The 122006-nt window shown below is 41.3% G+C and overlaps 5 protein-coding genes across 9 annotated transcripts in view; 1 reads left to right on the top strand and 4 right to left on the bottom strand.

Annotated features, from left to right (window-relative positions):
• Positions 1 to 1685: 1685 nt before the first annotated feature.
• On the bottom strand, positions 1686 to 12482 carry ldlra (low density lipoprotein receptor a). The gene is made up of 18 exons (XM_085270386.1): positions 12225 to 12482; positions 9710 to 9835; positions 9483 to 9605; positions 9019 to 9399; positions 8794 to 8916; positions 8592 to 8714; positions 8368 to 8487; positions 8038 to 8163; positions 6989 to 7160; positions 6678 to 6905; positions 6475 to 6593; positions 6221 to 6360; positions 5949 to 6090; positions 5563 to 5706; positions 5075 to 5419; positions 4892 to 4972; positions 4646 to 4803; positions 1686 to 4503 (listed from the first exon to the last, which is right to left on the bottom strand). Exons 1-18 carry the CDS (start codon positions 12280 to 12282, stop codon positions 4447 to 4449), a joined length of 2766 nt encoding a protein of 921 aa, XP_085126512.1. The 5' UTR covers positions 12283 to 12482; the 3' UTR covers positions 1686 to 4446.
• Positions 12483 to 20032: 7550 nt separating this feature from the next.
• Positions 20033 to 36946, bottom strand: smarca4a (SWI/SNF related BAF chromatin remodeling complex subunit ATPase 4a). Of its 2 annotated transcripts, none has more exons than XM_085270380.1 (34): positions 36790 to 36946; positions 34896 to 35158; positions 34511 to 34643; positions 33427 to 33876; positions 31051 to 31149; positions 30704 to 30959; positions 30143 to 30269; positions 29828 to 30001; positions 29527 to 29700; positions 29216 to 29389; positions 29079 to 29129; positions 28840 to 28970; positions 28633 to 28696; positions 28443 to 28555; positions 28191 to 28338; positions 27895 to 28058; positions 27716 to 27782; positions 27484 to 27594; positions 27143 to 27385; positions 26950 to 27063; positions 26729 to 26836; positions 26552 to 26638; positions 26370 to 26416; positions 26120 to 26286; positions 25875 to 26038; positions 25502 to 25768; positions 24851 to 24928; positions 24538 to 24756; positions 23908 to 24170; positions 23704 to 23809; positions 23475 to 23576; positions 23210 to 23342; positions 22975 to 23114; positions 20033 to 20724 (listed from the first exon to the last, which is right to left on the bottom strand). In XM_085270380.1, the coding sequence occupies exons 2-34, from the start codon at positions 35115 to 35117 to the stop codon at positions 20692 to 20694; spliced, it is 4929 nt and encodes a 1642-aa protein (XP_085126506.1). In that variant the 5' UTR covers positions 35118 to 35158; positions 36790 to 36946; the 3' UTR covers positions 20033 to 20691. The 2 variants fall into 2 exon arrangements, with proteins under 2 accessions (XP_085126506.1, XP_085126507.1); XM_085270381.1 differs by having other exon boundaries at positions 25541 to 25768.
• Positions 36947 to 37690: 744 nt separating this feature from the next.
• On the bottom strand, positions 37691 to 46852 carry LOC146575614 (cysteine protease atg4da-like). Of its 2 annotated transcripts, none has more exons than XM_085270382.1 (11): positions 46702 to 46852; positions 44721 to 44971; positions 44532 to 44615; positions 44244 to 44417; positions 42549 to 42837; positions 42399 to 42466; positions 42050 to 42177; positions 41783 to 41861; positions 41616 to 41689; positions 39812 to 39931; positions 37691 to 39612 (listed from the first exon to the last, which is right to left on the bottom strand). In XM_085270382.1, the coding sequence occupies exons 2-11, from the start codon at positions 44911 to 44913 to the stop codon at positions 39442 to 39444; spliced, it is 1380 nt and encodes a 459-aa protein (XP_085126508.1). In that variant the 5' UTR covers positions 44914 to 44971; positions 46702 to 46852; the 3' UTR covers positions 37691 to 39441. The 2 variants fall into 2 exon arrangements, with proteins under 2 accessions (XP_085126508.1, XP_085126509.1); XM_085270383.1 differs by having other exon boundaries at positions 44244 to 44414.
• Positions 46853 to 46970: 118 nt separating this feature from the next.
• Positions 46971 to 99722, bottom strand: LOC146575613 (microtubule-associated serine/threonine-protein kinase 1-like). 3 transcript variants are annotated; one of them, XM_085270377.1, is made up of 27 exons: positions 98845 to 99722; positions 90635 to 90666; positions 77374 to 77468; positions 75651 to 75726; positions 72716 to 72788; positions 69651 to 69811; positions 68499 to 68574; positions 67593 to 67802; positions 64329 to 64430; positions 62337 to 62469; positions 61804 to 61871; positions 61346 to 61422; positions 61018 to 61226; positions 58563 to 58701; positions 58312 to 58444; positions 57365 to 57530; positions 57137 to 57238; positions 54861 to 54983; positions 54563 to 54672; positions 54296 to 54456; positions 53915 to 54174; positions 53586 to 53807; positions 53271 to 53500; positions 52938 to 53060; positions 52704 to 52837; positions 52427 to 52614; positions 46971 to 51535 (listed from the first exon to the last, which is right to left on the bottom strand). In XM_085270377.1, the coding sequence occupies exons 1-27, from the start codon at positions 98881 to 98883 to the stop codon at positions 49935 to 49937; spliced, it is 5043 nt and encodes a 1680-aa protein (XP_085126503.1). In that variant the 5' UTR covers positions 98884 to 99722; the 3' UTR covers positions 46971 to 49934. The 3 variants fall into 3 exon arrangements, with proteins under 3 accessions (XP_085126503.1, XP_085126504.1, XP_085126505.1); XM_085270378.1 differs by having other exon boundaries at positions 90635 to 90663; XM_085270379.1 differs by lacking the exons at positions 90635 to 90666; positions 98845 to 99722 and adding an exon at positions 86690 to 86814.
• A 15894-nt stretch (positions 99723 to 115616) lies between these two features.
• The window catches only part of rtbdn (retbindin), an 11993-nt gene continuing 5603 nt past the window's right edge, over positions 115617 to 122006 (top strand). Inside the window, exons 1-5 of the mRNA XM_085270385.1 lie at positions 115617 to 115869; positions 116769 to 116930; positions 117050 to 117149; positions 117948 to 118076; positions 118914 to 119010. Coding sequence (XP_085126511.1) covers positions 116771 to 116930; positions 117050 to 117149; positions 117948 to 118076; positions 118914 to 119010 — 486 coding nt within the window. The 5' untranslated portion in view covers positions 115617 to 115869; positions 116769 to 116770. The remainder of the gene's footprint in view (positions 115870 to 116768; positions 116931 to 117049; positions 117150 to 117947; positions 118077 to 118913; positions 119011 to 122006) is intronic.

Here is a 122006-nt window from a genome sequence, read left to right as displayed (position 1 = left end):
TTATAAGTATAGCTCAAACAAATAGTAAATAAACAAATCAGGAAAAAGACTGACTAAATAGACTTTCAGCTATTTGCATACTGTTTGAGGATATGTGATATTTTTGCTATTTTCAGAAAAAGAGCTTCACCCAAACCAACAATTAAAATAGCACTCATACAGTGATGCATGGACTGGACTGGTTCTTATACTCTACCTGAGCACTGAGTACTTTATACAACTTGCCTCATTGCTTTTTTTATAAGTAATTCTAATTTATTTAAAAAGTATACAGCGGTTATAAGAGATCCTGTTTTCATGTCTGATAAAATACCCACAAATCATTCAAAAAAAGGAAATAAATTTAAGTTTTAGGCATCGACAGCACTCCTAACACAAAATGTTTTTTAAAAACTTTAAAGTCGATGCACTTCTTATTATTGTTAACAATGCTGATAAATTTGCTGTCTGGTGAACAGTGTGTGCCTTTCAAATATGGGTTGTGTGTCTCCAAAAAACACGATCTGAGCAAAGGTCAGTGTTTGGTCCAGGAACTGTCTGCCCAGCTGACGGAGTTTGTTTACTCAGTATCAGGTGAGCAGTAATGTCATATCCCAACCCACTCAGGGACAACATCCCTTAAGCATTCGGTGTTTTTATAGGAACCATCGGTCAAATTTGTCATATGAATAATATTTAACCCTAATTAATGGAGTTATGTAAAAGTAGCCATCCTGTTTATGCGACCACAGAGCCTAAATATCAAATTAAATATTAAAAAACATGAAACATAACGAGTCACACGGCAGAAAGGCGCTTGAACTTATACATGTTCATCTGTGGAAGAAACTAAAAGAATCACAGTGGTTAAATTAATGATTAATGATCAGAAGGTATTTAGATAAAACCTTTATTTAGAAAACAGAACAAACCGTATTGTTTCCCAACAGCACGGAGTCTGGGACGATGTGTGCCCGATGTCAGCTCAGGAAATTGGCCCACACTGGATGAAATAATGATGCAATATGTTCATAATAACGCACACTACGGCACTTCCTCTGAGGAACATCTGACAGTCTGCTTGTTTTCGCATCCCTGTGTGGCTCTGTGTTTACCCACGTGTCTTTAGCATCTTCTGGCTCCTGTTATCAGCTCTGCACTTCGCTGCTACTCAGCCTTGAACCTTGCACATGTCTGCTGATGGATTTGACCGCTCGTGGACAGAGCTGTACCCGGTCACTGTTGTTGTGACTTAGTCCCACAGCTGATTTAGAATACTTAGAAGCATACCTCCCTACATCTGCTCACTCTTCTACAAATACAGATAAGCTCGCTAATTAATTAAATCACTTCAATTCACTATAGTAGCCTACTAAGTTTAACGATGCGAACTTTACACAGATTAAGTATTTCTTAATCATTTAACATCATAAAGTTTCTCTTACAAAATACTTTATAGCTCTTATACCGGTGTTATTATCTACCGATTTAATTTGACACAAATAAACAAAAGATTGTGAAGTTGTTTTTTTCCTACTTGTGGGCGTGTTGGAGAATTTCGGAGAATAGTGGGGTGTCGCTTTTGGCTTTGACGCGGACTTTCTACGAAATGGGTCTTGTTTTCAACTGACCTATATAGCAGCCTCAGCACAGCCAAAAAAAAAAAAAAAAAAAATACCCATGTTTTCAGCCGGATTCGCTTATAAAAACAATACGACCACGATGAAAACACTGAGAATGTGAAGCACACAGTCGTGGTAAAAAAAGAAAACACATTCTCTTTTAATTCTCAGATTTTACCTATGGAGCAAAATAAAAATGTCTCCTACCATTTCTTAAGATTAGGAAAATACAACCTCAGGTGAATATCAACGCGTGCCGTCCTGCACTGTGTCAGTATTTCATTCACCCAAAATGTGTCAACAGTTATGTAGACTCCATGATTCAGTAGCTTCTAGATCGACTTTTAACAGCATTAACTTGTAGTAGTCATTTGTTGTGTCTCACATTGTTATGAAGAAATTTGCTTCTTTGCAACGTTGCTTCAGTTCATTCAGGTTTGCAGGGATTTATTTATACACAGCTCTCTTAATATCCCTCCACAGCATTCCAGCTGCGGCAGTTCAACAACATCTGTAATTTTGTTAATACAGAGATAAGTGATTTCATAATAAATATAAGCATTTATTTCTGTACAGTAAATGTTTAAAGGATGAAACAATATTAACAACAAGGGTTAGGAGCAAATATGTACATTTTTATGAACATTGTATTTACAGCCTTAGTTCGCACCGTCACTCAGTGTATGGCTTTATTTCCACCCATGACTATTTTTCAGCTTGAAATCCAGATAACAGACATTAACCCACACGATATTATAGTCTTTAGCATAACCACACTTGCAGGTACAGTGCTTAACACATTTATTAGATCACCTGTGATAAAACAACCCAGCTCCCACAAATATTTTAGAAATCTGTCAATCTAAACATTAATATTGTTATTTACCAGGCAAATAACACATTGAATTTATGTTTTTATATGCAAAAAGGATTTTTCCAATTACAAATACTGATAATTTAGAGCAGCTGTAGCATTAAAACCTTCCATTCAATCGTGCTCTTTTAAAGTTGTTAAGCACTGTAACACTGCCTAACACCATCTCACATGCTGTAAATATGCATATATACAAATCCACTCAGTAGCACCAACATAAACATGTGAACAAAATCTGTAGAAAAAAAAGAAACTCAACAATACAAATATATGATAATAAACCACAAAGGAAATCTGTCTGGACACGTGGCATTCTTTTGTCAGCGATGCTGGTATAAGGCAGCCGGTCCTGAGGGAGCACTTAAATACACATGTGACTTGGTACAGAGCACTATACACTCCGCTTTTGGTCACATGTGTCTGAATCAATGCTTTTCAGCCTTTCAGGAATGTACTACACCCCATGAGGGATCTACATGCAAAAAAAAAAATTAAAGATGCCTCTCTAGCACAGACATTGGACAGCTGAAAAGGCACACTGAGGCACAAACTCGTAGTGTCCTGAGATTCTTTTCTAGGTAAATGGAAGCGGTACCATTAGGTTGTTTTGGACTATATTTCTGCACAACACTAAGGCAGATTGTATGACGTATGATGACTTATCAGTCTGACATATTGAGGTCACTCTAGGGTCACAATGGCGCATGTAACTCCCAGTGTTGCCCCCATAATATTACATGTGTCAAGAGGTAGAGCAGGTCATCTAGAAATGGTAAAGTTGGTAGTTCCATTATTGGCTGCTCCGCCTGCATCCTAAATATCCTTGAGCAAGACCAAGTTGCTCTCTGATGCATGTATGAATGTTAGATAGCGCTTCTGCATAGAAGCAGTGCTCGTATGAATGGGTGAATGAGGCATGTTTAGCATTTACATTCGCCTGCTGCATACTCAACTCTAAAGGAAAAACTATAATCTGTTACTATCTGCAGTTTAGATTAGCTTAGCATAAGATAGCAAACCATTCCCTGGTTTTGCACAGAAGTAGCAATCACCTTGCTAATTTTACTACATAACACCTGTAAGGTGCTGACACGTCACTTTTCAGTGTTGTTTTTATACGAACTTAAGAAAAAAGCTCTAGAGATGATTTTCCTGTTTGACAAAGCTAGGCTAGCTGCTTTCGCCTGATTCCAATCATTATGGTAAACAAAGTTAGCAACTCAGGAGGCGAAAGCTAAACATTTGGTTACAGAAAATAGACTATTTCCTGAAACTGTTGTTTATCGGGGCGATCGTGGCTCAAGAGTTGGGAGTTCGCCTTGTAATCGGAAGGTTGCCGGTTCGAGCCCCGGCTTGGATAGTCTCGGTCGTTGTGTCCTTGGGCAAGACACTTCACCCGTTCCCTACTGGTGGTGGTCAGAGGGCCCGGTGGCGCCAGTGTCCGGCAGCCTCGCCTCTGTCAGTGCGCCCCAGGGTGGCTGTGGCTACAATGTAGCTTGCCATCACCAGTGTGTGAATGGGTGGATGACTGGATATGTAAAGCGCTTTGGGGTCCTTAGGGACTAGTAAAGCGCTATATAAATACAGGCCATTTACCATTTTAAATGATAAGTAGTGCAAGATGTAATATTATCAAAAGCAGGCAAGTGGCTTGAAAGATGACACAGTTACACTGCCAGCAAAGCAGTTATAATAACAACTAAAAATGATCAACATCAAGGACTTCTCAATCTGATGATCGGGTATGTTTTGGTGAGTAATGAAGAAAAAAATGTACGCCTTGATAAGAAAAAAAAATTAACTGGTATTTTCACAGTAGAACGTCTATGTATCTTTGAGGATATAGTGGTTTAAGGTTGTCACATACAGGCTTTGATCACCATATCTTTGTGCTGCGTGAGGTAACAATGCTAAACGAAGAAGAAGGTAGCTTATCATTAAGGCACCTCCTTCCACTCTGCTCATCATTTTTCAGTTCTCTGCAAAAACTGGATTGTCTGCCTCTTCATGCAAACTCACAACTTGTCTCTGTGAGGAATGCAAAGAAAAAATAAAGTTAGAAATAAAGATGCAAAATGGATACTGCAACAAAACAAGGTTTAACAGCATTTTTTTACATTTAGATTAATATTAATATTTATATTGTAGAATTACCACCTTTTAGACTTACTTTTGGGTATGAGTAACCATCAAGCCTCCTCCAAATGTGCACCTGCTCCTCAGTGGTTTTTTGATAAACGGGGTTGTCAAAGTGAATTGTGTTGGTGTTCTTCAGCCTGTAGTTCCTCCAGAGCAGAACGCCACCAACAGCCACCAGAGCGATGATCGCTATTTGATGGAAACGGATGCCGAGGCTAGTTACACATGATGTCAGTACTGGGTTTTCAGTGAATGAGCAAAAGCTTAAAGAGCTTACCAAGAGGTAGTATAACGTAAAGTGCTATTGGGGTGGTAGACACAGTCTCGGTTAGCACTTCAGCAAATTCAGGTCGGATATCTAATGCAAAGGTAAGCACAATATTTTAAGTTAGTGATACATAGAGCTGAACCTGTTATCTGAAATCTGCAAAACAACTCTCTTGGCACTTTGGCAACTCACTTGGAGAGGTGACTGGAGCTTGAGTGGTGGTCTGGGAGACTTTAGGATTTCCTGGCTGCGGTAAAGGCATCCTTTGTTGTGGTGTGGTGGACCTGAATGGAGGACTGGTAAGCCGTAGCACTGGTCTGGCGACAGTGCTGGGAGTTAAGCCCGGCACTGTAGTAGTTGTGTGAAACTTAGGCTTCACTATGGTCCTGGGTGTAGTCCTGAGTATGGTCCTCGGTGTGGTCCTGGGTGTAGTCCTGAGTATTGTTCTCGGTGTGGTGCTGGGTGATACTGGTAGCAGATAAGGAGGACTTGTGGCTGGAACTTGAGGCAGCCCAGTAGCTTCAGGTGTTGGCACAGCTGGTAAAAAGAAACAGGAGGCAGGGAGTCAGGTAAAGGCTGCTTGATCGACTTAAATATTGTACTTATATTATTATATATTATGCACATATAACATTGTAGCAACTATTTTATCGTGATTCGTATTACTATTGCTAGCATACCTGGTACACATGTCCTCATATCCCTGGCTAGCGTCATGTTATCTGGACAGACACAGGTATATTTGGGGGGATGTCTTCCTATTTGAGGAGCTGCCAGGCACAGGAATTCACAACCACCATTGAACACCTGACACCAGTCTCTTCCTGCAATGGGAAAAAAAAAAGAACAGTGGAATCTTTGGAATGTACGCTTTGGATGATAGCTTCCACTCTCATGTCTGTATGCTAAACAAAAGTGAATGAGCTGGGCTAAGCACCCAATTAATAGATGCAAATCTCACTGTTTAGCTGACAATATTTCTAATATCAATATAGAAAAAGCAAGCCCCGACTTAACTTCATCTTATCTTTAAAAAATAAGTCTTTTAGTACTGTAACTCTCTTACCAGCAGGTTGTTTGAGGTTATGGAACAGAATAATGTCTTCTGGTGACGATAGGTGCTCCACCAGCGGCACAATGTCCTCACCAGTCAGTCTGTTGGCGCTGAGGATGGCACTGTTACTCACATCTGTCCAGAACACTTTTTCCTGCAAACACAGAAACAGTTAAGATTGAATATTTGAGATATGATAAACACTACAGTTTACATGTGCAGCGAGTTGTTTATGAGATGTACTGGTCATGCGTCTCTGGGTTTATCAGCTGGTAAATTGGTACCTCAAATACAGCAAGCCCCAGTGGGTGAGCGAGTTTGTGTTCATCAATGATGAGGGTGCGTCGACCACCGCCCTGAACATCGATACTGGAGAGGGTGTGCAGCTTAGAGTCCACCCAGTATAGCCGCTGGTTTAGCAAGTCTGGGGAGGAAGTGGGTTGGGGAAAGTTAGACTAGAGTGAACACTGGTGTTAACGTTTACATGAATAAATAATCAAAAACTTGAAACTGAAGAGACATGAGTGCTTGAGTTTACCGAGTGTGATGCCATTAGGCCACACGATGTTGTCAGTGACCAGTGCGGTGCGGTCTCCTCCATTAAGACCTGCCTTCTCAATCTTAGCTGGATTCCCCCAGTCGGTCCAGTAAACAAAACTGGAATGTGAAAAAAATAGTTCTGTTACGTACGCGTAACAAACAATATAGGCATCACTGCTATTACCAGTGCTATTAGCTTACTTGCTTTGGGGGTCTACCACAATAGCGCGGGGTTTCGATAAGTCCTGGTGGAAGAGGGTTTTACGTCGGCTACCGTCAGCAGTTACAACTGAGACCGTGCCACGAACGCTGTCGGTCCAATAGAGGTTACCATGGACCCAGTCCAAGGCAATTCCCTCAGGAGCATCGATGTCATTACCGATCACGATGTGGTGTTGAGTGGAGTCTTCAGCCGAGTTCATTGGAGTTCTGGGTAGAAAGTAAAAACAAGTGTCAAATAAGAGTATCATGAACAAAAAGAATATTTTCGCTCCGGTTTCATTCCTGCTCACCTGTAGATTTTCTTCTGGGATATGTCTGACCAGTAGATCTCTTTGGTGGCTATGTTCATGTCGAGCGCCACGACGTTCTTTAGGCGAGGGATTACTCTCGTGTATTCACTTTTGTCCAGAGTCATCTTTCTGACCTCATGATGGTTAGTGAAGAAAAGGTAGGCTATTGTTCCTACAAGGACAGAATGAGGTATATTTTATTTTGCAGTTTCCTATTTAAGTAAAAGTGAAATTAAATGATACTAATTAGTGCTGTCAGCGTTAATCTCGTTAAAATGACATTAACGCCATAACTACATTAACGCGGCAAATCTCTGTTAGCGAGTTAGCGCGGATCACCCTGTGCGTGGGGCTGGACAGCGCTAACGAGCTAACCGTGCTAACAGAGAACTGCCGCGTTAACGCGGTTATAGCGTTAACGTCATTTTAACGAGATTAATGCTGACAGCACTAATACGAATACAATATGTATCCTAGCTTTGGAAGATAAGTGGTGGCGTTCTAGGAATATAATTAATACAATTTTGCCACTTAAACAGCATTCATGCGAAAGAGAGCAAGAGAGCTAATAAGCTTGCTAGCTTTAACTGATAAACTGAATTTGATTACTTCTGGCTCAAAAAAAGAAAAAAAAAGGCTGCTAATGAGCATAAATTAAAGGCTTCGTGCTAATCCACAGACCAGTTAGTGATGTCATGGTATCTTTTTACATCTTTTATATACAGTCTGCACCTTCTACTTGTGACACTGTGTGAAATATAAACTCTATGTTTTCTTATAGAAAAAGTGCCAAAAATCTAATTTTATTTCTATTCTAACACAATCTTATTTATATCTATGGACATTCAACAAAACAAATACCAAATGCATAATTATCTTTATATAAATAAATCTAATTTTATGCTTAAAAAGGACTTTAATGATCCTTAACCCCCACCCCCCCGAAGTGTAACAGCGAAACGGTTTAGTCATCAAGTTTAAACATTTAATGATTACACAACAACACAAGAGAACAGCATGGGCAGAACACAGAGAGCTCGAATACTTACCAATGGCCTTGCAGTGTTTAGTTGCTTGGTCAACTTGGTAACCCTCCTCACACTCACATTTGTAGCTGCCCATCTGATTGATGCAGATTTGACTGCAGGTGTCTGGGTTGGCACACTCGTCGATATCTGAGTCGAATGAAAAGAGAAATGTCTTTAAAATTCAATAAACCAGGAGTCCGAGCATGTCGAGTCACTGTGTACACATGGAATTACGAGATCCTTCTTTATCTAAAAGCGCAGCCAGTAAAAGGGTCAAAAGTAAATAGATTATTAGCACCGTTTGTTAATCTGGTTGAAGTTCACATTTTTTACTGTAATAGTGTGGCCTACCTTCACAGCGCCTTGTGTCAACTAGGCTGTATCCAGGGGGACATAAGCACTCATAACCGATCTTCAGGTCTTTGCAAATATGAGAGCACCCGCCGTTGTTGTACAGGCACTCATTGGAGTCTGAAGGAAGAAGACGAAGGATCTTTTTCATTGGAATTCATAAAGTATAGTAAATCTTATTAAAAGCAGAAATAATCAGACAGTTATTTATGAGGGGTACTCACCACATTCCCTAAGAGGTTCATCTGACCAATCCCTGCAGTCACGTTTCTTATCGCACACCTTCTCCATACTAATGCACTCTCCGCTGCGGCATTTAAACAGGGTTGGGCCCTCACAGTGGGTCGCTGTGTATGGACATAAAAGACGAGTTCAGCAAAAATAGATTAGAGATTCACACGGCTGTCCAAAAGGTGGGACTCATACCATTCACACAGCCAATCTCATCGCTCATGTCCCTGCAGTCATATTGATGGTTGCACTGCAGGCTCCCATGGATGCAAGTACCATCGCTGCATTCAAACTCGTCAGGAGAACAGGTGGCATGAGCTAGGGGGATGAAAAGGACAAGAGATTGTAAGAAATAGCAGCGCTAATGAATTCATAAAAAGGGACAAAGAGATAGTTTTTTAAAAAAAAATTCATAATTACAGCAGTTAGCTTCATCTGATTGATCAAGGCAGTCAGCCTGTCCATCACACTTCCAGCTAACATGGATGCACTCTCCACTGCCACAAAGCCACTCCATCGAGGAGCAGTGATGAATGCTCATGAGGTCAGGAGTCTTTGTCCCGCAGGTTTCGGGCCACTCATCCGAGCCGTCGGTGCAGTCGCGGTCCCCGTCGCAGGCCCACAGGTGTGGAAGGCAAACTGTGTTGTTGCACTGGAAGGAAGCGGAACTGCAGGTGACGGGCGGGCAGGATTCCTCGTCGCTGCCGTCCTCGCAGTCCAGGTCGTCATCACACACAAAGGAGGACGACACGCACTGGCCGCTCTTGCAGCGGAACTCGGACCCCGTGCACTGCTTGGCCGCTGACAGGTCGATCAGAACAAGGAAGCAACATTAGCGAACGTAGGAAGCTGGGTAATGCATGGGGCTCTGAACTCGGACTTACCACAATTCACCTCATCAGCTCCATTCTCACAGTCCGCTTTACCATCGCAGTGCCACGTGCTCGGGATGCACTGGTTAAGACGCCCTGCACAGCTGAACTCTGTTGGTTTGCATGTTTTGACCGCTGGAAGTGGCACAACAAAGAAAATCTTAACTGAGGTCTTGGATTGCGGGATTGTGGAAGCACCAAAGAAAGTCCATTCACAGATCAGGTCACGGAGTACTCACCACAGGTACCAGGAAGTTCATCTGTGCCATCTCCGCAGTCATCAGAGCCATCGCACACCCACCTCAGTGTGATACATCTCCCATTCCCACACTGGAACTGGTTGGTTCCACATGTTATCAGTGCATCTGTGAAAGACGGACATAAAAAAAAAAAGTTCAAAAAAATTGTTTTAGCAATTGTTTATGAAGCTGCTACACCTCACACACCATTTTTTACTGGGAGCTCTAAACTCCACACTCCACGCCACACGATCCATCACACAACCATTAGCAAAATTAGCATGTTAGGTAATTAGCAGCAACACCAAATACAGTTTAGGCTAGACCTCATGCTGAGGATAGGTGTGTAAAATGTAATATTATTCAAACACAATAAATAGAAAGAAAATCCAATAGCAGTTGAAGGTTATACAGGTGGACGAACCCAGTGACAGACTAACGCAGAGCCACATCAACAGCGTGGCTAAAAGTATTTCTGTTGTTGGAGTAGAAATATCAGGTAATCCCGAGAGATTTGGTGTCAGCTCACTAGTGCGTCAGTGTTATTTAGAGAAAAGATAAATGGCTAATCTAGTTACAGCATGTATGTGAGTAGGGCAGGGTGCCTTTATCAGGGATATGCTGATGTAGTCAGTTCATAATCGCAGTTGGAAGCTTCAGGCATTTATGGTTCCTGGTAGAAAAAGAACTGAAGGCACAAACTCTTCTTCCAAAACCTCATCTTTAATGGAAGCACTAAAGCTTCTGAGCTAGAAGAACCAATCAGAGTGCATATGAATGTTAACAGAAATTCACAAGAGCTGGTAGTTTAGGCCTTTCCTACTTCTAGCCTCTGAAACTTTGAAATAACCAGATTTATATAAGAAACCAACAGTCTGCGTCTCACTACGGATTCCAAAATGTACATTTTCATATGTGTGTCCCCCATAAGAGCAGCTCAATGAAAGCTAATCATAAATTATGTATGCTTACATACACATCTCATGCATAGTAAATCATAATGGACTCTTCGGAGAGGTCAAACAGCTGGTGTTTACGCGGTCATCAAATAAGGTGACGGCTTTCCTTGAGTTTATTCTTGTTGTAGTATTTTTATGACTCCAGATTTGCAAACATCTACACCAGGGAGAGATTAGCTATTCATTTTTATGACACAATATTTATGGCAATGGCAATACTGCCATCGCTATAAAGATAATGATTTATTTCATACTGACAGGCTTCTGAGGATTTCCTTGCAGGTAATAAAACTGTTCTTCTCTCTGAATGTTAAGGCTGCTCAGTGGACTTTTGCTATTTCTGCATCAGCTCTCATTCCCTGAATCCAGTGAAATGTTGGTCAGACCCGCTGGTTATTTACTTAATGGGCTTAAAGTTCAGACCTTGAAAGACAAAGTGGACTGAATGACTGGGTTATTGATTGAGGGCAAATCAACAATATGTGCCCATATGCCTGTTTTTTGTTTTTTGGGAGGGGGGAGGTTGCCAGTCTCTGACATCCGATGTATGTCAGTCACTGACCCTGATGTTAAATAAGATGCCCCTTAGTGCTCAGACTTAAACTTATATTAACACACCTTTAAAAATGAATAAGATCTAACGTCTCTGCATCACAGAGACAGAAATGCAGGTAATGCAGGTCGTCTGTCGAAATTTGAAACTTTTAAGCACAAGGCTTCTTTGTGACTGTTGAGGAAATGCGGAAGGGCGACAACCAGTTCCGACATGTTCCTGTCACACTACTTTCTCGAACTAGTATGTTGGGAACAGGTGTGACTGTGTGGCTTTCAAAGCTGTGAGAAATTCAGCCTGAAGATGACTGTGGTTTGGGATGATCTGGAGAGAATCCAGTCAGTTTCACGGTATCTGGCATTCCACCCTCCTGCAAACAGGGAGGATATTGTAGGGAGTTTATGTGCACCTGTAATTCATCCAAATCTGAATCAGAACAGCCCGGGGTGTTTGCACGTTTGGGGTTTTGCGCAAAAGGCGCTCCTTCTGAATCACTATGAATGACAGCGACTTTCAAAACCGGCTCTTCAGAAACCCCACCTGACACTTTTTTTTTAAACAATCACACACACACACACACACACACACACACACACACTTCAAACCTGATTGGCTGCAGAAGCTGCTGCGCTGAGCGCCAGTAAATGAAGGCACAAAAAAATGCAGCTTCATTCAAAAACACACCGGCAAGGAAAGTCAAGGAGAACAATTATATTTAAAATTAAAGGCTGCACAGACACTAATGACGGAAAATATGAACAATGATGATATATGAACGATTTAAAATTTTGATTTTTAAGTGATAAAACAGAAGCCCCTTCAACCATCACCCCACCCTCCTCAAGTCTTTACATTTAAAGAAAGCGCAAGCGGTAAGATTTGATCCACATATCTTCACTGAACGGCATCAAGCTGGAGCACCACAGCGCACACGCACACACTCTGTAAAAGTAGTCCGGACTGCATAAATTCACAAAGTTTGGATGCAAATCTCATAACTTACTTGTCTGAAAGACGAAGTTGATGAGAAACAGCAGGGAGGCGCAACACAGCAATCTCATGCTTGGCAGCTGCTCTGGAAGATGCTCCACTGAAAGCCTACACTGATGAGTTTCCAGCCTGTCAGTAACACTGGGGATAGTGGGAATGCTGGGGCACTTGGAACAGTAGTTGCGGTCTGCTTGTTACAGAGATGCTCCTGCTGGAAGTTCTTGATGATGGAGCTCCGCAGACTATAGCTTGTGACAACATCAGAGCCCCTTTCAATGTGGTCCAGGAGCCTGTGGGTGGGATCCGGGGGAGTGGGGAGGGGGCGGGGCCTGGAGTGGTGTGATTTCTGAGGCGCACAACCTCAACAATTGTGAGGCGGAGCTCCGTGCAGATGGGTTTCTACTATGAGTTAACCCTTTCAGTGTTTACGCACACCGGTTTCTTTCCTTGAAGGCAAATTTGGCAATCATGATGGCAGCGGGGAGTGTTTAAAGCTCCTCTCTGTGAGAGAGAAATTTATTTATTTATTTATTTATTTATTACAGAATAGAGTCATATCCTCCGGAGAACCAGCATATTCATTAATATCCTCTGTAATGGACATGTGTTTTTGGTGTAACGTCTTTTGACCTATTTCAGATAGCCTACTAAGTCCTGATGTACTAAACAGAGGACACCCTGGCCTTCCCATTGATTTCTCATGTATTAGTGTGGCCTCCAAAGAGGCAGGAAATCAAACAGTTCAATGGGAAAATTATTTTTTTCACCTGTTGTCAGGAGGATATTGTTAATTTTACTGCCAAATGAAAAAGGTAAATAACTCAGAGCAGCTGTCTAACCACTGGTTTAATGCCAGGACAGGATGGATAATTATGTGTGTGACTGTCTGAAAGTTGGATTCACATTTAATTCCAGCTGTCAAATCCTGAAAATCAAAATCAATCCTTATCTTTTCTTAAAATATTCAGCTTATTTCTAAAATATTTTCCTCAAAGTTGATTCCCCCCCCCCTCACAAATAATTTTTCATTATAAAAATGTAAATCTGACAACCAAAATTTAAAATTTCAGCTACACAAAATATCAGATGTTTCTATAATAGTGGTAATAATGGGTGTCAATAAATCTAATGGGGAAAAAAAAGTATTTTCATCATTTTAACATTTATATTGTCTAATAAATCTGTACCAAAAAAAAAAAAAGTCAGAGAGACACACAAAGAACACCAGCATGTGTAGTCACAGCTAAAAGATCCACAAGAGGAATTCTGAAAACGAAAAACTAGACAGTCTGCGTCACAGTCACTACATGTGGAAGTGTACAATCAAGTTTGTTGGTGGACATGTAATATAGAGTATGTGTAGCATGAACAGTGTCCATTTAAAGCCTGGGGGAAACCGTGTGCGACACTGTGGGAACAAACTGGTATTAATCTCAGTTTGTGAGTCACAAGAACAGGATCTTTCAGGACCTCTCACACACACACGCTAATGGTGGAAAATGGAAAATTATGACAATAACATAAAACCACGTAGTGTCGTAGTTTATTAAGCACAAGCGTCCTGTACTAAACATTTTCTGCCCAGTCCTTCAGAGTGAGCCTGCACACCTTTAACCCTGCATTTAATTGCATTGTTTTCAGACCTTTGTTAACTTCCTTGGATGAGCGGCTACAAACAGCAGTTACCCCCATCCTCTGCTTGTGTCACACCCTATCGCTGAAACTATGTCAGTAAGTTGTGCTAACTGGCATTTTTTTCTTTCTCTTTTTTTACTAGCAAAAACACACATGGCCTTTCGCCAGCACAGATTTGCCTTCTTTTTCTTTCGTTATGCATAATCCCAACCTCCCGACCTTCTGTCAACAATTTCTGGTTCTTCTTGTCTCCACAACCCTTTTCTCAATCGTCGTTTCTCCCTAAAAACTAACCAAATTTTCATCTCCAACCGCCTTTTTTTACTTTTACTTTCCTTAAATCTGGTTCTTCCAGATGAAGCAAGTTTTCGGCTTCACCTTTGCTCTGACACCACAGTGGGACAATAGAGAAGTCACAGCTTTTAGCTGTATTAACTATTTCAGAAACAGTTTTGTGTGTTCAGCTACACCAGTGGAACTGCTGCCAGAGCGAGGACACATTACTGGAATTTTTTTTAAAATGTTGTTATGGCTGGGTGTGGCTCCATGGATCAGTAGTGCACAATAACTACTTTCTTGGCAGAAGATACATTTCTCCTGAAAATAAGATAAGTAACTACAAGCTAAAATATCCTGTAGTACAGGAAGTACAGGAAGTGAGTGATACAAATACATCTCAACAGACAATATTTACAGGGGAACTGCAAAAAGGAAATAGCAACCACAAAAGAGAGTACATAAGTGTGTGAAACCTTCAGTCTTGCTAGCGGCCAGCCGGGAGCAACTTTTTTACACCTGACCAGCTGCTCTTAATGCAAATATCGAATTAGCCAATCACAAGGCAGCAGCTCAATGCATTTAGGCATGCAGACATGGTCAAGATGTTTTGCATCAAACTGAGGATCAGAAAGGGAAAGACAGGGGATTTAGGTGGATTTGAATGTGACACAGTTGTTGGTGCCAGATGGGCTGGTATGAATATTTCAGAAACTACTGAGATGACCACATGACCATCTATGGGGTTTATAGAGGATGGTCTGAAAAAGACAAAACATTCAGCGAGCAGCAGCTCGCTGGGAGAGAAAGCCAAAAGTCAGAGGAAAATATCCAGACGGGTAAAAGTAATTACAGTCGTTACAAGCAAGATGTGCAGAAGAGCATCTTTGAATGAACAACATGCTGAACCATGAAGCAGATGGGCCACAGCAGCAGAAGACCACACCCGGTGCCACTCGTGTCAGCTAGGAGCACTCAAAGCTGAGTACAATTTATCTTATGAGTGGAAAGTCACCATCATGTCAACTGGCGGTTTTCTCAGTCAGATCAACTCCACTTGTGGCATTTCAGAAAACCAGCATGGAGGCAAACAGAATGCTGAACTTAAAGCTTCAAAACAGGACTGCACAAACCAAAGGGGGATATTACAAGGGCTACATCCTTCTGTCATTTGCAGTCTATGGCTGGGACATCGCCCCAACATGCTAACCAAATCAAAACATCGCAGCAAAAGCACAAATGCCCCTGGGCGCAGTAAGAGGAAATAATATCATATGATTAGTAATGCTTAACTAACAGATGAATTAATAAATGAATGAATGTGGTCTGTGTCTGCTGCTCCCTACTTTTTTCACTTTTACTGATTTGTTTATTAGATTAAGAAATGTATACAATAATCCTCGTATGAATAACAGGTGTATTGGTGTATTTTTCACATAGTAAAACATACATGTGAACAAGGCTCGTTGCATAAATGTGCTCACATTTGTATACAGCAGTGAGTGAACAGCCCTGGACACAGGTGCACTGTAAATGTTTATTACTTTATTCATGCAAAATTATACAAAGCTGTATTAGTTATTGGAGGGATGAGGGTACAAATATCTCAAATACATTTCTCAAATATCTCATTTAAATTCTATATTTTGCAGATCCACGAGGAATAGGATTTGTCTGTTGGGGTGAGATCATATTCCTCATTTTTGAAGCCATGGTCTCCTTGCTCCTCTTCTCCCTGGTCTGACAGTAGACAGAGTCCTGTACAAGTGTACCACACATATTGTGTGTCTCTGAGCACATACTCTATGTGTTTTAATGTATTTCTGTGGTTGGGTTGTCTCCCTCTTGTGTCTGCACCTTCTCCTGAATCTCTCTTATCTGTAGTTTCCCTCAATCTCCTGTTTTTTCCATCACATAACAGACATGATGTGAGGAGAACACAGAGATTTAAGAGGTTACTGTGGTATTATTAAGTAAGTCAAATGATACATTTTTACTAGAACCATGTTTCCTGCCATTTCTTTCTTCCTGTGAGGAGCTGCTTCATGGCCTCTCCTTGGTGAGGTTGATCTGCCAGCACTCTTCTAAGAAAAGACTTTTCTGTGGGATCCTGGTAATAAACACATTGTATGTTGTTAGATCTGTTTTTTAGGTTCTGGTATTTTTTTGTAACTTTCTTTCTTGTTGATCTTTTTAGAATTAACGGTATTCCGATGGTCTTCCTTCTTTAGTTTACAGGTTGTTGGCACTAATACTTTGAGCCTGTCTTTAATTGAAGACTCACTCCTTCAAGAATGTCAGAGTCTGAACCCAGAGAGAAAAAGCTTCAACTGTTCACTGTGTCCTGGCGGAAATTTCTAAACTCCGAGATAAACTGTTCCTAACCTTGGCTCCAAGAGACACAGGTCTGTGAAAATGAGACGGTGGAGCACACGTTCACGTTGTCGTGCAAGGAGGCAAATTCAAAAGTATTCCTGCAACTCCTTAAAGCATCTTGAGGAGCAGAAGGAAGAACTGAAACTGAACTGGAAGCTGTGTCAGCCAATCAAAGCGGGAGCTTTTGCCTGACACCTGGCTGAGGGTCTCATGAAAGACGTTAAGGGTGCCTCTTGGCAGCTGGCAGCACCACAGCCACAAAAGGGAACCTCAAGTCTGCTGTGCGTTTTTTCAGATAACATCAAGCCTGTCTATATGGCATGCAGATTATACTCAATCCCCTTAAACAGAGAACAATGAAAGAGAGCTCACACAACTGGAGCTGCATCGGCAGGAAGACCGATTCTGTAATGTATTACAGAATCTTAAAAAACAAGAAGAAGACGTTGTTTTGTTCACTACATGCAATGTAGAGAAGATCAATCCTGCATGAACAGTGACACCACCACCCCAAGCATCAAGACCTCACCAACCAACCGATGAGCACTGAATGAAAACATCAGTGTTAAATTATTTTTTTAGAATTAAACAGCACTTGCTTACTTAATAGGGTACTTACTGCCATATTGTTTTAGTTGCTAACAAACATGTTATATACTGCAGATACTTCCAGTAATGACTCAAAAATCCGATGCTGTAAAAGTTCAAAATGTCATGAAAGCTTATTCTGTTTCTGCAAGTCATGTTTCTAGTGACGCCTTGTTCTCTGGATGCAACTGAATGTCTTTGTTCAGGGGAAATTTTCTTTGTGTAAGAATTTCATTTTATACACAAAGAAAATAACACTGTTAAGCTTGATACTAATTGTAGACTTCGTATGGTGAGTATGTGTGGGGAGATTTCAAACTGTGCTCACAGAGACAGTCTCTATTAGGGTCCCTGAAATCTGTGCTACACCTCAGATTAATATTGTTTTGTAACAATGACAAAAAGACACAATAAACATTTAGATCTATCTATATGTTGCTAAAAGACGTCAGGCACATTTTTAATGCAACACTGGTAATCTCGAGCACTGACAGGAAGTAGAAAACTAATGGTTTTGTTTTTTTTGCCTACAGTAAATGATATAACACACTGGCAGCAGGGAGGGGAGCTGACACTGAATTAAACATTTTAATTTCTGAATATATTTTCAGAAGATTTTACAATAACTTCAAATATAAATTCCACACACAAACTGCATTTACTGGATTTAATAAGCAACTTCTGATTCTGTTTGTGCTTTGCTGACTTTGAAATATTGTATTTTATATGTAATCTATCAATTTTCTTACTTGCTTGTCCAGTTTAGGGCAGTTGGCAGCTTGGGCCTGTCCCAGCTATGAGAAAGCAAAAGGCAGAGACATACACTGAACAAAAATATAAACGCAACACTTTTGTTTTTGCTCCCATTCCCCATGGGATGGACGTAGAGACCTAAAATTCATTCCAGATACACAATATAACCATCCCTCCCAAACAGTGGTCACAAATCAGTCCAAATGTGTGGTAGTGGGCACATCTGCCATATTGAGATAATCCATCCCACCTCACAGGTGTGCCACATCAGGATGCTGATCTGACATCATGAGTAGTGCACAGGTGTACCTCAGACTGCCCACAACAAAAGGCCACCCTGGAATGTGCAGTTTTGTCTCACAGCAAAATGCCACAGATGCCACAAGCAATGAGGGAGCGTGCAATTGGCATGCTGACAGCAGGAATGTCAACCAGATCTGTCGCCCGTGCATTGAATGTTCATTTCTCAACCATAAGCCGTCTCCACAGGCGTTTCAGAGAATATGGCAGCACATCCAACCGGCCTCACAACCGCAGACCTCGTGTAACCACACCATCCCAGGACCTCCACATCCAGCAGGTTCACCTCCAAGATCGTCTGAGACCAGCCACCCAGACAGCTGCTGGAACAATTGGTTTGCACAACCAAACAATTTCTGCACAAACTGTCAGAAACCATCTCAGGGACGCTCAACTGCATGCCCGTCGTCCTCATCGGGGTCTTGACCTGACTCCAGCTCGTCGCCGTAACAGACTTGTGTGGGCAAATGCTCACATCCGATGGCGTCTGGCACGTTGGAGAGGTGTGCGCTTCACGGATGAATCATGGTTCACATTGTTCAGGGCAGATGGCAGCTGAGAATGTCCCAGTTCTTGCATGGCCAGCATACTCACCGGACATGTCACTCATTGAGCATGTTCGGGATGTGCCTGACCGGCGTATACGACAGCGTGTACCAGTTCCCACGAATATCCAACAACCTCGCACAGCCATTGAAGTGGAGTGGACCAACATTCCACAGGCCACAATTGACAATCTGATAGACTCCATGCGACGATGTGTTGCACTGCATGAGGCAAATGGTGGTCACACCAGATACTGACCGGTTCTGGGTCCCCAGACCCCCAATAGCGCAAAACTGCACATTCCAGGGTGGCCTTTTGTTGTGGGCAGTCTGAGGTACACCTGTGCACTACTCATGATGTCAGATCAGCATCCTGATGTGGCACACCTGTGAGGTGGGATGGATTATCTCAATATGGCAGATGTGCCCACTACCACACATTTGGACTGATTTGTGACCACTGTTTGGGAGGGATGGTTATATTGTGTATCTGGAATGAATTTTAGGTCTCTACGTCCATCCCATGGGGAATGGGAGCAGTAACAAAGGTGTTGCGTTTATATTTTTGTTGAGTGTACATAGAAAGATTCACACCTATGGCTGATTTAGAGTTTGGACAGTGAGATGAAACCACAGTACCAGGCACAAAGAGAACATGCAAAGTCCACACAGAAAAGCCCCCTAGTGGAATCTGAACCAGGAAACCTTTTACTGTGAAGTGACAGAGTGCACGACTTAATACTATTCCACTATTCCTATCCATCCACCCCTTGCTTTAACATCATAATTTAATATTTCTATCTGAATTTCTATAACACCGCCCAAAAGTCTTGAGTCTCCTGTCACTTTCAAATATTTTGCTTCCAAGGAGCCAAATCTGTTGAGAAAAGTTCTCCAGCTTTCTGAAGCTCTTTCAAAGTTCTTTGGACATTGGCTGCTTTTTCACTCGTTTTCAGTCCCGTCCTCGTACCCGATCATTTCAAAGGAACACCTTTGTTGTTTAAACCACTTCAAGCATTAAATATGAACTCAAAAAAACAAAAAATAAACACATTTTAAATGGTATGTCTGGGCACTTTGTTGATAGCAACCTGTTTGTACCAATAGGATGATACCAAAAATCTATTACTGAATAGATTATAAATAGACGCATAGTGAAGCTATTGATGAAAAAATATCTACAACACATGAACTGTATCTGAAAGTCATGCTTTTAAGAAATGGGAACTAATAAATGTGTTTGATTTTGTGGTTAACCGTCCCAGTGTATAAATACACTCAGACAGCCAGGCTTGATAACACTTGGTTGTAGGCTAAGCGTGTATTTGAAACAGTCGACAACAATGAATAATTATGAGATGCCTTTATTGTACTTTTTTTGGAATCCAGTGCCACAGACACGAGAAAAATGGTCCAATCCCTCCCTCCCCCAATACAAACAGCCTGACAGGAAGGGTCTGCAGGGCGGGGGGGGGTGTACCGTGATCCCGCTTGTAGTCTTAAATTAAACACAGATAATAATGAAGACACATCCAGGTGCATTTCAACAGACACGCACGACATGCATTCAAAAAGGGCTTTTAAAGAACGCAGCGAGTCCTGGTTCACACGTACGCTCTTGTCCCAAAAAGTAAAAGACGACAAAATTAATACCACTTAAAAAACAGTTTGCTGTCTTTATGGCCGTCAGTCTATAATAATTCAGGCTCTGTCATTTTTCCCACTTACAGAAAAGAGAAAAACAAGGGCAAAGAGACACACTACTATTCATAATGGGAAAATGGTTTAAATATGGAAGTGGAGGGTTCATAGCTTTCATATTTTAGTTTTTTTTATTATGTTTTTTAATTAATGGTATGCTTTAATGAGAATACAGTTGTCTCACTAAAAATCAGCTCATCTAGGTAAAACTAGGCCTGTCCACTCAATCTGCAGTATCTAAGTAAAATATATAAAGTCCAGTCAAGGGCTCAGTGGGTCGTTGTTCCAATCAGGAGGCGGATCACTTCAGTCTTCCTCGCTGCCACTGGCTGAACGCTCCTGAAGGAAACGGAAACAAAGATTTACTTTCACTATTCAACAAGACCTTGGGCCCGTTCTTCGTACGTCGCTTACTACATCCAAGATCAAATGACACATCCAAGATCAAATCATCGCGCTAACTCTGAGCTCGCTATTCCGGTTCCCCGAACACACCTGTTGTTGACGATTAGTATAGCTGGATGAAGTAATGTGAGATCACTGGGTGGCCCAACAGGGGCTACGCATCGATAGTAGAAACATTGATCGGCAACCCTTTGATTGGTCGGCGAAAATGTCGAAGGAGCGCGCTCGGTATTCTTCGGCAGCAGAGCAAGAACTCTTGAGTGAGGGATTTTAGGAGTTTCAGAGTCTAATTAAAACGCAAGGGAACACTGCAAAGGCTGCAAAAGCAAGGAGAGAGGGCTGGCAGGAAGTTGCTGACAAATTAAACTCGTAAGTAATTTAATAATAACAATAATAATGGAGTGGATTTATATAGCGCTTTTCAAGGCACCCAAAGCGCTTTACAATGCCACTATTCAGTCACTCTCACATTCACACACTGGTAGCTGTCACAGCTGCCCTGGGACAGACTGACAGAAGCCAGGCTGCCATATCGCGCCATCGGCCCCTCTGGCCAACACCAGTAGGTGGTAGGGTAGATTTATCATATCACACTATATTATCCAATATTATATTACATTATATTATATTACATTATGTTATATTATATCCCCTTTCACATTAGAGCCACAACAGGACCCACTAGAACATGGGAACAAGTAAAAGTGAAATATAAGAATATTCTACAGAATGGTAATATTGATCACTTATATTGCTTTTAGTCTCTTGGAAAGAGACCCTGAAATAATCTGTTTGTTTGTTTATAACAGCAACCAAGAAAAGGGGCAGCGCAAAAAAAGACAGGTGGTGGTCCTGCACCCCCTCGTCAACAAGTTGGTTAAGTGAATAATACCCTCACGGGAAAATCGATATCTCTCTATGAGCACACTGTCGCGCTGAGCTAAAGGATCCTGTCTGTCCCGCAATATACGCTGAATTCTGAGGACTCTCCTTATCAATCTTGCACCTTCCGCAATGGGTGGCTCGCGTATACGGACAGGACATGGCTGCGACAGGCTTCCCAAATCCACCTTCGCTTTTATAGCCGTGGTCTCCCATCTTGATTACACGAAGTAAATTGCAATTACTACTCTGAAATATGAATTACATCTGTAATAATCACATACATGTAATAGAATGTTAATAGTACATTTCCCTTTTTTAGGAAATGACCTGTATGTATCTGTGTGACATCAATAAAAGGATCAAGTGCTGCATTATCTTTAGTTACATTGATGTTATTTATTTATGGTACAACAGTGGTAAAATATCGCTGTTGCTTTCGTATACATGAAGCGGAAATACCTGAGTGGCCGCGATCTAATCCTGTTTACATAAAGTAAACCTGCTCCCGAGCAGGTTTACGCTTACGGCTCTGTTGCTATGACAGCAAGTCCCGGATGGGCTTCGAAGAACCGAACGATCCAGGATCACGCGAAATCGTCAACAGTCAAATCCGGCTAACTTACTTAGCGAGGTACGAAGAACGGGCCCCTTGAGACTACACAAGCACAGAGTGCCCATCAAAAGTACCGCAAACACCACAAAACACGAGTGGCGTGGAAATGATCCCAGCTCAGACCTAGAATAGAATGACTGGGTTGTTGTGAACTGTCTGAAGGGAATCTCCATTACCAGCACACCAGACTAAAGATGTGGCAATCATCATGATGATCAATGTATTTGATTTTGGTATTTTAAGTTTGTAAAATGAACAAGAAAACATTATTTACCATCACAAAATGTATGATTATGAGAAGTTGTTAGAGAATAGCTGCTCAATAGTATCAAGAATTTGAATCATGGTCAGTTTGGCTGCGTTTTATAATCCAGATTATATCTTTAAAAACAAATCTTGTGTAACTGAAATTCAAATGTAAAATATATTCATTAAAACAAAGCCCCTGTGTCAAATACTTGTGTGTCACAAAAGGATTTGTTTTAATGATTTAAAACAGGAAAACATCTGAGAGAGTGAATGCAGAACCGTTCTTCTGCTCATTCTTTCCAACAGGTTCTAAAAGGGAACTCAAAGCTCTGTCGTTGTGACGGGAAAATCTGTCATTTAAATACATTAACATGAATGCAGAAGATTCAAGCTTTGGTGTGTGTGTGTGTGTGTTCGTTCTCCTGTTCTGCTCTCACCTCTTCCTGTTCCTCCTCGCTGTCGTCGTCGCTTACCACGGGTTTAGCCCGGGCTCCGCGGCCCCGCCGCCGTTGTCCTTTCCCTCCTCTCTCCCCCTTCTCTTTCCGGCCCAGTTTAATCTTGACCTTCACTGAACGACCTGATGAGGGATCAAAGATTGCAAACAAAATAATGCTGAGTGAGCCTCACCGCCCGCTGATGCTATAAAAGCTACCGTGCCCCTCCGATACTCACATTCAGACTCCGAGCCTTCATCCACCTCCTCCTCTTCCTCCTCGCTTTCTTCTCCCTCACTTTCATCCTCCTTCTCGATCTTCTGTCTCACGCTGGTGAAGACGGACTGGAGCACAATGGAGTCCTCGTAGATCTAAAAAAAACAAATAAATAAATAAATGGTTAAAGAGAGAAACAAAGTTAGCTTCCAAAATAGGAAAACTTGTAAGTTAAATGAGTTGAATATATCAAACACTGGTGAGCGTGTGCTGCTAGCATCACTCACCAAAGAGCCCTCCAGGTTGAAAGTCTGGGCGTTCTGACACAGCAGCATCACATCCTTCTCCAGGTCGTTCAGGCTGCGGTATTTGTGGCTGCGGATCCGCTCCTGATGCACGGAGAGAGAAACAACAGGCAGCAGTCAGATATGCAGGATTTAATAAGTTGGAATCTAAAAAAGAAATACATATATATATTTAAAAAAAACCATTGATGAGGTAATTTTTGATCCTCACCTTGATCTTTCTGAAGTCCACTGGTTTGCGGATGAGCTCATAATACTCGGGAAGCTCTTTGCGAGATGGGAGCTGGATGAAGACTTCGCTCAGTTGTCGGCCATTTCTGCAAAGACGAGGAGACAAGTTAGTTAAAAACGCAATCAAACTAAATTTTCACCCCTTCTGCTAATCCTGCGCTCTTCAGAAGAGCGGTCTCCTCACCCGTCCTTGTATTTGATGACAGCGTCAACAATCTTCCTCATTTTCTTAGTGAGAGATGGAGGGTTAGGAGAGAGCTTCTCAGCAGGTGGGCGACCCCGTTTCTTTGCTTTCTTTCCATCGTCGTCCTTGTCTCGCCCGCGGCCGCTGCTGGAGCTGGGTGTGGCCGGGCCACCGTCGTGATCACGGTCTCTCTTGCGCTTTCTGGTCGTCTTCTTGTGACGCACTTCCTCTTCAATGTCCTCTAGATTGCCTTCTTCTATGGCCTGTTCAAAGAGGAATACAGTTGAAAACTCATTTAATAGAAACACGTGAGTTGTAGGTCCACGAGTTGTAAGAGCGACTCTTTTACGAAAGCCAGAACTGGCATTTTTAAAACCCGGCAACGAGAGAAATGGCTACACAAAAACCAACAATAAGCCATAGACTGTAGCCTCAATGTGCTCTATTGATGTGTACTGTTTGTGTCGCATACAAATGACATCACAGACTTTCAGAGGCATTGCTATAGCAACCCTACGCACATTAGGTGGAACTCTACTGTAATGAAAAATGACCGAAACAGAGTAGAGGCTGAACTAGTGAAAAAGACCTAATATCGATTCAGCTGTCAGTATTTGGGACTCATCCCACCTTGAGCCACTGCTTCTCTGTGAGCGAGTCGCTGTAGTCCACCTCCTTGCGCTGGCGCGACCCTCTGCCAAACATCTTCTCCTCCTCCTCCTCGCAGGTTAGCCTCTCAACCTCAGCGTCGTCTTTCAAAATCCAGCCGGGCAGGTCGTCCTCCTCCATCAGACGGGGTTTCCTCTTAGGGTTACGGGCCTCCTCGCGGCGTCTGTCTAGATCCATACGCTGAAATGAAAAACAAAACAAAAAAACAGTGCGATTAGAGTCAGATTCAAAAAATGTTAAAGTGTCTAATAACTGACATGAAACCAAGACGAACCATGAACTGTTCAAACTCCTCTTCGCTCCTCGCGATCATCTGATTGACGGTCTCATCATCAGGCACTTCGTCTTCCTCCTGCAGATAAATGAGACGGGCTGAATGAGCGATGGCTGACTGCAGATTTGTGGCACCTCAGACCCAAGTCTCTGAACTAATGACTCTCAAGCACAAATGGAAAGCCAAGCAGCAATATGAATTACTAGCAATTCATTGAACATTACTATGCTTTACGTAGACACTCTAAATATCACTTGCAGTTACAGGATGCACTAGATGACTAACGCTGTGCAAATGAAACTGATACTAAAAGTAAAGGTAAACAAATCCTTAACTTTGCATGAAAGAGTTTAAAGCCATAAAGAGGGGAAAAGGAAAGAAAATATAAAACGGGAAAAGCTTTTATGTTAGAGTGAAGGATAAAGTATCATATTAACCATCAAAGGTTTGTGCAGAAGCAGAAATACATAGGGGAGAAAGGGAGAAGTCTGGATTGATGAAAGCTCACAAATCCTGAGAAAAGAGGGGAAAATAAGGAAAAGAGACAGAAAGAGGAGAAGGGGGGGAAAGGGAGAGAATGAAGAGGTGGGGCAGCGCACAGGCGGACGTGGGCGGGTGGGCGATGTGGGAACAGGTTTAGATCACACCCACCCACGCCCCCCTAGTGCGGCAGCCTCCTCGAGCCCCGACCTCGTCCTGCTCCTCGTGCTCCAGAATAGCCTGTAAGAAGGCCCGACGTTCATAGCCTGAAGACTTCTGGTCGAACATGCCGGCCTGGATGACCTTCTGGTCCACGTTCAGCTTGTACTTGGCTGCTGCCAGGATCTTTTCCTCCACGCTGTTGACGGTGCAGAGGCGCAGCACGCGCACCTCGTTTTGCTGACCGATACGGTGCGCTCTATCCTGGGCCTGCAAGTCCTGTAGGGAGCGCGCACAGACAGTTTAGGTGGAATCGCTGTGCAGAAAGCAAACATGTTCACAACAAACAGGCCATTTCCTGAACTTCTTTGTGCACATAAAGTACCTGATGCGGGTTCCAGTCACTGTCAAAAATGATGACAGTATCAGCAGATTGCAGGTTCAGGCCCAGACCTCCAGCCCTGGTGCTGAGCAAGAACACAAAGTACTCAGAGGCGGGGTCGTTGAACGTCTTCAGCAGCATGCCACGATCCTCTGCTTTGGTGGTACCTAAGAAAACATCACGCTTTGTTAGTGACTCCCAGTAGTTCAATATGACTCTCTTATAGTTAACAGCCAAAAGGTTCTCACCATCCAGACGCAGGTACTTGAAATTGCGGTACGCAAAATAGTCCTCCATGATGGTCATGAGTGAGGTCATTTGACAGAAGAGCAGCACTTTGTGGTTGGTGGCCCTCAGCTTGGGCAGGATACGATCCAGCAGCTCAAACTTTCCAGAGGCACGATACAGGTCAGGGCTGGACAGGGAAAAGGAGAATATGAGTGACACTGACCGAGCACCTAACATTTATCCACAGACACAGTTTTTAGCTTTACGTACCCTGTGATGATTCCACCAGAATAACCGAGATGCTCCGAGAAGGACTCCTGTAAAAGCAAACAAGTAAAAATGATTAATATCATATGTTGTTTTTGTATTTCAGCTTTAAAACATCTGTTCTACTGTCTTTTAAAAAGATTTACTGGTATCATGATTTAAATGGTGGTGTTTGTGTCTGGTACCTCAATGTGCTGGAACATGAAGGGGTGATTGCATATCTTCCTCAGCTGCATGATAGTGTTCATCAGGGTCTTCGTGCCACCTTTACCCTGTAAAATGAGGAGGATACATTAGGCGTCTATTATTTCAAATTTTCTTTAAATGACCACAAAAGAACCGAGTTTGAGACATCAGCTCACCTTCTTGTCTTTTTCTGAACCGTCTGTGAGCAAGACTCCCTTGGCCTGCATGTGTCTGTACAGAACCCTCTGCAGAGCTGACATGTCGCACTTTATGACATACTCCACCTGTAGAACAACAACAAGGGGAAATCTCAGCAGGGCAACTAAATTTTTTGACCTGTTCTGAGCAGAAATATTTCAGTGTTGAATATGTTTTGGCAGAAGCTGTGCACACTGACCTTCTCTGGCAGCTGCGCCTCGACTTCTTTCTTGAGTCGCCGCAGCAAGAAAGGTCGGAGCACCTTGTGTAAACGTCGAATGATCAGGATGGTCTCTTCTTCATTTAGGTCAACCTTGAAACATGAGAGAAGAACGCTGATAAGAAAGTCTCCACAACTATTTCCAACAATCCCGACCAGACTGTAAACGCACCTTCTCTCCAGTCATGGCGAACGGGGCATTGAACCACTGTTCGAAGGTGCTGCAGCTCTTGAAGATCGTGGGCAAGAGGAAATTGAGCAGGGCCCAGAGCTCGGGGAGCTTGTTCTGCAGCGGAGTTCCTGTGAGCAGCAAACGTCGTGGCGCCAAGTAGTGTGTATTCAAGACTTGGGTCAGCTTACAGTGATGGTTCTTCATACGATGGCCTTCATCCACAATCATGTACTTCCAGCGGATCTTTGTGAAGAAGATATGGCATTTATTCAGCGTGCTTTTGACTACCATTTAAAAGGCAAGCTTTAGATCTGGAAGAAGACGTGACAGGACTGTCTTACCTTTGCTAACACCTGCTTATCCTTAATAATGTACTCATATGTGGTCAGCAGCACGTTGAACTTTCCGCTACGTAAAATTGGAACGAATGAACGTCGAGCAGCTGGAGACCCCTGAAAGATAAACAGATATTAAGTAAACCGAATAACTGAATTAAAAATGGTCTTTGGTATAAAGTGTTTTCGTCATGTTGCGAGCAAAGCGTGACTGAAGTACTAATGCAACATCACTGACCTTGTAGGAAACCTTCACAACAGACGGTGCCCACTTATCAAACTCATACACCCAGTTTGATAAAGTTCTGTAAACAAAAGAACATCTCTGATTGAGGAAAAGCAGCCTTTTCTACGTGCATTTGTCATTTTTAAGCCGATGCTTTCAACAGGGAACCGAGGAGACACGTTCACACTTACGAGAGAGGTACGATGATGAGGAAGGGCCCATTGATGCGCTTGTACTCCATGAGGTAAGTGATGAGGGCGATAGTCTGGATCGTTTTGCCTAGACCCATCTCATCAGCCAGGATGCCATTCAAGTTGTTGTTGTAAAGTGACACCAGCCACTCCAGACCTTTGATCTGAACAGTAAATGGTTCAAATAAGATTCAGTTTACTCAGATTATCCAACATTTATTTATATAATCCACCATTAAAATCTAATCCAACAATGCTAATGTTATGTTGCTCTTTTCTGTGTCCTGATGGGCTACCTGGTATTGCTTGAGCTGCCCATTGACCAGCAGTGAGGACTGTTTATCCACTTTCTCAGTGACAGCGTGAGCCACTGCATAGTAGGACTGCAGGCCGCGGTTGAAACTTGCACTGCCGTACTCGTCGTCTACATCCTGCTTGGCGTGTCTGATGGAAGCAGAAAAGACATGATTCATGTAAATTTCATAATATTATAATTACCCAACCAGTTATAAACAGAGGATAATTATAAAGTACAACAACTGTCTTACTCAATGATGTGCAGGACATCCACTTCTGATACATCTTCACTGTCGGGGTCGGGGATCTTCTTCTTCTCTTCTGTTGGAGCTGAAGACGTCTGAGGCTGGTCGTCCTCTTCCTCCTGACGATACAAAACAAAACGGGATGTCAGAAAGCTGCTCCACCACCACAAACACAATCTGAAGCTGCATTACATACGTCCTCCTCATCTTCCTCTTCTGAACCGCTGCCTTCACTGTCGGAGCGTGGCGCTACTTCGTATCTGAAAAGGAACATAAGGATAGAAAAAGAGATAAGCGAGTGCCTTGTTGTTTTGCTGGAGGATGAAACACGGCTTTTGCACAGATATTCCAGACACTGAATTTAAATCATTTCTACAGAAATCAAGACAGACTTGACGCTTACCCTGGGTTCATTTCAAGCCAGGCTTCCAGCTGCCCGGCCTTGGGTGCTTCCACACCCGTCAGGATCTTTCCACTGTCTACATGGATGACCTTGACTGGCAGGTCACTCATTTGACTAGTCTCATCTAAAGGCTGGGAGAGGAAAGGAGGGAAACCAAAACAACAAAAGATACACATTAAAAATGGGCGTGATCTCTATGGTAGAGTTCCCTTAAAGTAATTTTACTGTTTGACACTCACCTCTCCGTCAGGTCCCAGAGCAGGAGCAGCTCCCTCTGGAGCCTCGGGCTTCTGAAAGCATCAAATAATTTTAGTTTTTTTTTTTCTCTTTACGTGGATGAAATTTTACATCACTCTTCTATATTTAATTCATGTACCTTCTTTTTCTTCTTCTTCTTCTTTTTCTTCTCTTTGAGTGCTTGTGCAGCCTTGTGCGCGCGCACCAACTCAGTGAGGTTGGCCACGTACTCGTCTGTCTGCTGTAGCAGGTACGCCAGGCGCTTGTCTTTCTTCTGGTCGATAAGTTTACGATAACCTTCTTCATCTTCAGCCTGGGAGGAGATTCGCACAGAGGTCAGATCAGTTTGTGACACAAATAAACTTCAAATATAATTCCTATCATTCATTTCAGAGACTGTGCTCCTTCTGGCAGATACAGACTCATTTTGACAGACTGAGAAAGTCTCACCATCAGCCTTCGCATCCTCTCTTTTTCAATGCGTTCATTCTCTTTCTTCTGCTCGCGCTCAGTGTTGGCATGATAGGTGGCGACAGCTTTGGTGGCCTTCTGGATCTTTGCTGTGATGGAGCGGTGATACTCCTTAAAGTCCTTGGCATGCTGCAGGATGCTGTTGAGGTATTCCTTTGAAAAACAAATGATTAAATTAGACTCTTTACATTAACTACACCTCATCATATTTGTTTTAACAAATATCACAATATAAAACATCCAATTAGACGCCTTAAGATCTTTTAGAAATCGTCTGTACCTGGTGTTTCTGGCGCCGTTTGCGCTCTTGTTCAATCTTCTGCTGTTTCTCCAGCTTCTCAGTGATACGAGCCTCACGTAGAGACTGCCGTTTGCTGCGTTTATAGGCCTTAGCATTAAGGGCAGTTTCCAAAGCAGTGTCACGACGCATGCAAACAACAACCTCCTGGCGCAACTACAAGCACAGAAAAGGAAGACAATATAAGTTTTTCACTGGGAAAAGTAAAGAAGAGAAGAGAAAGCTGATTAAATATGCAGAGTTCAGTTGTCTGGATTATAAACACATTTGCAGGTAGCAGCAGATACGTTTATCTACCTGTCTCTGGAAGTTAAGCAGCCTAAGGGCCTTAAGCTCGATGGTGGCTTTGGTGCGTAGATCACCAGCTAGAGAGCCAGGCAGGTTCTCAAGCTCCTGTATACGGTGAGAAATACGAGCCTGAAGCCTGAAAATTTTAAAAATAGAAATATTACAAAGATTAAAGTTGAAACCATTATTTTTCTCCCTCCATACAAAAGTAGAAGAACCCTCAAAGTGATGGATGGCTGTGTGTCATCAGTTCAGGGATTTAATTTCCTATTCAAACTGGAAACATCTAGTTTCTCAGATTTTTTTAATCTTACTATAATGCCAATACTTTTATGCTGTCCACTACACCCCGAGCAGTACAGGACTTTTTAAGGCCGACGCCAATATTTAGTGATATTTCGATATCTAGGCCGATATTCTTTTTCCTTCACACTCACCAAACATAAATTGTCATATTAGAGGGAGCAAGAAATGGGCTCCTGACAATTTTCATCATTCGTGTTCAAGGACAAAATATTTGCTGTGTAGCTCAGTATTGTTTGCCATTCCACGTCGTTTCCCTTTCCTCACCTGTACTCTCTCTCCTGGAGGATCTCCACTGGATCAAGCCCACGAGGTTTTTGGATGGGGGTTATGCGATTCTGCTTCTGGTGTAGCATCATGGGAGGGGGCTGTGCAGGCTGTCCTGGCGACTGTGTCTGAGGGGGCATAACAGGGGAGGCTGCTGGAGGCACTGAGGGAGGAGCAGGAGAAGGTCGGCCTGTGGGCTGGGGTGGAATTAACTTCTGGGGAGGGTTGGAAGGGGCAGCAGCGTTCACCATTGGTCCTAAAAAAAGAGAAATTTAGGAAAGATTATTTTTAATTGTAGGTATGAACAAAATACACATGTGTGAAGTTGGTGCTTAACCTGGGTTTACCTTCAGGCCATGATTTGGGAGGTCCATTCGTAGGCTGGCCTTGCATACCTGGAGGAACTCCTGCAGGTCCAGGAGGAGCTATATTGGGACCTACCATACCTAAAACAAAAACAGAATAATATTAATCTGTTTTTTGACATAATTTGTAAATGCTGAACATTGTGCAATCTCTCCTGCCATTTAGATAGATGCATTATTATTATCATGGGATCAAGAGCAGGGTTATTATAGTTTTGTATTTTTTTTTTTTATTAGTTATTATTAGGTTTGATTTTTACTTCGTTTCAACTTTGTTTTTAATCCAGTTTAGTTTCAGTTAGTTTCTAGAGCGAATTTGCTCATTTCAGTTTAGTTTTTATTGTTTGAAAATATTTAGTTTTTATTTACTTTCAGTGCTAATTTTAATGTTTGATAATTATTTATGGCATATGTCAGGAGCAAGATTTGGGAAAATTAGTACAGATAGTAAAATATAACCAGAGCTTTTTGAAAGCAGTTGATTCACAGTAGTGATGGGATTTCTGGCTCTTTTTAGAGAACCGGCTCTTTCGGCTCGGCTCACTAAAAAGAGCTGGCTCTTTCGGCTCCCAACCGGCTGTTCAGGTTGGTTTTTTTGCTTTAATTAATTAATTATCAACAACAATATAAAATTATGCACAAAAGGAATTAGTAATGTAAAAAAAACGTGGTTTTCTTTATGTATGTTTATATATAAATATTTATGGTGGCCCCTAGAGACGAAACATGTACAAACTCCAAAGCACAGTTCTAGCGTTAACTGAACTTCCAAAACAGAGCTACCTAGATCACTTAAATTACACTGCTTTTTACCAGTTTGAACCTGTGTCTCTTCCCCAGTTGAAGAAAATTGTCACTCAGATCAAACCAGCATCTTGCCCCACTAATGTGCTCTGGGAGACTATTGGTCCAAATGTCCAATCTATCATTAACAGCAGACTCACTTCTGGTGTTGTACCCACTTGTTTTAGACATCTGTGGTTCATCCATTGATTAAAAAAAGCAAACATGGATGCCTCTCTCTAACTTTAGACTGATTTCAAAATTGCCTTTTATGGCTAAACGTTTTAGCAAAAACTGTATTTTTACAGTTGCAGTTTTTCATAGACTCTCAGAGGATTCTGGAAACTTCCTGGTCTCATTTTAAAACTGTTCACAGCACCGAATCTGCACTTTGAAGATTTCTTAATGATCTTTTACTGCTGCTGCTTTTGATGCACTTAAAAACTAAGAATGATATGGTTATGTAATTTAAAAAAAACAAGCAAGAGAACACCATGTGGGAATCAAAGGTAGAGCTGTAGAGTGGTTCAGGTAGGTTCAGGCCCTTCATCTACCAAACACATAACCTTGGCCAGTCATTTTTTCTCTCTACCTTCTTCCCATGAGCCTGATTTAAAAAAAAACAAAAAAAACATGGCCTTGGCTACTGTTTTTATGCAGATGACACCCAATTTTACATGCCTATAAAAAGAAATGTCAGCTCTCCTAAACCACAACTGGAGAGTCTGAAAGATATCAAGGGATGGCTCAATGTTCAGTTTAGGATCCATTTAAAGATTTTATTCTATATTTTGACATACAATACTTGGCTTCTAACTCCATATATTCCCTCAAGTTTGCTAAGGTCCATGGACCAGTTTCCCCTGGCTGTCCCTAAAACCCGGCTGAAAACCAGGGGCGACCGAGCCTTTTACGCCCCAACTCCCGGCCCATGTTAGCATGGCTCCTTCATTACCTGTTTTTAAAACACATCTTACAACTAGGGCTGCCACGACTAGTCGACTAGTCACGATTACATCGACTATCAAAATCGTTGACGACTGATTTAATAGTCGACGCGTCATTTGAAGCTTTGTAAGATCACAAAAGACGCAGGAATAAGTAGTAGGATTTAAGAGTGTAATAACAGACTGAAACAGAAGATGGCAGCACTGCATGTACAAGGATGCCAGCTGCCGTTAAACCCAGAAGAAGAAGTAGCAGCTCTGTCCCAGAATTCATAGCGCAGCCCAGCTCAGTTTCCAAAAATAATCGGTGACTAGTCGACTATCAAAATAATCGTTTGTGGCAGCCCTACTTACAACTCATCTTTATTATTTGGCTCTTATCATAGAACGAGAGTGGCATGTTCTAACCTTCTATTTATTATTATTACTACTACTATTGTTGCTGCTGATTTGTGTGTAATTTTTTGCTGCTTTGTCTTTAAAAAGTGCTTTATAAATAATTTGGATTGGATAGTTTCGTTTTAGTTAACTATAATAACCTTGATCATGATCAAAGGTTCAGATTTTCCTTTAACTTCCCTTAACTTGTGTACAATAAATTAACGTAAAAAAAACCCCTCTAACTCACCATGTTGTCTATTGTAATTTGCTGGAGCTGGTCCCGGCCCAGCACCCGGGCCACCTCCGGGCCCTGTAGAAGGTGGCATATTAGGCATTGGCTGTTGCTGCATCCCTGGCATGGGCCTCTTTCCCTGCACAGCCATCTGCAGGTGCTCTGGTAGAGGCTGACTGCGTGCCAGCATCTTGTAGGCCATAATCTGTGCCCTGAGTTGGTGTAGCTGGTTCTGGTTGAAGGGAGTGGGTCCACCTGCACCACCTGCTGCAACAGGGGGGCCCCCTGGCCCTTGGGGACCACCACGATTCGGTTGACCCATACCCTGATTTGAGTCTCCACTTCCCTCCATAGGGCCTGCTCCCGGGCCAGATGGGCCTCCAGGCATCATGGGACCAGAAGGAGGGCCGTTGGCTGGGACGGGACTAGGTGCGTGCTCCGAGCCTCCTAATGGAGAGGGGTAACCTGCAAACAGAACAGAGGCACAATGGGTATGGCAAAAAGTTATCTCTGAAGTGTTAAAGAAGGTTTTTTGTAATTAAAAACAAACAAACAAACAAACAAACAAACAAGAAAAATATGTTGAATAAGGATAATAAGAGAACCAGGTGGCTGTATCTCCATGTACTATAGATAAACTCGAACACTGCTGTGGTGTCTTCTATATTCCTCCCTCTGAACAACCTCTGTTGCTTGCTGACTGGTTTTGTAGATGCAGCTGCTTTTGTTGTTGTCTGAAAGGGGAAGCCCCTAAACCCCGCCCCTCCTGTCACCCTGCCCAGCGCTGTCTGCTACTGCTGCTACATGAACAGCAACACAAGAGGAGAAACCGGCTGGATGGGTTTCCACACGCACATTGTATACCAGCACAACTGCATTACTGGTTTCTTTTGCAAAGAGCATTTCAGGGCCAGAACTAAGTTCCGTGAGTTCAAATTTTCTTCACTCAGTGTGCATTAACTCAAGTTAGAAGAGGACTGAAGATGCAGACTTTACCACAAACGTATCAACATGACACTATGGTGTTAGTTTAGGTTTCACCTTTCTCTAGTCCTGACACACATTACCATGAAGCACTTTTCTGTGTGACACAACATACCTTGGGAATGTTGATCCATCGGGCTCGGAGGGGGTCCCATCCCACTGTGTCCCCCTGGTCTCATGCCCATGCCCTTCATCTGGCCATAGCGAGGGTCATCGGGCACTCCCTTCTCATGCATGGCTTCCATTGGCTGCATAAATGAAACCGAATAATCATAAATGAAACAAACACTGAAGTTTGTGCAGTGTGACACTGGAACACACTGCACAAAACAATTAACAGGAAAGACACGTAAAGTATGTAAAGTACAGAAATGATTCCACAACCACTCACTTTATCTAATGATAAATATTACTGTGTTTAAGCTATTCAAAATAATCACATGCATGTTTTAACAACAAGAAGATTGCATTATTTGACAAAATGTCGTTTTTTGTTTTACTTTATGCATCTGGTGCATGTTGTCCTGAGGATATCCTGAGGGTCCCTGTGGAGGATGGGGGTGTCCAGATCCTGGAGGTCCTGGGCTAGGCCCCATCATGCTGTGGGCAGAGCCTGGTGAGGGACCTGGACTTGGCCCCATCATGCCTCCTGGAGATGGCCCTGGGCCTGGGGAGGGACCAGGGCGAGGTGTCCCTCCCATAGGGGGGTCAGGAGTGGACATCTCTAAGGGGGAACTGGGAATGTGTGGCTGCAGGAAGTACCCTTAAAAGAGACATTACAACAAGAATTAAGAAAACACATGTATGCATGTTACTCTAGTTACTTAAAAGGAAAGTTGTTTCAAATAAATTCTAGACACTAGTAAAAAATACAACAAACTTTCTGTGTTTAAAATTAAATGAAATAATAGAAAAATTTAAATGGAAATCTTTCAGTGCTTTTTTGAAAAAAAGAAAAAAGGAAGAAGATGAAGAAACTCTATAACATTTTTAAAAGTTAAAAATTTCCCCTGTTATGGCCTGAAATCAAATGTCAAAATGTTTTACAAATGCTTATTTCATCTGACCAATAATCCAAACTGAATATTTTAAACCAGCACTGGTGAGACAAGAATAAATGAGCACATTATTTCATTGTGCCTGCTGACTTAAATGAATAACTGGTTATCTGAATTGTTACATCTTTACATCTGATCACAGTCTCACATGTTTCACGTTGCTCTGTGTTAAGACAATAGTATATTTATAAAGCCGTTCAATATTGGATGCTTCATTGCAGATGTGAAATGACTTAAAATAAAAGTGATACCGTCACTGTTTCCCCCCCCCCAAATGTGCCACTTGGTGTAATACACAAGTCGTAGTGCTTAGTACCATTAAACATGAACTACAGACAGCTGACTGATGTTTTTATGCCGTTATAGCATTTAAATGTCCACTCCTGGATGTTCTGCTGAAGTGTACAGATGGGCAGCTGCTGACAGGAACTAGATAATTCATATACTTTTTGCTGAATATCTGACTTTTAAAGGTCAAGTGTGTCACACAAGGGATTTAACTTTGTCTGGATTTTTTTTTTTTTTTTTAAAGCACAATTAGTTAACTTGAACATCACTTCGTGGAAGAAAACTGTTACGAGACACCTCTAGAAGAGGCCCTATTATGACACAAATTAAACCCTTTGGTTAAAACAAAAAAACAAAAAACAGAGCCTCTCTTAAATCAACGGGAGAACAGCATAATAATAAAAACTTTGCCAAAGTCCAGTTGTCTAATGTTTACATTTATAAGCCAATAACAGTTAGGCTAGCTATTGTTGGCTAACGTTAGCCAGGCCTAGCAGAATTTAAAGTTTACGTTACATTATATATGTTAACTTTAACTCTCTCCAATTCGTAATGCAACACAATTGTAGTGGTATTCACCGGGTTGCTGGTTCCGTCTGAAAATAACACTAAAACAATAGTATTTCTACAAGGAACACAACCCGGATTTAAGACTTGTCGGCTGGCTCGTTAGCGAGCTAGTTCAGTTAGCCTAGCCGGCCATGCTCTCCGAGGCCAATTAGGGCAAAAAAGACGTGTTGTTTTGCGAGATAGTGGCCGAGATGCGGCGACATGTGAAAGATTAGAGCATCCCTTCATCTACCAAGCTGATTGATCCAACGCGCCTCCCGTACCCCTGGCTCAGCGCTCTGCTCTTAGCACATTTCCAAAAACAATTTTCATTCATTACACACTGTCGCGCCACAGCAGCGGCACGGTAATGTCGGTCTCCTTTTCTGTAACGAAGAGGGGAAAAAAAACCCCACGAAAGCTCAACAATCCTCTAACAGCAGCGTGAAACGCACACAAAACTCCCTTACTGCCCAAAGAAAAATTAAAGCGAACTTACACAAGTGGTGGAAGTTGATGTTTGAAGTGTCGCCGGCTGCAAAGTCTCTTCGTTTTCCTCCTAACCAGAAACAAAGAGCGACCTACCCAGTTGGTTTTTTTCCTTCACCCCCCCCTCTCAGCAGATTGTATCGCGGAGACCGGCCTGTGCGGCTCTACAGCGCCGCCTCTGCGCAGGCTCCTCGCTCACTTCCCGCATGCTCAGTGCAGCCTCTGAGATACAAGCAGGCACGAAAGCCCTAGAAGCCGGCATGGGGGATGGGTGAACGAGGCAAACACTGTATTATGGACGAGTATATTGAAATATGATTTAACCCAACACGTATCAACGTGAAAGTACGCAAATGCTCTTAGTACGCTTGAGAAACCACAATTAAATAAAATGTGGCACGAAAACGGTGTCGAGTGCACTTTTCTTTCATGTCATTATTGCTTTGTTTGTATTTAATAATAATATATCTTTCTAACCTTGTGGCCAATGCTTGTTGTTGATCAGCATTTAAGACACATTATTAATGATTGGTTTGCCGTTTACGCTACGAAAGGAAATACTTAAAAAAGATACACGTAAAGACACACTGTAACCCTACTATAATATGAAACAAAGAAAACAAAGGCATGTGAACCTCTAAAATGCTGTAAAGACAATTGTATTGGGTCAAACTATATATTAAGATGAATAAAATAGTTGTACTCTAAATAATTTGAATATACCATACATTATTTAGATAAAGCACGACCATGCTCTTCTGCTTTATGTAGGGACCATCTACTTTTAATTTACCTTAATATTATTTGTTGTCATTATTCTAAATCATACTTATGAGCTTAAAAATATTTCAACTGCTCATCAATCTTTTTAGCATAATCAAGAAGAATATTTACTGTCACATGGTGGAACCTAGCTGACATGTGACTGAGGAACTTAAGGAACATGAGGTCATGACTGTGTCCTTAAGCTGGATTGGACACAATCCCATGCTAAGGTGCTCGGTATGGTAGTAAAAGGGAAACACCCAAAGTAAGAGTCAGGTTGGACTTCTGAGGGATGAGTCTCACTGGTTGGCCAAAAAGACTAGAGCTAACCACGTGGTAGGTTTTACAGGGATCTTGAGGTTACCGCTCTGTTTTAACTCCCCCACTTTGGTGTAGTTTCACTCTTTGCAGCTGTACAAACTATACCCAAATATAACTTGTCTTTTTGTCAAACATCCATGCAGTCACTGTAAAGGAAGAGAAGACTGCATCAGAATCCATAAATATCCATTATTTCAACTATAACATAATCAATACAAAAGTGTTTTATTTTATTTTAAGCCTCATGCACTCATTGGGGTGCAGTTGAAGCTGAACCAAGAAATGGCCTACGTTCACATCAACACATGCTCCTTTTTACTGAAGGACAGAATCAATGTGTTGGCTAGGTTTTTCTCCAAGTTCTTGGAGAAGGCAGCACAGGTATGCTCTGATCTCCTGAGACCTTCCAGGACAGACTGAAATGGAAATTTGTGGCTAGTAAAGGTGCCACCTGAGGGAACTGGAGGCCCCCTCCGGAAGACTGATGTCCTGGGTTATCACATACAGGGGAAGCAAACTGAAAAACAGCAAGGATTCTGAGCAACCATTACTACCTGAACTTTAGTACCGTTTGTATTGTATTACATGCAAGGGACTGAGTCAACATTGTCACGATGGCTGCTTAGAAAAGGTGAGGGGGACAAAAACGCATTAATCAGATACATCCTGACATGCAGACATTTTTTCCTCCTTTTGACCAAAACACTCTCTTCCCCCTGACCAAACATGGTTGTTTCAGATGGCTGCCCCAAGATGATCCTGGTTCTGTGGGAAGCTTCTTCCTGTTAAAGGGGAGTTTTACCTCTGTACCATCACTAACCAGTTGCTTATCAAGGATGGTCATATCATTGTAGGTCTCTCTTATTGTGGGGTAATATATTACATTTTAAAGCTCCATGAGTTGACCATCGTTGTGAACTGAACTATATAATCATCACTGAGACTGAAAACAATTATTCTTTCATGGCAATCTTTTTTTTTTTGTTCTCGCTCCTCTTCTCAATCAAGCCTGATGTTTTCATAAGGTCAGTACCAACAGGAAATGCAGTAGTTAAAGTAAGAGTGCACTACAGTGAATACTTATTTCTTTTTCATAAATTAATTTTGTCATTCCTAATCTGTTTATTTAGACAGCAAAAAACCAGCCAACCTGTAACATTTTCAGTAAATCGTCATTTTCCAGTGAGAGTAACTTTTTAAAACCCATTCAAGAAAAAATTAATCTATTCACTTGTGCGAAATCAATCACAGTCGACTTGAAGTGTAGCACACAGGGCCATGACCTCATGGATATTTGGCCAATCTCAAGTCAATTAGAATGACGAGAGTTGATGAAATTATTAAAGCATTTACCTCTAAAACATAAAAAAAATAAATACAAACTGCAATAAAATATAAAATTCTCAGTACTGATGCATAAACACTTCCCATGAAACTACTTAGGAGTCCATCTACCTCACTGTGTGTGAATGATGAGGACAATGTTCTTATGCTCAGTAATTTCCAAAAGGTGCAAAATGCTATGTTGAAAATTCAGTGAAGGACCTCCATCAGGGCAGAGATGATCTTTTTATGTTTACAATAGAACAAACTCATCCATGCTGTTGTTTGTATCGACTCTTCCCAGTTGGGTCTTCCTCTGTAGGAAGGTGACGCTGTGCGTGGGCGTGTTTGCTCTCGCTTCCTCCCGTGTTTTTCCTTCTTCAAATATAAACATGGGATATGTCTCTGCAGACGCTGATACAGCCTGTGGGAGACAGAAGGTGAACTAGAACTAATAACAATAAGCAGTCAGTGGAGAGTAGAATAATTCCTTCAAATTAACTTGATCATTTTTTTGTTTTGTAAAAAAAGGACAAAACAAATTTAGATCAGGTCTAACACAAATTATATTTCATGTAATAAAAGGCTCCTGGAACAGAAGCCCAAATGATCCATGCACATACCTCATTAACACTTGCGCACAACGACTCAAACTCCATTTGTCCTTTTGCATAAAATCCGATGGTGCAGCTGGGGTCCATGCGAGAGAAAGGCATTTTCCTGGGATTCTTACAGTGAAACGACTGCAAGCAGTGGGGACAGAAATGGGATCACACAAAAATCTCATTAGGCTCAGAGGAGAAACCTCAAAACGTCTCACACTGACGATTCAACAAACACGTGGATATTTGTACACCATGTGGTGCTACTGCAGCTGCCAGGTTTTAACAGAAGTCATTACTTCATAGACAAAATGGGCATCCAGTCCATATACCGAGAGTGCATGAAAACATGCTAGCAAGGATGTAAGTAGAGACGTTAACTAAAAGGAGAAGAGAAACGGTTAAGCGCCAACCCAGCATGGCCCAAGATATGGAAGAAAGTTAAAAGAATTCAACCGATTCTGATTGTGTCAGAATCGAGGCCACTGACTGAAAGATATCCGACTCTAACAAGTTAATAATAAACTTTTTGTCAACAAAGTACAACCCGGGTAAACTGAAAAGCAAATATGATCTATATAGCGAGTGTGATGCAAAAAATACAATAAAATTACATTTTTTTAATTTTTAAAAAGGGTATAGATATATCAGTCTTATCCAGTGTTATGAAGACAGAAATTGTGGAACATGTTTTCTTCTTTCAATGTAAAACATGAATATGAATTTTGGAATGATTTTTAAAACTGGCTTCATTCGGAATAATACGTTTGCTCACTATGAGTATGTGAGTGAAAACTGGGGTAACTGGACTGGTAATTAATCTGATTTATGCAAGCACAATATTTTTTGCATAAATCAAAACACGCAAAGTTCAAGTGGACGGAAGAAAGTTCTCAAAATATTTTCGAGATTTCTTTGAAGGACTCACATGTGCTTCTGTTTTATTATCATTTATTTAGTCGTCCATTTCTTGTCTCAACACCAGGGTATGGCTCTTCTTCTCTTCAAGAGCCCTGAAGTGTTTGTATATTGCATTAATTAAAAGAAAAAGAATATTTAACATCACTGCGTCGTTATAACCCCAAGGTGGCATGCCTTTCAGTCTGCGAACACCGACTTGAACCCAACCTCATCCCTGTTGTCCATCTTCGTGCTTTTATTTTTACTCAGTTTTAGTCCTTGCTCACTAAAAGCTCAGCATCTAAGTGCTAGTTTTAAATTCGCCCTTGTCACAGTGGGTCGCTACAGCAAGTAGCGCCACATGTTGGGTTTTTACCTGACAAATCCCTGAAGGTATTTGTGTCTCTGACTGGAATTAAAAGTGCAATATTTTGCTTGCCAGGTAAACATATGAACAACTATACTATGGAAAAACCTCTAAAAAGTCATAATTGAATGGTTTTTATTCAAAGACATATACATTTTAAAAATATTTCATACAGTGTTCCGGGTTAAAATTAATTCAAATGACCTATAAGGAAAACGCAGTGATACTGATGAAGGAGTAATTTGAGGGTTCATCTTACACCTGGTGTTCTGCAAAGTTGCTGAGCCAGTTCTACTTGTTACCCTTTTAAAAACCAGCCTAGATTTTGAAAAGTTCCACAGGCAAACAATACATAGCAAAGTAATCTGAAACACAACTTTTATTTATTTTTCAACAGAAATGTTTCGAATCCATTTGACTTTGGCACAAGCAGAGGCCTGAGTCAGTGGAAAAGAGGTACTGTAGAGCTGTGGTGGCATGTCTCACCTTACTTAAAAGTGATCACAAGAGGAAACAAAACAGAAAGCCAGAAAGAAGAAGAGAAATGGTTGCTCATACCTCCAAGGGAAAGTTATTTGTTACATCCACTGTGGGCTGACAGTAGTGAGGGTCCAAGTACAGCAGATGGTCATCTTATGTACAAACGTGCCAGAGGAAGAAAGAAAATGTAAGGACGGACATGAAATGGCTCAACACAATCATAACACACAATTTACTCGGCTTACCCTGGAAGCCAACAAAGAACAAAGAGTGCTTTGGTTTGCCGCCAATGATCCCGATGCAGCACTCCAACATCAAGAGTTTCTGTTGAAAGACAAAAGGAATGGCTGAATTTTTCCCATTCAGAGATCCAGTTTTCCTTAAAAAAAAACAAAAAAAAACAAAAAACAAACCCCCCCTCCCTGAAAATATTCACAAACAAGCCTTAGAGACATATCTCTAAGTTCAGTAAAGCACCCAGATTACATTACGTAAAAATACTGGTTCTGTACTTTGACACTGGTGATGTAGGACGGATTGAGATCTTGCCCGCCAAGACGCACAGGAACCAGGATGAGGACAGATTTCCAGTGCTGAGGGAGAGGCCGTTCGCACAACTTCCTCACATCCTGCAGGTAGACTGAACAAAGAAGGAAAGAGACATCTAAAGTCCATTTGACTCATTGAATCTTTTCAACACCAATTTAAGCTCTTAAAAAACAAACAACAAAAACCCACATTTTCTTTAAAAAAAAAAAAAAGAAAAAAGAATCAACTTTTTTTAAAAGAGTTTATCCACAATCTCCTCTTCTTAAAAAATAAAATATGTTGTGTTGCAAACACTATAAAGATAACACTCACTGGTGCAATCTTGTGCTACATACACAACTAGATTGGGAAGGTCCACTACTGCAGCTTCCACAGCTTTCCTGAAACAGAATGACCTTCACTGTTAGAGACGATAAACTTTTTAGTTCGGCTGCTCTCTTGCATCATCAATTTAAGTCTCACCGGAGGATATGTGCCGCAATGGACGGACCATACCAGTCCCCAGCCTTCTTCCCTGAGCTTTTGCCCAGTTCTACAAGCCGATGTATGCCAAAGGGAGCTGTGGGGTTGTCTGCAAACCAGCGTAAAATCCTTCTGTGTGTACTCTCCACGGGTCTATCCAGGATGGACCCCCAGCTCAAATGTCGACTTCTCTTGCTTTCCCTTTCACTCGAACTAAATCCATCGTTCACAGAGTGCATCAGGTCCATGTCATCTTTGACAACACGTTGGTTCCCAGACCAGGTGCAACCTTAAAAAAAAAAAAAAAAGACAGTCGTTATTGAAGAGTTTGTATATTTGTTTCACTGAGAAGTAAAATGCAGTTTTCCACTGTTCTCATCTGTGGCAAAATGATTTTTTTTCAGATGAGTTTTTTTCTTAAGATATTTGTTTTGCCATACTGTAAAATGTTATTGAGCTATATACCATTCTACCTACTGTATGTTCATTATTTGTTGTGTTTAATTTGATGCGATTTAAAATTCTGTAACAACTTCTAAAGATGGGGCAAATGAAAAATAGCTCGTTGTGTACACAGACAACTTTGTTTAATTTCCTATAGCTCACTATAGTAGAACAGAGTTAAACTGTGAAATAAGCGTATATCATTTATTTCAGAGGAATTGCCGTCACTTTTATGCACCGTTTCCCATTTGCAGGTGCTCAAATGTAACTGGACAATTAAATCTAAGGCTGCGTCATGGTGCTTTACCAGTTTAGTAGATTAATGTCAGCAGGTGATTCCCATCATGGCATGAAAGCTGCTAAAACTGTGAACCCCAACATACTAAACAGTCAAAGGAGATTCCAGTGCAAGTTAAGCAAACAGTCCATCCAAAAACAAATGAACCAGAAAGACCGCACAAATAGTATGAATCAAATCAACATTTACATCGTGACGAAATACATAAGTACAACTTTCCTAGCATTAAAAAAGAAGCAAAAATGATGGAGCATCATTTCAGGACAAAGCAAAACTTCTTTAGGCCACACAGCCAAGTAAAGAACTTTCTGCAGGAGGCAGCATGAATGAACTGATTCTTCATGTTTTGGAGAAATGAGACTAAAATTAGACTCGTAATCCGAATCACACAACATCCTTTTGTAAACCACAGAGCAGTCAGCATGATGTTTTGCATGCTTGGCTTCCACTGATGCTGGATCACTAGTGTTTATGGGTGATCACGGAAGACAGATGCATCTGGATGAAATCTGAAGTGCATAGAGCTAAACTTTCTTCCCAGATTCAGCCAACTGCAGCAAAGCTGACTGGACAGTGTTTCTAAATAGCACAGATGGACAATGACCTAAAACACACTGTTAAAAATACTTTAGAAACGTTTAAAGGCAAAGACATAAAATGCTCAACAATGGCTGAGTCGATCATCTGAGCAACTCAAAACAATCGAGCTGAATTTTACCTGCCAAAGACAGAAGTGAAGGCACAAAGACCCCAGATTGAGGAACAACTGAAAACAGCAATAAAAGGCCTAAAAAGGAGGAACCCACTGTTTAGTGTACCTGACTTTAGATTTCAGAGAAATATTGACTGCAAGTAAAGCCAGTCTGTTTGAATGAAAATGAAAATAATCTCTGGATGTCTTTTCACTTGTTGATCAGACTATGTGATACTGTAGCAGGACAGTGTGTAATCACCTGGTGACATCAGATGCAGTAGCAGGCCCTGTGCCAGCAGCATCTGGCTGGAGCGTAGAACACAACCCCAACCGCTGTCGGTGGTCAGAGAGGAGCCGGGGAGCGGACGGAAACCTCGTCTGTATGTAAACCACAGGAGCGATGCAAAGCACCAACGGAAATGCTGTTGATCTACTGCAACAATTACAGAGGCGCAATTACAATTTTCTCCTTTGCTTTTACAGTCACATGACAGATCGTTTCAGGGTTTACGCGGGACAAATGCTCTACTCCTACAAAATGCCTCACCTTCATCTTTGAGCTCATAGGATTTCCCCAGCATGAACACAGGAGAGCGCTTGCTAAATTTAGATTTTTGCTTCAAGGTCCAGCCTGAAAGGGAAAAACGGTAACTGTTTACTTTCAAAAAATAAAGAGGACAAGCAGGTCTGCTCACCACATCACTTATTTTCAGTCTCTGACAGAAAAAGAACTGACCATATTTGACGCTGTTCCATGCTGAGACCAACTTGTCTTTGAATCTGCCTTTGTCCTCTGCCTCCTGGTCATCCCTGCTGTCTTCTAGGCCCTGGGAAACAGCTGATTCAGTAGAGAAAAAGACCCAATCATCCATGAGGTCATCAGCAGTAGACTGACCCACAAACTGAGCAGAGGAGGTGCTAGGCTTCATAACATGTAGAGATGACCACGATGGAGCAAGAAGAATTGCTCATTATCATCACAGCAGCCTACACACAAAGAAAAAAATAATAATAGCCCAGTTACATACATATGACGCAATCAGCCATGGATGATGCACCCATGTGCAATAATTATAGGATGCATTCTTGCGACACACAAACTCTACTAGCAGATCTCAGAAGCTAATGTTACACTCAGCAAAGCCATTAATGATCCATGTCAGTAAGGAAAAAGAAAGCACGAAGCACGTGACGGCACCCTGTGACTCAAGGAATTTCAGATATGCCTATTTAACTGCAGCAGGAGACTTGCTGGTTTCTTATTTTAACTAACATTTGGCCACTAACTCTGAAATTTTAGAAAACGGATTTTTGGCAAAGTGCTGCATTTACATGTTCATGCAATTTGTGCGGCTAGATGAGTAAACAGTGTAAAAGTCCCAAGACAACAGTGTAAAAATCTGCACAACAAGCAAAATGAAGTAAATTATCAGAAACAAATGTGCTTGTACTGTTCACAAATTGACACAGTGACTGATATATTTTCATGTTCTGAATCATGGGTCAGTTTTCCAGCCTAGCCTTACACTAAAAGCTTATTTTTCCCCCCTCAGTGGAGATCATCCTTGATTTTTCTTTTACTCTGGGAGTAGGCTTAATCTATGTCCGTGGAACTGGCTGTATGAGTTTGTTAATACTAATGTTAATTTGTTAATCAATGAGTTGATGAGACCGAGTTGCTGCTGTTAGCAGAACTTCATAAACAGATCAGTAGCTTAGTTTTGTGCCTCTCCAGTTCAGGCTAAGGGCCTCCTTAGATGGGGAACAAGATAAAACTTGAGATAAAAATGATGTAGGAAAGGAAACAACACAATGCTCAACTGAAAAAAGGGTAATTATTTTGACCTCTTAACCTTCTATATTTCAGTTGAATGTGTGTATTTCACAGTTAGTTTCAAACGGAACCATTTAAAAAAGGGACATCAAACATAAGGCCCAGGGGCCAGAATCAACCCACAAGAGGCTCCAGTCCAGGTAACTGGACACCTTTGAACAATGTGAAAAAGTGCATGGATTTTGGACTTTTAATTGTATTTTCATGAGTTTTACGTTTGATATTACTGACAAAAGACACCCCGCTCCCCCACAATGCCTTTCATGCTATACCAAAGTAGTTAAGCAAACAATTAAATAAGAGAAAATATACCGTTTTTCAGTATCTACTATAGATGTCTTGTTTTTTTGTGTTTTGTATTTTCTGTAAATGAACAAAACAACTGAGACATACATCCTGTTAAATTGCACCTTTTTTTCTTAAATCATGGGCATCTCGGGGATTAAATGTCTAGTTAAATGTCTTTGCACTCAGAGAAAGGGAAGTTTCACTGGTCTGGCCCACTTAAGGTCAAAGTGAGCTGTATTTGGCCCGCATGATGTAAAAGTTTAACCATGATCTACGAGTTTTAGTTAGTAGTCTCTCTCTTCGGTCGTTCAGTTCAAACGTCTCACAATTGAAATATTTCAGAAGTCCGGTAAAGCTTGGGAAACTGGTTTAATACTGAACAGCTTATTATGATGTGCTCACGTGTTTTGTTTTTTAATTTTAAAGAAGCATTAAGTCTTTAAGTTCGAATACTTAAATTGTAACGTTACCTTCCATAGGCGAGTGGCACGGAATCAAACTAGTTTACAGTAAACTACAGCGCTGTGTGAATACACCAGTGACACCTCTGTCAAACAAAATTAAGCGAATTAACATATAAAAAAATACATTTTACCATCATTTCGGTAGTGTCATTCTACCTCCGGTGATAAGAATGAGTCCGTGAACAAATGTGAATGAAGTGTGCCGGTCTGTTTTCGTTTTGTTGGGCTCAGTTTTGCTCGGTCTTCGAACAGCAGCAGTCAAGTGAAGTTGCGCTCACTTCCTGTTTATACAGGTCACGTGTTGTCACTCCTGTGATTGGCCAACGGAGGACCAATAACAGTGAGACCCGACTCTCAGGGCGGACGTTCATGTTAGACTCAAAAAGTGAGACAAAGGAAGTATTTTTTGCATTTTATTCTGCACTATAGGCTTTTTTTTATTTTATTTTTTATTTTTTTTAGTTTGTTTGTTTTTGCATTGTTTTTTTACGACAGTGGCTATTAGGTATGTAACAATGTAATGGACAACAATAGTCTGAGAAAGCAAAGTTCTCGTAAACACGCCTAACACTTGGACAAAAATAGATGTGACAGCAACATCACAGCTTCCGACTTAACAGAAAGACTAGTCAAAACTGCACAGGATGGGCTAGCCACATAGATTTGGTAAATTTCTCATTCTAAGCGTAATCAGCGTCAGAACATGAACTAATATTAGTAGTAAATCAGAATTTGAAATAAATACAAAGTTACTAAATACAACAAATAGAAAAAAATATAAGAAAAAATAAAAAGTTTGACACAACATAAAGTGCATTTTTTTCCTCACATCACACATAAACCACCACTGTTTAATGTCTAAACATCTAAACGTCATATAAATCTGATTCAAAGATGTTCATCATTAATCAATCAGAACTATAATGTGTGGGTTAGAAAGATCCACAGGCAGAAGATAGACTGCTCATTAAATGTTCACTAGTTTTTTTGTGTACCTCAGGTCCTCTGGTGTCAAGTTAGTTCATCCACAAGGTGGCAGTCTAAACCAGGTCTTGGACCTGGAGTCCAGAATCTATCAAGATCACTTGAACACACAACAATAAACATCACCTTAACACTAAAATCCTCTTGACAGATCTACTCCTGTGTACAACCTACTACGGTTTCACTGACGAGGATGCTCAGTTTTATGGAACTGGGCACTTTTGGATTGCATATTGTTACACATTTAAGTACAAAAACCAACAAAAACATCACATTATCCCTAAATGAAAACACTGGCACTTTCCTTCACACCTATTACACTATAAACTGTACTTCTGCATAAATAACAAAGAGCGAGTGAAACCGCAAAATCTCCTCTAAGTTGTACTTTCATTACGCTTCTGTCTCCACTTTATCTCCATACCACACTCTGAGCACACTTATATATTCACTTAATAGGTTAAAATATGTAATTGCACATTTCACTATGACTAGCAGAGACAGCTATTTAAACCAAATGCTTGACTTATTGCAACCCTTTCCCCTTATTTTTTCTCATCTAGAGCACAATGTAAATGTAATATTGAGGACACACACAGAGAAAAACTCACATCATTAACACATTGCATAGCGTCCCAGTGCAAGATCACCTCACCAGTGTCTCAAAATCCAGCCCTTAAACACATCTGGAACAAACAAGCTGATCCCCATTCCAGTATCTTGGTCCAGAGTTCAGGATTGTTTGACCCCCCAGTGCACGACATATGAAAAACCTTTCTGTGTCTGATCCCTTTTAGTAACTAAAGACTAAAGAAAATACAGTTCGTGTCATACTGAACTAAATGATATAGCCGATGTAATGTAATGCCCATTTAAATGAGGCATGTGTGCCAAAATTATGTTCACATGCTCACTGCTTATGTCTGCTTAACATGTCAAGTTATGTTTGAAACAGTCCAGGGCAGAAATACAAAACGTAGAAACCAGCATACAGTTAGCTCCATAAGCTTTTGGGACATTTTCAAACACAAGTGAAGTGAATGATTGCAGATTTCTTTTCTAGGAACCCTTTTGTGAAGGTTGTCAAAGCCTACAAATATGAAATACAGAAGGATCAGAATAATCAATAAAGAAAAATAAGGAGAAAAAGAGAAACAGCTTCTGATCTGAAGCACACCGCATCATCCGTCAAACATGGTGGAGGCAGTGTTATGGCATGGACATGTTTAGCTGTCAGTGGAACTGAGGCACTAGTGTTTATTGATGATGTGACCGTTGAAAGAAGCAGCAGGATGCATTTAGTGAAGTGTACAGGAACATGCTTTCTGCTCGGTTTCAGACAAACACTGCAAAACTGATCAGACAGCTCTTCACGGTGCAGCTGGATAATGACCTAAAGCAAACTGCAAAATAAACCCAAGAGTTTCTAAAAGCAAAGAAATAGGAGATGTTTAAAAACTGTTTAAATATTAAAAGAAAAGCATAAACGAAAGGCAAAATTAATTTAAAATAAATAAATAAATAACATGAAATGTAAACCCAAGTGTAAAAAATAAATTGATCAAAATTCACAAATAGAAACAAACAGCAACCGAGTAAACAAGCAGTAAGAAATTTTTCACAGGAGACTTGACAAAAACTATGTAACGCCTCAAATTTGACTAAAAGCAAACACAATTTGTTGGGTCTCTAAAAGTTATTTAAAATTATCAGCTGTTTGGAAGGACCTTACACAGATTGTTCCAGAGCCTGAGATCCATAACAGAAAGTAATCTTCAACATATTGTGGAGCTGACTCACAATAAAAATGCTATTACATAAGAGCATTTAAAAAATCAATTCTGTCTTTCACAGTTTTTTCTTTCTGCTACGAGTTAAGTCTTTGAAACGACATAAAAAATATTTAGTCACATGTCAAATCGACACACACGGCAAACACGTGAACATAATTTTGGCACTACTGGACCCCCATACAGGGATAACAGACTCCGACGTGTCTGCGCATGTGGCTGTGTTCAGTTGAAAAGTTGTTCACAGTGTTCTCTACCTTAAGGTCTGCTGTATAATTTTAATTTTTTTTAAATATTCTTTCATTTCCCATGTACAGTGTTAGACATGCATTCAGACATATGCATTTGTTTGTACTATATACAACATAATGTGATGAACATACAGTACATACACAGGTCTACATTAGGACACCATGTGCACATGTTTTCCAGCAGGAGTCAGCTGATGCAACTTTGTTCTGTCATCTTTTTTGGTCTTTTTTTCAGCATGTCTCTCCATTTACATTTCGTGTAAATTCATGATATGTTAGCTTGATGCTACAGTTAAAAAGGCATTGCATGGGACAATCGCACTCCCTCTGAAGCTCTTATCACGAGTGATGCTTAGAGCTGCGAATGTTTCCTTTATCAGATTGGATAGTGCTGGCTGCTGTCTGAGCCCCCCGGCGGAGACTGCCAGACGAAGCTTCTCCTTTTCCTGCAGCGCTTCCCCGCTTCTCCTCGCCAGACTTGGATATGTCTTTTACCTTGCCTCCCTCTTGTGATCCCCCCTTCATAGGCCCGAGGACTGTTTTGGCCACGCTTGTGAGCTGGGTAACGAAGCTGGCTTTATCCCCTGGAGACATGGGCCGTGACTTGCTCGAGGCGGGTGAGGCTGCATTCGAGGGAGGCGACATGGGGTTCTCCTCCAGGACCTCCAGGTGTTGCCTCTCCTCCTTGACTCCTCTGTTTGTTGGCTTCTCCTCTTTGCATCTGGCTGCAGCGTGGGCTTGACCCTGGTTTGGAATTACAGGTGTAGGTCCTTTGAGCTTGGTGGTATCACTAGCTTTATAGCTTGCTCCTTTCTCTATCGTGTCTGTACCTTTACGCTGCTTGAGCTGCTCTGTAGGTGCTTTCTGAAAGGTCCCTTTGTGTGCAGCTAAAGGGCCTTTTGCCTTCTCCTCAGTCTTCTCCTGAGCTTTTGTTGCAGGTCCACTATCTGTTTGTGCACTTTGCTGCTTGGAGTCTTGCTTTAGCAGGCCCTTTGATGTGCCTGAAGGAGACATTTTTTCGCTGGGTTTACTCTTAAAAGTTGCTGCCTCAGAACCGGAAAGGCTTGAACTTGGAGCTTTGATGCCAGAACCAGGCTTAACCTCTGAAGATGAAGCACTGGACTTGATTTCAACTGCAGCTCCACATCCATGACTCTTTGCAACCTCAGCAGGAAGTAACGTTTTACATGTGTCAACGACGCTCATCTTAGACTCTGCTTTAGAAGCTGCACTCTCAGTTTGTGACCCAGCAAGCTCAGACTCTGTGGTTTGGACTTCTTTCTCTCTTGCTGTTAAGAGTGTGTCACGGCTGAGTGGCGATTCCTGCCTTCCCAGACGTCTCACAGGCTTTAGGCCTCCAACCTCCCCTCCCATAGGAGGAGAGGGGGAGGATGATGATGAAGGAGATGGGGGAGCGGGTCCGTTCTCTCCTTCCATCTCTAGCAGACTTTGTAGACTGTGCTCACAGTGGAAGGACTCTCTCCTGTAGTCCCCGTGTGTCACCTCCAGGCTATGCTTGCGTAATGACACCCCTCCTGTCAGAGGAGAGGGCGATGATGATGATGAAGAAGGCAAAATCTGTGCTCCTAGCTTCTCTGCAGACTGCACCCGCTGCAGCAAAGGGGACCTGGGTGGCTCCGCACTCTTGGGACGTGGGCGGGCAACAGGAGGTGAGGAGTGCAGCTTGGCAGGAAACATCTGCGTGGTATTGGAGCTCCCTACCGTGTGCCCAGTGAGAGGTGGAGGAGAGGAGGTGGTCGGGGACGGGGTGTGAGCCAGGGGAGACAATGGGATGTTGCCAGCAGATTTGCAGCGAGCCGAGCGGTACTGCCGGTGAAGTTTGGGAGACAGCCCATGTAGGGAGCTGGGTCTCATGTGGTGAGTGGTTGCAGGTGAGTTAGGGGTGCTGGAGGCCGGGGAGCTGCTCTGGGATGATGTACCTGAGGAAAAAGAAGAATATTGGAATATTTTTTTCCCAACACAATAAAATGAATATGTGTGTGTTTCTACTCATGTGTCTTGAGTTGTAGGCTAAATTATATAAAGTATAAGTGTGATGAAACACATGAAACATACTTGCAATGTTAAACGCAGCTCTTTCACCTTATTTTTTTCTCAAAACAAAGTTTCTTTTGAACATTATATATGCTTCTCTTAGGCAATATTACTAGAAAACACTCCATACATTTTAATTTCTATACCCAGTTTTATCTATTCATTAAGCCAGATGATATAAATCGTTTAGTTAAAGTACAGGCATGTCTTAAAGACCTGCACAACCTCTAATTTCCTGCTTCTAAATTCAAATAAAATGACATTATTGTACTCAGCCCTAATCTTAGAAACATTATGTCTTACCAGATGCTTTTATGGCATTACCCTGCCCTCCAGTAACACTGTGATTATATATCACAGTGAATATTGGAGTCATTTTTGACCAGATATGTCCTTCAGTGCGTATTTTAAGCCTTTAGTCATTTGTGCGGTATTTCTAAAATTAGAAACATCCTGTTTCAGAATGATGCTTAAAGGCTAGTTAATGAATTCATTACTTCTAACTTGACCACTGTAATTCATTATTATTAGGAAACTGCTTTAGTGAACTAGCACAAAAAATGAATTAAACTAAATATAGTGTCAGTAACAAAAAACACTCAAAGTATTTCCTTCCCCAATAACTAATAGAGAAATGATTAATGTTTAGTCTTCCCCACTGGACTCCACAGGCAAGACATTACACGCATCTTCCTCCATCGCATTACTCCCCAATTGTTTTTTGCTTTTAAACGAGATTATAACAGGCACACGTGCTGGTCGCCTTAAATACTAACCCAGGTGCGGGGATTCAAGAGCGCCACGATAACTCTGAGTGGGCGAGCGGGCAGAGAGGCTGTGGGTGGGGGAGCCCGGGAGACTGTCTCCAGACGACAGGGAGCGATTTAAAGACGAGAGGCTCCGGCTGGTGTGGAGCAGGTTGGACTGCTTGGTAATTTTCCTGAACAGGGAGCTGCGCTTCTTACTGAAAGATGAACAAAAAGCCGAATGACTAGAGTGAAATCATCTAAATGACAGAGGGATACGTTTTCTTGGAATGCTGCAGTGACGCACTCTTGTCCGTCCTTGGCTCCGGTCCTCTTGATGCGTCGTGCCATCTTGCATTTATAGCTGGACTTGCGGGCAGGACCCACTTTGATGGAGGTGTTTTCAAAAGGAGTTGTTGTAATAGTCACCTTGTTCCCACTCTGCAGTCGATGCACAATTATATGATTTATATTAGTACATAAATATATAGATAGATGTTTTTTAAATTGTTTTTATTTTAGATGGATAGATCTCTCCTACCTTCAGGATCAGCTCCACTACCTCTGTATGGACCAAACCGTGGACTGACTCTCCATTTACATGAGTGATGAGGTCACCAGCACTAAGTCCAGCCTCCTGAGCCGGACCTCCATCTTCCACATGCTGTGATTGGAACAAAAAAACATCACAGATTTGACTACTAAGTATATTAGCCCAGTTACCTTCAGATACTGTATGGTACTCTGCATGGGCTGTTCTGCAGAATCACATTAAAGGCGCTATGCGAATAAATAGTAATAATCACATTTGTTTCTGCATTGCTTTAAAGGGAGAAATCAAGATTTCTGCATCCTGTTTGCTTTGCTCTCTCACCCAGACCATGTGATGCACGCTGTAAACATCGCTGTCTCCCATGTAGACTCTGATAGCTCGGAGGGTGAAGCCGTACTTCTTCCCAGAGCGGTGGATGGTAATGGGAGAATGCAGGATGTTGACCATCGGGGAGTAGCCTCGGCTGGGGGATGAGTCACGAGAGGAAGGGTTGGACGAGAGGGAGCGGGGCGACATGGGGCTCGCCAGAGGGGATGCACCGTGTTGTTCCACTGAGGAGAGAAAGCACAAAAGATTCATTTCTAAACACTATTTTTTAAAATGTCTTTGTTAATGCAGTAAAAGAAATGCCTTTACCTGCTGGAATGATGACAGACAGAGCAGTGGCAGAGGCAGATTTGATAACTTTAGTTCCTGGTCTTGAGCTGCGTTTTTCTCCTTCCGAGAGCTGCTGGTGGCGAACTCTTCGCAGCACCAGGTCTGTGGTGGCCCCACAAGTCCCCTGTGGGTCTGGGAGCCCCAGAATGGTAGCACTGCTTGGCAGGGGCAGTGATGCATCAGCAGGTCTCAACAGTTTGTCTGTAATAAGGCAGAGACATGAAAGGTGATAGGAAATATATGTTTTCATGTTTTGGGGTGACAAATGAAATTGTTCAAGTCATGAGATGGTTCCTCATTTTTCTTACCGGCAGCTGCAAAGCCATTACTTTCTTTAAGGAATGCCCTCAGGTCGCCTTGAGAAGAGATGGTACTCATGGCTCCTTCCAGAGACGTTCCCCTGGCCTTCACTGGAGGTTGTCTGCCCGGGACAGGCAGCTCAGAGTCCAACTCCAGAGGGGAGGCCAATCGGTAAGAATCCATAAGAGCAGAGAAGCGCCTCCGTGCCCCAGACGGAGGGCTGGAATCACTCTCAGTGAAGGAGGACTCTGAGCAGGATAAACGCTTCCTGAAAACCAAAGACAATTATATTCTGAAATAAACTTTCAATGCCAATGAACCCAGGTAGAAGATCAAAAACAAACGGAAACACAGATAGCACTTTTTTTATTAACTGTGCTTTTACTCACATCTCCGGTGAGCCAGTCCTCCAGCTCTTATCTCGAAGGGTGACACTTCCCAGGCTTTCTCTCTTGGCTAAGCGATCCTCCCTGGGGACCTTGTGCTCCCGTAGAGTCACGCCATGGGGTTTATGCTCCAGCTGAGACAGATGCTCCATACTGCTGTATACCTTCACATCGGTGCAGCATAACAGTAAATATTTGGGTTCTTTTGATTGATTTGAATGTAGACTGATGAATAAACGCTGACAGAAAAATAAAAGTTTAGGTCCTGACCTTACTGAAGCGAGGGGAACACGACGAGAAGCGATGAATCTCCACGGGCTCGTCGTCATTGGTATCGTCTTCATCGTATGAATGCACGTGGTGATAGCGCTCTGAACGAGCTGGGGGTGAGAAGTAATGTACATTCAGTCAGCCACTGCTGACTGAATGTGCTTTATGCTAACATTTACATGGGAGAGTTAAAGACCTTGACCTGTTTCCAAGAATAAGAAATTCCTAAGGTTTAAAGGATCTGTGCTGGAATTCATTCTCTTCAATACCATTCCTTCATTCCCAAAGGGGAACTTACTGTCGAAATAACTGGTGTCTTCCTCTGACTCTAGATGAGGGATGAACTCTGCCTTCTGTCTCAGCAGGCTGTTCCAGTCCACCTCAGTGAAGAATGAGTGCTGCTTCACTTCAAAAGCACCACCTTCGGGGCAGAGCAAAGGAAAGGAGGTGGATGTAAAAAGAGAGAATGAGGGAGCGCGATGACAGACAGGTAGTAATAGCAGCCCTCAAGCATGTGGAGGCATTTCTACCCTGAATGAAGCTGACTTATTTGGGTAAACTGAACCCGTAAGCCAGCGCGCACGATGACAGTTATTGTTCTAGGTCAGCGAGCCCCAGTCAGGGTTAGGTGTACCCAAGAGGGATGTGCAGTGGTGGAAGAAGTATTCATATGCATTTCTTAGATGAAAGTACTAATACAGCACAGTAAAAAAACCCACAAAAAAACAACTGAACTACAAATAAAAGTCCTGGATAGAGACAAAAGCATATACAGTGTCTTGTTTCACTGCTGAGAAAACAGACCAGTACAGTAAGGTTTATTAGATGGTATAAAGGAAAGCTGTTAACAGGAAGTCAGCCTAAACAATGAAATCATCAGGAAACCACAATGAGACTGTGAAAACACAAAGAAGAAAACACAAAAAATCTCAGTTTGGTGGGCCAACTGGAACTGTGACTAAAAGTTTGAGTGGACCACAGAAGACTGCAAGATTTCACATCAGGCTGCGGCATTTCTATTTTAGGATTCAAATACATCAGGAATCATTCAAATTTGTGCATTTTCTCAGAAAAGTTAATCTTAATCTTTGCAGAATAATGTTGCAGCTAAAAATCAAAGGAGAACGAGATGTAAAACAAAAGTAGCTCAGAAAGTGTGCAGTGGGATAGAAGCAAACTATTCAAGCACACTGCTACAGAATTGTTCAGGGAAGGTTCCCAAGTGTATCTTCAAATGTAAATAAATATACATGCCACTTTATTAGCAACACCTTGCTAGTACTGAATTGGACTCCTTTGGCCTTCTGAACCGCCTTAATTTATTGTGACATAGATTCAACAAGGTGGTGGAAACATCCCTTGGAGATTTTTCTCCATGTTCACATGACAGCATAACACAGTTGCTGCAGATTTTTAGACTTTCTGTTCCACCACATCCAAAAAGGGCTCTGTTGGATTAAGATCTGGTGACTGAGGAAGCCATGTGGTTACACTGAACTCATTGTCAACTTCAAGAAACTAATTTGAGATGATTTGAAGTTTGTGACATGGTCTGTTATCCTGCTCGAAGCAGCCATCAGAAGATGACTGGTGAAGGGTAGACTGTGGTTATAAAGGGATGGACATGGTCAGCAGCAATAGGTAGGCTGAGGATTTTAAACAATGCTCAATTAGCACTGTTTTAAAATAGTGTCTCTAGTGGGCCAAGAAACACCATAACCAGCCTGAATTGTTGGTAAAAGGCAGGATGGGTACATGCTTTCATGCTGTTTATGCCAAATTCTGATCCCACCATCTCATTGTGCAGTAGAAATCGAGACTCATTACATCAGGCAACCTTTTTTTCAAATCTTCTATTGTCCGGTTTCCTGTTCCAGTCATCAGTTTCCTGTTATTAAGCTGACATGAGTGACACCCGGTGTGGTCTTGGCTGCTGGTGGTTCGACATGTTGTCCATTCAGATATGCTTTTCTGTATATCTTGATTGTAAAAATTTGAGTTACCTTTTCCTTCCTATCAGCTCAAAACAGTCTGGCCATTCTCCTCTGACATCAGCAAGACATTTTCACCCAGAGAACTGCTGCTCATTGGATATTTTCTCTTTTTAGAGCATTTGCTGTAAACCATAGAGATGTTCAGTTTGCTCAGTTTGAACTTAAGCAGGTTACCTTAACCATGTCTATATGCCTAAATGCACTAAGTTGCTGCCATGTGATTGGCTGATTAGATGTTTTAAGTGGGAGTTGAACAGGTGTACCAAATGAAGTGGCTGGTGAGCCTACATCATTTCCACATGTAAGCATTACACCATACACTGGACTAAAGATTGAATGAAAACTAGCAGAGAGGTCTGAGCGGAAAAATCAATTATTACCACAGCTGAGAGTAAACAAATATGGTTAGAATAGTGCAAAAATATTGGAACCATAAAATATCTGTGATGCATAAATCTGCGTCAAGTCTGATTCAAATTTAAATGAATGCACATAGAAAATAACTTCAGGTGGTGAGGAATCACTACACGATTTCATCTGAATCCTGGAGAAGCCAGAAGCTCTGCTGTAGGAGACTGACCTGTGCCCAATCGAACCAGCGGATTTGTCTGCAGAAGAGAGGAGATCAGGTGCTGGGCATCAACAGGAAGAGCCTCATCTCCTTCTGGCCACACTATGTCATCTACCAGAAACAAGCCGACAGAGAGAGAGAGAGAGATTATGGTACATGACTAACAGTTTGTTTTACTTATCAGCTGCGGTCGGTGTCCAATGATGCTATTTCTACTGAGATACTTTGATCTCTCACCTGTAATGACCTGTCCAAACAGCTCCTCTGGAGTGTCTCCAAAAAAAGGCACGCAGCCCACCAGGAACTCATACAGGATGATGCCCATCGCCCACCAGTCCACTGGCTTTCCATAACCCTGACGAAGAATAACCTCTGGGGCGATATACTCTGGAGTTCCGCACACCTTAAAGTAAAGCAGCAATCGGTCGTTTCTTAAATTTTATGACCTCCGATTTTTGTGAATTACTTGGGACCCACTCATCCTTACAGGCGTGTGCATTTTTGCTGCTAATAACATTTCTTTCACATCTAACTGAATCGTGTATTCATCATTTACAACCGTACAGTCGCTCCTACAGTCGTCACAGAGCGGGAAACACACAGCATGTGGGGAGCATGCATATTTATGCTTAGCCAAGCCATCACCTCAAAGATGCCAAGACAAGATGAAAGCCCCGGTGGGTGTTTTTTCATGTGCAGATGGGCATGCACTGAATCCTAACACATATGTGGTCGACGTGATGAATGCACGTGAAATAATGAGGCTTAAATTCAAAGCGAGTGCTGAATAAAAGCCCTGGAAATATAAGCCTTTCCTGAAAGAGAAATTATTATAACCAAGGAAAGGCTGGTCTACTGTTGTGCCAACTGTGCCATATTTGTCAGATACACCTGCCACACAATGGAAATGTAGCATTCAAAGGAAATTTGATGGTGAAACTTTGCTTGGATCATACTGTAGTCTACACTTTAATGCTGATAAAATAAAACACACACACACACACACAGTTGTCCTGATGTGTACAGTACAATTAATTTAAATTGACTCACATTCGCTCGATACTTAGTTTTAATATAGCAGAGAGTTTTATTAATTTGTAAAATTCAGATGTTTTGTCAGACTTTATTTAAACAAATTAAGATCTGAGTAAATGGCTGTGTATCTGACTTCGCTTTGGTCATACCTGTTTATCCAAAAATTCTCGAGTATCCTTCTCTATGTGTCCTTCATACAAGTTGGTGGTCAGGCTCATCAGACCCATCTTCGACAGGCCAAAGTCAGTCAGTTTGATGTGGCCCATTGAGGTAATTAGGAGGCTGAGAACAGAAAGACAAAAGTTACATTTGAGCAGTCTAAACCTTATTTATACATCTTAGCAAATAATTGGCGCTTGCTCTCTTTGCCCCTGTGTGACAGAAACTAGCTCCATCTTACTTGTCAGGTTTGAGGTCACGGTGCACAATGCCATAGTTGTGTAAGTACTCCAGCGCTAGGACTGTCTCTGCAAAGTACATGCGTGCCATTTCCACGGGCAGAGCCCCGATGTTCTTTAGCAGGGTGGCACAGTCCCCACCTGCCAACACAATTCAATATTTGATTAGTGTCCCGGGTACTCACCAGTTACAATGATTGGCTCCTGGTGGCTTTTGTGCTAGACTCCTATTTAGGCTGACAAGCACACATAGTAATGCTATATAGTTATTTAAAACTATGCTTCTTATTGTGATTGTTTGTATTGACAACATACAGGCACACAGGGAACCTACACTGGACCTCTGACCTCTTCTTCAAGGTCAAATAAGGTCAAACTTTCATAAGTTTGCTGCTGCCTTTGTATTGTATTGGGAACATTTAGGAAATGTTACAAAATATCATGTCACCTTTGACCTCTGACCTCACCGACCTACATTTCACATCTTCCTTTCTTTCAAGTTGACCCCAAAATGTGCTACATCTTTCTAAGAGCGTCTTGTTAAAGCCTTTTATCACTAATATTTAGTAATAATAATGACATTAGTTAAACAGAAGCATCAAACGAGTCTCCAATAGAGGATTATAAATAAATGAAATCCTTACTTCTTCAAAAAGCTCTCAGTGTCTATAACCCAATGAGACCTCTCAGGTCAGCAGGTGCTGATCCTTCACTTGTTCCCAGAATCAGATCTAAATCTGCTGAGAGCGCTTCAGTTACTCTGGTCCTATTATTTGGAACAAGCTGCCTGCTGACCTCAGATCAATTACTACTGTGTCTCAAAAACAGACTCAAAACCATTTCCACAGGCCTGCACATGATAACTGTGCCACTTTGGGAAGCACACTGAGTTTACATTTAAGGAAATGTGTCATGATATTCAGTTCAGTCAATATACGGTGGGATTTAGGTTATGGTGTATACAAACAGGAACATTTAGCTCACTAACCAGTTAACAGCTTAGAACAGCGGTCCCCAACCCCCGGGCCTCGGACCGGTACTGGTCCGTGAGTCGTTTGGTACCGGGCCGCGAGAGTTAAGGCTCAGGTGTGAAATGTATAGTTTTTATCGGTTTTCAGCGTTATTTTGTTATCGTTTACTCGGTTTTCCTGGGTCTTTTCACGTGTGTTATGAATAAATTTTCTTTTTTTCGGTACCAGTACTAGTTTTATTTTGTTGAATTTATCCGCGACACCTTAAAGGCCGGTCCGTGAAAATATTGTCGGGCATAAACCGGTCCGTGGCACAAAAAAGGTTGGGGACCGCTGGCTTAGAAAACATATGTGCTCCATAGCTGGATTAATGCTGATTAAGCATCCACAGTATTGTTCTTCTACTTTTCATCTTCCGTACGTTTTTTGTACGCTATCTTTTGGTCTACAGCCATCATTTTACCCTCAAAACGTAGCCATTGTTGCCCTCTTTCATTCAATGTTATTATTATTGTAATAGATGGTACGGTTCTTTCATAAATGTCACCAATGCACAGCCTCCTACATCAAACTCTTCCATAGAAGAGTAGAGTTGGCTCCCAAAATTTGTCTAAAAGTCAGAAGTACAGGCTGTCTTTACACTGTCACCACGTCCATATAATAAACTCCACAGGCATGAAAACTGAGAATTGTGTAGACTCGACATTGCTGCCGCTCACGGTGAAGGAATTCTGTCAATACAACTTGTAGTTTTGTCTTTGGAAGCATTTGTTTGAGAGTCACTTTTCTGTTCTGGTGCCACTGGCTGGAGTCACTATAGCAGCCAGGCTCACACCTGCATCCTTAAATCAGCTCTGTCTGTCACTCTGCCAAGATTAATCTTAAAAACTTCTGTTTTAACTGCTGCTGTGTCAACAGCGTTTGCTCTAAAGCTATCATTTTACCCTCAAAATGTAGCCATTGTTGTTCTCTTTCCAACAGCGTGTCTTCTGAAGCTCAGAGATGTAAACTTTTTAAACTGTGTGGATCCAAATAGAGGGATCGCATTTCAGTCATTCAGTGATTAAAAGAATATGAACTTTTAATATTACTTCAGATGCTTTCTGACTCTAAATTTTCTTTTGTAATTACTTAGCTTTTTCTAATTTATATTTTAAACATGTTCAGCTACTTTTCAACTTCTTCTTCTGTGTGAACGTCAGTTTTCAACCGTTCTACACTTTTGTTTTCACGTGACAAATTCTGCATTTTTCATCTCATTCAACATTTTTAACTTAACATTCAGCAATTATTTCATTTCAGCTCAAAACATTCAGCTAGCAGCATTCACACAGCAGTTTCTTCAGAAAATGCATTTTCTAGTTTTAAATACTATAATGTAAAATGTTGCTAAAATATTAGCTAGACAGACTGTAAACTTGTCTGAGTAAAACGACTGTCACTGATTGGGTTACTTTTTGTTTTGCACATGTAGACCTGTCCTCACCTTCTACGTACTCCATGACCATGCAGAGGTGCCGACGTGTTTCAAAGGAGCAGAACATGGAGACGACAAAGGGATTCTCTGCAAAGGTGAGAATGTCTCTTTCTACGAAGGCCTGCTGGATTTGGTTCCTCAGTATCAGGTTCTGCTTGTTAATCTTCTTCATGGCAAATCGCTGCCGTGTCTCCAGATGCCGCACCAGGTAAACAGCGCTGGTTCACATGCAGACACAGCCAGAGAGGCATGCAGTTTGACCATTTTATTTTCACTGGCTCTGTGTGCTTGTAAAGGGAAAAAAAGCACATATGTGAGGGAGAAAAGCTCTGCTCACCCATATGCTCCGTTACTTATCAGCTTGATGGTCTGGAAGTCTGCTTCTCCTGGTGGTTTCATTGCTCTCATCTTACCCTGTGGATCAAAGATCACAATGCAAAGATTAAATATCATCCAGTGGGAGGATAGAAAGCACGTTCTATATCATTTTTGTCACCTGTTAAATTAGTCTTTGCATTTATATTGTCTGCACAGATAAGCAGAACCTGCTCCAGGCATTTCCTATGTCCTCCTTCCTGTTTTTTATTATAGTTTTTTGTCTGCTTATCCTAATTTGGAGGCCATGTGATTCAAGGAAGGGGTGGATCTGGGTTCAACAGCCTCAGTGCAAATGAGCTAATTGAATGGACACAAGCCTGTTTGCCAAGTCATCAGCAGATGAAAACATTTTCAACAACCTTTCAGCCACGTTCAGCCAGCAGAAACGACCAGACTGGGGAACATTTTGGATCTCACCTCTGTGGAGTCATCTGTTTCAGGTGTCACTGGTCCCTCGCTGTCATAACTTTCCAAGTAAACCATATCTGATGACAAACACATGTTTGATCAAAAAAATCTGGTAGTCATTTTATTTTCTAATAAGGAGACTGTTTTGCTTTCCTTTATTTATGTCATATAAAAGGGCTCTTATTGAGCTTATAATAAACATGCCAGTAGTTATGCAAGCTCAGATTACACACTGGTATATGTGAGACTCCAGAAGTGCCACACATCTGTTATTTAAACCTTCTGTTTATGAGAAAGAGCCAATACCAAGAAAGCTGGCTTAATGCAGTGGTTCCCAAACTGTGGGACAGGCCTCACTGGAGACAAGCTAAAATGTCTTGTATCAGGCATCATATGATATGAGTGGCTACAGCAAGGCCCAGCATGATATAAATAAGAATAATTTGGAATTGTGATAAAACTAAGGATAAAACTATAAATTCATAAATGTCCATAATAGGCCCTGTTTAAACCTGTTAATTGTTTAAAGTTCCTCTACCCACCTTCAATCGGGTCTCGAGTAAGCCCCAGCTGGCCAATGATGTAACGAGGGATATCTGTTTTCATCAGATGACCCTCTTTGGCGTGGTCCTCAGCTGCCTCCAGCAGATGGTAAAACTCCTCGGGGTTAAACTCCTGCAGAGAACAACAATAAAACCTGAGTAGCTGATGTCATCAGGTATAAAGTTTTGGAGCTCATCCAATAATTATTCAATCAGCTACATTAAATTAGAGTGATTTGTGGTGATTTAATTTTCCTTTGAGTTATCCTGGCATTTGGTTGTGAATTTAATAAAATATCCAAGTCATTTCATGAATGACTGCCTCTGGATCAGCCCAGGATTTGTTTTTGTAGTCTGTGCTGCTACTGAGGAACTGATGGTGGTGGTCAGAACGGGGCAGGGAAAAGAAGCATCAGCTCGTCTTCCTTGCAAAAGTTAATACCACGTGTCACATTTGAGAATCTGCTGTGCATAAACAGAGAAGATCAATATGATGCCAATTCACAACAAACAGTAGTTTCAAAGTGCTTTAGGTTGTGTAGTGGCCATTAGGTGTGACTTGTAGGTGGTGGGGGTAGGGGAGGGGGTGTGAAGGAAAAGAAAAGCAGGGGCGCCTCCAGAATTTTTTATTATAGAGGGCGCCATATGGGGGCCGGTAAAAATATTTTTGTGGCACACTAAAAACAGAATTTCCACTTTTATTAAGCTGTTGTCAAATATAGGTTACTTGAAAAATCTGGCAAATAAGAGTGAAAGAAAAAAATTCGAAGCCTAGTTAATTTCATGGCATTGAAGCCGATGTCACTGAAAATAGGTTCATATGAAAACCAGATAAGATTTTGAAATTCACATTAATCTGTTTTAATTAATTCATTGACTGGAAGTTCTAATCATCGCTTTAATGATTCTCAGCTGAGAATCTTTAAAGAAAAGACAAAAAAGAAGAGCTGACAAACAAGAAATGCGGCAAAACTATGGGAGAAAAAAGAGAAAGAAAAAGTTCATGACAAGCTGTAGTGGCATAGAAATGCATTGTGAGTAAAAAAGAGGGAGTTTAGTGCTCTGTAGCGTAAGCCTGTAGCAAAACCACTAATATCACCTAATCTTGCTTTAACTACAAGTCTTATCAAAAAGTTATGAGTCTTAAAAGCAGAGAGGATGTGTTTGTCTCCTGAACTTAAACTGGGAGCTGGTTCCTGAGGAGAGGTGCCTTACAGCGGAAGAATCTGCCTCCCATTCCACAAAGCACACACGCTCTAAAATATGATCACTCGGGACTTTGCATGTGAAGAGAAGGATTTTAAATTCGGCTTATTTTTACAGTTATGATTTCAGATAAACTAGTTTGACGTAAAGAATAATTTAATTTTCAATTAGGCGTGCTCGCCAGGAGAGACTGGAACAAGCCCAGTGAATCAATTCTCCACGTCACCGTCTGAGCTGTCTCTCACAATCAAGAACCACGTCAGCTTGGCATGACTCATGCAGGGATGCACAACTGATATCCTGTTACGAAACACCAAGTCACAGCAGGCTCCATAGACAAAAACCATATCACACACACACACACACACACACACACAGACATCCTTCAACTTTAAACGACAACGTGGTCACGGTATGTTTGAGGCAGGCTGGAAGGCAGCCGAGCAGCAGGGGGCTACTGCCTGGTATTAGCCGTACTCTGGGAAGGCAAATTTAATCTAAATGCAAATGTCTCCGCCATCCAGACAGACTGGACCAAGTCTTAGACTGGTTTGCTTGTTTTCATTTCACATTCCTGCTGTGTATAAAATCAGACTGTTAAAATGCTCATAAGGGGCTACAAATATGTTTTTGCGCTGATGATTGCTTTTTAAAAATAAAGCAATTTGCCTCGAGTCACAGGAGCTGTGAGAAGTTCTGTGATGAATCATGGGGCTGGAGGAGGATTGTGATCATCGCAGCAGTCGATGGGTGGGTAAATACTGATAAGTGTGAGTGTGATCCTACCAGACACTCCAAAAGCCTTGCAGGTCTGGCGATGATGATCAGAAGCTTTTTCACCAACTCCGTGACAAAGATTACCTCGGAGCTCTCCGAGCGCTCAAATGCCTGACGTACAGACACACAGAGAGGCAGAAAGACAGATATGCATCAGCATTTTTAACATTTGCAAAAAGTGACATCTGACAACAATAAAACATGCACACAAGACAGAGAAAATCTGTCAGTCAAAAGACAGACGGAGGCACGAAGGTACATAATCAAAAAGCTGATCCAATCAAACCTAATCCAGGCAACCCAGGGTAATCACAGCAATCTAATCAAGCTGTAAAGATGGGCTCTATGAAATTCGCAGATACCTGTTATCTTCTCTGGCAAATCACATGCACAATTAGCCTCCAATTTGGCTCTCGCCAAAGGCTTTGTGTGTTTGAATCTAATTAAAAAGACCTGAGGTGAATCACTTAATCACAAATCTTGCAAAGCTTCGCATATCCCCATCACCTGTACCTGATCTGCTCATGATCTGTTTTATTGATGTTTACTCACAAAGCGTATCTACAAATTAATCTTTATGCAGTTCATCTGCTTCACCTTTCTCTCCTGCTCACTATTTGAATACTTTTGTTGAAAAAAAGGCATTCTATGGAAAAAGAAACTGTTTAATACAAATATAAATGAAAAAAGTCTAATTTTTATATTTTTATTTAATTTCATAGAAATGGCTGTTTTCAGGCTTGCATTCTTTCTAATGAACAGCAGGGGGCGACTAATCTGGCTGCAGAAAGGAAGTCCACTAGCATAGAAATATACGAGGAAAGGAACTTGCAGCTCATTTGATTTAATGACCTCAGTAAACATCATCCTGTAGAGTTCGTGGTTTTGGTCCCTAGTTTCGAGTCATATTAAGCACAGCATGTAGTTTCTTTTGTAAATTTGAGACCTCTTTAATGTCTAGAAGAACAATAAAGCAGGCTTTGCTTTAGTGCAGATGTACCTTATGTCTTATGTCCCATATCAGAGCGCATTCTCTTGATTTACAGTCATATATGACCTGCACACTTTCCATATGGCAACAGTGAAACTGCTCTGCTTGAGGATTTAAAATACAGACTGTTCAAACACTTGGGTGACATCACAGTGCCTCTTTTATGAGGAGTCTCCACTATGTTCAGCACTCAGTCTGTTACTTGGTGTGGCATGTTATTTGGTACATCACACTGGGTTTGGCAACCATTTTAGCTGGAAACAGCTGCCTGTTGTGGCTAAGAATCAGGTTGATGAAGGCCAAATAAGAGAAACTTAAAGGAGCTCAGTTGTGAGCCACACAATTCATGGATATATTCGAAGAAGTGGATACGGCACCACCGCTCAGCCTTTCTCCAAAATGTTCCCATTGGTCACTCTTTGATATTGCTCTTTACAAAAGCTCACCCAGGTGTTTGATGATTGCGACAGGAATGATGGATCCGACCACACAGTTCACATGTTTTACACTTTACATTCGTAAATCTTACTGGGGTGTGATGCTAATCAGTAATCTTGCTAATCTGTTTCCTCTAGGAAAAAAACACATGGAAGCTGCATGTTTGCTTGTAATTGATAGGGTGATAGCCGTATATGCAGTGATGGGAATAACGGCGTTTTTTTCAGTATCGAGTAATCCAGCTGATTACTATTCCTATCGTTACAACGCCGTTACAGTTACTATTTTTCAACAAACAGACGGTTGAAGCTGTGTTCAGCTTACTGCATCTTATATCAGTTGCATGGAAGTAACTGTGAGTAATCTGGACGCTACAGCTTTAAGCAGCTGCGCGCGCTCCCGCAGACGGTAATCACGATCACTGTCTAGCACAACACCTGGAGCTAAGGGGGCAAAACAATCGCATGAGCGCTGCTGTTTGACCGAGGAAGAATAAAGTAGTCGTGGTAAGCCAATCACATGACCACTTCAAGATGACAAAGTAACAAGGAGTGATACACCTGCTGCTGTCAGACCTGCAGGTATCAGGCTGTGATTTTCTCCTTTATAGTGGACAGGAATTATTTTTTTGGAGTGGCACAAATAAATTGTGTGGCATCTTATTGAATGCAGAACAGCTGATTGTTCTGTAAATAGTTTGAAATGGTTATTTAAAAAATCAAGGTAAAAGGTAAATGGCTGCAAATAACTTGTTGTTTGCAAAACTTGTGCATATGATTTTAAAATTGACAATTTATATTTGCATTTAAAGTTGTGAAATGTGATTCATTAAACATGTTTGTGGTTGTTACAGTAAAAATATACTTTTTCTACTGATTTTATGTTTTTTGTCTGATTTTAGATCAGTTGTGTTACTACAGTATGTCAAAATGAAAACATAACTGTAAATTCAGACACGCGAGGTTGTGCTGAAAAGGATGATACCAAACAAGGCAAAGTAAATAGTTTTTAAAGGTAAAATGTGGAGGGAAAATCAAAAGTAGTTAAAAATGGGCAATTATACCCTGGACCCCAGAGGTTTTTTTAAGTAATGCAATAGTTACTTTTCAAGTAATTAATTACTTTTAGAATATTGTAACTCAGTTACTAACTCAATTACTTTTTCGATGAAGTAACTAGTAACTATAATTAATTACTTTTTCAAAGTAACTTGCCCAATACTGCATATATGCAAGCATCATCTTCAGTTCTAAGCAGTCTAGATTCAGTTTACCATACAGTACATCTCTAAGTCTCTGTCCCCCCCTTGATTTCTCTATGATGTTCACCATTACTGACCACTCTCAGAGAACAGCACTGGTATTTTTTTCCTCTATAAAGTCATTTTAAATGTACCGTCATCCACACGATCCCAAAAAAGCTACTGGCTGTCACCTTTGAATCTGTTCCTATTTATGACAAAGCCACTGTACTAAGAATACAACACATGCTTTATATAATAGATAAAAGATGCTAAAATTCAGTGGAGCTGGGGTAAACTGTGCCTTAAACCTTTTCCAGTGAAGAGGAGCAGTTAAGTTGTCCCATTGAGTAAAGAAAATGGGCCTTAGTAAATACTTTCTTGATGAATTTGTGGTCTTAATCTCCAACTTCAAGTCTTATTAAATCCAGCATGATGTTCATTTTGTAAATTATGGTCCTATTTAGTAGGAAATGATTTAGTGTGTGGCTACAATGTGACTGGCAAGTTGCTACTTATGAGTGCGCAGCGTTCCTCGGTTTCTCGGTCAAACCCAGGGACGTCCAGTTTCAAAAAAACAAGATGGCGATTGCCAAAAACTCACATCATGAAGCAGCTTTTCCAGATTCTCCTGTAGCTCGAAGAAGTACACAGAGGTGATGAGGCCTTCGCGAGCTTTGGCCAGGCAGTCTCTGGCCAGCTCTGCTATCTGATGGTGGATGAAGCTGAGGACTCCATCGGCCAGCGGAAGAACACTTTCAGGCAAGTAAGCCTGGATGAACTCAGCCAGCCTCCCCTCCATCTGAGCCGTGGCCTGGTGGGGGACAAGGTGGCGTAAGAAGACAGCAGAGGAGATTAGGTTTAGGAAAAGATTTATTTTTTTAGCTTGGCCGGATTTATGCGAGAGAAAGTTCAGGAAGCCGTTTCATTTGCGATTCAGACAGCGTGGCTCTGCTGATTTAGTCAGACTTCAGCACAATGTCTTTTTCTTTTTTTCATTTCACTTGTGTGAGAACAAGCCCAAAGAGCTTTTACCGCAGATGAACTCTAAACTATAATGCTCAATTTCCTATGGTTTGATTTTTATCACTGTCAAAGCTTTCAGCTTCTTTCCTTCTGATACCGACCTCACCGACCGGCTTTATTTCAGTGTTCATAACTGGAGCAGTATTTTTACATGCACTGAATAAACGTAATATTCACACTGACGGGGTGAATGGAGCTTGGCACGTTCTCATAATCTTGTTTGCTATGGTTTAGCAGCCCACATGGTTACGGTTCTTTCCCAGTTTCTTGGATGCAGGATATAAAACATTTGCATACACAGATCTCTGATAATGTTTAATCACAAACTGCAGAGCTTTGACTGTTTTTAATTAGTAACTGAGCACCGAAAAGGCTCCAAAAGTTTACTATTGTGTGCATTTAAACAGAATATGATGTTATCGTGAAGGCTCTTTGCAAGTCTCTGTGTGTATGTTGTGTTAGTGTGTGTGTGTGCGTGTCTAACCTTTGGAAAACGCTCTTTGTACACGTGGTTCATCATGACTATCTCGTTATCATAGCAGGAGGAGGAGCGTCCTGGGCTGCAGAGGGACACAGGGGAAAAAATTCAGCTTTTCCAAAGCAAGGGCTGAAAACTGTTATATAATGAGATCAATGCTATAATCGACATATCTGAAATACATTTAAAATAGGCTTCAAGACGCACTGTAAAATGAAAAAAACAGTAGATAGTTTTCAATAAAAGGGAGTGATTGGAACTAAAGTAATTATTCACACCAAAAGACAAAATTCAATCATAGTTTTCAAAATTATTTGTGTTGACTATACATGAAAAGTTAACTAAGACATTACTGACATTTTGTTTTTTTATAGAGGTGTTTTGCCCATAAACTGTTGGCATTTCAATACTCTAATACCTAATCAATACTAAAAGACAGTACTGGTTTATATACGTATTTACTTGATGACTTTACTGAGGTTTAATGTACTCGTACTTCCGTGTCATGCTGCTTTCTTTTTATGTATTTTGGATGCAAGTATTGTACTCTGAACTCCGTACTATTTATCTTAAAGTTTTGGATTATCAGGATTATTGGATTATTATAAATCCATTTAAAAGTACTTAAATCCCCAGCTGCAACAATAATGAGATCTACACGTTAATAAATCATAATTATCATCCGTTACTGTCATGTATCAAATTCTGAAAAGTGTAATTTGACACAGAAGTACTTTTACTTACTTTATTTACTTTGAGTATATTGTGATTATATAACCTATGCATTATTAATCTACTCCAGTAGGATTATCATTTGTATACTTCATCCAAAAAGCTTAATTTTTTTAAACTATCCAACAAAAGATCACTTTTTACATAAAAATTATAACAGGTCATGAGCCTAAAACTGATGTTTTCTGCATGGATTTTATGTCCAATTAAAAATATTCTGACTTGTGATCCTATATAAGCTAAAATATTTTTTTATTGGTTAAAGGCCTCTTTAACGATAAAAACAAAGATGTTACATAAAAGCAGTAAGATCAACCACTGGTGACCCGGCAAATCTGCTTTTAAGTAGTGCCTCTGAAAAGAGGACAGTGCGCTGGGCAGCAGACGCTGCTGTTTAATTTCATGAGCGCCGCTGCTGTGTCTAACCTGAGGCTGCGGGAGCGAGGGCGCATGTGGGGAGAGCAGCGGCCCCCATCGTCATCCATGATGCTCTCTGTGCTGCCAAAGTGCTTGGATAAGAAGTGGAGCTCATCCATGGTGGGCTGGAAGGGCAGCTGGTGCAGTCGCTCCTGAGAAGAGCTGGAGGACTGGAAGAGGGAGAAGAGGAAGGGAGCCAAGAGGGTGGAGGAGGAAGAGGAAGCAGACGGTGAAGGGGAGAGAATTAAGATGATGGAGGAGGGGGGTGGGATGGCAGATGAGAAAGGGAAGTAGGCGTTGGAAGGATCAAACAGAGAAAGTGCCAGAAAATTAACGACAAAACTCCACCAAATGACGTCCAGCAACTGCAGAAGATAACGATCTGAAAGCTAAATTATTAAAGTGTTTGACAGTCTACAGCTGTTATTCCTCATGGATCCAGACAGTGTGACGACAAACCAGGAACTGAAAGATAATGACGCCTCAGGGCCAGACCTTAAATCCATCTGTCAGTAAAACTTTGTCTCCTATTTCCTTTGCCTCAAACAGGGACAATGAGACCTAGACCGCCTCCTCTTACATTTCTAAGTGAAAAGAGTGAAGTAAGGATGCAGATTCCTCCCTTTGTTTATTTTATGTGTGGATGTCAAGATTTTTTCCTCTATCTTGGTAGAGTTGCATATTATTTTCCCAGAGAGCATCTGCTGAACTGATCCAGCTGTTACTTATATTTCTGTTCAAGTGTGTGTCTTTTTGGCTACAGTCTGATGAGCACAAACTGGGTCTTCTTCTCTCCTTGTTCACTGGTTTTTCCAAGTATACGGGGAATTCTTGGAAAATGGTTAGGAATACACCTTTGGGGCCCAAAATTTTAAATTCTTGCAAACAAGATGAAATAGAGCATCATGATCAGCGTGATCTTTCCACAAAGCTATAATCTGGTAACGCTGTCGGCAAGAAAATGACTCCATTCAGTATTTATGAATTTGTGGTATGATGTGAGAGAATTACTTTAAATAGAGCAGAGACTGAGGGGCCAGCTCAGTGTGATTCATAACATTCACAGCCTTTTGTTTAATGTACTATTGTTGTGTTTCTATTCATAGTATCTGGCTTATTTTGGTCTCTGATTAAATTAGCATGGAACCGCATGTGCTCTATCTCGTGTAGACGTCTCTTCACTACACCACGTGTCTCATCACTCTCGTCCCAACCGGCTTGGCGATCGTCACTTTCCCCTCTTGCTCTCTTCCCTTCATCCATCTAAGCCTCCATCCACAGCCAGATGGAGAGAACAACCAGGCCCCTGATATCACTGTTATGCAACACGTCATGCTGAAGGACAGGCAGGGGAAGAAGTAGAAGTGACGAGCTGGAGATGGATACATTTTAATTGTTATCTTAAAGTGAAAATGTATATTCAGCTAATACAAACTGGCTTTCATAGATATATCTAACATGCTACATGGGGAAAGTTCTGGTATGCTGAAAGGGTCGATAATCATTATAATTATGGTTAATCATCATATAGCTGTGGGGACAGGTCTGATCAATAAGCCCACCCCTCAAGTAATTTAGAAGGAATACAAATTTTGCATTGCTATAATAAGGAACCATAAGGATCTTTCCAAAATAATCATCAGTAAATGTCATCATAAAGAGTGCATCTAAAAGTATCCCCTATAATAACTAGTATTGGTTCTATAATTCCCTGCACTGCTGTTCTGCTAGCTGTCTGTCCAGATGGTGTTGCGCTATCCTAACAAGACTTATTACTTGATTTTTTTTCAGACACGTGACCACTAACTGTGTGACGATAACTTGTCTTTTTGACGTGTGACAATCACGGTGACAGTGTAGTAGTAAATAGGCCTGGAGACCGGTCCATCTCATCTGGCAATCACCGGTCATGAGAGAGAAGCGCACGTTCCCTAGACTTGGCAAAGGTTGGCAAAACCGAATCCTTGTGATTGCTTTGGTGTTTGGCATATTTACATAGTTTAAATGGAAGTGACGCCGGCCAGCTACTTTCCATAAAAATTGCAACTCAAACCCTTCAAATTAAAAGCGCAACTTTTAAATTGAAGATAGGAAACACTTCCAACTAACTGAGAAGGACACATTTTTCACAAGCAATCGATTGCTGAATCACCTCCAGTACGGTGAACAACTCAATATGCACATGACGTGAGAAACCTCAGTAGACTAATTATATCAAAGACTGTATTGCTTTCTATTTGACTTGAATAAAATGTATCAAAATGTAAAATCCAAAGCAGGAACATATACCAATGTCTTGCTTTGCCTAAAATAAGGACCTGTCACAGTGCCCATAAGCTTTTCAAGGACAGGACAGCATTGTTGGTACTTGAAGTCTGAATTGCCAGAAAAAGACGTCCATGTATCATTTCACACCAGAACTAATTTCATAGAGGGAAAACAAACAGATTTGGTATAAACAGACTAATCAGTGCTAATCAACCCATTAATTATTAGCTACTTATAAGTTATATCAAAAGTTTATTAGCTACACAGTAACCCAGCAGCCAACAATTTACATTTAAGCTAATGCTTTTGGGGTTACAACCAAATTGTGATGTAAAAGGAGCCTTCAAAGATAATGTTGGTACTCTTCATGTTCCAAATACTTAGAAATAAGTTATCAAATGAATTTTATTTAACGCTATATAATGGGGCATATTTACAGAGTTTTTCATACAGTAGACTAGGAGTGCAAATTGCTTCAGCGATGTTTTACTTGGAGTTTCGTGACCTTAGTTTTATAGTGAAGCTATATGACTTCTTATGGATATCCAATACTTTTGACTGTTTTACATTCTAAATTATCGTGACTCGTGCTGAGAGGCAACGTCCTGCAAATATTGCTCCTCGTCTACGCTTTAAATTCGACTATGTTGGTTTTAACTAGTGTATTTTTTGACTGGCAACTGAAAGGATTGCTTAAATTAAGTTGTTCGCATACGCATAACTGCAAAAATACGCTCTAGCATAGCTGCTCCCCTACACACACGTTTATGATCAATACAGTGAAAAAGTGGTGATGTATATTTTACCGTGGAGCTGGGAGTGTTGGTACCATATCCAGAAGAGGGCAACGACGCTAAAGACCATCGTCGTCCATCGGCCCTACAGAATGGCAAACACAAATTGCACTTCATTTAATACCCACTGCACTGTAGTGCTATAAAATCAATATCACATAAGCTTCTCTGTTGTTTATTATTGATTTGACAAAAATCAAGATAATGAACCTGAAAGCCCAGCTAACCTAATTTCATTAACTACAAAGAGAAGTTTTAATTCAGCTGAAGAAAATCATGTTCTAGTGAGTTGCATTGTGACTCTGTAACTCAGATTCACAGTGAGAGGCAGGCAGACAGATCTGATAAATAAGGACAGAGGCTTTATAGGAGCCTCGACTTCCAACATGAGAGAGAGACGGAAGTAAATAACAGCCTAATTGGCCGCCTACATACATCTCTGCTGTTTGAACACGAGAGTGTGGATGGAGCCTCGTTGTTTTTAATACATACATACTATTACCTGATCATTATTCATAAACACAGCTGTAGTCACTCTAGCTTCTCTTAAACACACCTTTCAAGCTTCAGCAGAGTCTCATCATTGCTGCCTTTTCATACTTGTATGGATTTCAAAATTCTCCTTTAAAGTTCTTTTGTGTTTAGGAAGTTAGCTAGTTAATGGCCAGTGCAATAATAACGATGTATAAAGCACACAAAAAGGAAACACAGTGGATGACGTGAGGCGTTGTATTTAGTGTAAGGTAAATAAGGATTGTTTTGACCTATGAATAATAAAAAGCTATTCAAGTAGGGTGTAAGAAGGAAAATATGCAACTGGAAATGAGCGTGACAGCTCCCCTTTATGAAAAGATAAAAGTGGCTGATTGTCTATGGTATGAGCACCTGCTGTTTAAAGTTGTGGAAACGAAGCAAACCCTGAGAGCGAGCTCAAGCACTTAACTCGTGTCTGCCTGTAGCATAAATGCAGCCATAAAAAGTGCATCTTGTAAATGCTGCACCTAAATCCCAGCTACACCCCCTGTCTGCATCGATCCCCGAGTTATTATAGTTTCATATTTTCTACTTTTATTTCATTTCTTTTTGTTCTGTATTCAGTTAAGTTTGAGTTAGCGTCCAGAGTGGGTTAGCTCGCTTCGGTTTAGGTTTTTTGAAAATGTCTAAGATCTAGGAACGTTAGTGCAGACGTCCAAAGTTGGAATAAATACATCCATCAAAGCCTCATCAGGCAAGCTGTATTTACATATTTTTAGCAAATTAACAAATACTAAAACTAAGGATACTTTTTAATATTTTAGTTATTATTTTAGTTTAGTTAGTTCTTCAAGTCTTTGGCTTCCTCCCACAGTCCAAATACATGCAGTTAGTGGGGACAGGTTAATTGATCAATCTAAATTGCCCATTGCCCATAGTGAATTTGAGTGCAAATGGTTGTCTGGTGAACCAGTCCAGGGTGTACCCCGCCTCTCGCCCTATCACTGCTGGGATAGGCTCCAGCTCCCCCCGCGACCCTGGATGGATGGATAGTTCTCCAAGTTCATAAAATAGTTAGCTAGTTTATATTTTTTCAAAAGTCACATTTTTATTTTAATTTCAGCTAACTACATTTTCCCCCATAACTAGTGTTAGTTTTTAGTGAAGTTTTAGTTAGCTATAATAACCTGGACTGTCCACCATGGGGCCTGACAGCCTGTAGCTGCTCTACTCCAAGACTTTGAAATACCTGATCTCAGGAGCATAAACTCTCCTTCTATTTTTAAATCACATTTCAAAACCCATCTTCACATTCAGACTTCACACCCTTCATTATAACATAATTAAACAGCATTGTAGCCCATTGTTATCCTGATCAGTTTTAATCTGTGTTTTTGTTTGTTTCTTGTGTATGCAAGTTTAAATTACTGCACCAATATGAGGCGACATTGAGGGACTCGAAAGGGGCCTATAAATAAAATGTAGTATTATTACTATTGTCACTTCCCACTCTGGGACAACTCACAGCTCACAGGTTTAATAGTTCACTCAGTGCACTACAATACATAGTTAGCATTTTGATATTAAATATTTATACATATTACCAGATAATACTTACAACCATAGAATACATCTAACGCTTTTCACACAATGCAGATTAGAGAGCTACAGTTGAAGACATATTTTCAAAATTAACAACTATTTTTGAAGCTTATGGCAAAAACAAATTACCACAAAAAGCAGTATCAAATTACAGACTGTAGTGAACATGATCCACTTAAAGTATTTTTCTGTAGGACGATGTGATTCGTGACTAAAAGCATGCAGACATTTGAGCATTAAAATGAAACGTGATGCCATGAATCTGCTTCTAATCCTCTTATAACCTGCCATAAGATTTCTGAATGTGACTACATGGATGCAGCCGTTGTTTCATGGCTCAAGGCCAAACAACTTATTTTCTGGACCTGCGCCTCCCGAGAAAAAAAGGGCCTTCTTCTCTAAACTGTTGTGTTTGAAGTGAACTAGTGTTTATAATATTGTTACACGCTGTCTTTAGCCTAAAGACAAAAGCAACCACGTGAAGGCCTAAATCTAAAATCTATTAACATGAACAGATGTAGATGTGTGACACAGGCAACAAGCGTGACTAAACAGAGAGGAGCTGTGAATGTAATGGCCTGGCCCTGTCATACATGAGTCACCCTGTTACGCTGTGAGAACCTGCGAGTGCAGCGAGAGGCTCTCCAGAATGTGTGAGATCTCTCTCAACAACACATCTGCACCTCTTGTTCCACTGGAGCTCACACCTGCTCGGTGTCTCTCCCCTCTGTGACCTTTGCCTCACACCGACTCTTCTTATCTGTCTCTATCTCACTTTCTATCCCTCTCACACCTCTTGTGCAAATATGGCCGAGAGTAAACAGGTGCAATCACAGTCAGTGTGTAGTCTGCAGTGCCGGGAAGCAGTCACCTTCTGGAGGAGGCGAATGAGAAGTGGGCTGGGTTGCTGGGAGAGAAGTTTCGTGGGCTGTCCAGTGGGCTGCTTCCTGGTGGGACAACAAGACATGCATTGAGAATGAGACACAAAAGAACGGCACGAGTGTAGGAGAAGGTCAAAGTGGTAGTATGTCATGCCACTGTGCCTTTTATCCTGTGGCCAAGTCCCAACAGGAAATCCAGTGACGTGCTGTGAGGTGCAGACGCAGAGCTGTCTCCCACTGCTCCTTTAGTTCAATATCACAGCACAACTACTCATAATAAGTAGGCAACGCTTTTAGGAGTAAACCGATTTAAAACTTAATGTAAACTAAGATTTTTTTCTTAAACCTAAGGGCCTATCTTTGATCTTTAGTGAAACTCGACAGGGAACAAATGCGAGTTACATATATATCCAAATTTCAAAAATATTTCAGACAAAAACAGAATCAACCTCATATGGGAGCTGTGTTTTCACATTCAGCTCAGTAAACTTTGAGATCATTGTTGGAAATATACTGCTTTTTGTTGTTTTCTTGCTATGATGACGTGTTTAGTTTCCCATGAAGACGGAAAACATAAGGAAACAACTCGTCTAGAGAATTAAATGTGTAACTTCTTTACACTGACACCAAGTGGAAGTTAATTGATCTGAGACACTGAAGATCAAAATGGTACGTTGGCCCTGAGAGGCCAAACGGACTGCAACTTAAGAAAACACCAGCAATAAGAAAAACGCTGCAAAAGCACACAAAACACAACAGAAATAGGAAAAAAGAAAACACAGGATGTGTTAGCCTAACTATTAGCCTAAAAAATCCGTCATCAGTATTATATGAATCATGATAAAACACATCTAGCTTGTTTTGGGTTCCTGCAACTGGTCTGTCGGGTTATTGTCTCCCCAGAAACACTTCCCTAGTGCCTTTGGAAATCTGTTTTTTCCTATTTCCGTTGTGTTTTATGTGCTTTTGAAGCGTTTTTCTTATTGTTGGTGTTTTCTTAAGTTGCAGTCCGTTTGGCCTCTCAGGGCCACCGTAAAATGGGCTTGATTTCACCCTCCATGTAAAATTACCATGACAACTTCAAAGGCTAATCATTTCACCTATTGACTGTATATAAAAAGTAGACATAAGCTCAGTGACATCAACATTAATTTATAAAATCGAGTTTTGATGTCTGAACATTACCAGTTTTGGCCTTCATATCTGTCTGTTTGTTTTTTTAAAGTAAATTTAGATGACACGGATGAGTGATAAAATTATGAGCTAATGCTAGCAAGCTTAGTTAGCAAGATGCATAAATTAAATGGGAGTAGCATGCAGACACAAAAACAATAATTATTTCTTCGTTTTAAACCACAAACAGTAGCAGGAATTATTCATTCTTATTTCTTCTGTAAAGCTGGACATGTTAACACAGAAGACTTTGACAACTGACTTGCTTTTGGCGCTGGCCTTAAGTGGACTTTATATTAAGCTAAGCTATCCTGTTACTAGCTCTAACTTAATTTTAACCATACAGACATGAGAGAGGGATCGATCTTCTAACTCTCTGCAGTGAAGTGAAAAAGAATAAAACTAAGAAACTGTAAACACATGATGAACCAGTAGAATAACCCTTTTTTGAGAGGTCGGAATATCTTCACCTATATTTTTGATCAAAATCAATTAAAATCAAGCTCACAGGGGAGGCGTTAGGGCTTTTGTTGTACATACCGAGGTGTCCAGGGAGGGGCAGAGGGGAGTGAGGCCGAGGGAGCGTGGGGGACGTGGTCGTCAGGATCAGACTTTTTCTGTTGCTTGTACGACAGCTGTTGAGAAAAAGAAGATGTAAATGTACTCACATCCACATTACCACAACAGAGTTGTGACTAAGCACTGTGTCTGTGCATAAATATATGCATGCACAGCTGTAAGTGTGGATGGAAGAGAGGCGGACACGTGAAGCAGCTCACTGCAGGGGCGCGACGGCGATACAGAGAATTCAATTTCCTCAGCCATCCATCCCTGTCTGCCTCCCCTCAGCTAAGATAAGAAAGGAGGAGAGAGAGAGAGGGAGGGATTGCCAAAGTTGGAAGAGAGAGAGAGAGAGAGAGAGAGAGAGGCAACAAGCAGGATAAGAAGAGAGGATTTAGGTGATATTTCTAAAAAAAAAAATTTTTTTAAACTGGAGAGAGAAATACTGCAAAAATGTCCACTTTTATGACCTCAGTTTACTACGGGTCTCTTAATAGCAGTCACTACCACACTGACTCATTTCAAACCTGCCTGTGGGTTCCTCATGTCACACATGATATCATTATCTCTAACTCTGCCATTAGGCAGTAAACAGAGCAAGTTGTTTGCTTTCACTAGATCCACTTACTTTGTCACAATCACACCGGAGCAGAGTAATTTAATTTTGACAAACACAAACCAAACAAACAAAAAAAAAAAGCAATGTGCTTTTCAAGGTGGCATGAGCATGGGGCATGAATAAATGCAAATAAATACAACTGGGAATAAAACGCAAGCAGCACCATCTCATCTCTGCTGCTGCCAGATAAAGAGGAGAGCTGGTCTCCCCTCTCTTCCCTTTCAGCCCGCTGTCACATGGGGTCACATGTGAGGAGGAGAGGTGTCACCTCTTCTCCCCCCCTCTCTCTCTCTCTCTCACACACACACACATATATATGCAGATATAAGTGTGATATAAATATATAAAGCAAAAACAGCACCTTAATAAAGCAGCATTAGCAGGGTCACAGACTCAGAATGACTTTAGAATTTTTCCAGTTTTCATTATTGATGAAATCATTCATTGCAGTTTATTTATAAACATAAATGATGTCATATCTGATAACTGGTGATGTCAGAATGAGGTCACACATGACTGTGACAGTATCTTTTCTGGTCACAACACTTAGTGATCGATTTCCATCCATGCATCCATCCAACTTCCATCTTTTCTGATTTGCTGGGTTATATGAATAGTACACTCAAGATGGAGAACCAGAGGGCCTTAATTCAGCCCTAATCACCCCAAAATAAATGTAAAGTTGAACCACTATATTTGTACAAAAATCAGACCCATGATTCGTTTCAGTTGCATTAATGTCACTGACAATAAAGTGATACTGTAGTGTGGCACTATAGTTATTATTATCCTTGCTGTATAGGTTGGTCCAAACCTATTACTTACTGTAATAGATAACCATAGGTATACAATAGGTAACAGGAAGGTTCCAGCACTTTCTGTGAGTCTATGCAAGAGGAAGCTTTAACATCTGCACAACCAACCCAAAAAACACACTATGTGAAAGCCCTCCAAACCCTAGGAATATTATCACCCAACCATACTGAATGATTAAATAAAATAGAAGCTTTATCTTTGCTAATGTGTTTATGAATACAAATTACAATCGTATTTATTTTGGTACACAACTTTATGGAGGCAGTGCATGCAGTGGGAGGAGGTCTGGGCTAATTTTATAGAAAATCCAATCTCACTTATGTTATATGGCCAATGAACGACCATTCATTTCATCCACAATAAACTTGGTGTGTGTACTGCTGGGAAACCTGAGTGATTGGAGTGTCGGGTTTAAGGTCATTTGGATGAAGGGCAGGCTCATTTTGCTAGCAGATAGCAGACTGATATAAATCTAAAAAGCTGCCTTGATTTGAACTCATAAATTTCCATCTACTGTCAAGCTGTCAAGTGACAGTTTTCAGTGTTGGACTTTTATGTAAAGCCAAGCCTAACCTGCGCAGAATTAACGATAAGGAGCTGTGACTGCATGTTTGTCCATTCCTGGTGACACTCTCCACATTCCTAAGTGGATCTGCTGACATCAGGCATCCTTCCACTGCTACAGTGACTTTGCAGAATACATTATTTGCTCATCTTGAATAAACATATTTATATTCATTCAGTTTAGTTAAGTCTGATGGTGACTCTGCGATATGTCTCTGTAGAGTAATGTAAAAGGCTCACATTTCTGAGCAAGCTCCATCTTATCTCACCTATCTGTTTTCATTACCTGAATGCTGATCGATCAGCTGTGTAAGTAGCTTCTCGGATATTGATCACATATGCCAATAGACTGAATTGATAACCGCTATTTTGCCATTTCACACTTTCTAACCTGGACTGATTGTATCTCGATAATCACATTAAAGCTCTCGCTGTGACACACACCGTGACCTTGAGCTGATCCCAGCAAGGGACCATCTCAGCGAGTGCATGCATGTATTTTAAGTCAAACCCAGTGTATGATTATAGTTTCAGGCTTTCATTAAGATGATTGCTACAAGATTAATATAAAGACAAACTCGGCAGCAGGACTGCACATGGTTAATGAATTCTCAGTGCTGCAGGAAATCAATGGAGGCTGGGTGTAAACACACAGCACTTGGCCTTGAGCTTCTTCTGGTAGAGTTCATGAAATAAATGCTTTAAGCATGCAGAACCTTATTTAATACACATCCAGCGATTCTGTTTTGTGGCATTGCTTATGCAGAAAACAGAGGCTTTTTTTCCCATTCCTGGATGGTCAATCAGGATCAAAGAGGGGTGGGAGGAAAGGGTGAGGTGCACTCCAATACACTTAGCAAATATGGGCTGCACTAGCCAGTGGCTCAAGAGAGGGTGGAGGGGAGGGGGTGGTTAAGGAATGGATGCTGCAGCAAGAAAGGAGATGCACAGAGCGAGAGAGAGAGAGATGGAGGGGCTAGCTGGAACAAGCATGACATTAAAGTAAAATAAGGGAAAGGGAACGCCTCGGGAAACGAGTTGACTGCAAATTCAATAGAAGAAAAACAAGAGTTAGATGCAGGGAGGGTTGAAAGGGCTCACAGGGGTGCTCATTACCCACACACATGGTAGATATGACCCAGTTTTTTTAAACCATTTTACACACACACATACACAGTCGACATATATTCGTAGCATGAACAGAGCACGTGAGGAACATTGTGAGCAGATCATACAGAATAGAGTGTGACAAAACCAAACAAACAAACACTCGCTATCCACCGCTGCTTCATATTGATGAAACCACACCATTCGCAAGAGATTCTACAAATGTTAAATAGAAGCAGATCTGAGGCGCTGGTGAAGAAGAAGACAGTCCAGAAAAGTCAGGATTTAAGTGGTAGAGGAATGTATTGCTGATGAAGCGCTAGGGAGAGCTAACCTTTAGAGCATTAGGAGGTAAATAATGAAGGGATGATTCAGAGAAAAGGAGGAAATGGGATGATGACATTTTATTTTTCTTTATGAACCATTTAATGGCTTAAGACAAATGAAGATTCAGATTTCTGTTACTAAGTTACTGAGGTTGTAGCTTTATAACTCTAGAGGGAATGTGGTGGAGAGGAGGGAGTCATGGTCACATGATGGGTTGTTGCTACGCAGCCTGCAGCAGAGAGATATAAGATAAGACCAAGTCGGGACCACAGAGAGGAAGAAGAAAAGGGGGGGAAAAGCCACTGAAGTTCACTGCTTTATGGTGAAGGGAGGGAGAGTGAAATAAGAGTCTGGGCAAACAAAGAAGTAAGCTGTAAAAGGAAATTAAGCAATAGGGACTTAGTAATAAAAGTGGCCTTCCTAAAATGGTTGGAATGAAAATGATGAAACAGAAAGAGCTCTGTAACTTTTTCCGCAGCACTATGAGGTGGGGGATAACTCAGGGAAGAGAACCACAACCTCACCACAAAAATATAAAGTAAATGTAAAAAATGAATAAAAATGTCATACATACAACCAAACCATATGTAACCGGTGTGTTTCTGCATTGTGTCTGACAAAGAAAGGTAAAAGAAAGAAAGACCTCCAAGTAAATAACTAGCTCACTCCAGCTCCTCTCCCACAGGGGAATTGTAGAAAAGGGCTGCATTTATTTTTACATTAAACATGAAGTACGAACTTACATGGAAGATATTTGACATAAGATTAAAAAAAACTCAGACATACCTGACAAAGAAAGGTAAAAGAAAGAAAGACCTCCAAGTAAATAATTTGCTCGCTCCAGCTCCTCTGACCAAATACAAACAGTGGGGGAGAGGATTAGCTCAACCCACCACAACTCCCAAGCTAGCCAGAATTATATATTCATGCTAGCATTAATGGCGCCTACACATTTCTAACATCTAACAAAAACAGGCACAATGATGACAATAATTGAACTAAAGACACACAATCAGAAATATCATGGTGGCTAAATATACATTATATGTGTGTTGTACAGTGTCTGGAAAGAAATGACACCAACCTCTTCCACAGGGGAATTGTAGAAAAGGGTAGAGACCAAAAGGGTACACTGTATTTATAGGGTTGCACCAAAGAAGAAGAAGAACAATGATGAGGGGCTCCAACTGATAAAGAACATAACTACAGGCTTGAAGGTCCTAAAAATCAGGTATAAACTGGAAAATAAAATTTGTGTAATTATAACAATATGTAATTTATGGCCGGGTTACACATACAAGCAAATATAAAATGATTACAACATCTGGGAGGTGATCTCTCTATCGAAATACAAAATCTCACTGAGTAACTCTTAAAGCTTCTTCGTCTGGCTGCTGCTAACAAATGATTCGTGATAAATGACTCGGCTGAATCTGTGCCAAAGGAGGGTGAAACAGCAGGTTTTTGGTCTTCAAAGCTAATCTACAGAGAGCCGCGTCACTCCCTATTAATGCTGCTTTACAGCTATAGTGCACTTCTCTCATCACTAAACAGCTAATATTTCATATATCATGTATAATATATCATCTGCTTCCAGACAAGAGAAGCCAAAAGTAGACACAAAAAGCACAAAATTCATACCAGTGCTCTGAACGAATTTTAACCAGATAAACATAGTTTTGTGACAGGGTAATCTATTTTCCCCATAAAACTAGCCTTCTGCTGATGCATGTCAGCCTATAAAACAAGCAGCTTGTTATGGTGACTCAAAGCGATTGTTCTCATATCGCTTATGTCAATCCTGACTGGTCCGTCTTTATAGAAAGGCATTTTTCTACATTTAAAGCAGCATAAAAAACCTTAAAATCAAACTATATCTACTATTTCAATCCAACATGTCCCTCATATGTTTATGGCCTGAGTAAATAATAAAGTCTTAGACAGAAAAATCAAACACTGTAGAGGAGGGCATGCTTTAAACTGGAGCTCCCTTGTGTCTGACTTACTGCTACTATGTGAGCGTGCATTTACAGCCACCCTTGCATGTAATGTCTGTTTAAAGAAAATGAATAATGGAAACAGTCAAAACACTTAACTCAAGGCTTCAAACTTCACTAACCAAGCTACGAAACAGGAAACTGAGATTGTGAATCCTCCCCTATTTAGACAGTGACTGAGATCCTGCCTGTGTTAGAGCAGATACACATACAGTTAAATCCAGTCCTTATAATTTATGTTCTTTTGTTAATTGCTATGGAAAAGTTGTAAGACATTCTATGACTTTATATAGTTACTAAATTATGACTGGAAAACCACCATTGGGTCCAAGGGGACTCGTGAAAATCAGACAGAAGAAGGAAAATTCCCACAACAAGGAGCTAGGAAAGTGGTATTAAGTTACCATTAATCGTGATTCATTTAGCTGAGTAAGCAATTAATCCTATTATCTCTGCAGTAAGATTAGGGTATGACATCAGGCTTTATTAAATACAGTAGATAGAGTGGGTTTTGTGCAGGATATGGACAGAGTGTATTGATCGTTTTCCTCCATCTAAACTGTAAGTAGGTAGGTCTGGCAGTATTGTCAATTTGGCCACATGACCAGCAGTAAAAAGGCAAGGACAGACAGTAAAATGGTCATGGAGACAGCCTGGGGCAAAATACTGTCCTCACGCGGCTCCATCAAATCTCCACTCAGCTACACCAAGCATTGTGCTAAATGTCAAAAGCACTGCCTCATTGAATGCACCATGGCCAAGAGAAAAGTCAAACAGACACCATCATTCTTATTTTTCCTTTTTTTTTCCATTTCCGGTTTTCCTCGGCTCTCCGGGGTCCCAAAGCTCCCTGAGAGGAATTCAAAGCCCATCAGCAAGGATGAAACACTCTTATATTTTTTTTTTTGTTTTGTTTACTCTAACAGGTTCAAATCTTTTCTTGTCAGTCTGCAGTAGTACAGAGCAGCAGACAGGAGCAGGATCTATCAAGCAAGATTTCTGTAAGAGGAGCCCTGAGAGGGAGACAGTTGAGGAGGAAGAGGATCAAAGGCTGTAAGAGTCCCATTACTCTAACACTAAAGGAAAGAGTGCCCTTCACTGAAAGCAGGGCTTAATAGGAGATATACTTGTATGAGCTTGTAGGTATTGAACTTTAGGTTCCTCTTGGGGGCAAACTGCATCACTTAGTAGGACGCACGCTACAGTCAGACCCAGGTGCCTCAGCCTCCCACGGACCTCCTTTGGTTTGCACATAATTGGTTAAGTGACGCGTAATGGTTTATTTAGTTACAGAGGAGACGTGTTTATGAGGAGAAGATGGGGGTATAGCTGGCAGCATGGTGGTGTGTGGAGAGGACACAATATGTGTGTGTCTCAAAGCTGTGTAATGTGGACGCACATGCACCGGGTGTGATTATGTCTTTCTGTTTGTGAGAGCACCTGAGCCACAGCACCCGAGGTAAACATGCACAACACTCACCAATTACTGCACATCGTCTCCACTCATTTCTCTCTGACCTCTAGCGCCTGATGCCTGTAACACTGGGTCTTGCTACACTACATATGTCAGGACAGTAATAAAAGTAATGGAGACCTTTTATATGAGAATACTTCAAACCGTAGATTCTTCATCTTTGGGGGCAGGAAAAGAAATTTTACAGAAACCTTGAGAGATCTGCTATGTCTGCATATGGCAGTTATATTATGGTTGGACATTTCCCATGTGGGGAAGGGGTTTAGCTGTAGAGAAAGCATCCTGACTCCTGACATCCTAAAAATCACCCACTTAACCTATGTTCCCAAAACGCTGTGTCTAGCAGTCAAATGTTACGGGCACTATTACCATCACTGAGTAGAGAGAACAATACATTGTTACAATTCATGCACTGCACAAGTAAGTATACATAAGTGTACTACATAAAAAGAATATAAATCGACTATCACACCACACCGCTTTACATTACAGGGCCTTTATCATTACACAAAGAAGTCAGGTCCCCTAATGCAACCAACACATATTCTCACGTCCCCATGACATGAGAACAACACATGCACATAAACTTTGTTTATTATTATTTAAGATGTGTCAGAAAGTAAGCACGGGCCAAAATGTCCTCACTTTCCAAAAATGTCCCCACTTCCAAGGTCTAAAATGCAGGTCCCCACAAATTCAGCCATTCAAGTACACTTATACACACGTGAATAAAGAAAAACCAAAATTTCAATCTGAAGAAACTGTTTTTTCCTTACTTAACATGCCCCATGTACGACCAGAATAAGTGCATGACAGGGAGATGGAAAAGAAATAAAGAGCGAGTGAGAGAGGACAGTCAAAGCTAGTATGAATCTCTAACGCGCTCACGTAACCTTAGTGAGCTGGTCCCTAATGGACGAGCAGACACAGATATCACCCCAGGGCCCTGCATGCTATCTCAGTCTCTCCCCCTTTCACCTCTTACACAACCTCTTTCTTTTTCAACTTCCATCACTTTCCTTGTCTTAATCACCCAATGCCTTTCTTCCGTCTTTGCTGACTGGGATTTTCTTTCCGTATCTCGTTGCTTTAGTCCCTCAGAAATATGTTTTTAAGGGAAGTGTTTAAAAGTGTCGTGTTCCGATCATTCTTCACTAACTAAATCCACGCGCTAGGCTTCAGTATCACTGCAGGAGTGTGGCAGATACTAAAATGGCGAGACTTTGGCATATTCCCATCTGTCTGCCTGTGCGTCTGGGCTCAGGTGGGCCATAGCAAGAGTCTATTCTCTTCTGTAATAGAAGCTATTTTAATCCCTGATCAGGAATGGAGAATAAAATCACTAAGCGAGTCAGTATGACCTCCACTGCTGCTGTTACTAAAGAGAAAACCCCCAGTGCCCAAATGTCACCTCACTTTGTCAGGTTGTTGACAATGGAGTGATTAAAAGTATCTATTAAGCACGAGTTGTATTATGGGCTCGGACTATTAATTCAGAAAATGTGATAATGACATTATTCTTTATAGTTGCACTTTTCAGCTGCTGTGTTTCACAATATAATTGCAGCTGAAATGAAAGTAAAAACGCCTGACAGGAAGTCAATATCTTACAAAGAACACTTTCCCCAAATAACCAACCCAGTCATCCAAGTCCAGAGAAATACCTCAGCATCGGTGAATCACAGTCTATAAAAATCCATTTTAAACGTAGGGTTCTGCTTGACTCATTTTTGGCTCATATAATTATTGACTGATTACTTCAAATGTGAATCGGTCTACTTGCTGTGCTTCTAGAAATGTCACTGTGATGAGTCACTGATGCAACTTTTCAACTTATCTTTTGCCAGGGTCTAAATCTTTAGTGAGGGCCTTATATACAATATATATGTCAAGATGTCAAGAGTCAGGATTCTTACTAACTTTTCATTTTCAGTAGATCCGTGATGCTTTGGCCATCCCCAACAAGAAGACAGATGCATTATTATTTTTTAATAATAATATTTCACTACTAGCTTTTCCTCAAAAGGCACAGATAAAAAAGTGAACGCATGTGTCAGGTCTCCGCTGAAGCAGCTGGATCGTTTTAGATGGTTCAGCATTAAATTAATTGGACTGATTATCACTTTAACAGCAAACCATAAAAGCATCTCATGCAACTTTTAATTTTTACATTGCCTCTAATGGCAAAATTTTATAAACTGAACTCCATGCAGGCTACCTTCAGTAAGAGCAGTTTTTAAATCAGAGTAGAGGTTATCTGTATACTGCAGAAACTGTAGGAAAGAGGAAAAAGGACAGAGGATCAGGAGATTAAACAGATAGCCGGTCCTACCACACCCTACATCACAGAAACTGAATCGTCTCTGCTCTGTCTCGAGCCTCTCGGTGTACCTTTTAGTGCGTCGGAACATATTGCTTGTATTTCGGTGTAGTTGAAAGCTGGGCGATGAGAAGTCAGAAAGCAGCAGGTCTCTGGCAAAATGCTATCGCAATGCAACGCATACTGTGGCTCCCACCACCTTTAGAGGTGCGCTGGTGTCTGTGTGTCTGGGCAAGTGTGCAAGAGAACCAAAGGAGAGAGAGAGGGAGAGAGAGAGGGAGCACAGCACAGAGGGAGGGATGCAGGGAGGAAGGGTGGGTCTCTCTTTTAGAAAGGAACAACAAAAGGCGGCAGGGGATTATGGGTCATTTTCTCAAGGCTGAGGTGCCATAGTACACAATGTGGTTTTATGAGTTACTTGTGCTTCTGTTTTGTGTTTTCCTCTGAAGTCGATGCGAAATTAAAAGCTTTAACTGCAGGCTGTTTATTCCATGAATGAAGGAAGGAGAGTACAGGCAGGTTAATTTATCTCAGCAGCGACTAAAGAAATGACCAAAGGACAAGGACATGTGGACAGTTACATAAGTAAAAAAACAATTTGAATGGGATCAAAAAGCGGAGCTAATGTTGATGTAGTATGCCAGACGTGCATACACACACACAAACTATCAATGGCTGTGTTTACCCATGAATGGTTGCAGTAGGCAGATTGAATTTGAAGCCAACTCCAGTGAGCTCATCTATAATACATAGTGGGTTGGTGGTGTCCTGCAGAGGCAAATGGGATGTGATGCAGAGGAGACAGTGACAGACTGAATTCAGATGGTAAAATAAGGGAGAGGAGGTGGAAAAGATGAGATGGTTGAAGAAAATGGTCTGGAAACAAACAGATCCCTGCCATCATTTCATGTGTGATTACCCATGGTGACTTGGGATGGCTTGAGTGTAGATGGGAGTGGGCACAAGAGACTGTTGACAGGTCAGTGCGACAATACATAAAAGATGATGTAACCACGGTGATAGCACCCACTGGTTTGTGGTTTCTCATTTTAAAGATTTATAGTTTTCTATTTCTCTTTGTTTTGGTTTTTAGTTAAAGCTAGCCTGCTAACTCATCAGCTAGTACAAACTTCAGTAAGACACACATAAAAATGCACAGGTGTGCTATACAGACACGAACACCTTCTAATTATTTATGTAATACAAAAAAATTACAAACCAGAATTTTATTCAGCAAAACCGAAACACAGACTTCTTGGACAGACTCTTGGCAAAAATGTGACCCACATCTGCAGTTTTCTATGAGCCACATATGGCCTTGACTGATGGTGTTGACTCAGCTTGAGTCTGGCTGCCGCAACTCAGCTGCCAGCTTACAATACGAGGGACAGATGTCAAGTATGTTGTGACATTTGGGCCAAATCTGCCCCACCCAGAACCTGCCTTGCTGTGTGTCAAGCATGACTCATGACTTTCTGGCTTGCCCACGTAAACATTCACCACAGGCCCAAATATGTCTGCTACTGGGAAAGCAAGCTATGTTATCTATCAGACACTTAAATTAATCAAAAATACACTAAAAAGCACCAACAACACAAATACAGTTGGATGGTCCAGTGACTGATTGTGTTGTGTTTTGTGCTCTTGGTGTTTCTCTGTCTAAGTATGCTTTTACTGTATTGGCAGTGTGTGTTTGGGATCACTGTCATACTGAAAGATGAAGCTGTTGCCAATCAGACACTAATGGTGCTGCATGTTGGATCATTTTTCATCACTTTTCTCCATTCAAAATTTCATCAGTTTTGAGAAGATCTTCCAACACAACTTACTGAAATGCAGCCCCAAACCATGACGGAGCCTCTATCATCCTGACTTCCTCTGTATATACTGACAATGATTTTAACCAAATGTGGATTCATCAGACCAGCTGTCACTGATTTTCCATCCAGTTGTTGTGTAATTTGCCAAATCTAAGCCCTTTCTTCCTATTTTCCTTTCTTAAAAATGGCTTTTGACAGCCATTCTACCTTTATACTAGGATCATTTCTGATGATACTTCATTGAACAGAAGATGGATCAACTGAAGTATCTCTCCAGTCCTGTGCTAGATTTGTTCCTATTTCTTAAGGACATGACTTCCAGACACTATTCGTTTAGTTTTTTTGGCCTGTCACTTCTTTTCCACTCTATTTGTCCAGTTTCCTCAGATTTTTTTAAGGACACACTGCATCCCATGCTTGGATATGGAAAGTTCTTGGCTATTAGCATTTTGGGAACCAGCTTGCTGGTGCAGAAATACTATTTTATGCCTGCAGAGCTGTGTTATCTTCAGCATATTTTATATATTCAACTAAGAAAGAAATAGAAACAAATTATGTGCTTTTATGACAAGTTGTGACAAAATGGCTTTAAAATAGATTATCTGCTAAATTGTCTGTGATGTTTATTAGTTACTTAACAAACTTCTTCTAAAATCTCCTAAAAATGGTCAGATACAAGAACTGGACTGACAGTGTGTGAAAAAGAAGCCAATGAATCAAGAAAAACTTTGAACCTTCAAAAAGTGTGGAGACTACTCCACACTTCTCACAAGGAAAGGGTAGTCTGGACCTGTCACAGGCTGGGTCTCCGACCCAGCACTCTGAGTTTTCTTTGTATTTTTTGATATGTTATTAGTTTGTGTTATTTCCTATTTGCCTTTAGTTTAGGCAGTTATTGTTCCTGGGTTTTCTATGTTTTGGGGTTTTCTATTTATTTCATCACGTATTAGGTCTGTTAAGTTGTGTTGTCATTTCCTGTTTTATTCTGACAATGTCATGTGTTCTTTGTTCATTGTATTTAGCTTTCCTCTCCTGGTCCTGTCATTAGGTTTATGTCTGTCAGCTGTTTTCCCCCATGTGTCGCCACTTCCCCTGATCACCTCATGTCTGTATTTAAGCCTTTTGTTTTCTTCATGCCATTGTCAGTTCGTCTGTTTATTCTCACCAGAGTTACAGTCATAGTCATAGTCTTAGCCTGTTTATTTTCCACCTCGGTCATAGTTATAGTTTTTGGTCTTAGTACCTTTAGTGTTTTGTTTCTTAGTGTTTTGCCAGCTCAGTGTTTTGTTTCTTAGTGTTTTGCCTGTTTGCTTTGGTCTCTTGGTTCATTTCCTGCCGTCATCGCAATAAAGGTTCACTTTTCTGTTAATCATTACTATTCCTCGTCATCATCTGCTTTTGGGTCCTGTTTCCGCACACATCGGCGCACCCCGCCGTGACAGGACCTGTCCGGAAAAAAAATCATCAGCACAATGCTTAAACTTGTATTAACTATTTTTTTTTTATGTTTCTGTCACATAACAACTTTGAGCTGCTCCCTTCTCACAGGGGTTTGCCACAGCAGGTAGCCCTGCATATTTGATTTGCCAGACCTTTACATCGGATACCCTTCCTGACGCAAGCCCAAAAGTAATTTGTGTCTCCAGTGACCGTTTTCTCAAACAGGTCACTCGTCACTGGTAAACCACCCTTGAATGAAAATCTTTGGCTCTTTAACTGTAGTCCATTAAACAGTATAATATTTCAACCAAATACTTAATAAATGTACCTACTTTATGCAGATAGCAAAAATTTGACAATTTGGAATAAGTTGGAGAATGCGGCATGGCTTTCAGCACCATGGATAGCGCCGGGAGCTCCCAACTGGCCTAATAAGGCTTCCACACACTCCAGCATTACTTCAGGAGACCTCATCCTCCTCTTTCACACAAGAAATCCACACTCCACACCCTAAGCACTACTGAAGCATCCTCATAGCTTTCAGACAGAATGTGAAAAGCATGCTTGTGATCCCAGAGAGCTTCCCAGCCTCATGTACGCTCGGGAAGAGAGGCTTTGATAAACAAGATGTACCACAGCTTGGTATGATTGTTTTTTTGTCCATGAAGAAGATTGTGCTTTCCCCAGGGAGTGGATGGGTGGTAGAGAGAGAGGATAGAGAGAAGAAAGGAAGGGTTAAACAAAGGTAACACTCACCTGCTGTTTTTGCGAGGCAGTGGCAAATCCTTCTGGTAGAAACACAAAGAAAAGGACAAAAAGAGAGATCAGGTACAGAAAATAGAAACATACTCTTTCTTATGAGATATTACGAAATTTGGGGAGAGCATAAATAAAACATCACATGAGCACAGTAGCAGGCGCACCTTTTCAGCTTGTTCAGAAATATGGCTTGTTATTGTGGTAGGGGTTCACATCGGTTTCTATATCCTGAGTATAATAAAGCTCTGGTCCTGGAGAAGTTTGATAACAATTAGTTCATCACCTTATCCCGATTCATTTCATTTTGTGTGTGCATGTTTCACAGTTAATTTTTGCCTTTGTTTTCAAACTACTCCTGCTATTTTCTGAAACTATGGCAACTGCTCCATCCCACCCTCCACCCCCCACCTCCCAGGTCCAGATGGACAGGAACACTGGGCTGAGACAGCAGCAGACACCAACTGCACCACACACAAAAAAAAACCCCCAGCATGAGCATAAGCAGATCTCACACCAGCACAGCCTGGATCTTTACAAACCCTTCACATGAAACTAGAGGAGGACAGAGAGGAGACGGAGAGTTTAAACAAGCGGCGGAGAGGTGGGTGAGAGGTGGATGGTACCGTGGGGAAACATGCTTTTATGCTTGCAACCTTATCTTGGAGTCTTCTGGCCTTCAGCTCTGTGTGTCTTTGTGTGCGTCATACAAGATATGGTGCTTGAGAGTCAGATATGAGATACTACTCAGTGTTTGGAAATGGATGCAATTAATGCATTAGCAGCTTCACACATGCTCCTGTCACACACAGGGTAAAGTTGTTAAGGTGCTGTTAGCATAAAATTGACCACCTGCTGACCACAGTCAATGTAATTATTGAGTTAACCTTCAAATAAAGGTTGAACGAATGGATGGGGATGTGCAGACCTGCTCCTACTGATATATGCCAGAACACATTTTTACATTGCTGCTGCCTGAGAGCCCCAGCCACTATTCACAAGGTTAAGCCTATGACACAGATGATAATTGTCAAGCCAAATGGAAAACTCTTAGTTAAACAGAGAGCACTAAACTGGTCCTCTCCTCATCTCAGGATCAGACGAACGATGCAGGCTGCACGGCTGTTCAACAGAATGTCCCGAGGGTTTACACGTTAACAAATCCGACTAAATATTCAGCTCATTGATCCCTTTTTCACTTTGTCCTTCATTGATCAGGCTAATTGACCCTGAGTTGTCAGATGAAAAGAGAGATGACTTACAAGAGCAAAAGGCATGAAGAACATCTGCGATGTGGGGGGTTACCTATACAGAGAAGCCCTAACTACACTTGACATCTAATGTTGCTGCAGAGTAGCAATTTAATCCAGAGGAAATGACCACATAAAAACTCTTTACAAGCTGCAAGGTGCTGTATTTTAGTGACAGTGAAGCTGAGTCCAGGGTCCACCAGTGTAATACCTTTTCCCTGGAGATTCAAAGTGGCAACGTAGATGCTAATCTCACTATTTAGGTCTGCTTTTTTATTCTAAGGTAAAATATCACCTTCAATTTTTGTGAAAATTTTCTGGATGGATTTGAATGACTTGGTGAGCCCTCATCAATTCTAATCACTTGTCTTTCATATAGTAACAGCATCAGGTCAAAATTTAAACTGAGCAGAATTTAGCATGCTAATGCGCTAAGCTAAAACAATTAAGGCTTTGTCCATACTGGGAGGGAATAAAACGGATGGACATTAATGAACGTTCTGCAACTTCACACCCCAGCAGCATGAAGCATGTGAGGCATGAAATGAACTTTTCTTAGCTACCTGGTGAAGTGACTACCAATATACTGAATAATACTGTTGACTGACATATGGCTGATAGTAAATACATTACAGGGTGCCTAGGCAACCAGAATCTATAATGCCTGCAAAAGATTGTTTGGTAGCTTCACTTTGTGTGAAAAGCAGGTCGCTTCCAGTTTAGATGCAGCTTAACATATTAAACGTTTCACTTGCTAAACATCAGCCTGTTAGCATTATCACTGTTAGCATGTTAACGGGCGTCGACACAGGGGAGAACAGTATTGCTATAGTGAGCAGGGCGCCTGGATGTCAATGGAATTCAGTGACTTGTAGTGACAACTAACCTATAGTAAAGAAATAACCTATAGTAACAGTAAGTGGGTACTAAGGTCAAAATATTTCAACTTTGAGGTGAGTAATTCAAACAACTACAACGGCAGTAATGAAAACCATTATTTAAAATATCTTCATCTCCAAAATTTTATATTAGCCAAGCCGTCTAAAACTTTCCTCTCCAGCTACCTTAGAAGATTTCACCTTAAAGTTTTTCACATCTTAGAGGGAAGGGGTCCCTTTATACGATTTATTTGTAAGTAACTGCAAAGAATCCTCTGATATTATACTGCATGCATGGAAGGCAGATTTGAAAGATGATTTACCTGATGAAGAATTGTTACAAGCATGCTTTAGTTCAGTCCCAAAGGTTAATCATATATTCTAAATTACTACATTATGAATGACTCAAATAGGCAAACAGACAAATAGACATGTTAGCTTAGTGCGCTAACTGAGCCAAATTTGCAGAGCTGGTGATGGCATGCCTAAGAGCAGAATAGCCCCTAAATCTCTTGATTTTCACTTAAGATAAATCAATGAATCACACTTTCTCAAAGTGACATCTTGAAATGTCAGTCCAAGACCCCAAAACAATCAGGTAACAATGATCTAGGTAGCAGCTGTGACTGACTAGGCCAGATCAGACCACCATCTTGCAGAAAATATAAATCCTCAAACAGGACGAGATGTAACATGCACAGGCTAAGAGTTTTATTTTCAAAATGTTTCAAACAAACACGTGCTCAGAATAGCTGAGAACGAATTAATTAACGAACCATTCAACAACGTATGACCTCAGTGTTCTCAGTGACATTCACTGCAGCAAATCACCAAAATGTTGCAAATTCGCTTGAACTATTTGTGGATAGTAGGGACGTCTGCTAAAGAAGCAGAAATAGTTTAGCAGCAACAAGAATAAAGTCCAAATGTAACAGAGGAGCACCTGAACACCTCTTTTGTTCAGGCATGCCTAGACAAAAAGAACCAGCTGGCACACTAAACAAAGTACAGCCATCTATTCATGTCTGAGAGAAAAAAACTGGCACCATGAATATCTTTTGCTGCTTTTCAGAATTATACCTGGGAGTCCAAACTGTGGAGTGAATCTGCAGGTCTGTAGATGATAATTATTCAATCTTTGAATGAAACGGCCTTTATTAACCTCAGAAAATCCAATCAAATAGTTCTTTGTCACCTTCACTTACATTCCGTAATTCTTAGGCATTGCTGTCACATCGTATCTACCTGAATTCCCTTCTTAATCCTCAATTCCATTTAATCTGTTAAAAGGTTACAAGGTGATGAATTGACTTCCTAATTCCAGTCTCTGCTTCATCAGTGACCAGTGTGCCAGAACACAAGCGCACCACTATGCTCCGAAATCGACCTGTGACTCCTAACTGCAGCATTTCCAGAAGATAATATGTTGTTAAGGAAACATGATCCTCACTCCGATCTGAAGCCTGTGCCTTAATTCTCCTGTGGCATAATTAGTTTGATGCAAGGCTTACTGCTCATTGCATGGTTGCGTTTTCTACGTCAGAGGCTGATTTAAAAGCCACCGTCCGAGGCTGATGTTCAAACTAAACGCTCCCCGAGTCCCGCTAATGAAGTCTGGCGGTGGTGAGCAGTGACTGACAACAGATGGGAGGCTCTGTCACAAACATGTCATGCTCACCAATCACAGATTAGAAAGCTACACAATCCTGTGCTGTATTTGCTGGCTTCTCAAACAGGAGCAACTACACTGTTATTATCCAGGTTTGGGTGCGTCCTCTAGGGAACGAAAGGGAAGTTTGAGCTTATGAATGACTGTCTGATCCCCTTTAGTCCCAGGATGTCACACAGTTGACAAGACAGTATGGGAGTCTGTGTTTCAGGACTTTGTATCTATGAATATTTAGATGCAGGGCAATTGTGCCACTGTCTTGTAATAACTGTGGTTTATGCACAATCATTTTGCATTTAGATTAATGCTGGGCTGTTTAATATCTAACCTGCAGAGAACCTGCATTCACAGTCCAGGCCTGTTTTATTGTTGTTTTTTAAATTTCTCTGTGTTTTTCACAGCTCAGGGCTAAAATGTGCAGGGATGTTCAAATTTGTGTTCTTTTTTAAATTATGTTGGATGCTGCTGTTTCATTAAGCTACAGCCAGTCAGGGGCGAGCATCCTGATGCAGGCAGTAAACAACAAAGACTTGAAAGGCCAGTGAATTTTGTCTCCTGGTACACACACTGGCTGCTCATGTAACTCAGCCATAAAATATGCCTTTGCTGTAGTGTCCTTCAAGTCATATTGGCTGCACTACAATTTTTTTAAAGGCCTCAGTGATAATGAAATGGCATTAGTTGAGCCGCATGCCTGTAAAGCACATTGCTGCTCGGTGGGGATGCGCCAGCAAGTTCAATCATTTTGTAGACACTGCAAAGAAAAATGGTGGTGAGCCGGGCAGGGGAGGAACAACAGGGATCAATCAAGGGATGTCATGCTGCTAGGAGACAGTGCCCGGACCTGCCATTGTCTACAGCAGTGACTGACTCACAGATATGAGGCTGACAAAAAGGCAGAGCGGCTGAGGACGAGGCATGCCAAGCATAAGAAAAGATGGTCTGGTGATTTGTGAAAACAACAAGACTGAATAAAAAAATGACATGTAAAAAAAAGATATTAAATATATTGTTTGTTTGTTTTTTACATTAGGGTTATATGATAGTGTAAGAAGCTGGTCTAAGAAAAACGTATTGTAGGGGTGTAACATTGTGATATATGTAAAGGAGAAGTAGAAGAAAGTGCTTTCGGTTGCTCCCCTTGTCAGATGGGGTCACCACAGAGAGTAGCTCAACATGTTTCATTTGGCAGTTTTACACCAGATGCCCTTTCTGACACAACCCCAAAGGGGATTTGTAGATCTGGCTGGAATTGAACCAGCAACCTTTCACTTGCCAACCGAATGTGTTAACCACTTCAGGGGATGGTCTGAGTATTCCAAAAGCTGCTGATCTACTGGGATTTTCCCACACAACCATCTGTAGGGTTTATAGAGGATGGTCTGAGAAAGAGAAAATATCTCTTTAGCAGCAGTTTTCTTGTTGATGTCAGGGGTCAGAGGAGAATGGACGGATTACTTCAAGCTGATAGGAAGACAATAGTATCACAAATTATGATTCAGTAGAACCAAGGTATGTAGGCAAGCCTTGAAGCGAATGAGCTAGAGCAGCAGCAAAAACCACACTGAGTGCCGCTCCTGTCAGCTTCAAACAGGAAACTCAGGCCACGGTTTGGGCTCACCAAAAACTGCACAATAGAACAATTAGTACCAGCTAAGCACTTTTTAATTACCACAGTCTACTTGCTGACCTTTATGACCACAGTGTGATCGTCTTCTAATGGGTGCTTGTCATCTTATTCTGGTTTCTTGAACATGGCAACGTTGGTACAATGGCAGCCTAGCTTCTTCTTAATGATTGCTAAAGTATCGTTTGATCAAGTCATGCAACACAGATATTTTACACAGGAAACAGCTGCAAAGGAGGAGTGAGAAAACCAGTTCAACCAGTTCAACATCATCAAAAACATTCATTTCAGTTAAGCCGTGAGTACTGCAAAACGTTGTTCTGTACTGTAGTTGTGGAATGATTATAGTTACTATTCCTTCAAACAAACAAACCAAAAAATGTGGAAATTACAAATTTCAGTTTGTTTTGTAGCTATTTCACACATCTCTGATGAACCAGGCTTTTTTTGACATATCTTCTGCGTGTTTGCCAGCAAGCCTATTGGAGGTTGTAGTGTCAGAGAGGAGCCAGCATAACGAGGAGCAAAGATCGTGGGTTTTTTTCATGTTTGCCGTGTTGAAGCGATGCATCACGGGTGTGACCCCTGACTGCAACTGCAGGGGAGTGGGGCGTGTCACCATATGGTGCTGAGAGAATGATTGTGTGTGTCTGTGTGTGAAAGAGGGAGCGAGTGACGGCTGGGATGATGAGACCCAGGGGACTGACAAAGCCGCTGATTAGGACATACAGAGCCAATCACATGTCAACGCACAATTTCAGAAACACACACACATTAGAGAATAAAACTCGTGCAAATAGCCCAAATGTGCATATTAAACTAGAAGTCTACGTTGTCCCTCCCTCTACCACACTACCACACTACCCTCCCTCACATATACAAACACTAAATCAATCAGCTGGCCTGCCTCCATCTATAAAATGCCAGGGACTTTGCGAGTGTGACTCTATGATGATTAATTCCCTTACAGCTCGTGTCATACATCACAGCAGCAGAGCAGTGAGCTGAGCAGTGGGGATGATGAGACATGAAACCATCGGGACACCTCACCACTAATCCTCCCCTCATTCCCTTATACCCACTCCCTTTCTTTTTCTTTTTCACAGAGTCGAAGGTCAATTTGGCTTCAAGGAGCTCAGAGTGCGCGCTTACAATCCTTCGTCTTGGTAAACGAAACTGGCAGAATATGAACCGAATGAATGAGAGAAATGAAATGCACAGACTGCATAATCACACTAGCGTGCACAGAAGCCCCACAGGAGGCTGGCTGCAGTCTGCCTGGCCTGTAGGCTCATCTCTCCACAGTTCACTTGACTGAATCAAACAAAGATTGTGGGGTGTGTGTGTGTGTGGAGGGGGGGGGGGGGGGGGGGGTATGACCTGTGGTTAAGCAGGCTGCTTCATAATGGATGAACGCAGTCATTTGAGCACAGCAGATCAGTATGCATGAGTGGCCATTCATTACAACATCTCATTAAAGAGACTTTTAAAAAGTACATGAGTGTGATCCTGACATGAGCTTCACAGGAGGATGTTAACTGACTATACAACAGAAAAGCTACTATTAAAATATGACACGTATATGATACGAATGATGAAAAATATATATGTTTGAGTGTAGTGGAGCTACTATGTTCAACACCAGAGGCACGCTGTGAGTCTCCAGCAGGACAGATGGAGAAACTTTATGAAGGTTTATCTTAAAGAACTACAGTAATGAGAACCAGAACAATACAAGGATAATTAAATCAGCTGACTGACAGGAAGTGAAAGGCAACTTTTACACAATGTAACACAGTTTAACACAGTTTTTGTTCTTCTGATTGCCTTAAAATGCAAAGTTTAAAAAGAATATTATTTCCACAACCTTTGATGAATAAAAAATCAGAGGTTGAGGAACAAGACTTTTGTTACAGTGTTGTTCATTTTGTTAACATAATCGCCCAACACAGAGAAGATTCTCAGTTTGGGACTAGTAGGAGACACAAATCCAGCCTCAAGGCATTACAAGCCAGTGCACTCTCAGTGCTGGTCCCAAGCTGGGATAAATGGGTAAGTTACATCAGGAAGGGCATCCAGAGTAAAATCTGTGCCAGATCAAACATGTGGATCCATCCATTGTGGAAGGGCCTACCAACAACATGTTTTTTTTTCCATTCATTGTCTCTGCTAGAGTAGCTGTGCATGATTCACAATTCAAAATAAACATCAGTTCCTTGTACCCCTCAGTTCATCCTCTGTCTGAAACAAGCTGCAGGAGAACGTTTGAATAGCAAGAGGGTGGGGCTTCTCCAATCCCAACATGCCCATATTAGGGATGTCCCCATTCTTTGATATCATACAGAGCCAGGAGCAGAAAAAACTGTCTGTAAGCCAGCATCTAGAGCACTCTGAAGCTCGATTGTTTGGCTCACACAGATTACTTTCAGCCAAGGCTGACTTCATTGATTGAAACTTCAACCATGTTTAATATAAGGCCCACCAATAATAAGTTAAAGTGCAACAATTCATCTATAATGGCTAAAAAAAAACCCAACAACTTTATTTACAGGTTAATGATGAGTGCTGGGTTTATGAAACACGTGTTAACTTTTCACTTTTAGTGATAAACATTTGCAGTGTCTGCTGGAAAAGTATAGCTACTGCATTCGGCTTCAATGACAGAGTCTGACCAAAAAGTAAAAATAAAGTCTGTCTGAACGTAGTAATCATGTATGACTGTGTTTCTACAACTGGAAGAGGATGGATTTAACACAAAAATCGGATTCCAGCCCAGACCAGCTCACCTGCAGCCTCCGCCGCCGTATTATCCCCGAGTCATCCATGGTGCAGTGACGAGCCGTGTGGCTCTCGGTCGGGATTCCCCTTCACTAAAACAATTCTGTCACCTTACACTAATCTGGGTTGTGACCCAGTGAGGATGCTACTTCCACTTCACGCCCGAACTGCACAACACCAACACAACAACAGCAGCAGCAACAGAGTTCCTGTGTGTCCGGTGTCACGTCGAAGAAGCCCACGAAAACGTGCCAAGAGGTCCCATTGTTTTTATTTAAAAAAAAAAAGCCCCTTAAAATCAGCGACCGTTATTCTCTAAGCTGCACTTGTGATCGGCGTCCTCTGTCTCCTCGGCTGAGTATCACGCCGCTCTCTCAGCGGCTCCTTCTAGGAGCATCCTTGACATTTTCCCAGTGGTCCGTGCGCTTTGATGCTGCCCAGCTGAGCGACTCGAAGGCCCGGAGAACTCAACGTCCATGTGCGATCTGCCGATCCAAACACTGAAGTACTTCGGTCACTTCACGACAATCTCCACGAAGAAAACGTGAGCTCATCTCCACGTGTGGCCACAAAGGACAGCGCGTTCAAGGCTCGGCGAGGGGGGAAAACAAACACTCGATTATTTTACACATAACTGCACGGTGGTACGGACGCGCGTCGTGCCCCAGCCCCTCGGTCAGGGTGTCACTGCCGCTTATTCGCGGCGGAGGAGCCTGTCCGGTTCGGTCAACATCACCTCGTGTCTGAGAGCGCGCGCACGTCCCCTCCAAAAAAACAAAACACACACATTAAGTAAAACTCTTGTTCGTTTCTTTCACCCACCCGTCGTTCCTCCACCCTCTCTCTTCTCGGGTGAAGCGGTTACTTATGGCACCGCAGCAACGCGATATTTGTAGCCCCTTCTTGGGATTCCCTTTCGCCCCTCCTCCTACGCGCGACAGAGACGCTCTTCTCTCCGGGATGAATGGAGGAATATCCAAACACTCTTCCACAGAATCCAGCCCAGCAGGCTACGACCACACACTGGCTGTAGTGGTGCCCTAATTGCTGTTTTGATTTAATTTCCTGAAAGACAGTTTTAGATTGGAGCTGGCAGTTTTTCAGCTGATGTGTGAAGAGGCCTGTTAGAGCCTAAATCAGCACCACAGACAGCGACACGGGATTAAAGTTTTTCTCTTTTGCTTTGGCACATTCATTTCTCATGTGAGAGCATTTTTAAAAGTTAGTTTCTTTGTTTTTTTTAAGACATTTAACGCTTACTTATGAATAAGTGAAGCATAAAAAGCGGTGAACCAGTTGTGTCGACACATAACAGACAACTTAGCAAAGAACCAGTTTTAAATGTTATCTCAAGGCACTTTGTTACAAGTAGTCTGTTTGAAAAAAAAAAACACATATTCTGCTCAAATTCCTTTAGTTGAATCTATTTTTAAAAAAATCTTAAAGATGGCAGATAAAGTTTAGTATTTTTGTACCAACAAGGTGATTCCCAAAAAGATCTCAGCAGGTGTGCAGTGTGTCCAGCAAAAAACTAACACATTGGTTGGTCCATATTCACGGAAGCTTCAACAGAAATGGTCTCAGTGGAAGGGTGGCCAAGAAACTAATCTTAAAGAAGTGAAACAGGGAGAGAAGGCTGAGAAAAACTGTGGAGAAGTATTTCTGAAGACTGCTTGTCAAGAAAGAGTTCAGAGATCAGGCTATGTTGAAGTGTAAAGACATGAGGCTAAAGACTTTTGCACATTATTCTGTATCACAGTGTAATCAGAGCTGGATAATTTGACATCCCGACACTTTATTTAGCCACAATTTCTGATTGGTCTTAGACCTAATCCTCTGCATTGCAGCTTTAAAGAGATAGAAAAGCCATATGTCCTGCACCCATCCTCTACCTTCTCCTGAAGTTCAGTATACTCTGCTGTCTGCTCCAAACATACTTACCGCTCCTACTCTTCCATGTGCAGGGTGTTCCTCCTGTAAAATGTTTGTCCAAGCCTCCATGTTCACTAATTGTTGTAATGGTTGCGTTCAGTTTCTATAAATGTGTTCTACAGTAGTAATAATAACACCTGTTGGCAGATTTCCCAACATGACACAATCAAAACAAGCCACGAACAACTCTACATGCATGTTGTTCGCAAAGACACACACAACCAATAATTTGCATACTCTTGGGCTTTTATTGAAATGTGCAAAAAACTATTTTAAAATACAAATGATGTCATCTGTCTTCTGATAGTTGATCTAAAGCAATGAATATAAACTCTTAGGCATTTCCGGTTGCACCACTCTGACCTTTCATCCACGCTGTGACGCAGAAAACAGGATTATTGTGCATGGAGAATAAATGTACCGGCATCAGATATCAATAACTGTCAGAATGTATATCAAAATCTGAAAAAGGCATCATTTCTGGTTAATGCTGGTGTTATGGGAAAAAAGATTTCCTTCCATTACCATCCTTCAGAGACAGACAGACTGGTGCCCCTTTTGGCAAAGTCATTGCGTAATGCTTTGCTGGAGATTAGGACTTTCACACAGTTTTTATGTAACATATGGTCCAAACTGCCCACACAAGCATGGTCTCATCCGTGCCAGACACAGCAGGATATCTGCTGCAAAGCATTGAAGCATCCAAACTCTGCCCACACTGGTCCATCCAAAAGGAAATGGCCAGGAAGGCTGCGGGGATGCTGTTGACAAGAACAGTCCATCTGCAGAGAATTCATATGCGAGATTCTCAGATAAACAAACAGGTCATCTGACTTCAATATTGGCTGATTTTTTTCTATTCTCAACAGGTAAACCAATATTTTACATTAAAAACAGCATACCTGTATTTATGGATATCCATCACTGTGGCCCAGCCCTGAATACTGTAAATGGATTCATGGTTTCCAGAAGAAGAGCCACCCCCCCCCCCCCAAACAAACAAACAAACAAACAAACAAAACAGATTGCTGCAAATGCTTGAAATACATCCATGCCGCCCTCACTGGCAGAACTTTGGTGATCCCTTAGTTTTTCCTTTATAACCATAATCAGCTCAAATGCGTGTCCAAATCTAGAACACAGGGTACTAGCACTGTTGTACTGTCACATCTGTAGCTGTTATACACACACACACACACACACACACACACACACACACACACACACACACACACACACACACACACACACACACACACACACACACACATATATATGATAGCCAGCATGACCGAGCCACATGTAGCTGTTACTTGACCACATTAAGTCATCGTGAGTCTTAAAGTCCAGCATTTATGCGAAAGATAGGATGTAAATTGTGATATGGGCCAGCTAATGATTTCTGAGCCACGTCTGGCCTAAAGGACACTTGCCAGTGCTTGTAATTGAGCTAGAAGTGCAGAAAGTTGCCCAAATCAGGTCCAAATGTGTCTGCTATCAGTCACACATAAACAGGCATAATCATGCATTGCACATTTGTTTTAGTTAGTCCTATTGACTTTGTAAAAACAGTAAAATCTTTAGCTGTCTGAAGCATTTCTGATTATTCTCTGTGGTACAGAAGTAGCACAATGCACGCGAGCACTCTTAAATGTCCTTATGTGTTTAGATCTTAGTGTAGATGTCACAAATGTCTAAGCTGTAAAATCAAACAATACATCTCTCTGCAGTATCACAATGTTTGCGAAACCTTTTCAGAGAAAAAAAAGGCTCCTGTAAGCGGGCTGTTAGATTAAATGGAGCTGTCAGGGTCGTCTGGCTGGGAGTCACAGAGCCAGATCATCTCAGTGCTGATGGCAGTGGTTTGTTCTGTAGCCAATGTGCTGCCTGAACCCTGATAAACAGGCAAAACTGTCCCAGCACTGTCAACATCTCATGCACACAAAGCCTTATTGTCCTCCCACTCCCATTCAGCTCTGTTACAGCTTTGAATGTCCCTTATGCTGCAATAAAGCCAGAGGACACATAGCAGGTAACAGAGGCCATTAGCCTGTCCTGCCGCAAAGGCCGGATTGAGCCTACAGTTAAAAATCTTAAGAGTATGTGGAAGTCTGGCTGGAAGACATGCTTCTGTGAGTTTCATGATTCTGTCATTATGGTTGCTTTAGGACAAACTGCCGGTGCTTTGCAGCCACTGAACGCAGAAAGGATGTGGCTCTCATAGCTTCTTACATAATGGTTTTATAATCCCTTTGAGCTCTGAGACAAACAGCTGCTCAGTTTTGTTTGGAACACGAGCTGATGTTGCTGTTTTGTTCATCTCCAAAGGACATCAAGACTCTACCACCAGCCTGTGTTGCACTCACACTTGCCTTTAAAGCAGGATTGCGTTAATGTGAAATTACAGATCGCAAACAATCTTCGTCTCCTGCTCATTACTGGCAAAAATTGTCTCTCCTAAATTTCCATCTTATGTGCGAATTCCTGTTTCTCCCCCGCTGTTGTAAAAAAACAAATATTTTTGAGCTGTTTGGGTAGAACATGGCCTTTAGACTGGTAAAGCATTTTTTAAGACACATTAAATTAGAAATAACAAACAAGAAAATAATTAATTCCATCCATCCAGGGAGCCCAGACCTCGCTCTCCCCAGCCATCTCCTCCAGCTTGTCCGGGGGAACACCGAGGCTTTCACAGGCCAGCTGAGACATAATCTCTCCAGTGTGTCCTGGGTTTGCCAACAGAACGACATCATCTGCGAAAAGCAGAGATGAGATTCTGAGATCCCCCAAATGGAAGCCATCCTCCATAAAAGTTATGAACAGAATCATGCAGGTAGAGCACCACTATGCCCTTCTGAGTCGCCTGACAGCTTGCCACACACCCGATATTATATTAAGCCACTACACGAGCCACCTTCCAGTTCTCTTCACCTCTGGTGTCCATCATCTGGTTCGGGGGTTACCACCATGACAGGCCGCAGCTCGGTGCAGCAGCTTCAGCAATGGAGATGCTGAACACAGTCCATTCAGACTCAGTGTCCCCATTTCCCTCAGAATGCTGTTGAAGCTCTGCCGGAGGTGAGAGCTAAGATTTCGCGTACAGGGGAATCTGCCAGGCGTTCCCAGCGCACCCTCATTCCACCCCAGGTATGTCCAGCATTATATTCATAAACATATTCACCCTTATGTTTGAACATGGTGTTTGTTATGGACAAACTGTGGTTTGCACAGAAGTCCAGTAACAGAATACCGATGGGGTTCAGATCTGGTAAACCGTTCCTCCCAGTCACGCCCCTCCAGGTCTCATATTCGTTACCCAATGAAGTCTCCCAGTAAGACAACAGACTCCCTAGTTGGAGCACCCTCAAGCACCGCACCCAGGGACTCCAAGAAGGCCGGGTACTCTAAACTGTCATTCGGCCCATAAGTGCAGATGACAGTCAGGACCCGTTCCCCGACCAGAAGGTGCAGGGAACAAACCCTCCAATCTACTGGGAAAAAAACATACCTCCATCTCCAACAGGCTGCAAAATGAAACTATATATATATAAAAATAAATAAATAATAAAAATAAATAAAAATACGGAGATAAAATAAATTAAAGTAAGATAAAATAAGACTCACGACATTTTTTAAAACCCTTCCCATCACAGACCAAACCAAATGCCCTCGCTTTCCCTGAAGGTGACACCAACGGAGACGCACAGCTCAGAACTCAGAAAGCATCGCAGTGATTCAGTGATGTGACTTATGAGTGATGTTTCTTTCCCTGCCCCAAGGAAGTAAAAGCACACATGGTGACTGTATATCACACACACACACACACACACACACACACACACACACACACACACACACACACACACACACACGCACAAATAGACATTACAAAAACACAAAAAGGATGTGGACAGATGGGAACAGCGAGCCTTTCCATAACCTCCTCCCTCATCCAGCAGCAGCAGCGTTATTCAAAAAATGAAAAACATACAGCTGCAGTTTGTCACTGCACCAGGCTCATTTTTGTCACATATTTTAGATTTGATAGATGTTTTTGGTTTTTATGTTGTACTGCACTCGGTTACGCTTCAAGTAACCCATAGTGAGGTCTTTTATGACCCCAGTCATATTACTACATATTACACAACAATCTTTCATAATCTTAGACAGGAGTTGGCCCATTGCTGGGGCAAGGATAATGGAAAGTTGTTTGGAGATGTAAGCACTCCATTGCATTCCTCTCTCTCTCTCTTTTTTTTTTTAATGTAACAGTCTTAGAGTTGCAAGACTTACTGCTCCAGAAGCCTGAAGGCAGATACTTTATTTCCAGACTGACAATGAAAACAGCTCAACTGACAGAGATCAGTGTCAGCAATAATCCGCATAACAGTCAGCTTAATCCTTTATGGATAGAAAAAGATAGAAAACCACAATTAATTATATTATTTAAGATATAAATGTGCCAACATTTTAGAATATCTCCCATAGATAAATGGATCAGTTTAGGTATGAGAAATACAAACAGAAAAAGAAACATCAGCTACAGGATTGTTTAAAAAAATGTGTGTGGATGCTTAAGCAGCTATCAGCCTGACTGACTGTTGTTATTTGTTAACTGGCCCACCCCCAGCAATTCTACAACATTAGTACACAGCAGTAATGTGAAACTCCATTATTTCATTGAGGTAATGCCCCCCTCTCACTCCGCTGTAAATCACCACCATGACTCCTTGTGGTCAAACGAGGCAGTGCAGCCGAGCCATCTTCAACTCTGCTCAGTGTTTCATGGTGCTCTGTGTGCTTGCAAAGGTTCCCTTTGGTTTATTTCATGCCAAGACATTGCAAGTAATCGTACAACATGCCAAAGAAGAAAAAGAGCAAGGATTTCTACTGAATTACAAAAAAAGTGGGGGAAGATTGGTCACACACTTATCTGTATGCTTTATTATAGGGTCTACCTTACAATATAAAGCGCCTTGAGGCGACTGTTGTTGTGATTTGGCACTGTATAAATAAAACTGAATGCACTGAATTGAATTGTTTAAAGCAATTTCCTGATTGCCTTTTTTAATCGATTATTTCACTTTTAGTTGTTTATTTATTTAGTCGACTTATCCTTTGGGGAAACAATTCTTATCTAGGTCAACAGGAAGTCAGAGCAAAGGTTTGGGTCTATTTTCACACTCATTGAAAAGAACACGTCACTCTGTGCATCAAATAAATTAGACTGAGCACCAGAGGCACAACTTAATCTGTAAGACGATCACAGGGTCACATTAAGGGCGCGCGCACACACACACACACACACACACACACACACACACACACACACACACACACACACACACACACACACACACACACACCTAAGATCAAATTAAAGCAAATTTGTCCATGTTGGTGTAGATAGTTTTAAGTCATTGATTGTCTCGTGTTCCTGTTTGGAAAAGTGGAAATTCTTTGTGCCATATGTGGAACAGCTGTCACGGAGGATAAAAGTATTTATCCCATTCTGTTTTCCTCTTTTTATCTTTCCATCTTTACTTCCTCTCTCTTTATGCTCCGTGCTTTAATTACACACCCACGGACAGACGTCACCAATTAGAGGCTAGACGGTGGCAGCAGGCATTGTGGGTAATCCTGATGGTCTCAGTGTCTTATTCTGAATCAGAAGGCGCTTCTCCAGCTGGCAGTCTAAAGGCTTTGCACAGCAGGACATCCCTAAACCCACATCAGTACCACATCACACGCTTGTGCTTTGGACAAACGCACTCAGTGAGAGGACAGGCCCATTCATAATCACACCACGCAAAGAAGCAAGTTAACAAACACCTTTACTTAATTCCTAAGTAGTGCACAGACATAAATATAGGTATCCAGAAATGTAATACCTGGATGTGTACAATGTATTTATATAGATCAATTACACCAGTAGGCAGCTTTAAAAAACTTCATGACCTACCCAAACTCTTAATAATAAACTTCTATTATTAAGAGTATTCATATTTTACATATAAACATCTCCTTTAATGGCATCACTGATTTCAGTCAATCTGTTCAGTGCACTAAATGTTTATTCTTCTTTCTTTAATAGCAAAATTATATATAAAAGTCAATAATCCCTCCATAAGACAAAACTGATATTCAGAAATTACTAAATATTCTGGACTAGGAAGCATATACAAAATGAATGAAGGAGGACCCAGAATTGAACTATGGGGAACTCCATATCGAATTGTTATTGTTTGGTCTTGAACTTATTAAAAAACACTAGTTAGTGATTAAGATGCAAACTAGACCACTGTGTAGATGTTGTTTGATTTGAATAGACTGTGCAGGGTTCTGTTCCAGTTTAATTTGGATTATTAAAGTACTTCTTTGAAGGGCATTGCAACAGAATGATGTTGAGAAAGAGCTGGTTGTCTCTTTTGTACAGCATCAGTTGAGCAGGGAGATAAACCGAGAGGAGAAGAGAGGAGAAACTGGAGTATTTTTGTTGTGTTATCAGGTGTTATCATGAGGACTTAGCTGAAGCATCAAAAAGACAGAACTGTTAACAAAGTGACAGAGAACAGAAGAAAAGAAGATGTTATCAGAGTAATGTGGGGTTGTTTTGCGAGATGATGATTTGATCAAAGTTATGGCATTGTGTGTGTGAGTGCATGCGCGCATGCATGTGTTCATGCGTGCGTGTGTGTTTGATACAATATGAAGGGTAATTGGGCTTCAAAGCAGTACTGGCACAGATCCAGCTAGTGATTTTAGTCCCTCAGACAGTTGATGAACAGACCTACTTACACACGAAAACACACGCGCGCACACACACACACACACACACACACACACACACACACACACACACACACACACACACACAGCTAAGCCTATTACAGTGACCAAAAGAGTCGTGCAAGAATATATAGTAACATCCAAAACACAGTGCACAGATGCGACTTTGTGCTTAGACTAACACCTGATGTTTGAACCTGGGACCTTTACATGTTCTCCACCTGTTTGCAGTTCATTTTTTAAGAAATCAGGGTTAATGACATACACTAAAATTCCCAGAAAGTTGAGATCTTTAAAAACAATCACATGAGCAGTGGATTGTATCACTCATGTAGAGGAGCGATTAGATGGTGCAAAGAGGCGTGAGGCCAGAACTGCGGCAAAAAAAAAAAAAATTAAAGGGGAATGCTTTATCTTGTCTATTGATCTGCTTGCACTGAGGTGTCATTTCAGAAGTAGAATAATGGGATAAACAGTGCTGTTTGTCAGGAGATTCTATAGCCATCCATCTACAGCTGTAGAGCCTGCGCTTGTAATACAGACATGAATCTGACCTGATGTCTGTGATAGATTTTCCCAAAGCTGTGCACATGGAGGCATTCAAACCCTTTAGTTTGGGTCAAAAGTTTGACCCTTCAAATATGCTGCTTCATCAACATATCTGCTCATAACTCTAGATAGAGGAAGAATCTATGTCGGGGATGTCAAACATAAGGCATGGGGACCAGAATCGGTCCTGGAAAGACTGATTTGTCCACCTGGACGGCTTTGGAACACACGAAGGATGGAATTCATTTTTGTTTTACAACCTTTCCTATGGATGAAGACTTCCCTCACAGCCATTCATACTACATCAAAGTATTAACGTATCTACTATTGAACTTATTAAAGGATTAGATGTGTAAGTAATTAAATGTGTAAGTAAACTTCTTCACAGAAAGTGAAATTTCACTGATTCGGCCCTTTGAAGATCAAATTGATCCAGGATGTAAAAGGATGAGTTTAACACCCCTGCCCTCTATGTATGACCTCACTTTTCTGGTGATTTCATTATTAGGAGAGTGAATAGGATTAGATCAACAGCAGTGTCCCATCAGAAAGCAATAGGCTGGTTATGGTGAGGGTGATGATGAAGACAACAATGTGAAGAATCAGCTGGCATAAAGTTTGCATCAGTAAGTGAAAACGCTGTTAATATAGTGCAAGACTGTCTACAGCAAAGTGTTGTTTTCAAGCCTCGCTTTTAAAAAAATGTATATTATATCTGTGAAATATGACATTTTAATATTATAAAATAAATCCCAAGAGTGATTTTTTAAATATTTTCTAAAAGAGCCGTGTGAGTAAATTTAGCATGAGCTTCAGTCCCTCTAATAATATCTGATGTAGCGTTTATCCTCATAATCACTTATCAGTTATTACACTGTATTTACTGACTATTTAGTCTTTACCTATAAGTATCTCCAAGTAATGGACAGAGTTCATAACTGCTGTGCTTAGATGTGTGGTACTAGAATCACTATTACCATATTATCCTCATTAGTGATGACATTTACATACAAAAAATAGATTTTTGGATTATTCAAATTAAATGTTTTCTGAACCCTAACCCTAATAGAAAAGAAAAACAAGGAATGAAAAACACTGCCTCTTACTTTAACACATGAATGGGCTGGACAGAGAATTCAGTGACACCTACAAAACAAGAACCTCCATGTATTGAGCGATGAGCTTCAGAGTGTCAGAGGGGAGGTAAAAGTTCAAAGTCTTAACTGTAGTTCGGCACAGGAGTAATCAATCCAACCGAGCATGCAGAACAAACAAAGGAGCAGGCAGAGCAAAAACCAGGGGACTGAACTGGGTCAAAAACACGCACAGACTGTCACAAGAAGAATGCTGAGCCACTGTGAATGTGATAGATGTGGCGCAGAACCGAGGTAAAACGCAGTTTAAATACACAGGGGAGACAATTAGACACAGGTGAAACACATTAGGATGGGGAAGGTAATCACACAGGAGAGCAGCGAGGAGGTGGACCTGAGATAAAAGACAAGGGTAAGTGACAAAGTGAGACACATGAAAACTGATGAAAAATGTGCAACGAGAGGAAAAACAACAGAACATAACTTATAGAACCAGCTGGGATCTCACACTCAGCCATTTCAGTGTGTAACAAACTATTCATGTCATCTTGGTGACAGGTTCAGGTTTCAATGGGGAAAAAAGTTTATGCTGGATATTTTCACAGACTGGGTAAAGTGTTAGGAATGAAAGGATGCCATGCTGCTTGATGGAAATGAAAATGATTAACCTACAGAGGGCTGAATTCAAGATGCCCTCCATGGTGGGTCAGGCCATCACTGACCTACCGCCAAACCTGTCACGCTGAACGACGTCACAGGCAGTTCACAAACACAGGGTTGCAATGGTGGATCTGCCAATTTTGGTATTCTATGATGAACGCCAAATAGAGGATGTCGGGCCACCATTATTAAGCCTGTTTCTGATTATTTAGAGACATTTACACTAGTGTCCTGCTGGAGGTCGTTTTGTAGCTCCGGCAGTGCATCCGTTCGTCCCTACACAAACAGCAGAGTCTCATTATTGCCCCTCTAGTGCACCTGTTGTTTTTTCCACTAACACCAAATCTGCTAAACCTGATTAAGAAACTCCTCTGCTACTTAAACTGACCAGTTAATATCAACATCACAGACGTTTAACTGACTTGATGCTGTGCTCTGATTAAAAAGTGTCCCTTTCATTTTTTTTCAGTAGTGTTTTCCAGAATACATGAAACACTTAAAATTTGAATGCAATCAATACTTTCTGAGTGTGGATTATGGATTATGGAGACTATAATGTGTTTGATGGGCTGGAACTGATGGTACAGATTACACCATGTACAGTAGATGAGAGTTTAAATTTGTATTTAAAAAATGTTGCCATTATACTCGTGATGTATCAGCGTGGAGAAAATGTAACAACTTGTTACGTAATGTGCAAAAAAGAAGTCCTTTATACTGCATCATCACCAGCGTATTCCATTGTCAGGTTTATGGGATTTATCATTATATTATGCAAAGTAATTAGATTACGATACTGAAAGAAGAAAACCACAAATCATTCAGGGTTCTGGGTGTAAGTGGAGTGCAAGAGAACAACAAATTATGACCATTAAAGTGTTAAAAGACCACAATTGACTTTTTGTGGATTAATTTGGTGCAGAGTAGATGGTTGTTTACTGATGGCTTCTTAATGAACACACCACATTTGGACAAATCTGGATCTTGCTCATAAAAGCTTGTATTCCCTGCTCTGTGTTGTCCTTGGTCCAGAAATACAGAGAAGGTCATACTGATTGACTTCAGTGTTCTGTTATTGAGCCCTGTCTGGACAGCTTGCTCTGCAGGCATCAGACCTTGTTAATTCTGTCTCAACAGGTGCTGTTGACGTACCCTGGCACCGAGCTCGCTCTGAGGATTTGACGTGTGCAAACAAGGTAGAGTACATAAAGAAGCATGTTCGAGAGAAGGTAAGCAGGTGTGCTGAGCTGCCGCAAGAAAGACAGTCCACCAATCCGAGAAACAGAAGCACCAAGATTTGAATTCTTCTGTTTCCCGGGAGTTAAAGGAGCTTTTCGTTGTGTCTGAACAGCAGCTGCAGTATGGAGCCCATCTCTCAGACCATGGAGGCAGCAGATGCTCATCTGCAGAGGCGTGGGTGGAGGTTTGTGACCAAACGGGGAGCCTCATCGCAGTTCGTGGGGAGCACCATGATGATCATGGCCACTTATGCCGTCACCACCCTGACTATGAACCTGGGGAAAAAAATACAGGAACGAAGATCGAGACCGAACGGCAACTAAAGATGGCCTCATCAGAGACCCGGACTCACTGCTTTCCCCCTGTGATGATGTCGGCAGCAACGCCCGGAAGAGATCAGAAATGGTTGGGCTCAGCTTTGGTGCTTCATTCAACTCATCTCAACTTTCCTCTCTGAAGCTGGGAGGTGGCCTTTCACCTTAACCTGAGGTCATTATCATAAATGAGTGATGACAAATGGACGTGAATACATCACATGCACTGCTGCCATGTGACCACAGGGTGGAGAACTGGGACTACTTCATGACAACGAGCCACCAGCCCACTAGAGGCTGAATGTGTCTGACAGTTCAGACATTAAAAAACAAAGACAGTGGCATTTTCTCAACCCATTAAATGCATTTAAAGAACGATGATTAGAGCTATGTCGATGTTCTGTGACTAACAAGTAGAACTCTGATAATTTGTTCTTGTATTATGAGTTTCTTTCTTGTTTTTTTAAATCATCATAAAGTTGCCTTTTAAGTTTAAAACAAGCCTGTGTGACAGCAGACTGTAAAAACTGTAAAATGTCAGGTCGCTCGAGTGTTTCTTGTGAGACAGAAAATTATTGTAATGCTGTGCTGAATCACTGACTTTAAATAAATGATCAAATATATTCCAGTTTTAAGATTTCTCTTTTGATTTCTGTTCAATCCAGCAAGCATTTCACGTATATAAATGAAAAAGATTTGGAGGACACAAAGTGACAGGTGCTTTGACTCCTGATGTAATGAACAAATGAATCATAGTGTGATTCTGTCTTCATCCATCTGCCAAACACTGGACTCCTGGTGACATTTGAAATGTGTCCTGTTAGCAAAAAATGGCAACTTAATTTTTTTTTTCCAAAAAAAAAATCAACAAAAAACAAGAATTTGGTATTTGACCAGTGACATTTCTGTCAACTAAAAGGTCACTGAATTTGACCTTTTGTTAGAAAAAGCACCGAGCAGCAGTTCATTGTACCATTTAAACGGTTCAAATTATTATAAACGACGCCTCACTGAGAATATAACCCGAGATCATTTTTTCCTAAATAATGAAGGAGCTTTGAATGATTTCCCCATGTTTACAACATAATGATATCCTGATGTTGTCTTCATATAAACCACGGGGTTTCTATTTTTCCACATGGAGAGTAGGCTGAGGTTGGTTGTCACGTGGCTCGTTACCGCCACATTAGAGGACAGTGGTGAATTCTGTCGACATCACATTTTGACTGACACTTGTGAAAAATACAAAAAAACATGTTTAAACTCATGGGATAAATAGGCAGTGAAAATGTATTGATTAAAGTCTATTTACATTTATCAAATGCCATTTTTTTACTAAAACCCCACTGATAACTATAGGAAGAACCAACTCCACATCATGACAACCAAACCCTGCTATGGGGTAAGTAGTCACAAAGTGACAGATGGCTAACTACTGGCACACAAGTTGCACTTCCATTATATGAATACAACATCATTGTATACATAAGGTCCAGAAACCTCTTGATTCTCTGGGTCTGAGCTCATTTAAAGTTAGACTGAAGTCTAAGCACCCAAAAACCTGAAATTTGTTTTGAAAATCGTTTATTGCACAGTTCAAAAGCCAGCATCTGTGACAGTTATGGGAGCACATGGCACAGGTCGTTTGAGCATCTGTGAAGGCACCATTAATCCTACTCAGATGCTGTCCTCCAGATGACATCTTTTCTCTTGCCTGCTTCATAAGACGGTGCCAAATGACATTCCAACAGCGAAAAAAAAGAGTCCAAATATGCCCAGACCTGCCACTCACTGAGCACATTTGGCACATTATGAAACGAAAAAAGCAACAAAGGAGGTGGGAAACTGTTGAGCTGCTGAAATTGTATATCAAGTAATAATGAGAAAAAAGCTCTTCGAGTGTTGTTAAAAGAAGTGATGACGCAGCACAGTGGGAGGAAAAAGCCCTTATAGTAACATTTCATTTAAGTGACCGGGTTTAGATTGATTGAAATTTATTCTGTGGACACTGTGTTAACAGTTAGGACAATTAGATACTATTAAGCACAGAGGAGTGGATATCTGTATGGTATACCTCCCACACAGCCAGCATTTCAGTGCTTTGGTTTATTTGCCTTGGGTAAATTTGCACAAGTGCTACAGTGTTGTGCAAAAGCTTTATTGGTTCTGATGACACAGTATCACCTGGGATCAGTCTGATTATCAGGGAGAGCAATGATCAGTCTGCAGCAGCAGCACCATGGAGTCACACAAAGAGACAGCCCTAATCCACAGGTGTGTGCGAGTGTACTGAGGAGATCTGGTGATGTTGGTGGTCACAGCCAATATTAATTGCAATTATTGTTTGCTCTTTGCACATGCCATCAAGCTGCTAATAAAAACTGTTTGTGAGTGCATCCTCAATTATAGCTCAACTCTGCTCATTTGCTGACTGGCTTTCATGCACTCGAGCTGATGGGCAACACTGATTGTTGTCGATTTCTGCACTCACGTTTTCCTGTTTACTTCACGTCTTTGTCCAGTTATTTGGGTATGTTTTCATGAACTCACAAATGCAATTTTCAGTCCGGCTACTTGAGCTATTAGCGCAGCCTTTCTGGTGCCCCCTTGGCCACTGTAGCACCCTCTGTTAAAAACGGCTTTTGTGCACAACATAGACCAAGAGTTTTTAGAAAGCTTCTCAACCCCCTCACCCTTTCTCTTTCCAAAATTTCATGCAGCTGCAGGACTGCTTAGAGCGTCTGCCACCCCGGGAGTAATCGGTCAGTGTATCAAATCAAAGAAGCCCTAAATGGTGGAAATGAATGTTTGGCACTCAGTGAGTCAACAACGGTGGGTGATGCTGCTTTGCCAGCTGAGGGCCAGCCTAAAGGCTCAAGCGCAGGCAGAGACCCAACCCTGTTAAATGAGAACGACAACAAGGGTACACGGAGAGCAGCCTCTGTCCTCCCTCTCTCTCCCTTCCCTGAATAGCTCCTCACAAAGGATATTGTTATTCCCTCTCTAATTACCAGCTGAAGAGCTGTTTGTCCACGTCTCACTCACTGCGCTCTCACCCCCAGAAATAAAGTGTTCTGTGGTGATGACCCTCAGCAGTTATGAAACAGTCTGGTGGACAAAAGGGCCCCGGCTAACCCTCATTGCCTCCTTCAGCAATGAGGGTCCGGTACAGTTCGCATCTCAGCTGAGTCTCCACCGAGACCATTTCATCTGCGCTCAATCTGTATGATTATTTGGCGGCCAGTCTGTCTGGTCCCTTCCTGTCCCTGCACGGTTTTGTTGCCAAAACCAATCATGTCTAAGACATGTCACCGGTTTCACAGTCTTGGTTTTAGGCTGATGTATCTAGGCCACAAGACACTCTCCATCTGCTCTTATTTGGTGGAAAGCCTTGGGAGGGCACTCAGAGAGAGAGAGAGAGATGCATCCAGCCAGGGATTAGGTTGGTACAGCAGGTCCAAGGGGAGGTGAGATTAAAAGCCAGGAGCAATAAAACACACGGTGGAGAAATAAGTCATGTCTGTCTACCCAAACTACGAGGCAGTCCTTGAGCAAATCTAAAATTGATAACATGCTTTTGGAGAATTCAACCTCTGCTAGTACTTCCAGTAAGGTCACTGACTCCTATTTTTTTTATTTTCTTTCACACAAATGACCCACATGCATCCTCTAAAACACAAGAGAAAAATAAGGTGCACTAAACTCTGCCTTTGAGTTTGCAGTGCGCAGCAGCTTCGCGGTGAGTTCACGGTGTTTTGTTCCCGCAGAGATTTGTGTTCACTGTCCTCAGCATATCATGCGGTATTAAATCTCAGCTGTACCCTCCTCTGACCCTGTTATCTGAAAAAAAAAGAAGTCCTGACCTCACTGTGTGTATGTGAATATGGAGGACAGGTGTGACTCAGCACCACCTGCGATTGAGCCTGTAAAAATGAAGGGCAGTTAAGTTGAACGCTCGCGTGTTTTCATGACATTTCATTTCTCCCGTTTTTCCAACCAAAGGCATTACTCGGAAGGGTAGAAGGAAAGCTGATAACAAGGAGGATTTGGTAAACATCCTATTGGGAGATTAACAAAGAGGGAGTCCGGTCTTTTCTGTGTGTGTGTGTGTGCGTGCGCGCATGCAACGGAGGGAGGGATGGGGAGAGAGAGAGAGAGAGAGAGAGAGAGAGAGAGAGAGAGAGGGCTTCCCAGAATGGGGCAGAGCAGGGAGGGGGTGAGTTGCCTGCTGGACGGGACTGAAACGTCCTTCATATAAACCGGTGACAAAGTGGCGAGCAGTGGGCCCCCGGGCGGCAGAGATCAGAGCCAGTACACAGACGCAGAGACCGAGAAGAGGAGACCGAAGCACCGAGCAGCGCGCACGGCGGTGACTGGAGCCACAGCAACACAACGAGGAGACCCGCGAACACAACCAATCTAATCCGGACGGAGCCGCATTTATTCCCGCCTACAGGTAAAACCCACATGGATGTGCTGAGAGACTAAGCTCCACCGGGTTTTTGTAATCTTGAGGTACAATTTAGAAGAAGAATATCCACACAGAGCACAGAGGGTCACACCTCTTAGCCTACCTGTTCGCGCGATGTTGGATGGATATTTTGTAGCAGATGGGGTTTGTCTTCTCCTGTCTATAAACTCACTAATGAGCCCGCGACCCCACCCCCCTTTCCCCATAACTGCGCTTTAAAATCTTTGACTCGCAGCTTTTTGGAGCATTAAAATGATCTGCGTAGACTTTTAGTTGTAGTTTTGAAGCCTTCACGTGTGCTTTGTTTCCTTCTTAATAACCGACAGAAAAAAAATTCTGAAAAGCTGTAAAGGAGAGAAAAAGGTTATTTCTACATTATATTTTCAGCGGCTCTCTCATGCGTAAAGTCGGGGCCACCTGCTCGGGGCCATGTCCCCGCGTTCAGCAGATTTGTTTGATCGCGTCATGTAGGCAACACATCGACCGCAAGCCTGTCAGATTAAACGACTACGCATGTCAGCCATGTCAGCACAGTGCCTTAGTTCCAACTAATTAGGCTCACCCTGTCTATACTAGGTCACCACACAGAGAGCTCAACATGGAGCTAAACAGCCGGCGCTGGTATCTCACTTATACTCTGTAACTCAGCGTATGCCATAAGACTGACTCTGTGGGTGGATGGAACAGATTTAATTGCAGCCTTTTGCATCCATTATGTTTGATTCCCACCCCTCTAGCAAACCTTTCAGTTATTATTGTTATTATTATTTGACGTAGTGCAAACCATTTAGTTCTGTTTTTGTAATGATTCGGGACTGTGTGTGTGTGTGTGTGTTGTTTTTTTTCTATGCTGAACACTCTTGTTCATGTGTTTGTATCTACAGAGATGGACCTCACCTCATCCTCTTCGCTATTAATTTGCGTGGTTTTGGCGGCCGCCCTGATTGGCGGGACCCGCTCGGAGGGGGTGTGTCTTCAAGATGGTAAACACAAGGCCACGCCCAGCCCGGAGCCACACCTGACGGAGTGCTCTCTGTATGCAGACAGTGAGTGATCTCATTTTCATAGTCTGTAAATATTGGAGATGTTGGAGAACAAATTAAATCTCAAATTAAATCTAAGAACAGGCCCACGTTGATGTGTTTCTCTCTTGTTGCTGCTACAGATAGCTGCTGCACACAAGAACAAATCCAGGACATCTCTCATGTTCCTTCTGCCAATAATCAGAATGAACCCTGGGACAAGTGTGGGTCCCTCAGCCCTGAGTAAGCCTTAACCACCCTTCTAGTGTCCTCAATATTTTATTCATCTGCTGTTTTAGCCCGTTGTTGCCTCTTAATGGTGATATTTTACTGCTTCAGTTATCCATTTGTATTTTTATCAGTATTTTCAGTCTCATCAGACTGCTGTTGTCAGGAAAAAGCTAAAAACCACCAATTAATGACTGGTGGAGACCAAAAATTGACCTAAAAGAGAGTCACTACTGAATTTAAAGTCATCAGGTGTCCAGAAATACAACTAGAAATGACAAGTTTGAACATGAGCTGTTTAAGCCGAGAGATAATATGTAAAATAAGTCAATATTATAGTTGTTTTTATTGCTACATATTAGCTTAAAATCACTAGTGCTTGCTTTTATTAGCTTATTTCACATTTAATGGCTTTGTGTTTGATCTAGTTCTTCATTGGCTCTGTATAATCTATCGTTAACAGTAAGGGCCTGTGCATGTAGTCAGTACAGAATTTTAGTGTGTTAGTGGAGCCAATAAGGATGGATTTTCTGAAATAACAAACGGCACCTTAGACAAAGAGGCTGCCAGTTTACAGACAGCAACAGCAAACACATGATCAAGTAGGTCAAATTGAAAGAGGCATTTAAGTAGCATTAACCAAAGCTGGGCAAACATACTTAAGGGATCAACAGCAGCAATGATACTAATCAACTGCTCGTACTCCCCATCTTATTTAACGTTGTTTTCTTGACCTGTCTTGTGACCGGCTGTTCCAAGTTTAATACAGACTTCGCTGGTCAGTAACAAACATGACCTCTTGTGTCTTCCCAGGTGTGAAGGCTTCCTGAAGCGCGTGCTGTGTTTTTACCGCTGCTCCCCTGACGCTGCTCGCTGGCCTCATCCTCAGCGCAGCTCATACATCCAGGCTGTTCCTCTCTGCCATAGCTTCTGCCGTGATTGGTGAGGCTGCCAAGCACGTTACCAAACAAACTCAAGTCTAAATCCCCTGTCAGCGAAGGGATCCCTATCTTGGACAACAGCATACTGTGCTAAGATAGAGTGTCCAATAAAACTGTATGTTTTATTTTTTTTATTTTTTAAGAAGGTGGCAAACACACAAAGCCTAACACAAACAGCTTCATTTCATGGGTCCTATGTAAGAAAAAAAAAAAGAAAGAAAGAAAGAAAAAATGAGACAACACTGGAAAGATAAGTGTAAGAGTGTTGTAAAGAATTAAAGGGCTGCTCTCTGCAAAAATACTTAAAAATTACTTAACATTTTGGAAAATATTCTTTTTGCCTTTTCTGTTAAGAGTTGGCTTAGGATGAATGATGCTACTAGAAGCTTGTTAGCTTAGCACAGACACTAGAAAATGTGGCTTTATTCAAGTACATTTGAAAAATATATATAAGTTCAGAAAGATACTCCAGAAACTTATAGATCCTAGAGTCTAACAGCTCATTAAAACACCGCTTGTCGCTTTCACACTGGATTTTTGTGAACATTAGACAAACAACATAAGGATTAACAAGCTTACGATGCGCTATTTCCAGTCTTAATACTCAGCTTATGTAAGAAGCTGCTGGTAACTTTATATTTAGCATGAAAGTGAAATCTTTTCATTTTAAGCTCCGAAAGAAAGTCGCTAAGATGTTATTTTTTTTTATTGGTTTTTGTTAAATTTATCTAGCTCAGGTAAAAAATTAAAAATAAATCTCAAGAGAAATCATTTAAATAAAAGAGTAATTGTTTGTTTTGTCATTTACATTTTTCAACATTCACATTTGTTCTTTCAGGTTTGATGCCTGCAGGATGGATTTGACTTGTGCCCGTAACTGGGCCAGAGACCCCAGGGGACAGAACTGCACTGGAAACTGTGTTCAGTATCAGCAGGTAGGCTTTAAGCAAGATTAACAAGTTAACCGGATATATTGAACCTAAAGCTATTTTTGTCTTTAGACTGGGTTTTTTTGGTTACATGGCAACTAATAGAAAATGGATAATAAAACTGATTAGTCTACTAGATTTTCTTGCAGAGAATAATCAATAAATAAAATAAATTTCATTTTGGCTGAAGTGTGAAAAGGCTGGGCCCTGCTTCAGTGGGCAGAGGCCAGCTGGGTGATTGAAAAAGAGTGACAAACGGGTGCTGGTGTGCGCAGCTGAGACCAGCAGCAAAATGACTCACGCTTCACAGGCAATGACACTCTATCTATAGACCATGTCCAATGGTGCAGTGGTGCATGAAGAAGTAAATATACACATAAAGGGACCTGTTTTTTTTTTTTTTTTTTTCTCACATTTTTATTTTTATTTTTGGACTCTCACCTATTTCATAATTCAGAAAAATATCTGTTCCATCTTCAACCTTGGTGCAATCTCTTAGTCCATCTACTGCAAGAAACAAGTCGTTTTAACTCCTCTCACATCTTTCAGGCAAGCTTTCTTCTGATTGGCTCCTCCTCATAATAAAAATGTTTAAATAGTAGGTGGGTGGATCTTATGGGCTCACATTCCCCTTCTCTACAATGTCAAACTTCTCCTCCTTTGATACACATGAAAATCAGACATCTGTTCTCTCACTTTGCACATCTATTCAATTTCAATGAAATTATACATATAACACCAAACACAATAATAGTCACATCAGTAATGCAGAGAAAACTCCAGGCGACCCCCTATGAGCAAGCACTTGGAGACAGTGGGAAGGAAAAACTCCCTTTTAACAGGAAGAAATCTCTGGCCGAACCAGGCTCGAGGAGGTGGGGTCATCTGCAGTGACTTGTTGAAGGTTGGGAGTATACAATAAAGTACTGTAGTTTTTAGCATAAGCCAGAGTTTGTCGCTGTTAGCTCATCTTGTTTTAAAGTGAAACTTGACTGTTCTCCATTGATTTTTTTTTTTTTTTTTTTTTTTTCTCTGACTATCTGAAGAGAAGCAAATACTTCCTGGGTCCTCTGATTGGCTTCCCAACATCAGACAGGGATATCATGCCTTTGCTATACTTAGAAGGGGAAAAAATAGCACTTCTACCTGTTTCTGCACTCTCCAATGTCAGGATGTCTGTTGTGCATCAGAGGGGATTTAGATGTGAATATATGCAAAGCCTGCTAGAAAATAAGTAGGTATACACCACACACCACTCATATATCTTAATATATCCGAGAGTGTGCTTTCTCTTGATTTCACTCGCATTTATCTCAAACAAGCACAGGGAGAGAGAGCGAGAGGACCACAGTGACAGATGAGCACACAGCCGCCAGGCCTATTAAGGCTGTCTGGGGGATATTAGATGATTATTGGAAATTACACATTTGTGAGAAGAGAGTAAAAGCAAAAAGAGACGTTTGGGGAGTGTTTGAGTGTGTCTCTGTCACGGTGTGTTTTCTGTGCTTTTATTGGCCCATTTTAATGTAGGGCAACACTAATGGTGCAAAAAATACTTCCAATAAATTTAAGCAGCTCTCAAAACAGAGTGTTTCAGACAGCTCGTCGGTACGCATTCAGTGCATTCAAGCAAACTAGCCCTCTTTACAGGGGCCACAAACAAGTGGCTGCCTCCCGTTTTTGGAGGTCAAAACGGTAACACTTTGTGTTTTCCTCCTCAGCCAGCAGAGATGGGAGATTTCACCTCAGACCTGCTGCACACAAGCAGCCGCTCAGACATCACACTAAAACACTCTCAGCTCCACTCCACCCAATGTTGGTGCACGTGGGTGTCTGCTGGATAAACACACACCCATACAGTTATTATTTGTAAAAGCTGAAAGCAGTAGATGTCGATTTGCATAGAGACAAGCGGATACTTTTAAAAGCATGCATAAGCACCCACAGACACATCCTTTGCATGCAAAAATCCCTCTGGCACGCTCACTGTCTCACTCTCTTTTTGTACTCATTGGTTACATTATTTGCCAGCCAAGGTCTGATTTATCTCAGCATTAGACACTTTTTTTTCCCTGCTCCTGATGCAGTGGGAATGAGGTTATGTCTACAAAGAACAGCACAGAACGTCTGTGCTTGAACAACAACAACAGCATCTGTCGATAAGATATAGTGAACTAATGGTTTGTAGGGATTGGGGGGAAATGCTATAGATTTCAAAGATACCAGTAGAAGCTTAGCTTGGATAAAAGGGAAGAAATGGTAGCAAATTTAGCTGGACCTGTGTCCTATTAAATTACCTGTATAATTAAATAGTAGTAATACTTTATTTTGCAATATTCATACAAGGTTCTTATGTGAACATGGCCAAAAAAGCTGAATAATAGCCATTTAGTAATAGCAGAAATATTGCATCTTCCATTCACTGCATTGCTTTGTAAGTTTGTGGCCCTGAAAAATTGGAAAACGAGAAACCACAAACCTACACAGCAGTTAGGATTTTTTTTTTCTTCTGGTCTAGTGTTCTGTCATTGAAAAATAAGAATCAACCCTGGCTCAGATTTTTCATCTAAAAACAAAGGGAAAATGACGTGTTGTTTGAGGAATTTAGTTGTTGTTCATCATAGTTGCTTTTCTATAAAAGTGGTGGTGTTTCCATCATCATTTTATCTGCCTGTCTCATGGCTCCATCTAACCTGTGTTCCCATTCTTAAGTCTACCTAAAGTAATTAAGTACAATACAGTAATGCTAAGTCAGCCTTAAAAACAAATGTAATTCTTTGTTGCTTTTTCTTCCAATCATCCACATTTGTCATGATGTCATTAATTCAAATTATCGTATTGTCATTTAGCAGCTTAGATCTAAAGCAGGAGTGTCAAAAATAAGGCCCGAGAGCCAAAATCTGTTAAAGACACCAGTTTGCCCCACTGGACGGTTTTGGAAAATGTTTGGAAACAGTATTTTCATAGTTTTTCGAATGATGAAGACCTCATACTGCACCAAA

The sequence above is a fragment of the Mchenga conophoros genome, linkage group LG4 (genome assembly GCF_057382185.1).
Source record: "Mchenga conophoros isolate Kocher_MC1m ecotype Shallow Benthic linkage group LG4, M_conophoros_male_GT1.1, whole genome shotgun sequence".
Lineage (NCBI taxonomy): Eukaryota > Metazoa > Chordata > Actinopteri > Cichliformes > Cichlidae > Mchenga > Mchenga conophoros.
Note: the sequence above shows the minus strand (reverse complement) of the source record. Positions and strands in the feature narration are given on the sequence as shown.

Coding starts and splice junctions, on each gene's coding strand:
- smarca4a (XM_085270380.1), bottom strand. CDS start 35,117: ATGTCCACTCCTGACCCCCCTATGGGAGGGACACCTCGCCCTGGTCCC. Junction 23,810..23,907: donor GTCATCAAATACAAGGACGG/GTGAGGAGACCG, acceptor TCGTCTTTGCAG/AAATGGCCGACAACTGAGCG. Junction 23,115..23,209: donor TGAAGGCTCGGAGTCTGAAT/GTGAGTATCGGA, acceptor ATCCCTCATCAG/GTCGTTCAGTGAAGGTCAAG.
- ldlra (XM_085270386.1), bottom strand. CDS start 12,282: ATGAGATTGCTGTGTTGCGCCTCCCTGCTGTTTCTCATCAACTTCGTC. Junction 6,906..6,988: donor TCCCAGAAGAAAATCTACAG/GTGAGCAGGAAT, acceptor CTTTCTACCCAG/AACTCCAATGAACTCGGCTG. Junction 4,504..4,645: donor ATGGTTACTCATACCCAAAA/GTAAGTCTAAAA, acceptor CATTCCTCACAG/AGACAAGTTGTGAGTTTGCA.
- LOC146575613 (XM_085270377.1), bottom strand. CDS start 98,883: ATGGATGACTCGGGGATAATACGGCGGCGGAGGCTGCAG. Junction 53,808..53,914: donor TAATGGCTTTGCAGCTGCCG/GTAAGAAAAATG, acceptor GCCTTATTACAG/ACAAACTGTTGAGACCTGCT. Junction 52,615..52,703: donor GGAGCCAAGGACGGACAAGA/GTGCGTCACTGC, acceptor TTCATCTTTCAG/TAAGAAGCGCAGCTCCCTGT.
- LOC146575614 (XM_085270382.1), bottom strand. CDS start 44,913: ATGAAGCCTAGCACCTCCTCTGCTCAGTTTGTGGGTCAGTCTACTGCT. Junction 44,418..44,531: donor CTATGAGCTCAAAGATGAAG/GTGAGGCATTTT, acceptor TAATTGTTGCAG/TAGATCAACAGCATTTCCGT. Junction 41,690..41,782: donor GTTCTTTGTTGGCTTCCAGG/GTAAGCCGAGTA, acceptor TTTGTACATAAG/ATGACCATCTGCTGTACTTG.